We start from the raw sequence: 137,748 nt of genomic DNA, 5'->3' as shown, positions 1-137,748 counted from the left end.
GTAGGAATAAGAGGATATACCATACTATGGGCTGGGAGGGTGGTGGAAAGGCCAGGGTTCATTTCAGATTTAAAGCACTGGAGCTCCAAATGGACACAAAGCATCACATAGAAACTCAAGATCAGTGCAGCTTAGAATACTTCTCATTTCCCTTTGGGGGTTATTCTATTTCTATTAATGTAGTCAAGAATGGTGGCTGTTTTTCTGGGGGCAGATCATTTGGTACTAAATGGTCTTTCACAGAAGCCATTTTCTCAAGTATGTTATACATTAGCTACAAGCAATTGTTGATAAAAACCTCTTACCATTCTGTATGTTTCCATTATATATATGTCTCTGTGTGTGTGTACATATGAAAGAAGACTATATATTCTTTTTATCAAAATATATTTAGACCATGTACATTCTTTTAATTATACTATATATAAAAATAATTTTATATTCTATATTTTAAAATATAAATATATGTAAATAAAATTACTATAACACATATGTAAGTAGCATATATTTTGTGTTCTTCCATAATTCCTTTTTTTAACCTAGAGTGAAGATTTTACATTTTTCACAATTCGATTATATTTTATGAGACTTCTTACTTTTTCAAAGCATAAAGAACTATTTGGAGCCTGTCTTTGTAATTTTATATTTTTGGTTAATATTCCAAACTTATATACCATTGCCAGGTCTTCCAGGTCTGAAGCAAAATACAGCAGCGTTTTACTTGTGTGGCCCTGGGGAAATTGCTTAACCTCTCTTTGCCTCTGCTTCCTATCACAGATGTTTATTGTAAGGATTAAATCAGCTAAACCAGGAAAAGCCCCAAACTGCACGCTGTTAATACATGTTACTGGACCCTTCTCCACACCTCCCTGCCACACTAAAGCAGAGAGAATTATCTCCTGAATCATGTTTGCAGACCTTCTGGACACAATGACTCAACTCCTATCTATTCTTGTCACGGATTTTATCTCTTGGAGTCAATCCAGCCATGGAGATCACTGGTCTTGTGATTTATTTTTTCTCTTTCAGTATGAAATCATTAGAACTGAGAAAATGAAAACATTCCTGTTATTACTTCCTGAGAGAAAGAAACTGAGTAACATGTTTTGGTAGGAATTGTTCTTCTTTCTCCTGCTGTGACCCTCTTGCTGGTCCCATCAGGGCTTTTGGGTCCTGAGCCTGATTTATACCAGCAGCATAATCTGATCAAAAAGAGGGAAACTGAAGAAAAGAGGCAGGATTATATGAGGGGTTCTCAAAATGGCAGTACATAATCCCTTATACCTCGCATTTATGTAGCCCTCTGTGTTTCCAAGTTACCTTTGTAATACAGGTAAGTGAGCATGAAACACTTAAAAAAAATACAAACAAAAACAAGAGGAGCACATTTACATAAGGAAAGAGTGCGGAGGGTTTCTTGTTTTTTGTTTTTTATAAAAAAACAACAACAACAGGCCGGGCGCGGTGGCTCAAGCCTGTAATCCCAGCACTTTGGGAAGCCGAGACGGGCGGATCACGAGGTCAGGAGATCGAGACCATCCTGGCGAACACGGTGAAACCCCGTCTCTACTAAAAAAATACAAAAAACTAGCCGGGCGCAGTGGCGGGCGCCTGTAATCCCAGCTACTCGGGAGGCTGAGGCAGGAGAATGGCGTAAACCCGGGAGGCGGAGCTTGCAGTGAGCTGAGATCCGGCCACTGCACTCCAGCCCGGGCGAGAGAGCGAGAATCCGTCTCAAAAAAAAAAAAAACAAAAAAACAAAACAAAACAACAACAACAACAACATAGAGTAAAAGTCACTAGATAAGTTCAAATATAGTAGTAATTTGTTTTCTTGGAAGATGAATGAAAGAAGGCACCTTACTGCCTCCAATCCAGTCATATCTCTAAACCCAATCATGATCAGCAGAGGTTGTTCTAAATTGTTTCCTCCAATATAGAGATAATTGCCAATAATTTTTCAGTGGTTGTTCTCTCTGTGTTCTCTGTAATTTTCTGAATGACTGAGGAAAAATTTAGGGAAGCTGAACTCAGAAAACATACTTTGTCCATCCAGCCATCCATTTATCTTTATGGATCCATCTTTATTCATTCATTAATTCACTCAGTCAGTATATATTGAATTTCAACCATGTGTCAGACACTGTTCCATGCCTCTAATGTTCTGCGTATAATGCAAGTAAAAATAAAGATAGCTAACACTTATTGATCCCTACTGATGTGCCAGGAACTCTCTTAGGTGTTCTACTTAAAATATGTGTTTAAACTCCGAAACAACTTTATGATATATATTGTGATTATCTCCTTTTTAAAGATGAGAAAACAGACTCAAAAGGATTATATAACTTGTATAAGATTGCACACTTGTAAGTAAAAATGCAGTAATGCAGAAATGCAATAATGCTATTTCCTCTCGTATTATAGCCACTCCACTCCCAGTGAACCTTCCTACTGCAGGCAGGCTTTATTCTTCCATCAGTTTCCTCCTCTGTTTCTAAATGACAGTTTCACCCCCATTTCCTTGATACTTTCTTGTTTTAATACACGGTAAGTTTATGTGACTGGTTTTGACATTCATCTAATGAGACGGAGGGTCAAGACAGGGCTCTGGGGGCTAGGCTGCCTTCGTTCAACCCTAGACCTGCCACTCGCTAGCTCCTCTAGCCATTATTTAGTATTTCTGTTGCAGTTTCCTAATCTATCAAATGGGAATAATAATGGTAATTATTAATTAATTGATAATCTAATTTTCAATTAAAAATCTAATGGAGTTGTCAGGATTAAATGACTTTACACATGCAATCCACTTAGAATGACACTTTGCAGCCACTGAATATTAAGTAACTGGCATATGTTATTATTATTAGATGGATCCTACCCTCAAATGCCTTACAGTTTAGTAGACAGAAAAATAAGTCTCTTCCAACAATACTGTTAAACTAATCAGAAACTTGGTTAAGGTCATTTGATCATCTAAGGCTCTATAGGAGTACAGTTTTACAGCTTTTATTTTAAAATGTTCCTGTCTAATCCATAAAGATATCTCAAGATAGGGCAATGACCTTCAGATGCCATTACTTGGTGTATTATAGTTAACCAATATTGTATGTGGAACGTAATGTGGTGTGATACTTTTGAATTAGTGTCTATCTGCTGTTAAAGAGCCCGGCTGCTAATTGAGTTTCTGGAAAAAGTTGAGCAATGTCTTAGCTCAGGCTGGTATAACAAAATAACAGAGGCTACAACTACAATCACAGTTGCAAGTAGAAGATCTTTGCTTCAAACCTAGTAGTCTGGCTCCAGAAATCAGGACTTGGATGAGGGTGAAGTGAGTGAGGGCCTAGGGCATAAAATTTAAGGAGACACTTATTCTGCAGGTAATACAAGTGCTGACCCCACATTTGCAGGACATGATAGTGTCTCCTTAATGTGCATTAAGTGCCTTGCTTACCTTACCTATCTAGTCCCAGCCCTATCCAGAGCCTACCTTTTACAACTCTACCTTTTAAAGTTTAACATCCTCTACAAAATTACACTATGGAGTAGAAAGGTCATACTGTGACCTGAGCTGGCATTACTGTCACACAAGCTATGTACTTGAGCATCAAAGATAGTATAAAAATAGATGAAATCATAACATAATCTCCAAACACTGCAGTTAGAAAGTTATTTATGAAGCATCTGGTATATCTGGACATGCAATCATCAAGTCACCTGATAGCCCTAGAGCTGGAATGAAATTTAAGAGAATCATTTGGTAAAAGGCATATACTTTTAAAAACTGAGGCTTAAAAAAGTAAAATAATTTTCACAAAGTGACAGAGCCAGAATTGGCAGAAATGAAAGTAGATCACTAGTTTTCTAACTCTAGTTTCACTCAATATCTCTGATTATATATCAGTCAGGATTCAGCGACAGAAGCAGAACCACTGGAAGGAATATATACATGTTTCTTATGGGCATTTGATCTTACCCAATTGTGGGAACTGGCTAAGCAGGTTCTGTAAGGCTCTTATTTCATATCTGGTGCTGGAGCTTCAAGTACATGAGGCAGGTGGTAAAAATGGGAAGATGGATGGATGTCCAGTGAGCAGAACAAGGACAGGCTGGAACCACAATCATGAGCTGTAGTTCCACAAATATGGACTAGAACCCAAATCAGCTCTCACTGCCTCTAACCCTTCCTGCAGGAGAAGCAGGAGCCCTTCATCATGGAGCTAACTACATGCCTGGCCCAGGATTCAGAGATGCTGAAGGAGGATTCAGGGGAAGGTGGAATAGTTGCAGGTCTGATACACCAAGGAGTTAAGCCAGGAGATGGGCCATGGTGTTCTGTGAGTCACAAACACACCTGCTTGGACGTTCCAAGCATAAAAAGGCTAAATAGTTGCTTCTTTTCCACCCTCTAAATCACATGCATAAATGTCTACTGACTCATCCTGACTGGAAACACAAGAAAATTCTGGGAAATGCAGTTCAGCCTAATTGAGTTGACACAATATTTATTATAAAGCCCCTACAGTTTCAACTCTGCTTCTTTGCCTAGCTCAGACACTGTCATGTGAGCCTTTTGGCAGTGTCTCTTAAGATAGAATGCCTTTTCATTCTAAGAAAACATTAAATAATAAAATGCATTCTTGACTTCTGCAATGAGGGCAGAAGTCACAGCACCAGAACCCTCTTCTAATAATGCAGCAGCATCAACAAATTAATTCATTCTGCATCTTTGTGTGTTCTAGGAGGAAGAAAACTCCAATAAAGTCTATCTCAACAGAGGTCACCTCCCTCCCATCAGACACAGAAATGCCAGTTCCTCCTGGGAGTCCTGGTGGCCATCCTTATCTCTAGTCTCTTGTCATTGTTCAAGGATTAGGGAAAATATCTCTCACCCTACTAGATTTCAGCAGCAATAAATGGGATTGTTTATTGGGTCAGTGGGCCCAGGACACTAAGGGACAGACATCAGTCAAAAGCATTTTCCAAAAAAAATCCTTTATATTCTAATCAAATCACTGTAAAGACATGATGTGTCCTAGTTTCTCAGATATTCAACACAGCAGTCTCTTTCTTTAACTTCTGGGCTGCCTTTCAGAACTGAGCAAAGTAGAGACTTGAAGATCTCCTCTTATAGGAGTATCCAACACAAAAGACTGCCTGGACTCAAGCACTGTAGACATACCCGGTCACTGCTTCTCTCCATTGAGGTAATCTGTTTCTTTCTCTAATCATCTCCAAATGATTGGTAATGTTGATATCATGTATAAGCTTTTCTTTATCATTTGGATGTTAAAAGGTGAGTTTCCTGTGTTCCCTAAAAGAGACAATAGAAAGCAATCCTTTGCTCTACTTTAGACCTTTATTATTACTTAATTAAATTATATCTCACAGGAAATGTTGAATCATTTCAAATAACCAAAAAATCCCCCAGTGAGCTTTTGCACGTTTGTCCAAGGGTCCCTGGCACACAAACTCCAGTGGTTCCTATAGTTTCATGTGTTTCATGGATCCCAGAAGTGTGACTTAGGTCTATAATGCTGTTCTATAGTGGAAGTGGCAAACTTTTTGTTAAGAGTTAAATAGTAAATATTCTCTTTGGCTTTGTGGGCAGTATGGTTTGTATATCAGCTACTCAACTCTGCTGTAAAAGTAGCATAAAAGCAGCCATAGACAAAACAAATTCCAATAAAACTTTATTTACAAAAACAGGTGGCAGACTGGTTTAGGCCCATGAGCTGTAGTGTGTTAACCTTTGCTCTCTGGCCCTATGAATTCTTCATGCTCACAGAGCATCTTGAAGAAATGAGGCCCAATAAAATACCTGGTTTTATTTCAAATCTGCCTTCTTGCTATAAATGACCGATAGGTCAGGAATATCTCAATGAATACCCACACATGCTATCTGTCTTTACATTGGCTAAATCCTTTGACTAGATTATAAGTAATGTCCTGTCAGCTGTGGCTTTCTTCTTTCCCTAGCAGGCTCCTCACAGTTCCCCACTTCACAATATTTTTCTCAGCACAACACTTTTCAGGGTGTCAAAAATGTTCTTAATCATCAGCTCTGTTTCCTCAGAGCCTTTGTTGATGCTTTACAGAAGCCTAGATAAATTGGGTTCCAGTCTCATGGTCTCCTGAGCTCCTGCTTCCCTGACACTGTGTTTATGCTGCTTGTGTTGATCCAGATGTGAAATTAACTTCCCAGTACCCCCAAAATAGTCACACATAGTGCCACAAATGCTTCCTCTTTCTCATCCAGCTCCCCCTACCTCTGACTCCATTTTTCCAGGGGTCACCCAGCTCCTCCTCTCATCTTCCTCCTAAATGAGGGACAAAATGTTCCACTCTGACTCTAGAAAATGTATCAAGTTAATTTCTTTTACAAACAAAAAGAAAAATAAAAAAAGAATTCTTTATACTTCCCTCCCCTTCACCAAAAGAGGAATTCTGATGTTAACTGTTCAGTCTTCATTTCTGTGACAGGGCACAAGGTTGTAGCTAGTGTTTATAACTTCTTTCTTTTACCTATCTTCAGAGTGACCAGACAACCTACAGAATGGGAGAAACGTTTTGCAATCTATGCATCTGACAAAGGTCTAATATCCAGCATCTGTAAGGAACTTAAACAAATTTATAAGAAAAAACAACTCCATTAAAAAGTGGGCAAAGGACATGAACAAACACTTCTCAAAAGAAGACATACATGCAGACAACAGTCAAATGAAAAAAGTTCAACATTACTGTTCATTAGAGAAATGCAAATCAAAACCACAATGAAATGTCATCTCACACCAGTCAGAATGGCAAATGTCATCTCACACCAGTCAGAATGGCTGTTAATAAAAAGTCAAAAAATAATAGATGCTGGGGAGGTTGTAGAGAAAAAGCAACACTTTTACACTGTTGGTGGGAGAGTAAATTAGTTTAGCTATTGTGGAAGACAGACAGTGTGGTGATTCCTCAAAGACTTAAAGACAGAAATACCATTCAATCCAACATTCCCATTACCGGGTATGTACCCAGAGGAATATAAATCATTCTATTATAAAGACACATGTGCATATATGTTCATTGCAGCACTATTCACAATAGAAAAGACATGGAATCAACCTAAATGCCCATCTATCATAGATTAGATAAAGAAAATGTGGTAAACATACACTATAGAATACTATGCAGCGATAAAAAGGAATGTGATCATGTCTTTTGCAGGGACAAGGATGGAGCTGGAGGCCATTACCCTTAGCAAACTAACACAGGAATAGAAAACTAAATACCGCATGTTCTCACTTATAAGTGGGAGCTAAATGATGAGAACACATGGACGCATAGAGGGGAACAATGCACATTGGAGCTACTGGAGGGCAGGCGGTGGGAGGAGGGAGAGGATCAGGAAAAATAACTAATGGGTACTAGGCTTAATACCTGGGTGATGAAACAATCTGTACAACTAACCCCCATGACACACATTTACTTATGTAACAAACCTGAACATCGTGCACATGTGCCCCTGAACTTAAAACAAAAGTTTTTTGTTTTTTTTTTAATTTTCTTTTTTAAGACAGAGTCTCACTCTGTGTGCCCAGGCTGGAGTGCAGTGGTGCAGTCTTGGCTCACTGCAGCCTCAGCCTACCAGGCACAAGTGATCCTCCCACTCCAGCCTCCTGAGTAGCTGAGACTACAGGTGCATGCCAGTATATCTGGTTAGTTTTTGTGGTTTTTTTTTTTTTTTTTTTTGTAGAGCTGGGGCTTCGATATGTTGCCCAGGCTGGTCTTGAACCCCTGAGGTTCAAATGATCTGCCTGCTTTGGCCTCCCAAACTGCTGGGATTACAAGTGTAAGCCACTGCGCCCAGCCTATAACTTCCTTCTTTTACTACCTATTCCATATTACACTAGCCCTTGGCAAACACCGCTTCTTATCATGACTCCTTATCTGGTAAGTTGTCCCAGACCCTCATTCTTAAAGGGTCAGTGCCATTAGCAGTCTTCACTGCATTAAATTGTTTTCATTTTAATATTGATTTCAGGATATGGGAATACAAAGAGGCAGCCCAGAAGACCTCCTGCAAGCCACCATACTCCTTATCCACACTGTGTGGTAGCAACCCCATTTTCCCTTCATAGCCAGGATAAATCACCCATCAGAACAATAATCACCTTTTCTAAACCTGTTGGTTAATTAGCATAAGGAGTACAAAGTGGCTGGGGACAGTTTTACCTTCCAGATTAATGGAGCCACAAATCAATGTAAATTCATCACTCTGGTCATCTCTCCTTCTAGGAACAAAGAACATCCAGGTGAACCATTCAAAGCTCTTTCCACTGGGGGAATGTCCCATAACCACTGTCTTCAGAATCATCCCTAAATGTGACAGGAGTACTGCATTGGCCATTTTTGGGTGATGCCAGTGTATTGTGCAGAACCATCTATAAAGTGTACCAAATAGTCTCTTCCTCAGTCAACTGGTTACATGGAACTCCCCATGAGAAGACAGATGAGAGGGAAGGGGCAACGTAGTATGCATAGGGGTCACGGGAATCGTGCTCATGTGACTTGTGGCTTCAGGACCTATGTAAGTCTAATTTCATTTACCACTTCCGTATGATGGAACGCTGCTGTGCACACTCAACTCTAAAGTTTGATGGGTCAGATAACATCCAATTCATAGCTCAGGTCTTGGGCCATCGTTAAACATTCAGTCTTTACTAGAGCCCCAAAGTAAGCTGACACTGTTCATCAAAAGAATAGTTATCTGCAGGGGATGACACAGCTGTGCTCTAAGATCCTAAGGGCATCTTCTGTGATTTACCTGCTAAAGGTGCCACAGAGCATCCCTATCTGTCATAGATACTTTGAGCACCATCAAATCTGTTGGGTCGTATGATATGAGTAGCAGAGCAGCTTGCCTTTAGCTTACAGCTGTTGCATTCTCTTGTTCTGGGCTCTACTCAAAGCTGGCAGCCTTTGAGGCTATTCAGGAAGTGGGCTAGAGGAGCAGGCCCAAATGAGGTATATGTTGACCTCCAAAGAGGTCCACTAGCATTAGTGCCTCCTTTTCAGTGGTAGAAGAAAACAGATATAGAAATGTATCCTTCACATTGGAAAGGATATATCAACATGCTCCAGACAATGGATTTCTGGAAATCGCGATAAGGTGGCAGTCCTCTGAATTTATAAGGGGTTTATTTCCCTCCCACTTATGTCTTGCCAAGGTGTCGAGAATGCATGCCATTTCCTGCTTACTTGGTCTAAATCAGCAAATACTATCAGTATCACATTGGACCACATGATGTATTGTGAAATGGAGAAGTGATAAGTTTTTGCAGGTAAAAATCTTTGTGGTTCTGGAGAATTACATATCCCTAAAACAGGACAATGAAGGTGGATTTCTGGCCCTGACTGGTGGAAGCAAACTGCTTCAGCTGATCTTTACCAACACAAATAGACAATATAACATTTGTCAAATATATTGTGGCACACCACATGCTAGGGAATGTGTCAATTATCTCCAAGAAAAAGACATTTAGAGTAGTAGCTACATTGGAGTGACCACCTGATTCAGTTGATAATAATCCATAGCTATTCACCAAGATCCATCTGCACTTTGCACAGACATAACTGAGCAATCCTTCAAAGAGGAAGAAATTGGAGTAAAGGTCACACAACTTACGTCTGACCAAAAATCAAAGCAGTCTGTCTCCAAAGTCTAAGCCCACATACCCACAACTTAAGACCTTAGTGGCTCTGTAATCTCATCAAGTTGCCACCTACAAATCCGTACCTGCAGATTCATGGTTAAAAATTAGTCTCACTTTTTAGTAAAGAATAAAGTTTTAAAAAAAATTTCATCCTCCCCCAAATTTTAAATACAGCAAAGCATGGCGGGTCAGTTATAGGACATTAACCTTTGGTAAGGAAATTAATATTTTTGAAGCTACAATTGCATTGCTGTATTGTCAACGCATCACTTTACATTTCCCCAAAAGAGGAGCACGTAAGCTTCAGAAACTCCAGCCTCTCGTGTACAAACTTTCATGTCATCTTAAAGGGTTATATGATTGACTTCAGAGAAAAGTAGTGATTATGTCATCAAAGTTTTATTTGTCGAATATGTTGGAGCCTTTACACAATGTTGAAGAGAAGAATAAAATATTAATTAGAGCAAAAAAAAATCTTTGAAGATATACCTACATTAGACCTACAAGTTTTGTTTTTAGGACATGATCCCAGTGAAATTACCATGGATATAGAGCTTATCCTGGCTTAAAAAATAGAAGTAAGCCAAACTTCTTAAAGTATTCTTTTTTTTTTTGAGATGGAGTCTCACTCTGTCGCCAGCTGGAGTGCAGTGGTGTGATCTTGGTTCACTGCAACCTCTGCTTCCTGGATTCAAGCGATTCTCCTGCCTCAGCCTCCCGAGTAGCTGGGACTATAGGCATGTGCCACCTGCTTTTTTTGTATTTTTTAGTAGAGACGGGGTTTCACTGTGTTGGCCAGGATGGTCTTGATCTTTTGACCTCAGGTGATCCAACTGCCTCGGCCTCCCAAAGTGCCAGGATTAGAGGTGTGAACCACCATGCCTGACCCTAAGTATTTTGAAATAAAGTAAATCATTTAAAGTATTTTTACATAAAGTAAATCATTCAAATGATTTAAAGTGTATCATTGTAACTCCAAATGACAAAATAATATATGCAACCATTAAAAATGATTTCAAAAAATGCTGAATGACATATTTAGATTTCTATTATTGAGTGGGAATAAAAGTGGATAACTAAATAATATATATAGCATGAGCCCATTTTTGTGAAATTAGGTATCAGAGGAAAACAAGTTTAAAAGTACATACCAAAATGGTAAGTATATTGAACCTACATAGTAACTAGAATCCATTAATAATCAGCAAATAATTTGGATTCATAAAAAAATTACTGTCAGGAAAAATATTTAAAAAAACACAATCAACTAACATTGATGGAGTGCAACGCACTATTCTAAGCACTTAACACATACTATCTTGTCCAAACTTTGAGATATCCCTAGACAATATTAATTCTATTTTACAGATGAGAAATCTGACTCAAGAAGAAGTTAAAAATCTTACACTAGTTTGCACAGCCAGCAAATTATAGATGTTGTCTTGAATGTGGGCAGCCTGACCCCTGAGTCTGCACTCCTAACTACAATCCTAGACCTCCTATTTTCCTCTTCCAAAGGAGAGTGAATAAAGATCATGTGAAGGATCTCTCACATGCAGCTGACATTGAGTATTTGGGGCACACATTACATGAACAAGAGGGTTGAAGATAATTTAAAAATAGATAATTTGTGGGAGTAGACTTGATGGTCATAAACAAAGATATTTTAAGTTTCATATTCATAGCCACCCACAGCTTATTCTCCATTTCTTATCTCCCCTGAGTTCCACTTTCCATCATTCTCCACCCTACCCTGTAAAGTGGGAGGCTTACAGCAGAGACTATACTTGCAGGTTCCAGTGTCCTCCAGCTACTGGTTGGGTTTTGTTGACAGGTGGCACCTGCAGGAGATTGAAAAGAAGGAAAAAGTGATGGTAGAGTATTTATTTCTTTGGTTCTCTCCCCGCTGGGACTGCCTGGAGCAGGCTGTGTCAGTCTACTGAGGAATACTTTTCCTTTCAAGGAGGCTTCTACGAGACTTTCCCCTTCCATTTTCCAGTAACAACCTCATCTTTTTGAGCCTAAGGGTGGTTAACAGCCGAGCTGCTACTACCTGGGGCTACTGCACTATCTTATGATTCCCCTGCCCAACAACTGTTAAACAGTCTGTTTGCAAATCAGCTCTCTTCGAATCCTTCCATTTTGAACACCTTGTTAGGATCCTGACATACAAGTTGTGATCCCTGTGTTCACAAAGCTGACGTTGAGTATTTTGGAAACACATCACATGAACAGGAGGGTTGAAGACAATATAAAAATAGATAATGTGTGGGAGTAAACTTGATGGTTATAAACAAAGATATTTTATTTGACATTCATAGCCACCCACACCTTGTTCACCATTCCTGATTTCTCTGTCCTAGATAGGCTAGATACACTTTAGGAATGTTTGTAAAGCATGTTGCATGGTAATCTGGATGCACTCTACAGTTTTACAGATGCTGCTATCTCAGAATAATTACATAAAAGCAATTCTCTCTGCAGTTCTCAGGGCAATATACAGAGCTTCTGGCAAACACAGACATTAAGTCACAGAGCATTTTATAGACCACTCTTGCTCTGGAACATATTGACTCTCTTTAATTAGAAACTGGGAAATAGAAAATAGTCAGACATGAGTAAAACATTTTTTATAAAGTCCCTTTACTTTCTACTCAAGATAACATAAAGTACAGATTGAGTATCCCTTATCGCTTGGGACTAGAAGTGTATCAGATTTTGGAATATTTGCATATACATAATATTTCAGGCATGGGATCCAAGTCTAACTATGAAATTAATATGTATTTCATATACACCTTATACACATAGCCTGAAGGTAATTTTGTATAAGATTTTAGATAATTTTGTGCATAAAACAAAGTTTCTGTACAGTGAACTATCATCAGAAAGTAAAGGTATCGCTATCTCAGCCACACATGTGGACAATCTGTGGTTGTTTGGCATCACCATCATTCTTGACTCTGAATTTATATGTTACCAATACACAGTCATTTTCTTACATTAATTCACACATAAGAATTTTACAGTAAAAAAGGATATATCATTAATACAGTGAGAAAGAATGTGTTTAGGGTAACGAAACAGCACCATAGCATCACTGGCATATCTGCATCAGCTGTTAAATGACAGCAACAACAAACAACAGCAGGCTTTCAGTCTCCACCAATGATGCTGTGTTTTGATTAAAAAGTTACTGTACAAGGTATTTTTTAATGTGAGAATCTGGGGATGTGTAGAAAACATATATCACAGCTGAAGCGGGCTGGGAGGTTCTTTCTTAGGGACGCTGAATAAACTGTTGTACACATGCATTTTGACTGCAACCTGTCACATGAGGTCAGAAAGGAATTTTTCATGTTGGCCCAAAAATGCTTTGAATGCCAGAGCATTTTGAATTTTGGATTTTCAGATAATGAATGCTCCAACTGTAATAATAACATAGCATTTTCTTTGGTTTTTGGCCCTCTAATGTTGAGGTCTCTCTCATTAACTGGTGAGCTATTTTACAAGTCTGAACACAGCAAAGTTTGGAGAACTTGCAATATAGGAGGAGCCAAGGAAAAGATTTGTCTACAGTCAAGCACCATGGACAACATCTTCTATGAGTTTCCAGTCTTTCCCAGTGTTAGACACTAGACTGCACATTATCAATACTCACTAGATATTAATTGACCCTATGAGCAACGTTTAAAAATGTAAAAGAAAAGTAAAATAATTCCAATTTAAGTCCCAAAGAACAAAAGCATCTTTTCTGTATCACTTGTTTCATGTAGTTGAAAGCTACTTATACACTGTTCAAAAATGATTTTCCACAAAAGGATATGTTTACTGATTCTGATGGCAGCAGTGGCCCATCTGGAGTGGCCTCTGTGAAGATGCCAGCTGCACCAGGGGAGGTGTGACCAGGACTGTGTACTCCATGGAGTTGGTGGGAGCCCTGTCTCCTTCTGAGTTGGCAAGTCAGGGGCCCCACCCTACCAGGCACAGCTACGGCTGCCCAGCTGTAGCTGCAGACCTGGTCATCCCTGCAGTTTGGGGGCCCAGGACGCCATGGCCCCCACTCCCCCAACCCTCCCGCATCCCATCCCTTGCCCCTTGCCCCTGAAGGCTCAGAAGTGCCTGCTCCTACTGCCTGGCCCCTCCCTGCTCCTGGCACCCACTCCAGAGCAATGTTGTGGCCAAGCCTGGGTGCTGTTGTGACCTGGTTAGATGTGGATGTGCTCAGGGTGGCACCAACATGCCAGCTCCCTGCTGCCTGGGCCTCCTCCAGAATTTGGGTGCCAATGAGCATGGGAGGGAGGCTGAGGAGGATGGTGCTGAGGGTTGCTTAGCATAGGCCTGCAGGGTCCCCTCAGCACAAACAACCCAGGTGCTGTGGATGACATGCAGATGGCAGCCGGAAGCAGATAGGCCCCTGGGCAGAAAGGAGCAGTCCCAGTGAAGCACCACCTTGAAGCCAGGAAGGACCTGAAGCCTGGGGGCCAACCTGTCAGTTCCAGGTGGTGTTCACAGCCCAGAGTTAGAACTTATGGTGCTTTTTCTGGGCCCACCCATGGCCACTCATGGGCCAATCAGCATGCACTTCCTCCCTTCTGAGCCCATAAAATTTCAGGACTCAGCAGGCTCAGACAGATGTCAGGATGACCTGCCTATGGATAGGAGCTACCCACTCTGGTGTCCTCTCTGCTGAGGGTTGCTGCCCACTTGTTAGGACAACCTGCCTGTGAATAGGAGCTACCCACTCCAGGTTTCCTCCCTGCTGAGGGCTACACACTTGGGATTACCTGCTTGTGGATAGGAGTTACCCACTCCGGGTCTCCTCTCTACTGAGAGCCGCACAGTCATTGGGACAACCTGCTTGAAGATAGGAGCTACCCACGGGGGGTCTCCTCTCCACTGAGAGCTGATCACTTGTTGGGACGACCTACCTGTAGAAAGGAGCTACCCACTTTGGGTCTCCGAGAGCTGTACTGTTGCTCAATAAAGGACCTCTTCACCTTGCTCACCCTCCAGTCGTCTGCATACCTCATTCTTCCTGGATGTGGGATAAGAACTCAGGATCCCCTGAATGGTGGGACTGAAAGAGCTATAACACAAATAGGGCTGAAACATGCCCCCACCACCCTGCCTGCTTGCCATGTTGCTGGCGATGAGGAGGAGAGAAGGGCAGCAGAGAAGAGCAGAGGCCCTTCCAGGAGCCCAAACCTAGGGGCTCCCCAAGCCAGGGCTGTGACACCTTCTTTGGGGTTTTGTGGTTTCCAGCATCTCCAAGTTTCTGGAGGCCAGCACATTCCCCTCATCTAGACTTGGGTGCCCATAGCAGAAGCTGCTTGTGGTGCATCTTATCCAGCAGTAGGCTTGCACAGAGCTGGCATCTGTACTGGTGCCTGCAGCTGCCCACCCCACCAGAGCAACTGGCTTGCCTGACTCTCCGCAGTGGCTGGACCCCACACTCACTTGCTCATGCACCCCTTGCCACTGTACACCTGGCTTGCCCTTGGAAGGCATGGGATCTGGTCAGTTAGCATGAGCCAAGCACAGCCTGCCAGGCCGAGTGGGCAAAACAAGCCCAGCAGGCCTGAGTAAAGCTCAGGCAAAGATGCCAATAGCCACAAAGGCTTCTGGCTAGAAAAGTGACACCCTAAGTATTTTATGACAGTTCCATATGCTATCAGAACTTCTTTGAACTAAATCTATGCTTCTCAAGCAACTTTTGATTAATCATAACTTTCTGTGTAGGTTTTGTATTGCTTTTGCCTGATACATTTGGTAGGGTTAGAGGACGAGAGAGTTTTTACCATGGCAAATAGAAAGGATCACAGAGATGAAGCTGTTTTCCTGAACATAAAACCAACCAAAGATGCAAGCATATTAAAAGTGTTATTTGTAGTTTTTGGTAGCAATCCACCAAAAGATCTCTGGTAATTTCCCACACAATGGAGCACTTAGTAAGTAAAATCCAATATCACTAACACAACCTTCCATTGTTTTTATAATATTTCTAAAGTTGGAATAAGGTCACCAACCCTGGAGCAAGACCAAACCTGTTGTCATCCGGCAGGAATTCAGGATCTATTCATGGACCAATAGGCTTGTACTTCATTTAAGAAAGTTCACTGAGGGAGTCTTGGAGGTGGTGAAGTGCAATTAGGAGGAAGAGAAGCGAAAGTCAAAGCCAAATTGGCCCTGATACCCTGATATCTATTTTGTATGTGAAGAGAAGTTCCGGGAAGAAAGGAGTAAGGAATTCATGAAGACTTGATGGAATCTCTAGTTGCCGCTCCTCTTTATTCTGCATCAGCTGCCAACAGCAACATGTTAGTATGTTTTAATAACTCTAACAACTGCACACGTGATTGGGCTTGGCAGTTTTTACTGTTCGCTTCACAAAAAGTGATTGTCAACTGAGAGGAATCCTAGACAAGGGCCCACTAGGATTTCTGAGGAAACATGAGGAAAGGGTTTGGAATTGTTTTGATGAAATTTACTACAAATATGAAACATATAGAAGTAGAATCTTGTAAAGAGTGCTTCTCAAACATTCCTCATGGGAATCACCCCGGGATCTGAGAAATATGGGGACTCTGATTCAGTAGTTTGGAGGTGAGGCCAGAATTTTGGCATTTCTTACATACTCCCAGATGATCTCAAGGTGCTGGGCCAGGGACCATTCTTTGCATAGCAAGGTTGTAAAAACGCTGGGATAGTCTGATGACATCTGCAGAGTGAAGATATAAAAATGTCAAGGTTTGCTTTGCAAAGCTGTAATTCAGACAGGAAGAAAGATATTGAGTTTCCATGACCCTGTGCTCATTGTGGTGTCATTTAGGAGCCTTAGGTAGTAGGTATAGAGAGACAAGGAAAAGAGAGATGCCAACAAGTGCTGAATGGAGAATGCAGAGTCAAAGAGAAAGGTTTGTGAACAGACTCCAGGGATGACCTGTGGCCACTGAGGGAAGACTTACTAGGCACTCAATGCTGTTTAATTCATGCCTCATTGCCTGCATAGTAGCTTGCCACTGTCAGATGTTATATTCTGATTTTTTGTTTTGGAAAGTTCAGTCCATTTGTGTGTGCTAAATGAGAGAACTAGCAATCGTATCCTTTCCCATAGGGAATACCAGGAGTTTACAAGTCCTCAGCACCAGTCAGGTAACAAGAAAAATCTCCTTTTCAATTGTCTCATCTTTCCCCGATACTAGCTTGAAGAAGCCAGCCGTAAGCATTGGGTAGGTGGGTAAGGAAAGACCTGGGAAAAGGGAAAGAACAGATCACATACCATTTCCCATGGCTGGACTTCATCTTAAGCAGGTCTGAAGTAAAAGAGGGGGAGCACTTTGAATTGAAAAATGAGATTGGAATTGGGTTGGTTACGGCAAAAAATCAACAGGGCTGTTAAGGGATAGGGAGGGGAGCTCAGAAACAGCACATTGCAGGGCAGTCGTAGAGAGGCAGAATTTCTTAATGCATTCCAGCAAGTTCAGGCCATTCAATATAAACTAGTGTTAGATGCACAGGTCTGAACAAGGAAGAGGAAGAATAAACCACAGAAGGTACAGAATGAGATGAGTTCTATTCTCCTCTGCACTAACAGGGGGCTGGACTTGACCTATGCCAGTGAATTTTCCCACAGTTCTAAGACATTTATTTCATCTTGTAATCAAGAACCAGCATTCTCTCTGTTTTTCAAGAGAAGCCAGGATTGTATATTTTTATGTAAGCTCTTCTGATTTTTTAAATTTAAATATTTATTTATTTATTTATTTTTTGAGAAAGAGTCTCGCTCTGTCATCCCGGCTGGAGTGCAATGGCACCATCTCAGTTCACTGCAACCTCCGCCTCCCAGGTTCAAACGATTCTCCTGCCTCAGCCTCCCCAGTAGCTGGGATTACAGGCGTCCGCCATCACACCTGGCTAATTTTTGCATTTTTAGTAGAGATGGGGTTTTGCCATGTTGGCCAGTCTGGTCTTGAGCTCTTCTGATTTTTAACTGTTGACAACTAATTCAAATTTCTAGAACACCCAGAGGGTCCAGCTATTTTGGCAAAGGATGCATATCTGAGGGCCTCTGGCTATGACTTCTGGACTAGGCATCACATCCAATTACTCACATTATGTGGGAGGGCACTGAAAGCTTGGACTTAGTCATTTCTGTGTCCTCAGCTCCAGGCTAGTTCTTTAGTAGGTGTCCATACATGTTGTTAATAGGAATCAAAGGCGACTATGGGCTGGAAATTGAAGACCCTTAGATAATAATTTCTAGAAATTCTTCTGGTGCTGGAATGTGTCACTACTAGCTACTTTTCACCTTTTGTGATGAAACTGACTGCGAAGCCCAGCATAGGAAGAGGAAGAGGAACCCTTGCTCACCATCGCGGGTCAAAGCCTGGAGCGTCCTGGATACCTGAACTCCATCTTCAAGTGCCTGTTAGTAAACCTTTTATCAACGCTTCCAAAGGAAACAAAACACAGTGGGACATGTTTAAATTGCCTCCCTTTGGGAGGCAGGGCAGTCTGCCCTTTATGTGCTCTGTAAAGCCTCCTTCCCTTTTACTGAACACATGGAGATGGAGGACCTTGGATTATTAAGTACTGAAACGTGTGTGGAGGTGGGGAAAACACAGCCGAAGGCCTTTGAGACTCAGAGGCCCCAAGTACCAGAATGTGTCGGCACCTCCCAGTAGGAGGCCCAAGCCTGCATGGGCCCAGACTCGGTCTTCCTGGGGAACTGCTGCCCCCTGATGGCAATGAAGGGTGAGACAACATTCAGTTCTAATCGGCTCAGCCAATCTCCGCAGCTGCCCAACCTCTTATCCACAAGCCAGGTGAGCTGGGCCTTCCTGTTTTGAGCCTCAGGTTCCCCATCTTCTTGCTTCCTCCACTAGGCACTGAGGGCAGGAGCCAGGTATCCTTGTTCAGCTCTGAATCTCCAACCTTCAAGAGAGTGGCCTGTCACTCAAAGAACTGCTGAATGAAAATGGGTTAAATTCTCGATAGTGAAGAAGAGCTGGATCTTTGGCGTTAAGCTACTTGAGTTTAAATATCATCTTCATGGCTTGAGTCTCTATATCATCATCTGAAGAAAGGGAAAACACCTCTGTTGGGTGGTTACTGATTCAACAAGATAATGAATGTAAAGTATTAGGATTATATCTGTCATATAGCGAGGGCTCAATAAATAGTGACTATTAGTATTTTTAAAAATAGGCTTATCAAAGTATGACAGATGAAGATTAAACTGCACATATTTAAATTGTACATTTTGATGAGTTTTCACATGTGTATATACCTGTGAAACCATCACTATAGTGAAGACAGCAAATATATTTATTCCCTCCAAGTTTCCCCATGCCTCTCTGTCATCCAGCCTCCTCTCCTCTCCAAAGAAAAATGTCCCCTCTCCAGGAAACCACTAATTTTCTATCACTGTAGATTAATTTACAATTTCTGCATTTTTATGAAAATGAAATAAGACATGTACTGTTCTTGTCTGTCTTCTTTCTCTCAGCATAATTATTTTGAGTCATTCATGTTGCTGTGTGCCTCAGAAGATCACAATTCCTTTATTGCAGAGTAATATTCCATTGTATAGATATACAACAATTTGTTTATCCATTTACCTGTTGATGGACATTTGTGTTGTTTCCAGTTTATGGCTATTACAAATAAAGCTGCTATGATCATTTGTGCACAAACACTTTCATTTCTCTTGAGTAAATACTTAAGAGTAGAATAGCTGGGTCATATGATAGATTTACTCATAATCTTTTATCTAAAGTGATTGTCCCATTTTACATTCCCATAGGCAATGAAAGAGATTCCCAGCTGCTTCACATCCTTGCCAACACTTTTTAATTTTAGCCATCCTGGTGGATAGAATAGTGTTATCTCATTGTGGCTTTCATTTGCATTTTCCTAATGATTAACGGTGTTGAGCATCTTTTCACATGTTTATTAATCATCCACATATCTTGTTTAGTGAAATGTCTGTCCAAATATTTTGCTAATTTTTGATTGGAGTTTTAGTTTTTAAGAAGCAGACCAGGCCGGGCGCGGTGGCTCAAGCCTGTAATCCCAGCACTTTGGGAGGCCGAGACGGGTGGATCACGAGGTCAGGAGATCGAGACCATCCTGGCTAACACGGTGAAACCTCGTCTCTACTAAAAATACAAAAATTAGCCGGGTGAGGTGGCGGGCGCCTGTAGTCCCAGCTACTCGGGAGGCTGAGGCAGGAGAATGGCGTGAACCCGGGAGGCGGAGCTTGCAGTGAGCTGAGATCAGGCCACTACACTCCAGCCAGGGCGACAGAGCGAGACTCTGCCTCAAAAAAAAAAAAAAAAAAAAAAAAAAAAAAAAGAAAAAAAAAAAAAAGCAGACCAAATCATTTTATAAAGTTAAAGAATACTTACTGAGATACAATCTGCATACCATTCAATTCACCATTTAAAGGGAAAAATGGCATTCAATATATTTGCAGAACTGTGCAACTATCATCACAATTAACTTTAGAACATTTTCATCACCCTAACACCGTCTCCTCCCCATCTTTTAGCCATCAACCCACCATTATCCCTAGGTAACTGCTAATCTACTTTCTGTCTGCAGAGATTCGACTGTTCTGTACATTTCATGCAAGTGAAATGGTCTTTTGTGAGTGGCTTTTTAAATCTGGCATAATGTTTTCAAGATTCATCCATGTTGTAGTTTGTATCAGTACTTCATTTTTAAATTATGGAAGAATATTCCATTGTATGAACATATCAAATTTTATTTATTCATTTATTCATCAGTTGATGAACATACGGTTATTTCCACTTTTTGGCTATTCTGAGCGATGCTCCTATGAACATTCATGTACAAGTTTTTATGTAAACATCAGTTCTTATTTCTATTGGGTATATACTTGAAAGTGCAGTTGATGGGTCATATGATAACTCTATGTTTACCGTTTTGAGGAACTTCCAGACAGACTGTTTTCCAAAGTGGCCACACCATTTCACATTTCCAGTAGCAGTGTGCAAGGGTTCACATTTCTCCACATCCTCATCAACACTTGTTATTACCTGTATTTTTTATTATAGCCATCCTAGTGGGTATGAAGTGGTATCTCATCATGGTTATAATGTGTCTTTTTTAGAGAAAAAAGTTATTTTACTTTGAAGGGGTCCAATTTGTTGATATTTTTTCTTTTATAGGTTATGCTTTTTGTGTTGTGTTTAAACAATCTTTGACAAAACACAAATTCCTTAAGATTTTCTTATTTTTTTCTACGAACTCCTGTAGTTTTAACTTTCAAATGTATGTATATAGTCCATTTTGAGTTAATTTTTCTATGACTTAAGGGTCTAGGTTCATTGTTTTGCATATAGCTATTTAAGTGTTCTAGCACCATTGTTAAAAAGATTATTCTTTCCCCACTGAATTGTCATGGAACCTTGGTAAAAATCAGTTGGGGGTCTACTTCCCAGTATTCAGTATTCTTATTCTTATTCAGTATTCTTATTTTTAAAAGGCCAGCCTTAATTTAGGGCTGATCTTGCTCCAATACTGAGACAATAGTCTTATGAATTTTTTATTGAGTGAGTTGTGTATTACAATGTTTTCCCACTCTGGCTGGTTGTAACTGAAACCATTCCAAGTTCTGTGTGAGCCTTGGGGATCTTACTGTTTGCAGGTGGTTTCTTTCACTAAACTGTGATCTAGCATAGTCTCTTCACATGCAGACTATTAGTTAAAGGCCTGAAGGAACCCATCTGCAGCTTGCCACAGCCTGCCTCTCTTCAGCTCTCTCTGCGCCAGTACTCTGCTCTGCAACTCTGCTGCCTTATGAGAATTCCTACTGCCAGATGAGAATGCCTTCTGAATTCTCATGTTTCTCCTCTATTCAGATCAACTGCTGGATTTTGCTTGGATTTGGCCTCCCTAAAGTACAGCCTGGAAAATCTCTCCAGGCAATTACCTGAGGCATTGCAGGGATCATTTCACTTGTTTTCCTCTTCTCAAGGATTGCTCTTTCTTTTGCACTATTTGTTGTCCAACGTCTGAAACTATTGTTTCATACTTTTTCCACCTTAGCTGTTTAAAGTAGGAGAGTAAATCAGGTCATTGTTACTCTATCTTTGCTGGAAGCAGAACTGCTATTAGTATTGTTTCTGTCTTTAATTCACCAGTTTGGCTTATTATATAAAGTGACCATCCCAAACACACATGTGCATATATGGACACACACACACACCACTGCTACCTCTTGTTTTCTGTAAAACTTTCTTTTTATAGTTGTGAAAATTGTCAAAATCAAAATGAAGCCCTATATCTTAAAGAACTGGCAAACGGACCCATGGAAGGCCATAAAGGGAGTGTTCTCACACATATGCCTGAAAATCAGAACTATCACAAAAGACTGCCAAAAATGCAGCCTTGCACAGAAAATACTTCCGCAAGGATGTCTATTCAGCAACTGTCTGTCAGACCTTGGACCAATGCCACCCTTGTGATTGATCCTTGTAGCCAAGGACAATTGATTCAAAATAGCTTACTTGTTCTTTCTCATTTTGCCTTTAAAAACTTCCCCTTGTCTTAACCTCTTTAAATATGCACATAGTATAATATGGCACACTTATTCCCATTGAAAACCTGAATCAATGTCATTTTCTTCTGTAGAGTCTCCTTTTCTCTTTCATTAAGTTTAACATGGAAAAGGTATGGGTCATCCACCAGTCATTGTGGATCACAGTGGCCCAAAGCAGGAAGTAGGAGAAATCTTCCCCTACCTGGCTGAAGGAACTTTGTGGTTATATTTTCATTCATTCACTCACAGATGACAACTTGGATTCAGTTTGCCTGGGTTGCATTTTGGGCTGCATCACTTTTTACTTTTGCAAAATTGTGCTAAGCCCTCTACATAGAGTGTCTCATTCAATCCTCAAAACTACCTTTCCATCCCCATTTTACAAGTGAAGAAACTGAGGCTTAGAAAGGTTAACTATATTGCTCAATGTCTGACACACAGAAATGCTGCTCAATCTGTTGCTCATTTCTCAGTACTCACTTCACTTAAGCTATCATTGGCACTTGCCTGGGCTGATCATTTCCTCTTTCATGAAATTTCTTTCTTCACTTCATGTCAAGTACAACACACTCAGTTCTCCTCCAACCTCATTGTCTTCTCAGCTTTTATGTCTTCTGAATCTCTATGTGTGTTCTTTGCTACTTATGCTTACTTTACAGGGGATCTCATCCAGCCTCATGTCTTTAAATACTGTTTCTAATATGATTAGTCACAAATCATATCTCTAGCCTGGAGCTTGAATACAACATCTATATTTCCTAGTCCCTACTCAACATCTCCATGTGGATGTTTTGCCAATCTTCTCCTTTTTGTCTCCAAATCCATTCCCTGTCCTACCCCTGCTCTGCTCTGTCTTGTGGAGGATGGAGTGGTCTGACCTCTGCAAGCTCTTGTGTCAGCCAGCTTTAGCCTGTCTAGGATCCTCAGAAGGGACTTGTGGAAGACTGAAGGAAGAAGGAAGGGAAGGTCCAGCTATTTCTAGCTCCTCTCTTTCTTGGCAAGGGGTGGTGTCTCTGACGGAGACTGCTGCTCAACTTCTGATCTATGGTATGACACTTCCTTCATCCAATGATACTCCAGCTCTTCCCACGTTGTTAATAATTTCTGTGGTGCCACCCGAACCCTGTTTGTCTTCTCAGCAATGCTGTCACCTGTGTAACCATGTCCTCTGTTTGCAATGCCTAGAGTAGCTTCTTTTTCCTGATATGGCCTGAGTTGATACAGGTCTCTAACAGGCATCTCAAAACCAACAAATCTAGAACAAACTCCTAATTTCCCTCTCAAGTTGCTCTTCCTGGTACTTTGTCCATTCAAATTCATGGCAACTCCATTAGTGCCATCCTTGATGCTACTGTCCCTCTCATATCTGTATTCAATCCACCAGCAAGTCCTGTTGGTTCAACGATATAAACATACCTAGAGTTGACTATTTTTCTCCACTTTCACTGCTATCACCATCCTGGTCCAAGTTATTATTAACTCTCACTTGGACTATTGTGGTAGCCTTCTGATGTGGTTTGGCTGTGTCCCCACCCAAATCATTATCTTAAATTGTAGTTCCCATAATGCCCACATGTTGTGGGAGGGACCCAGGGGGAGATAATTAAATCATGGGGTCAGTTTTCCCCATACCTTTCCCGTGGTAGTGACTAGGTCTCATGAGATCTGATGGGTTTATAAGGGGAAACCCCTTCACTTTGTTCTCATACCCTCTCACGTCTGCTGCCATGTAAGACATGCCTTTTGCCTTCTGCCATGATTGTGAGTCCACCCCAGCCATGTGGAACTGTGAGTCAATTAAATCTCTTTCCTTTACAAATTGCCTAGTCTTGGGTATGTCTTTATTAGCAGCATAAGAACTGACTGCAGTGAGCCAAGATCATGCCACTGTACACCAGCCTGGGTGACAGAGCAAGACTCCATCTCAAAAAAACAAAACAAAACAAAAAAAACACAAGAACTGACTGACACAGTAAATTGATACCAGTAGAGTGGGGTGCTATTGTAAAGATATCTGAAAATGTGGAAGTGGCTTTGGATCTGGGTAACAGGCAGAGGTTGGAACAATTTGGAGGGCTCAGAAGAAGACAGGAAGACATGGGAAAGTTTGGAACTTCTTAGAGAACGGTTGAATGACTTTGACCAAAATGCTGATAATGATATGGACAATGAAATTCAGGCTGAGATGGTCTCAGACAGAGATGAGGAACATGTTGGGAACCGTAGTAAAGGTGACTCTTGCTCTGTTTTAGCAAAGATACTGGGGGCATTTTGTCCCTGCCCTAGAGATTTGTGAAACTTTGAACTTGAGGAAGATGATTTAGGGTATCTGGGGGAAGAAATTTCTAAGCAGTAAAACATTGAGATGGTGACTTGGGTGCTGTTAAAAGAATTCAGTTTTAAAAGAGAAACAAAACATACAAGTTCAGAAAATTTGCAGCCTGACAACACCATAGAAAAGAAAAACCCATTTTCTGAGGAGAAATTCAAGCCGGCTGCAGACATTTGCATAAGTAATGAGGAGCCAAATGTTAATTGCCAAGACAATGGGGAAAATGTCTCCAGGGCATGTCAGAGACCTTTGAGGTAGCCCCTCTCATCACAGGCCTGGAGGCCTAGGAGGAAAAAATAGTTTCCTGGGTTGGCTCAGGTCCTCCCTGCTATGTGCAGCCTAGGGACTTGTGTCCCAGCCACTCTAACCATGGCTAAAACGGGTTAAAGTACAGCTCAGGCCATGACTTCAGAGGGTACAATCCCTAAGCCTTGGCAGTTTCCATGTAGTGTTGAGCCTGTGGGTGCACAGAAGTCAAGAACTGAGGTTTGAGAACCTCCACCTGTATTTCAGAGAGTGTATGGAAATGCCTGGATGTCCAGGCAGAAGTTTGCTGCAGGGGTGTGGCCCTTAACGAGAACCTGGGCTAGGGCAGTGCAGAAGGGAAATGTGGGATTGGAGGCCCCACACAGAGTCCCCACTAGGGCACTGCCTAGTGGAGCTGTGAGAAGAGGACCACTGTCCTCCAGACCCCAGAATGGTAGATCCACTGACAGCTTGCTCTATGCACCTGGGAAAGCTGCAGACACTCAACACCAGCCTGTAAAAGCAGCCAGGAGGAAGGGTTGCCCCTGCAAAGCCACAGGGGCAGAGCTGCCCAAGACCATGGAAACCCACCTCTTGCATCAGTGTGACCTGGATGTGAGACATGGAGTCAAAGGAGATCATTTTGCAGCTTTAAGAATTGACTGCCTTGATGGATCTGGACTTGCATGGGGCTTTTAGCTCCTTCATTTTGGCCCGTTTCTCCCATTTGAAATGGGTGTATTTATCCCATGCCGGTACCCCCATTGTATCTAAGAAGCAACTAACTTGCTTTTGATTTTACAGGCTAATAGGTGGAAGGGACTTGCCTTGTTTCACATGAGACTTTGGACTGTGGACTTTTGAGTTAATGCTGAAATGAGTTAAGACTTGGGGGGACTACTGGGACGGCATGATTGGTTTTTGAAATGTGAGGACATGAGATTTGGGAGTGGCCAGGGGCAGAACGATATGGTTTGGTTGTGTCCCCACCCAAATCTCATCTTGAATTTTAGCTCCCATAGTTCCCATGTGTTGTGGGAGGGAGCCGGTGGAAGATAATTGAATCATGGGGACAGTTTACCCCATACTGTTCTTGTGGTAGTAAATAAGTCTCACAAGGTCTGATGGTTTTATAAGAGGAAAACCCTTTCATTTGGTTCTTTCTCTCAGATCTGCCGCCACGTAAGACATGCCTTTTGCCTTCTGCCATGATTGTGAGGCCTCCCCAGTCCTGTGGAACTGTGAGTCAATTAAACCTTTTTCCTTTATAAACTACCCAGTCTTGGGTATGTCTTTATTAGCAACATGAGAACAGACTAATACACCTTCTAATTAGTCTCCCTGCTTCTGTAGTTCAGAATGATCTTTCTAAACTAGATTATGCTGCCCTTCTATTGAAAATATTCCAGTGGCTTCTCATCTTAGTCAGAAGATATGGTAAAATCTTGACAAGTGGCTCCCAAGGCACCAAACTTCTAGGACTTCATGTTCTACTACTTTCTACTATATACATTCTGTTTTAGCCTCAAAGACCTCACCACTCTGACTAGGACCCACCAGGAATATTCCTACCACAGGGCCTTTATACTTGATATTTGCACCTGGAATGTGCTTTCTCCAGTATCTAAGGCTATTGACTACCTCCTTGCCTATGCTTAGATGTCACTTCATCAGAGTCCTTTTCTGATTACCATATACATATCATCCTCCTTCTTATCCCTGTTTTGTTTTGTTTTGTTTTTTTGAGATGGAGTCTCACTCTGTTGCCCAGGCTGGAGTGCAGTGGCATAATCTCCACTCACTGCAACCTCCACCTGCCTGGTTCAGGTGATTTTCCTACCTCAGCCTCCTAAGTAGCTGGGATTAAAGGCGCACACCACCACACCTACTAATTTTGTATTTTTAGTAGAGGCGGAGTTTCCCCATGTTGGCCAGGCTGGTCTTGAACTCCTGTCCTCAGGTGATCTGCCCTCCTCAGCTTCCCAAAGTGCTGGGATTACAGGCATAAGCCATTGTGCCCAGCCCCTTGTTTTTTTTTTTTTTTGTTGTTGTTGTTTGTTTTTGTTGTTGTTCTTTATAGCACTTATCACCACCTCATGTATTATATAGTTATTCATGATGTGTCTCTTCCCATCAGAATATACACAAGAGAACAGGGACCTTGCTTAGTTCGTTTCTATATCTCCACTGTCTTACTACTGCCTGGCATTTAGTAGGTGCTCAATAAAATCTTTGTTTTAGAAAATGATTAATAAATAATATGTGCATATTGAATATTGTTTCCTCTTTTAACAAATCTTTAATAATAATAAAAAATTAAAAGCAGCAAGATTGCTTTGCATCAGGCACAATGATCAACGCTTTAAATAGAGCACATGATTCACTTTCATTTATAGAGCCCACATGCTCTCTGTCAGGCGCAGAGGGTGCCAGCCCTGCAGGAGCTTCGGGGGCGGAGCAGAAGGCCGCCTAAAAGAGCCTCTGCTAAGAGAGCATGCGTAGGCGGCGCGCTGGTAGAGCTGGGGACCTGCCAGCCTGGGAGGCGGAGGACGGGTCCCATCTCTTAGGAGTGCCTACAGCGCATGCTCTGCAGGATCAACCGGTTAGCTGGCAAGCGGCCGAGCTGGGCCGGGGCGGAGTCTCCGCGGCACTTCCCGGTGGCTGGCTGCTCTGATTGGCTGAACAAATAGCCCGAGGGTAGTGGGCACCCGCCCTTCCGACACTGCAGACCAGGCCCCCTGCAGGTACCCTATTCCCACCCCGGCCCCTGAGAGTCGGCACTGCGACTCGAGACAGCGGCCCGGCAGGACAGCTCTAGGTGAGTGTGCCGGCCCCGCGGCGCTGCCAGGTGCGGGTGCGGCGTGGAAGCTTGTGCCTCCACCAAGGGGAGGGTCGCGCCGTGAGGCTCTGCCGGCCGGCAGGACCCTCTGCGTTTGGACCCGGCGACTCTTGCCTGGGGTGCCTGCGGGTGCTTTTTCTGCGGGCGTTGGCTCAAAGCATCTGCCAATCAACCTGGGCAACTTCAGAGAGCTGAAGTTGCCCATCTTCCCTGGGCGCTGTTCACTTTCCTGGACAGGCGCGGTCGCCGGTCAGTGAAGTTGCCCAGTGCTCCTGGACCGTGAGGACAGCAGGGATGTCTGAGTCCTCTCTCTGCATCCTCGTGCTCTCCTCCCATTAGCTCCTCCAGGCATCCCATCCTACCTCTCTTGTTAGCCAACGGCGTGGTCGAAAGCAGACTTGGGCATCAATCCTGGTTAAAGTCCCAGCGATATTGCTTTTTAAACAGTTGACACTTTACTTCCAGTACTTAAGCTGGGTGAACCTCAGATTCCTGAAAAATGGAATTAATGGTACTGCCATAGGGTCGGTCGAGGAGTAATTGACCTAGTAGATCAGAAGCGCTCCCTGCGGTGGCTGGCGCCTTGCGAGAGCTTAAATTTGAGTCGTAATAATTGTTGTTAGTAGAAAGCTAAATGGCATGCTGCGTTGGGACCTTTTCTTCTGCCACTGAACTGTTGGACTGCTCCTATCTTTTTTCAGAATCTATGCTATGCATCTAATACATACATGACACTTCGCTTGGTTCTGGGGGTACAAAGCTGAGTCAGACTCAGGCTGTGCCCTGTGGCCTTGGGCTGGGGTGAAATGAGGGCAGACAAGTATCTAATGGATTGTTACAAAGTCTAAAGAACTGAGATGAAGGTGTTAATAACAGCCCAGAAAAGCACACTGAATTCAGCCTGGAAGTTTTGTTTTTTTTTCCCCCCTCCTTCGAGATTTTCACAGTTATCTCCTTTGTAAAAGTTGCTTGGCTTTGTATGTTGAGAAAAACATACTAAGTATGTAGTGTTGTGTTGGAAGGAAAACTTAACTGGGTGAGATTTTCAGCTGAGTAGCTTTAGCTGTTACTCTCATGGACCTTCCTCTAGGCAGCTGGTGCAGGTTCTGTAGGAAAACTGCTGAATGAAAGCAGCGACTGCAGATGCTACTCTGTTTTAAATTGTGGTAATTCCTTTTATTTTTTCCCTTTCAGTTTACTCCTTATTCTCTAGTAATAATAGACTTTTGGGAGGTTGCGTTTATCATAAAAAATAGCCTGGGGCTGTACAATCCTTCCTATCATAAAGAAGTACAAAGTTGTAAGTAGAAGCAGTGGCCTTGCTTTGCCAACGCACACTGAAGGGGATGACGTTTGCTCCTGTTTAGAATTTCAGAGTTCACGGCCGCGCGCGGTGGCTCACGCCTGTAATCCTAGCATTTTTGGAGGCCGAGGCCAGCGGATCACGAGGTCAGGAGATCAAGACCATCCTGGCTAACACAGTGAAACCCCGTCTCTACTAAAAATACAAAAACAAAATTAGCTGGGCGTGGTGGCAGGCGCCTGTAGTTCCAGCTACTCGGGAGGCTGAGGCAGGAGAATGGCGTGAACTCACGAGGCGGAGCTTGCAGTGAGCCAAGATCTCACTATTGCACTCCAGCCTGGGCGACAAAGCAAGACTCTGTCTAAAAAAAAAAAAAAGAAAAAAAAGAAAAAAAGAATTTCAGAGTTCACTACTTCTTGGAAAAAAATAATCCCAGGAGGAATTCCTTCAACAGAAGGGAGTCAGTTCACTTTTGCAATCTCCTGAGAATCAATTTCTTAAGACTTGTGGAATATTCATTTTAAACACAAGACTAAAAACGAACAGCTGTAGTGGAGTATTATTGACATACAATAGCATGGCATATTTCAATTATACAATTGTATAAGTTTTTACATGTGTACACACCTGTGAAACCATCAGTACATTCAATATTATGAACCTGTACATCACCCGCAAAAGATTCTTTGTGCATACTTCTTTGTAATCCTTTCTTACTGCCCCTTCTCTCCCCAGGAAACCACTGATCTGCTTTCTGTGAGTATAGATTAGACTGCATTTTGTGGAGTTTTATATGAAGGGAATCAGACAGTACTTTTTTTTTTCTTTATTTTGATCTGGCTTCTTTCAGCATAATTAGTTTGAGATTTATCTATATTGTTTTGTGTTCATTCTCTTTTATAGCTGAGTAGTAGGTATATACCATAATTTATCCAATCATCCATTTAAAGCATTTGGGTTTTTCCAGTTTTTGGCTATTACACCCAAAGTTGCTATAAACATTTATGTACAAGTCTTTGTATGGGCACACATGCCTGCATCTTTTTAAGCAATTCTATTTATTTTTTGAAAATACAGAAGTTCTGGACTATAGTCATAGGTTTTTCTCTAACCATTTGTGTTTTCTTAGGAGAGGCATTTAACTTTGCCTTCAGCATCCTCAAGGTCTTTGCTGTGATTTTGAGTCATCACTGCCAGAAACCAAGATGGTCTTTGTTGATTTGATGGTTAGAGAATTTCAGAAGGAGAGAAATGGGTCAAATTTTTCCTTTCTGTTTCTTTTGAAGGCTCTATTTTCTTTCGTTTCATTTTTTTCCCCATGAATGACAAATTTAATTGCTGACATATAATTGGGGCAAGAACAGAAGTGGTTGAATAAGTAGGAGAAAAGCTAATAGTGGCTGAACTTAAACATGTCTAAATCACAGGTGGAGGGCAAGAGGTGGGAAATAAGCAAGCTCAGAAATTTTGTAGCTCTTTCTTTTTCCGAAACTATCCTCTTCTAAGTCTTGCCTTTTGTTATTTCTCCATGAACAATTTGTTTTTAACTTTGGGGTTAGGAGGTATGTGGGTATGCTGGACTCCAAAGGTCATATATTAACTGGAGGTGGTGGGTGGGAGATTTCTTAGTTAAAAATAATTCCTTTGGGAGGTGGAGGCGGGCAGATCACTAGGTCAGGAGTTTGAGACCAGCCTTGCCAATATAGTGAAACCCCATCTCTACTAAAAATACAAAAATTAGCTGGGCATGGTGGCCCGCTCCTGTAGTCCCAGCTACTCTGGAGGCTGAGGCAGCAGAACCACTTGAACCCGGGAGGTGGAGGTTGTGGTGAGCGGAGATATCACGCCACTGCACTCCAGCTTGGGTAACAGAGCAAGACTCAGTCTCAAAAAAAAGAAAAAATTCCTGGTCAGGCACGGTGGCTCATGCCTGTAATCCCAGCACTTTGAGAATCTGAGGTGGGTGAATCATGAAGTCAGGAGTTTGAGACCAGTTTGGCCAATATGGTGAAACCCTGTCTCTACTAAAAATACAAAAATTAGCCTGGCGTGGTGGTGTGCACCTGTTGTCTCAGCTACTCGGGAGGCTGAAGCAGAAGAATTGCTTGAACCCAGGAGGCGGAGGTTACAGTGAGCTGAGATTGCGCCACTACACTCCAGCCTGGGTGACAGAGTAAGACTCTGTCTCAAAAATAAAATAAAATAAAATAAAAATAAATAAAATAAAAAAATTCCTTATTTTCTCCTTTCAGATATGGCTGGAGTCATTTGTTTCATATTTTCCCTTCGCCTTTTACTTGCCCTAAATCTGGTTCAGAACTTTTTGTGGGAGCATTAATTTACCAGAATATTTTTGTGTAGTAAAATAAAAGCAAATAATAATAGACTGTTTTATTATACAGAATGAAAATGCGGTTCTTGGAGTTGGTGGTCTGTTTGGTTCTCTGGACCCTGCATTCTGAGGGGTCTGGAGGGAAACTGACAGCTGTGAATCCTGAAACAAACATGAATGTGGTAAGTTTCTCAAAGTTATGTACTTTTAAAATACATCTGTGACAAATGTTATTTTCTCAGATCCAGTTATGTGAGCTACATGAAACCATACTCATACATTCATCTCTTTATAACTCCTTTGCTTTTCAATTTCTCTGAATCTTTTTTTTTTGAGACAGAGTCTTACTCTGTCACCCACCCACCCAGGCTGGAGTGCAGTGGTGCCATCTTGGCTCATTGCAATCTCTGCCTCAGGGGCTCAAGCGATTCTCGAGCCTCAGCCTCCCGAGTAGCTGGGACTACAGGGATGCGTCACCACGCCTGGCTACCTTTTTTTGTATTTTAGTAGAGACGGGGTTTCACCATGTTGCCCAGGGTGGTCTTGAACTCCTAAGCTCAGGTAATCTGCCTGCTTCGGCCTCCCAAAGTGCTGGGATTACAGGCGTGAGCCATCACGATTGGCCCAATTTCTCTGAATCTTAGATTCAGTTTGCTAGCCTTTTCTTACCAGGTAATATGTAGTTAACAAACCTCAGTTTAATGTTATATATACTTCTTAATAAGCTAAATTATGATATTTATTAATTCATTTCATTTTTAAGTCTCAATAAGTTTGTTTAAACTATAAAAAAGTATTTAAACTTAACCGCTATTGAGTGCTGGTTTTAGAATACATGGAACAAAGATTGTGATTAAGAATGTCCGGGGAACATATTTCTATACAGAAGTCAAAGTATCTGAGCAAAATTTTGTTAGAACAAATATGCAAAAATAACCACTCGACTAATTAAAACATCTGAAAATTATTAATCTTAAGTAAACAACAAAATCTGGAAATACCTCATTTAGGCACAAAATATCAGAAAAGTACAAATTATTAAAGAAAACAACAACTTTAAAATAGACGTTGCAGTGACCCAGCTGAAGAATCTGGCAAGCTTAGGGACTCGAGAGAAATTCACAGTGAGCCAGGAGAGTATGACCTGATAGCAGGGTCTTACAGTTAAGTTTTACTTCTTAGCTCGAAGCTTTTCTTTTGCCTCCCAACTTTTCCAACTTTTAAAAGAATTTTTAAAATAAGAATGATAAAATTAAATTATTTCAAGTACTTCCGGAAGAGAGGGTATGTGCGCTTATTTACATTAAATCCTCTGGATACTTGAATTATCCATATCCCACTGAGCTCCTGATTAACAATTGTTCCATGAATCTTTTCCTATAGAGAAGTGAATGTGACCATAATTCCCTATTTTGTTCAACTTTTCTTCCATCCCACCTTGACATTCTATGTAATCTTTTTAGTCCATTGACAAAAACAGGTTAATATTTTTTATGCTTTATTGTCCAGCAGGGGATCTCTCAAAACAAAGAAAGTGTTTTATACATTGACAGTTTTAGCTGGCATATTTAGAAAAGAAAGAAATAGCATTTATTTGTGCCTGGTAGGCAGGATGGAAACAAAGAGGCCCAAGCTGGGGTAAAGTTAGACACATTTGGTATAAACATGCTAGAATGATGAAACTGAAGTTTAACCAAACATCTGTAGGTAGAACACAAGCGTGAAGCAAGGGAGGATTTACTGTTGTGATGGGCTACTAGATTTAGCAGGCTAAAATTTCAATGACAAATGCTTTCTTAAAGCCTGGAGAACATAGTTTATCTGCTCCTTTGCTTGTGAATGTGGGAGACTGTTTCAGATTCTGTCCACCCAATTTCCATTGTCCTTTTTCTCTACAGAGTGAAATTATCTCTTACTGGGGATTCCCTAGTGAGGAATACCTAGTTGAGACAGAAGATGGATATATTCTGTGCCTTAACCGAATTCCTCATGGGAGGAAGAACCATTCTGACAAAGGTATGGGAACGCTCTTAAAAGTAAAAACCAGAATTTGGCTGGGTTTTGTGTTAGTAACCAAGTTCAGATTTAACTTAAAAACATTGAAATGGGACTATTTTTAGACCAAAGCACTAGCTGTGTTGCAGTTTTGCAAGGCATAGACAAATAATTTTCTTTTAAAGAAGTAAGGACAAGAGTCATCCAATTTTTTGTTCAAAGGTCAGAATCATTTGAAGATAATGCTGAAATCTCTGTGGCTTTGTTTTTTTAAGGAAGTATCCCGTTTAATGAAATGTTTTGAGCATTAAGTAGATGACTTTTGCTATCTAAAATTTATTTAATTTTTTAAAATTCATATAATCTAAAAATCAGAGAATTAGAGGACATACAGTAAAATGCCTCCATTCTCGCTCACTCCCTACTTGCTGCTTTTTTGTATATCTTTCTAAAATAACTTCATTTTAAAATCTTTTTATTTCCAAAAATCTCCTTAGAAAGAAGTACAAACACAGATTCTTATTTTTCCCTTGCCTCCATTTTAATGCAAAAGATGGCACTATTTTCTTCTTTGAATTTTTTACTTAGCACTTGGAGATCTTTCCATACAGTACATAAAGCACATCTTCCAGAGGTGCATGGTATTTCATTATATGGCTGTATCATGATTTATTTACCAAGTGTCCTATTAATGAGTATTTGTGCTATTTTCAGTCTTCTGTTAATAAATATTGCTGCTCTAAATAAGCCTTTGTGTATGCAAGTTTATGTATATGAGACATGTCCAGAAATAGAATTTTTGGATCACAGGATATATGCATTTGTGATTTTGATATATATTGCCATGCTGATTTTCATGTGCACGTGTCCTGATAATAACTATCACTATGAATATATGAAAGTTCTTGTAGCTTTGGCTTAAAAAGTATATATGTACATGTATATGTATATCTTTTGTCTCTCATTTTATAACTCAAGCAAAACTGCAGTTTGCAGTATGGATAAAGGAATTTCTAGACAGACTGATTGAAATTATTAAGCAGGTATCAGAAGAAGGATCTAATCTTTATTCAATTAACTCTCCAAATGTAGCTTATTTATTTATTTATTTTTTTGAGACGGATTTTCGCTCTTTTTGCCCAGGCTGGAATGCAGTGGTGCAATCTTGGCTCACTGCAACCTCCGCCTCCCGGGTTTAAGTAAGATGTAGCTTATTCTATAACATTTTTTTGTTTCTGGAGACTTTTCTTGGGGAAAGTAAGGTTTAGATTAAGGTAGTTGGATAACTATTCTTCAACTTAAATGTTATACGGGCAGCAGAGCCATCTTTGCCTCAATTCCTGCCCAAATTGTTATTCAAAGCAAACTTAAAAACCCTCTGTGTTAATGTGAGCATTGTATTATTATTTGCTTTGTTTTTTCTTAATTTATCCTAATTTAGCTTTTTTCTTCCATGTGTTCTAGCTATAATAAGATTTTAATAATGTTTAGGTGGCTATGACAGCTATTATTTTTGAAATTTGATTTCTAACTCTTGAGATTTTTATGGTTTACAGATATATACCATTAAGCTTCCTTTTTATAAATATGTTATAAAATGAGTGATAATTTATAGTGAGAGCTTTTAGTTTTTCCTGTGCTCAAAACACTCAAAACATATATTTTATGCTAGAGCAAGCGTATAATCTTGGTTTCCTTCCTTTTTTCCCCCAAAGAATAACCTCTGTATACTGATTTCAGACACTGTATAAAGAAAAATGTTTTGTATTATCTTTCTTAAAATTATAGTTGATTAATTAGTAATGTGAATCACTGTTAAATGATGGTAAGAATTTCAATAAAACATGCTGAGAGCTCTCCTCCTATATCCACCTTCAGACTTCTTTCTCCATACAGTGGTTAAAACACTCAGAGTCACATGCTCTACCTGTGTGTATCACACTGTTGCAGGGGAAGGTGCAGTGCCCTGGAATATGAAGAAAGTGAGCATGAGTCTTGATATGCTCCCAGGTAATAGAAAGGAGACTTACGGGACCTTGGTGCTAGACCTGGGTCTGCCCCTGACTTCTTGTATGCTTTTGTTTTTCATTTTTTTGAACCTCTGTGGGATATATTATATATACTTTATTTTATTTTTGGCAGGAGGGTTGGGGATTGGGAGAGTGGAGAGTCTAGGTCTTTAGAATGGGGAATATAGACCGAAAGTACTTACTCTAAGCGAAATCTGTTCATAGCATTTGATCCTCATGTTCTTTCTGTATTCTGAAGAGGCCCTCCCTGTAGGGGATCACTGATATGAATGTCATACCTGCCGTGAGCTAACCTCAATGGGGAGTTTTCAAAGAAGTCTATGGTGAACAACTCAGTTCTCTAAAGGAATTGTGATTTTCCTAAGAACTGCATGGGTACTTTTCTGATGGTTTGCATTTCCACAGTCTAAAACAGAGCATGGACAGAGGCTCTTTACTGTCCTCCACTCGTATTCAAGAGCGAGGTTGTTGCCACTGGTGTTCTTTCGGCTGTTTAAAGACAAATAGATAAAAAGAATGGAGAAGGCCTTTCACACCCAAAGTGAAACGCGTCCTCTTCTCATGCATCCCACTTCCCCTCCTGACTTCCTCCTCTATTATTAATAGCACCAGCATCCTCCTAATGACCTAGCCTGGAATCTGCAGAATCATTCTTGACCACGGGTCCTCTCTAGGCCACCCACATTAAATTGCTTCAGTTCATATTTTTCTTCTGTTTCCCTGACCACCATCCTACATTAGGCTCTTGTTACCACTTAACTGGGTGCCTGAAATAAGCGCAGCAGCTGAGAGAGTCTTGAGCCATTTCCCTTTTCAAGGCTCCTCGTATGTTAACAAAAAGAAAGAATTTCCAAACAGGATTATGAAAATTCAGTTTGCTTATATAGTTTAAGAGATTAATGCTTTTAATACACACAAAAATACTGCTACACATTCATACTATTTCCAAGTAATTACAAAATATATTAAAACCTTATTCATTTTTTGGTACCACATTCCTTGTGGAACCTGAGTCTACAGCTGAATGGTGAGCATCTTTCAGTCCTGTTGCCGTGGGCCTCTTTGACTTACTGTGTAGCCTCACTTGGAGATTGGGTTTTTTTTATGAACACAGGGCTTGGCCACATGGCTTCTCTGCCCATGTTTGCTTAAAAGCTTTACCTAACTGCTTTTTTCTCTGCCAGCCTTCCTGTTCTCATTCATCCTACATGGTTTTGCAGGATTAAGTTTCTTAAAACTCAGCTATAATTATGTGAAATTGCTATTCAGCAAGCTTCAGAAGTCTCAGAAATGAAGATATACACTGTTCCGTAAATATTCCGTCCTAGCTGGTATTTGTACTTTTCACCTCCATTCTGTATAGTAGTAGCCCTTGGCTACTTGTGCAGTATGTGCATGTTGTTTCCCATCGTTAAGCAACCTTCTTAGAAAGTGTTGAGTAACCCTTTGCTCCTGAAGGGAACTGAAATTCAGAAATTAATCCTTCACAGGGAAGTGGCTCTGTTTTCATCTGCTCAGCCTTATTTCAGAAAGTCATAGGGAGTTAGCACTAGAGGGATCTCAGATTCCTGCCTGGGCTAGGGATTTTTGGTTTTTTAACACACTTCACTGGTGGGTTCCTAGGTAGAATTCTTGGTTTTGGCAACCTGTGTTCTAGACTAACACCCTCATTTTGTTGGATAAGACAGCCAGGTTCAAATAGGGAAAGGAATTTGCCGCAGGTCGGAGGGTCATGGGCTGGCCTGTCTAACTACAGATTCAGTGATCTTTGAACTGGAGAATGTGGCCTTACATAATAAATATTAACCAATTGATCCCGTGATAGGCACAATATATATTTTATTAAGGAAATACATACTGGTCTTGCATTAAATACATACAACAACAAGGCAGATTTACTTCTTGCCTGACTAGGAAATTGGCCAATCATCAAAACACCAAGAGTGGCACATTTGTATCTGAAAGGTATGCATCAGATTGCCAAGTGGGTGAAGTGGTGCTGTAGACTGTGAAAGCCTGGAATGACTGCCTTCAGCGTCCAAAAACAGGCTTTTCAACTGTGGCCTCAGCAAAGATTCCCCAGGGGTTGCCCATTGAGCTATCAAGAGTCATACCTGAAAATTCACAGCATGGCTTGTGAGTTAAGTCTTTAGAAGGAGACTATCAGCTTGTATTTTGCTTTGATTGTTTATTTTAGAATTCTGGTTGATTTCTAGATTTTTCTTTCTTTATAGAAAAATCCTTCACTTCTAAAGAAACTATTTTTTGAATCACTGCAGTGCTCTAACAGGCTATACATAGGCCTTGGTGATCGGGGATGTAATTCCTCACCCCTGATGGTGCCAAACAGATGTGGGTTCATTAATCAATGCCTGAGCTTGGTGACTTGAGCTGAGCTCAGGTTCATGTAGCACTCTGATGGTGCGTTGGGTAGGGGATTGCATTCAGAACCTTTGCCTAATGGAGCAGCATAAGTGAGGTCAGCCGTACAGTTTGTCTCATAGGCCCAGGGTGGGATCAGAGCAGAGAGCCGAGTGGAAAGGAATACAGTGCTCTGCCCTGTCCCCTTCCCTCCTCTTCCTTCTGGTTACCGCTCTGACCTGTCCTCTGTCTTCAACCTAATTTTCACATCTTCAGGGAGGATTTCCTCAGCCTCTCACAACAGATCAGGCACCTGGCTACAGATTCTCATAGTTCTCTGTGTTTTTCTTCATTACAATTAAGACAATAAACAATATATTATTATGTAGATGATGATGTGTGTGACCTCTGTCATCCCCACCAGACTCTGTGGGGGTGAAGACTTTTCTGATTCTCTTTAAATGGTAAATTGCTTTAACTCCAGGCTGCAGTCTACCCAAGTATGCTCCTGCAACCCTCCTGTGACACTGCGATTTAATAGTGTCCCCTGCTCAAGGCCACATTGCATTAAGGATTTCCTACTCCTGGGCTCCTAGGAGTCCACGAACACAACTTGAAAGCTTCCTGTGGTGGGTAAAACTTGAAGCTGTATTGCCTCGTGATTAAGGTGAGCATATGAAGAGCCACCAGTCATGGGTGTAAGTTCTGGCTCTACTATTTAACTAGCTGTGTGACTTGGCAATTTTCTTTACCTCTCGAAGTTTTGACTTATTCAATTATTAAACAGGAAGAATAATACTGGCTACTTCGTAGACTGTTGTGAAGATTTGATAAGGCCTGTGAAATATATTATAATAAGTGCAGGTGATACAGTTTCTTTTAAGACATTTATTTATTTAAAATATTTAAATGAATAAATAAATATTTTTAAAGTCTCGTCCTGTCTCCCAGGCTAGAGTGCAGTGGTACGATCATAGCTTACCGCAGCCTCAAATGATCCTCCCTCAGTCTCCCAAAGGGCTGGGATAACAGACATGAACCATGGTGCCCAGCCTCTGTTTTTAATTTTGAAATATCAATGTGGATTTGATGGTGGTCTTTGATATTGACTTCTTCAGGATTAAGCCCTCCATGACAGGGATGTATTCTAAATTGTATGCAAAGGAGGAAGATGCCTTTGTTTACAATGGACAGAAGTAAGAAAAGTAAGAAATGTCATAGAACTATGTCTGGGGGTCAGGTGACACGCGCTGTGTTATCTCTAGCCCTGTGTCCCCTGAAAGTGCTTTCTTCTGTGGACCCTCTGCTTCTTCTGTTGAGGGAGCATTTTGGATGAGAGCTGGATAATTTCCCAAAATTCAGTCAACTGTGAAACTCTGGAACTCAAGTTGCTGTGCTGCAAAGCTGTCTGAGGACAGGCCATGGTGACAGAGAGGGGCAGGGAAGATAGAAAGGCAATTTGGCATGGAGATGATGGGCACATGACCTGGGTTTGTCACATGACCTGGGTTTGATTCCCAGCTCCATCATATACTAATTGTGTGTCCTGGGTCAAATGATTTATTCTCTCTAAGCCTCAGAGGCCCCAAAGGAGGAAGAATGATGTAAATGGCCCAGCACCATCCTGGGTGCATGGAAAACTCTAATTATGACAATGTCCTGGAAAGTTCTGCAGTGAACAAGACAGACCACATCACTGCTTTCATGTTGCCTGGTGATCAGAGTGACTATTGCTAGTGGTGGAGAAAACAGCATGGAATGGCATGGAACGGTTTTCTTCCCTGCTCTGTGATGCAGGGCGCTCCTGTTGTATTCACTCTTGCAGGCCACCTGCTCCCTAGCAGGGTGACAGTGAAGTGTGAGTGCAGTGGACTGCACAGTGGCAAAGGCCATGTGACTCTCTGAATGCGTCCTGTGGACTGGTCAAGCGCTGTGCTCTGTGTGAATCATCAGGTGAACTCTCATACAATTCTAGGGTGTAAGAACTCCTATTACCTCCTGTTTTACAGATGAGGAAACCAAGGTTTATCGGGGTTAATTAACTTGCCCAAGATAAAGCAGCTGATAGGTAGTGAAGGCGGGAGTCACACAGCCGGTGACTGTTCCTGCCCACTTGGTCCTCTTCTCAGGCCTGAGAACAGCTATGATGTCCTTGATAAAGTCACGCTATGGAAAGTATCTGACTTAGATGTCCTGTATCTGCTAGATGTCCTGCTTCTGCCTACTACACCAACTCAGAGAGCTGTTAGGTGACTTATTTGAGATAATACATGTAAAGCGCTTAAGTGCTTAGCATGGTGCCTGACACATTTTCAACATTTAGTACAGTCTTGCTGTTACTATGATTATATTACCTGGGCCAAAGAATACCACTTCACTTTATCCTTCTTCATAGTGGTTGTGTTCTAATAATATTTTATTACATTTACAGTTGACTCTTTAACAACATGGGGGTTAGGGGTGCTGGCCTCCAGAGCTATTGAAAACTGTATATAACTTTTACATTCCTCAAAATTTAACTAATAACCTACTGTTGACCGGAGGGCTTACCTATAATGTACCTAGCCGATTAACATATATTTTGTATGTTATATGTATTATATACTATATTCTGACAATAAGTAAACTAGAGAAAGAAAATGTTATAAGGAAATCATAAGGAAAATAAAATGTATTTACTATTCATTAAGTGGAAGTGGATCATCATAAATGTCTTCATTCTCATGTTGGAAGAGCCTAAGGAAGAGGAGGAAGAGGAGGAAGAGGAAGAGTTGGTCTTGGTGTCATATAGCAGAGGTGGAAGAAGGGGAGGAAGTGGAAGGGCAGACAGGAGAAGTAGGCACATTCAGGGTAACTTTATAAAAATACATTGTAATTTCTGACCTTTTTTCATTTCCCTAGAAATGTTTCTATAGAAGAGCAACTCTTCCATCATTCGCTTTAGTTTCAGTGCCTGTGTCGTGGAAGCGTCAATGTTGTAAAAGAAGTCTTGAATAATTGCAATTGCCACCCTTCTACTGAACTGTCTAATATCAGTTTGTTTTCTGGCACTGCATCTCCCATGTCTTCTTCCCCATAGTCTGGTGCTGTTTTAGAAGCACTCATCTCCATCAAGTTATCTTCTGTAAATTCCTCTGGTGTGTATATTAGCTCTTGACTTTATTTAAGATGCATATCTTGAAACTCTTTACCTGCTCCCACCCTCCACCTTTTTGCCATATCCACAATCTTTTTCTTGATTTCCTTGATTGGCTAAGTCATGGATATGGATTCTGTGAAGTCATGTACAACATCTGGACACAATTTTCTCCAGCAGGAATTTATTGTTTCAGGCTTGATAACTTTAACAGCTTTTTCTGTAACAGCAGTGGCATCTTCAGTGGTATAATTCTTCCAGACCTTCATGATGTTCTCTCTGTTGGGGTTCTCTTCCATAACATTGTCCATCCTTTCCATAGTGTATGTGTGTAATGAGCCTTAAAGGACCTTATGACCTCCTGATTTAGAGACTGAATTAAAGATGTGTTTAGGGGCAAGTTGACCACTTTGATGACTTTGGTATTGAATTCATGGGGTTCTGTGTGGCCAGAGGCATTGTCCAATATCAAAAGAACTTTGAAAGGCAGTCCCTTACTGGCAAGGTACTTCCTGACTTCAGGAAAAAAGCATCAATGGAACCAATCTGGAAAAATAGTTCTCATTGTGCAGCCCTTCTTATTGTACAGCCAAAAGACTGACAGCTGATGTCTATATTTTCCCTTCAAGGCTCAGGGATTAGCAGATTTATAGATAATGGCAGACCTGACCATCAACCCTACTGCATTTGCACAGAACAGTAGAGTTAGCCTATCCCTTCCTGCCTTAAATCCTGGTGCTTGCTTCTCTTCCTTACTAATAAATGTCTTTTGTGGGATTTGTTTTTTCCCCAGAATGGAACACTTTCATCTGCATTAAAAACCTGTTCAGGCAGATACATTTTCCTCCAGGAACTTATATGTGGCCTCTTGGCTGGCAGAAGCTGCTGCTTCTGTTATCTTGGCATATTTTTAAAGTTTTTAAAATTTTTAATTCTTAAAATTAATTAATTTTTGGCTTTTTAGAGATGACATCTTGCTCTGTCACCCAGCTGGAGTGCAGTGGCACCATTATAGCTCACTGAACCTCAAACTCCTAGGCTCAAGCAGTCTTCTTACTTCAGCCTTCTGAGTAACTAGGACTACAAACACGTGCCAAACATACTCGGGTAATTTTTAAAACAATTTTTGATAGAGATGGGATCTCATTGTGTTTTTCAGGCTGGTTTCGAACTCCTGGCCTCAAGAGATCCTCCCACTTTGGCCTTCCAAAGTGCTGGGATTACAAACATAAGCCACCGTGCCTGGTCTGTCTTGGCATTTTAAAAGCCAAACAAACCTCTTTGTAAAAGTATCAAAGCATCTTTTATTGGCATTAAATTCTCCAACTTTAGATTCTTCGCCTTCTTTTTTCTTTAAGTTGTCATACAATGACTTTGCTTTTTCTGAATCTTAGAGTCTAGAATCTATTCTTGCTTTATCTTGAATATAAGAGTCTAGAATCATATTAGGGCAATTCTGCACCCACATGAAAGCTGCATTTTCAATATGAGATCAAAGGTATTTCAGAAAAAGTGCAAGGTTTTGGCACTTGCTGTCATAGCTACAATGACAAATGGCTTCACAAATTTTCTTTCCCTTTTTTTAACAGTTGTCTTTATGTGTCATTTATCTTGAAATGAAGATAATTGAAGCTGCAGACCTTAATCTATGACACATATCAAGCAATCCAACTTTTTCTTGTCTGGACTTTTCTCTGCTTTTTGGGGGCACTCCCAGACCACTATTAGTTCTTCATATGGGTCCCATGGTGTTACTCAAGTTTTGTGATATTGCACTAAACATGATGGAAAACATATGAGAACTGCAAGAGATCACTGTTTACTGCAATATACATTTATTGGAGAGACGAACTGCTCACGTGGAGATGATTAGTGTCACGGGAAATTTAAGCAGATATTTACGACAGGAGCTCACCACAAGAGCAACAGGAGGCGGCTACAAAATTATTATAGTAGTACACAATATACTGTAGTTAATTTTATGCAGTTATGATTTAATACCACATCTTTACATTTATTTACATTTCTCTTAACTGTCAATGGCACCGTGTGTGGTCTGTAAGTGAGTGTCTAAGTTTCGAAAATGTTAACTTTTTATACTTTGTGTATATTTATGGTAATAAATAAAAAATAGGCCAATATCTAAATATATTTTATATATTCATGACATACCTAACTTTTTAGTAACTTTTTATTATTTCTAGACTAGAGTTGGTCTGTTTTTCTCAAATTGTTGCAAATCTCCAACAAATCTTTCAATGTTTATTGAAAAAAAATTCATGTATGAGTGGACCTGTGCAGTTCAAACCTGTATTGTTTAAGGACCAACTGTATAGATTTATTATTGTTACTATCAGGGGCCATTATTTATTCAGCTTTACTATGTATTAACTACTTCATCATTCTCACTTTAGAAAAGAACACCTATACTTCAGAGAGTCGAGCAAATCCTACGAAGTTTTGTAGCCAGTAAGAACTGAGGTCTGCTTCATGCTAATGCCCTGGTGTCTGACCTCCTCCTTGTTCTCTGTTTTGGTTCTGCCCTGGACCTCAGCTGGTTTCTCACATGTGTTTTGGAGTGTGACAGAGTCCTGTTCGGACTCAGCATCCTGGCAGAGAAGGCCAGTGCCTTGGGAGGCAGGAGGAACTTCCCCACCCACCCGGTCATCTTCCTCCTGTGGAACTGTGGACTTAGCACATTCAGTTTCGGAGCCTGAGTAATCCCCTCCTGGCTTCCACCCACACTGGGAAGGCAGCGTCATGGTGGACTGGCACTGGGCTGCTTCTTTGTCAGTTTTGTCCTATAGGGCCATGATGAAATCACTTGCCATCTTCAGGCTGAGAAATGGTCCTTTAGTCTTTTCCCTTAATCCCCAGCCCTCCTAGAGCCACCCGTAGGGCACGGCTGGGGAAGGGAGTCCTTGATCTGTCATGCTGGTTTGTCACTCAGACAAACAGGGCTTCAGGGTACCTGAGTGCATTGAGCAGGTTGGGCCTTGGAGGAGCTGCCTGAGCAGGCGAGGCTGAGTGGGTGCCTCTCCTTTCATTCCCTATCCCCTCCATCTACTAGAGATTACTTTCTTCAAGCACTTTGTCCATATCCTCTCAAAAATAGCTTCCTGCCTTCAGCCAGAAGCCCTCAGTGTGTTCTAGAGACTTCTGTCTTGTTAACCTTCTATCCCTAGCAAAGCAGTGAAAAGCATGGCCTGTGGTGTCAGACACACCTTGTTAGACTGCAACTCCCCCGCTTCCTAGCTCTTGTTCAGCCTTGGGCAAGTTACTTGACTTTTCTGCCACAATTCCCTGTTCTGTTAAATAGCAGTAGTGCCAACTTCAAAAGATTTTCAGTACAGTACCTACAGCATATAAGCGTGCAGTCGGCGCTAGCTATCATTTCAATCAGCTATTCTCAGCAAGGTGAAGTGAAATCTGAAATAGTTCACTGGAAGATGTGAGCGGCAATCGGTTTTACCTTCCCAGAGAGAAATATCCTTTGCCAGTAAATCCTTAAATCCTTGTTTGGTGGTGGGATGGGAAAGAACCACGTTGTACCTTCCTTTCTTCTCCCTGCTGGGAGCAGGTGAGAGAAGTTGGCAGACAGTTGGCTGGGCCTGCTTCCAGCGTCCAGTCAATTCCATTCCCTTTTGTATTCACCCAGTGCCAGAGGGAAGGGGCAAGCAGTTTAGCAGACATTTTTAAAGGTTTCCCACGCTAAGATTTGATACTATTTTCTTTGTTGAGGATGCCTACTGGAACCGCCGTCTCTGGAAACTCAGTAAGTTATGTCCTCAGTATCTCCCTCCTCAGAAGAGACTTTTTTGTTCTCGGATGAAAGGAAACTGGCCCAGCCTGGAAAGATGTGCATCCCATGAAGTCCTTCCTATTCCGTGTGTTCCCAGGTCAGACAAGGCACTGGACTTTTCCTAGTTGTTCCCCAGACTGGCCGCGCATCAGAATCAGGCAGGGAGGCTTTCATGTGCACACTGGTCCCACCTGGCCAAGGCCTGGGTGCAGTGTCAGCTCTCTATTCATCTGGCTCCTATGTTTTCTCCAGAACCCTTTGTGGAAACATCTGTCTCTTACTTAGAATCCAGGTCAAATGTTTGTCCCTCTGGCCAAGTAACTTTCTCCTCCTTCTGGGCCTTCCTGAGTGGTGTTCTAGCCTTCTTCTTCCTGGGCTAGACAGTCATTGTGTGTCTGTCTCCCTAGAGGATGCAGCTCCCTGTGGGAGGGAGCAGGGTTACCCATCTTTGCATTCCTAGCATCTATTAGGTTGGGGCAAAAGTAATTTTGGTTTTTGCCCTCCTTTTTTATGTCATGGGGGTGGGGGCTAATGGAATCCCTCTCTGTCACCTAGGCTAAAGTCCAGTGGTGCGATCTTGGCTGACCACAACCTCCACCTCTTGGGTTCCAACAATTCTCCTGCCTTAGCCTCCTGAGTAGCTGGGATTACAGGCACCCACCACTGAGGTTTTGCCATGTTGGCTAGGCAGGCCTCAAATTCTTGACCTCAGGTGATCCGCTCGCCTTGGCCTCCCAAAGTGCTGGGATTACAGGCGAGCCACCGCGCCCGGGACTGCCATTGCTTTTTAGGGGCAAAAACCGCAATGACTTTTGCAACAACCTAATAGCAGTGGCTGCTACTCAGTAGGCACCACTAAAGGTTTGCACAAAACGTAATGTGTGTTTTCAAGTCATCTCTTGATATTTTACCTTCTAGTGCACTGCTTAAGATATAGCAGATTTCCATTAAAAACTTTTCACCTGAATGTGGAGGACACAGCTGAGTGGCCTCCATTGCTCTAAAGCCATGCCATTTGTCAGACATTTACCTTTCTTCATCAGTCCCTTTCCTCATCTGCCAGCATTTCCCATGAGAAAACAGTGTGGTCTGCAGTACCCTTTGCAGTGCTTGGCCCGGATTCTCCAGATTTGAAAACATTTAGCTTGTAAAGAATAGATTCACTGTTTCCTTCCCATCTGGTACATCTTTTGTGTCTGTTGTTAATTGAGCTTTTGTATTCAGCTCGAAGTAGGGGATGGAAGAACCCAAACAAACAAAAAAGGACAATTAGAAAAATAGTGGCTTTCACTTGTTCTTTAGAAGGCTCCTTCAAAGGATAAAGTAATTCCCTGAGAAAAGTGTTGTGCAGGTGTGAATTAGGTCTGGTGGAACAAGGGTATATACAGATGTTCTTAGAAGCTGCTCAGCTGCCCTAGGCATGGTCTCCTGGGTAGCACATGCTCCAGCTGTCCACATGCCATTGCTTCACACTCACCTCCCAGGAAAACTGCAGTAGCTCCTCATTGCCCTTGGGTATCCAGGAGTTATTTATTGGGGATGTTTAAAGACTTTCCTGATATGTCTTCAACTTGTCAACTTCCACATTTCCCCATTCAAAGCTCCTGGAGGTTAGAGAGGGAAGTACAGGGACTTCATGGAAATTTTGAACATTCCCCATTGAGAGAAGGTGGGGAGCTGAGTCCTGGTCCCGTGCACTGGCCAACATCTCCCCTCCCAGCCTCTGTCCTGTCCTGGCCTGGCTGCCACACATCACCCTCCTCCTCCTCTCGCAATTATCCTTGCCCCAGGGCCCTCTCTGGTTTCAAACCATTCCTGCCTTTCTCTGGACACTCTCCCCTGAGGAGTGGACTAGGCAGCCCCGGGTTTTCCGTGTTAACTGCAGAGGCACAGATTGGAACAAGTGCCAAGGAATTAGTGCCGAGCCTTCCTCTTGCCTCACTCTGACTCTCCATCCTGAGAGAAGACGATTGCAGTTGTTTTTGTTGGAAATGACCTGACCTGTGGGAGCATCCCGTTCCTGGCCTTTGAAAGTCAAGTCGCCTTCCTCATGGCCTAGCCCCTGATCACTCTTGGTGGGTGAAAAGTGTCTCAACATACCTAAGGAGCTGTGGCGTGAGCAGGAAAGCCCCTCTTTCTAGAAAGTATTAGGTGCCATCAGTAGGGCAGAGCCACTGCATCATACAACTCCCAGTCACCATTCTCACTGCATTGTACAGTTACCATGAGATGATGCTGCTGCCTGCAGTTACACATTTTTCAACTATAATTTAGTAATGAATTAATTTTGGTAATTATTATCGTCACACTGACGTTTATAATTTTGAATTTTTAATGATCATTTTACATATTTTCCCAGCTGGGTTATCATCTTCTTCATTGAAGCCAAGAAGCCTGTGCATAAGATGCTGTATCTACCACAGTGCCTTCCACATACACTTTCATAGTAAATTTAGTCTTGTTACTATCACATTAAAATGAACCTTTGAAGGCAAAGATGAGCACATAAAGCAGCCCTAATATTGTCCTATTTGCTTTCTATTTTCTCCCCATGGGTAGAAGTTCATCTACATGGCCCTGGCATTTCTATATTGTCATTAGAAAATCACAGCAGCCAGACATGATGGCTTACTTCTGTAATCCCCACACTTTGAGATGCCAAGGCAAGAGAATCACTTGAGGCCAGGAGTTTGAGACCAGCCCGGGCAACATAGTAAGACGTCACCTCTATGAAAATTTTTTTAAAAAATTGGCTGGATGTTGTGGTACACGCCTGTAATCCCAGTTCTTCAGGGACCTGAGGTGGGAGGATCGCTTGAGTCCAGGAGTTTGAGGCTGCAGTGAGCAGTCATGCCACTGCACTAGCGTCTAGGTGATAAGACGAGACCTTGTCTCTCTTAAAAAAAAAAAAAAAGTTGTAGGAATCATTTTATACTCTTGGCCTGGGGTCCTGCTATTTTAACAACATGAGGGTACAGCACCCCTAGGTTGTACAACTCCAGAGAGTACCATGTATATTTTCATGTATGTGAGCAGTGCCTTCCGGAATGGTCTACAGAAGCTACCTTGCAGCAGAACTGTCATTTAAAAACAATTTGCTAGTTACCAAATCTATATTAGGACATTAGCAGAAATGAACGTTTGTCAATTCGCTTATAGTCTTATCATCCTGACAAATCATTCTTCTCATTTTTCCTTGGTATTTTACACTCCTCTTTGGTGTACATTATTTTTGCATAGCTGTAATTCAGAGTAGTCTACAATTTTGGATTTTGCTTTTTCTTTTACCTTTTGCAAGGTATGTTATAAGCTTTTCTATGCTGTCACTGTCCTTGTCATGGTTGATGGACAATTATTGTACCAAGTGGATTTCAATGAATTATTTGACCACTTGACAATTAGCTTATTTCCAGTTTTTCACTATTGTAAAGAATGAGCAGGGGACAAAGAAGCTCTCATTTGTTCACTGTGACCTGTGTGTCAGTCACTATGCTGGATACTTACTCACCTCACTTATTCCTCTTAATAATTATTTTTGGAACTGAGACGCAGACTGGTTGAGCATCTTAATTATATGAGTTGATGTATAGTCAACTCTTACTGTGTGTCAGACACTTTGCTACCTACTTTTCATATAATATCTCATATCTCACTATGTCCTATAAAATGTGTGTTGTCATTTCTACTCTTCAGGGAGTGATATTAATTTTAGGAGAAGTTTCCCCAAGGTGTCACGTCAGAACTTCGAGAGGACAGAGTTGAGCCTAGGTTTGTCTGAGCTGTCTAAAACTCATGGTCAGGCTGGGCGTGGTGGCTCACACCTGGGTGTAATCCCAGCATTTTGGGAAGCTGAGGTGGGCAGATCGCTTGAGTCAGGAGTTTGAGAACAGCCTGGGAACATGGTGAAACACTGTCTCTACAAAAAACACAAAAATTAGCTGGGTGTGGTGGTGCATGCCCAAAATCCCCGCTACTCAGGAGGTTGAGATGGAGGGATCACTTGAGCCCAGGAGGTGGAGGTTGCTGTGAGGGGAGATCATGCCACTGCACTCCATCCTGGGCCACAGAGCAAGACCCTATCTCAATCAATCAATCAATCAATCAATCAATCAATCAAATAAGTGAATAAAACTCATGGTCAATATAATGTCAGCTCCATAGGGATATTTTTTTTCCCTCTGTTTTTGTTCTCTGCTGTGTTCTCAGTGCTGAGAAGAATGCCTGGCACATAGTTGGTACTCAGTAAAGGCTTGTTTTGAATAACTGAATGGTCTCAGCATTAGGTAAGCAGCTTGAGGTCAGGTTTCTTTGGCTCCCACATCTTTGTTTTTTCTGCTGTATCACTGTCTCAGGTATAGGTGAGTAGAAAATAAATCCTCACAGGCAGACACAGACACATATATTTATGAATTTGTGTGTGTGAGCCTTTTTATCTATTTAACTTTTATTCAGCTTTAAAAATTTTTATTAAATTTTATTTTTTAAAGCAGTTTTAAGTTCACAGCAAAATTGAGTGGAAGGTACAGAGATTTCCCATATACCTGCTGGTCCCCACACTCCCGTTATGAACATCTCCCACAGAGTGGAATTGTAATTGTTACAGCTGATGAACCTACATTCACACAAAGTCCATAGTTTATATTAGGGTTCACTTTTTTTTTTTTTTTTTTTTTTGAGACTGAGTCTCACTCTGTCCCCTAGGCTGGAGTGCAGCGGTGCAATCTTGGCTCACTGCAACCTCTGCCTCCTGGGTTCAAGCAATTCTCCTGCCTCAGCTTCCTGAATAGCTGGGATTACAGGCGTGCACCACCACACCCAGCTATTTTTTTGTATTTTTAGTTGAGACAGGATTTTGCCATGTTGGCCAGGCTAATCTCAAACTACTGACCTCAAGTGATCCACCCGCCTCAGCCTCCCAAAGTGCTGGGATTACAGATGTGAGCCACCACACCCGGCCATTACAGTTCACTCTTGATGCTATATGTTCTATAGTTTTGGACAAATGTATGATGGCATGTATCTACCACTATAGTATCATACAGAGTAGTCTCACTGACCTAAAAAATCCTCTTTGCTCTGTCTATGAATGCCTTCCTCCCTCCTAACCCCTGGCAACCAGGATCTTTTTTACTGTCTCTATAGTTTTGTCTTTTCCAGCATGTCATGTAGAACGCAGCCTTTATAGATCTTAGTAATATGTATTTAAGGTGCCTCTATGTCTTTTGGTGACTTGATAGCTCAATTCCTTTTAGGGCTGAGTAACACTCCATTGTCTGGATGTAGCACAGTTTAGTTACCCATTCATTTACTGGAGCACATCTTGGTTGCTTCTAAATTTTGGCAATTATAAGTAAAGCTACTATAGACATCCTTATGCAGGTTTTTGTGTAGATGTAAGTTTTCAACTCCTTTGGGTAAAATACCAAGGAACGTGATTGCTGGATTATGTGGTAAGAGTATGTTTAGTTTTGTAAGAAACTGCCAAACTTTTCCAATGTGATGCTACCAGTTTGCATTTCCACCAACAATGAATGAGACTTCCTATTCCTTCCCATCTTGTTCAGCAGTTGGTGTTTTCAGTGTTTTTAGATGTTGCTCATTCTGATACATGTATAGTGGTGTCTCATTATGTGTGATCTTTTTCTTTACTTTGGTTTAATTTGTTAGGAATTATTGTGAGAAATGCAATTATGAAAGCAAATTGTAAAAACATTTTACAAGTTCTTAAAAATATATTATATTGATTTTTGTTTTTGCTGCTTACATAAGTGTGTCTTATTAGTGGATATGCAAAAAATGGTCCAGTTTCACTGCTACCTTGCCAGTGCTGTTTTAAAAAAATTCTTTGCTAATGTTATATGGGAATACATCAACACCTCAATCTTTCAATTTATTTCTAGTTCATTATTTGCTTATGGATCTTTTACGAATGTTCTATTTAGCAAGACATCATATTTGTTTTGAAGCTTGGTGCCACTGCCTCCTAAATGATGAATGTTTTTCAGGTCCCAAACCAGTTGTCTTCCTGCAACATGGCTTGCTGGCAGATTCTAGTAACTGGGTCACAAACCTTGCCAACAGCAGCCTGGGCTTCATTCTTGCTGATGCTGGTTTTGACGTGTGGATGGGCAACAGCCGAGGAAATACCTGGTCTCGGAAACATAAGACACTCTCAGTTACTCAGGATGAATTCTGGGCTTTCAGGTATATTTGAATTGATAATGGCATGGATGTATGTCCTTAGTACTCTTAAAGCAGGCAACAGGATTCCAGCAGAAGAGGCAGATAGGTGGGTAACTCTGAAGTTGTAGGAGAGGGGAAGTTGGTGTCTTTTGAAAAGTTTTAAACGTTGCTAGGAATGTAATGACTAGCAGTAAGGTAAATTTTAAGCAAATGATTACATTAAGATTTACATTTAGTTAGGAATTCTTAAGTTATTTTGGCATTTCTGGTAGTGTGGATGCTGCTGGGTAAATGTTGCTCCATAACTTTCCTCTTTTCTCCATAAATATATAATCCAGATGTTCACGTTTCTTCTTTCCAGAAATTATCCTCTCCTCCCTCTTACTTCTGCCTCTGCCAATTAATTGCTGTATGACATTGGACATCTTACATAAGTCTCCTGTGTCTCGGTTTCCTCATTTGTAAAATGGAGCATAAGAAACACCTACCTCGTAAGGTCACTGGGGGCTAAAGGAGAGGATGCAGAGAAGGAGCCTCCACAGAACCTGGCACATTGTATGAACTTGCTAGGGGTTGGCTCTTCTCCTGCCACGGCAACATGAGCACGCCCATACCCATATACACACTTGGGTTTTGGTCTATGTTTTGGTACCAGGTATCAGAGAAAGTCTGCAGCCCTATAGCAGCCTTCAGGCTGGCTTCCCATTTTTAAAACCAGAGGCACCCCTAAGGACATGAAATACAAGAATGAGAGCTTTTACCAAAAGGCATATACAAGAATAGGTTTATGGTCACGCTATTTATAACAGTGGAAAACAGGAAACTACCCAAATGCATGTCAGCAGTGAATGGATAAAGTGTTGTATATTTTTATAGTAGAATAAGGATGAACCACTTACAATTATATGCAGCAAAAAATGGATGAAGCCAGATACAGAAGAATACACGCTGTATAATTCTACTTACAGAAATATTTAAAACCAGGTGAAACTAATTTCTGGTGTGAAAAATGAGGACAATCGTCACCTTTGGTAGACACAACTGGAAGAGAGCCCGGGGGGCTTCTGCGGTCCTCCTGGTGGTGTTTCCTGGACTCACTGCTGGTTTTCCCAGCTGTGTTTAGTTTGTGATAACTCATCAAACTGCATACTCAGTATGGGTGTGCTATTCTATTTTATGTACTATTTCAATGAAAGAGTTCCTTCCTTGGATTACAGTTACGATGAGATGGCAAAATATGACCTACCAGCTTCCATTAACTTCATTCTGAATAAAACTGGCCAAGAACAAGTGTATTATGTGGGTCATTCTCAAGGCACCACAATAGGTATGTATGTAAATAAAACTGGAAGTTGATATAAATTCTTCATTACAGAGTTTATACTTTTCTTAAAAGTGACATATAAAAGATGTTAGTTCAAATTCCATTTGTTTTTAAATGCCAAGCAGAAATAATGAATAAGATACGGAATTTTGGTAACATTTAGTCTTCTGTGAAAATTCATGGTATATGGTTCTCTTGAAATTGAAGAAATTAATGTAAGCCACAATACATTATATGTTTTCCTAGATAAAGCAAGATAGGGATGTGAGAGGGTAGAAAACAAATAGTTTCTAAATTCAGAGGCTTATATAAAGAAAACAAGAAAATATACTGCCTTCTGAAGTTAAGTGGAATATAACTACAGTTACATTTGGTTTACAAAAAATTTTGAAAAGTTATATGATTTTAATTTATGCTGATTATATAAGTAATGCATATTCACTGTAGAAAAGCAGAAGAACAGAAGATTTAGCAAAATTAAAGAAAATAAAAATTGCCCATAATTCTAGCAAGCAAGAGTTTTTGTAATTAGGGGCTAGGAACCTGTCCTATAATTTATTTAATTTCCCTTTTAATGTTTACTATGACTAACACCTTAGTGTTCCCGTCACATGCTTTCCTCAGAACATTCCTAGAAGGAGCCTTACTATATGAAAGATACGAATGTTTTTAAGGGTCTCAAAACATGTGGTTATATTGCCAGAAAAAGATGGAGTTAGGTATTTTTCTTTATTTATATTTCTTCTTTCACGACTTGCCTGCTTGAGCCCTTTGCCCCACTGCTTCCTAAAGTGACATTCTGGGACCAGGTGGCAAGACGTCAGAGAGGGTTGTATTAATTCGTTCTCATGCTGCTAATAAAGACATACCCGAGACTGCGTAATATATAAAGAAAAAGAGGTTTAATGGACTCACAGTTTAATGGATTGTGAGCTAGGGAGGTCTTACAATCATGGCAGAAGAGCAAGGGCAGACAAGAGAGTGAGAGCCAAGCGAAAAGGGGTTTCCCCTTATAAAACCATCAACCCTCGGCTGGGCGCGGTGGCTCAAGCCTGTAATCCCAGCACTTTGGGAGGCCGAGGCGGGCGGATCATGAGGTCTGGAGATCGAGACCATCCTGGCTAACACAGTGAAACCCCGTCTCTACTAAAAATATAAAAAATTAGCCGGGCGCAGTGGCGGGCGCCTGTAGTCCCAGCTACTCGGGAGGCTGAGGCAGGAGAATGGCATAAACCCGGGAGGCGGAGTTTGCAGTGAGCCGAGATCGCGCCACTGCACTCCAGCCTGGGCGACAGAGCCAGACTCCGTCTGAAAATAAAAAACCCAAAAAACAAAAAACAACAAAAAATCACAATCAAATCTCTTGAGACTTATTCACTACCACAAGAACAGTACTGGGGAAACCGCCTCCATGGTTCAATTATCTCCCACCAGGTCCCTCCCACAACACATGGGAATTATGGGAACTACAATTAGAGATGAGATTTGGTTGGGGACACAGTCAAACCACAGCAAGGGTTAAAATATATTTTAAAGCTAGGGGATTCTAAATGTGTGAGTTCCTTTGAAATCATTGGTGGTTTATTTGAAAGTGGTGTCTGTAAATTGTTCTTTGGAGGAGGGGCATGGGGGGATAAAGGTGATGGGGTGAGGCACTTGGAAATACAGTCTGTTATTTACATTGTAAAAGGAACTGGGAAGATTTTCTGGTTCCCCCAGCCTGGATTTCTTACAGTGCTTATCTAGGTTGAGATTTGGAACAAGCATTAACAAATGCTTGATTTACTAGTATAACCAAATTCAGTGTTAGGGCGTACGGAAGTTCAGAGGGCCCCATGTCAAGTGTTTTGCCTCCTGCCGGTGGTGGTGCTTGCGTGGGTCTCAGGCTGCCACCAGAGGGCGGGCCTTTGTGTTTTCTGAGAAGGAAATCCCAGAAGATGGAATTCCTGTTTTCTTCCCTTTGTTCTCACAGGTTTTATAGCATTTTCACAGATCCCTGAGCTGGCCAAAAGGATTAAAATATTTTTTGCCCTGGCTCCTGTGGTTTCAGTCGACTTCTGTACTAGCCCTATGGCCAAATTAGGGCGATTTCCAGATCTTCTCTTTAAGGTACTTGGACCCCTCCCATCCCTCTCCTCTCCCCACAGATTTCCTCCTAGATCTGAAGAACTGGCAAGTGGAGGGAGAATCTCTGCCTTCTTCTCCTGCATTTTGATATCAGTGGAGCAGTGGGCTTTTCTTCTTCCGTTTACCCCTCCTTCCAGACCCGAGGAGGCCGGGGATGCCTGTCGTTCCCTGCACACTGGTGCCACGTGTACTCATGGTTAGCATGTGTCAGTACAGCTCTGCCCACCTCACAGGGAGAGCAAGGAGAGTCTGGGAGAAAATAATTTAAGCATTGGTGGAGTTGCCCTTTATCCCATGAGGGGAGCCTGTGCACAGAGGATGTAGGAGGTGGCAGGTAGGAAATGTTCCCAAAAGCCCATCCCTAGCTACACTGAGGGTGACCTAACAACACTATCATTATTGTATTTTATAATACAGCTCCTAAACACAGCCAGTAACTTTGTCAGGGCTCTGCCCTAAAGCTGAGGCACCCGAACCTCTGTTCAAGGAGGAAATAGATTTCATGAAAAAGAGTTTTAAGCCAGGTAAGAGCAGATGGTCTATTATGCATGCATTATATGTCTTTTATGAAATATATGTTTACACACACACATATGAAATCCTGTATAGAAATATATATATGAAATCAGTATAACGTCTCTCATGGGCCATTTAGAAGACTTTGATAGGAAAGATGGAAACTCAAGGCAGTCCTCCTGCCTTGGCCTCCCAAAGTGCTGGGATTACAGGCGTGAGCCACCATGCCTGGCCAATAAAAAAAATTTTAAAAACAAAATGAAACAAAAAACAAGTGATGGGCTGGATTTGGCCTGCTGGCCAATAGCATTGAATTAGATGGACACACCTCCAGCAGACATTACTGATCAATCATAGTCTTGACTGTTTCTTAGAAGTAACCACCGATCCATCAGTCACATGAAAACTACTTGGGATGGCCCTGGGAAGGGTCATCATTAAGGCTCTTTCCCATTGTAGAAGTCTGCTGTAAACTTATTTTTCTCCCTCCATCTCTTCATTTGGAGAATTTAAATACAGCTCTGTAGTGTGTGAATTTTGCTTTGGTAAACTTCTGCAAAAGCATCCTGGTTTGATGTCCACTGGCTGCCATTCTCTCCTGAGACCATTTGTGGAGACATTGGGTACTTGTCTCTGCTTCTGAGGTGAGTCATGGAGACGTATGCACCAGCATGAAATGCTGAAATGTTCTTGGGTTTCTTTTTATTTTGTAGGACTTATTTGGAGACAAAGAATTTCTTCCCCAGAGTGCGTTTTTGAAGTGGCTGGGTACCCACGTTTGCACTCATGTCATACTGAAGGAGCTCTGTGGAAATCTCTGTTTTCTTCTGTGTGGATTTAATGAGAGAAATTTAAATATGGTATGCATGTTTATAGTAAGACTTGATTTTCTTTTATCTGTGAATGTGCTTATTTGTGTTGAATGATGTGGGAGAGGCAGGAATGACCTCATCAGAACTCTGACGGGTCTTTCATTTGAGAGGCACAAGCATGAACTTCGGCCAATGCCTAGAATATGGTACCACCTGCTGCTATCCTCAGGCTGGCTGTGGTCACCTTCTTATGTTGTACCTAGATGGAGTCTATTGAATGAGGAGATCTGTCACAAATTAAGTTGTAATATTTGTATTTACTCTAGTGATTTGTTTCTTTTAGAAATTATTATAAGTGGTAGACTTAAAGATGGGAACAGTAGACACCGGGGACTCCAAAAGGAAGGAGGGAGAGGGACAAGGGCTGAAGAACTTCCAGTTGAGTACTATAGCCAATATTGAGTACTGTGGTTATGGGATCAATAGAAGCCTGCATCTCAACATCATGCAAGCTATACTTGTAACAAACCTGCACATGTACCCCCCGAAAAAAAATTACTCTAAGTATTTAAATTTCGAATGGCCATTTACATACACATATGTGTATGCTTGCAGTGTGTGTGTATTTATAAAAATACATTTTATAAAATGTAAATCCATTTTATTTTATAAAATGTAAACCCTTGGCCAATACTATGCTCATGTTTCTAAATGTATTTGTTAGTTTGTCATGTGGCATTTTGAAAAAAAAAGGGTTACAATCCTGGAATAAAGGCCCTAAGGAATTTAAGTGCCATTTTTCTTTTGTCTGATAATTAAAGCAAGATGTGATTGTTATATGAAATTTGGGAAATTCAGGAAAGCATGAAGAAGAAAATGAAAATGCTCTGTAAACGCAACCCACACAGTCCCGTGCTTACCATACTGTTGCACCTCCTTCTTATGGACTCTGTGTGTGGTTGTATGTATTTTTATAGGACAGATTTTTAGTCAAATCATTTTTTTCTACCTCTGATCTCATATACTTGAGATTATGGCTCTAGTTTTTAGTGCTTTGAAGGGCAAAATACAATGTTTATTATCAATGTCACCTTAATGCTGTTTTCATTCTTCATTTCAATGTATTTATTTTGCAGTCTAGAGTGGATGTATATACAACACATTCTCCCGCTGGAACTTCTGTGCAAAACATGTTACACTGGAGCCAGGTAGGCATTCCGGGAGTGCGTTTGGGGCTCATGTAAAATCACCATCAGAAAGGTCTGGGCATGAAAACCCTTCCCAAATAGAAAGACAACCTGCTTACAAATCTGATCCGGTTTTCTTCCGCAGAGTCCTGGGTTTTTGTCATCGTACTTGTGTTGCTTTTGATACCTGTAGTGGGGCCCACTGTGTTATATGTGGGTTCACAAACAGCTACTGGGGTTGACATTTTTCTTTTCCCTCCTCTCCCTTCCTTAAATCTCAGGTTAATATATTCTCTCCCTTTCCTTCTCCTCCCCTCCATCTTTTTCTCATTGAGTCCTAGATTTGTTTTATTTCTGTGTTGCTTCATAAAGAGTGATTTTAAAGCCGTTTCGAAGATAGAAACCACTGTTTCAACATTAACCCCTGATCACAATATGCTTGGAACAGCAGTGAATAAACTGGAGCTAAACCAATGATAGATGTGAATGGGGGCCCCTGACTTTTGAAATACAGTTTTGATTATTTTATCACTTAAATAAGTCATGTTCATTCTAGAAAATTTAGAAACTACATGTAGAAAAAAATTATCTTAAAATAAAAATAGAATCATTCTATAACCCTAGACAGAGAGGAAATGCATATCCATAGATATTGAATGTCTCTGCATTCTATTCTGTATCTCTTTTCAAAAGGATGCTGTTAAAGACGTGGATAGAAATAGATGTGGAAATAGATTGATTTTTCTTCTGCTTACTGTTTTATAGCTTGCTTTTGTTTTTTCACCAGACAGTATGTCAGGGACTTCTTTCTACTTCAGGACATAATTTTGTGCCATTTATTTTTCAGCTAACTTCATTTTGAATAGGAAACAACTCACCATTTAAGCCCTAAACCAAGATACTGTAGGTGTCTTGAATAGTAATTTCAAAAAACACCTGGCAGTCACTGCTTGCATCAGAATCACCAAATTGCTTTAGAAAGTACACCCTTTAATAAATCATTGCTTTAAAAAAGTAATGGGAGTTGGGATTATAGTGGAACTCTTGGATTGGCTACCCTCCAGGCTTATAAAACAAAGACTTCTGTGTCCCAATCATTTGGACTAGAGAATCTGTACTTTTTTTTGTTGTTTTATTTTAATTTTTTGAGATGGAGTCTCGCTCTGTCGCTAGGCTGGAGTGTAGTGGTGCGATCTCGGCTCACTGCAACCTCCGCCTCCTAGGTTCATGTAATTCTCCTGCCTCAGCCTCCCAAGTAGTTTTATTATTTAAAAAAAAAAATTTTATTGAGGTGTAAGTGACACACAGTATTTAAAGTGTACAATTTGATATATTTCAGTGTTTATACACACCTGTGAAACCATCACCATAATCGACACAGCAAATATATCATCATCCTAAAAGGTCCCTGCTGCCCCTTTGTGACACCTCCCCCATCCCTCCCCTCCATCCCACTGATCTGCTTCCTGTCGCTGTAGCTTAGTTTGCATTTCCTAGAGCTTGTAGGAGAACAGTCATGCAGTTTATACTTGTTTTTGTCCAGCTTCTTCCACTCAGAATACTTGTTTTGAAATTTACCTGTGTTGTGTATGTCAGTATTCATTCCTTTTTATTTCTGAGGATCTGTAATTTTAAAAAATCTGCCTGGTAGATTCTTTTGCTCAACCAGGTTTGGGAGCAAACCTGGTCGGCACATCCTGATACTTCCATCTCCTTCTTCAGTTGCCCCAGGAACTCTGATGGTGCTATAGTTCTCTCCCTGGGGCTCATCGCTAAGGAACTAGGAAGAGCCTGGCCTTAGGCTCTTGGCCCTAGAAGGCTGAGAGTTAAATGTCAGCCCCTCGGGGCAGTTTGTTGTGGCCTAAAAGAGGGGCATCTGGAATGCAAATAGTTCATGACATGCTGAACAGCACACGCTTACCACTTAAGGAATGCCCCCAAACCTTCAAACATCCTCAAATTCACAGAGATTGAGGATTTGGGTTCTTGGTTCAGGTCTCTGCTTTTCTCCTTGGTCACATTTATGCTTATAGTCACTTGTTTTCTTCATATACCCTGTCACTAGAATCTCCCTACATTTTTGAGGATTCCTAGAACCTCTTACCTAATGGACATTTTCCTAAAAGGCCCAATGTCTGTCACCTCAGCAGTTTTTGCATCCCCAGAGATGATGGAGGGTGACTGAGCTGCCTGGAGGCAGATCCTGAGCTTTCCCACCGCTTAGTGACTGCCAGCAGCCCACGTGCAGTACACGCCAGGCCGCAGCAAAGGACAAATGGCCACCAGACCTGGGATGTCAGAGGCCCTTGGGAATGTTGAAACCAAGGCTGTCCCAGACCAACTCTATTTTATATTACAGATCTGTGTTGCTTCGCCCTTCTGTGTCTTGGACCTCCACTGAACATGGAGCTTGCAGTAGAGACGTTGGATTGGCTGTCATCCAGGCTACTGCTCTTGTCCAGCCCTCTTATCCAGCAGCTAGCCAGGGTCAAAGGCTGCAGGCTAAGGGCCGAGCACTGCTCTGTGCCCCATTTGTGACCTGGTAACTTTAGATTCTAGATACCATGGAATATACCTCCAGAACATTTGCAAAGCCCAGATTTGCTGTAGGAGGCAGCCTGGTCCTTTGCTCTTCTGCCCACTGTACCATCTTTTGTCAATAAAATGGTTGGTTGCTTTGTGCAGCCGTTGTGTCAGATCTTCCCTTTGGCCCTCCCTCCTCTGGGCTGTTGACTAGGGGCTGCCACTGGTGCAGGCTGCAGGCTCCCAGGGGCAGTGCAGGAAAGGGCTTCTGTGGAAGGTAAGCAGGCCTCGATGCCGGGCAGGCTGGGGCTAGAATTCAGATGTGGCATTAGAGGGCTCTTATGGTATGAGTTTGGGGTTGACCTTAAAGGCCATTTTGTTTACAGTACATTCAGAAATTTTTGTTTAAATAATTAGTATTAACTTGTCAATAAATTCCATACCTCGTTCTTTAGTGGGCTTTTAAATTTAGTGTACGCATCTTTCCATTCTCCTTATAAACCTGATGAATATCAAAGCTCCCCAGGGCGAAGGCTTGATATTACTGCTCACTTTCTCACTGGCCCTGCCCAGAGCCCGGGTACTCTTGCCTGTGTGAAGAAGGCCATCCCAACATAGCTTTCCAGTGTTGTGCTGAACTACCTAAGGTGCTACTAAAAATACAGGTTCTTGGGCCTGCCTGAGACCTGTGGAGACTCTGAATTCCTAGGACTGTGACCCTGGGATCTATGTTTGAATAAGTACCTTAGATGATTATGATGTGCTCTTGTTTTTTTGTTTTCTTTAAAGGGAAAAAACATACTTTTGGTAGGCTTTTAAAGAACACTGTAAAAAGGATATTCATTATCATTTTTGTTATACATGTAATATGTTTTATGAAATTTTAGAAAATATGTGAGTGAAAGAAAAATGACTTGTACATCTAGCACCCAGGAATAGCCACTATTAATATTTCGGTATAATCTTACAATTTTGTAATATAATCATTTCCATTACAAAAATCAGATCATACTACATCTGCTTTTAAGTAAATTTTCATTTAATGAAATGCCATTATATTTGTTAGATACACATTTAGCTGTTGTATTAGAGACCCCAAAATACAGCTGATAAATAAAGAGTTTCTTTCTTTTTCATAATAAAGTTCAGAGAGTGGTGGCCCAGACTGATGAGAGTGGGGGTTTTGGCTATGTTCCATGAGGCCGTGCACGGACCCAGTTCCCTCCAGACTATAGCTCTGCCATCCTTGGGGTGCTGTCCTCTTCTGCCTGGTTGCACCTGGGTCACCTCCATGTCCCTTCCAACTCACAGGAAGGCAGGGGAGAGGGAGCTCAGGGCAAGTGACTTTGTGTGAAGGAGACAGCTCAGAAGTGAGCGTTATGGCCATAGCCTGGCTGCTCGCAGGAGGATGAGGATGTGGTTTCTATCCTGGCAGCCATGTGCTTAGGGAAAGCTTTGGGGATTGTTACTGAAAAGAAGAAGGCAAGAATGGGCATGGGGACAGTCTCTGCCACAATTAAAAATGCCTTTCCAGGTCAGTAACTAAATTTTTAAAATATTTGTCATAAACGGCAGTTTTCTGTTGCTTGAATTTTATTATCTTTTTTTTTTTTTTTACAGCGATAGTTGTTTTGCAGTCATAAGTCATCTGTCCTTATATGTTAGTCAGAATATTTTCTTAGGATGATACATTCATAGTAGTAGACTTAGTAGGGAGAGGGTAGGCATAGCTTTAATACTTCTGATACATATTGTACTTTAGAAAAGTTGAACCTGTTTACATTTTTATTGCCATTCAAGACCTAAATATAATTTTTTAAATTTCATTTTAAAAGCGTTTATCCTAATACTATTAAGTGTTTCCTCCTGATCATTATCTACATATACTCTGTGATATGATTATCACAGAAGTATAACCTTAGTGTATATTCAGTTTCATTTTCTTTTTCCACTTAGTATTGTTTATGAGATTATTTATAAGCCATTTTGTTTCTATGTTATTTATATTTATGACAGTGGCATACTCCTTGTATATATTTATGTAACATATTTACCCAAACATCTATTATTGGGCTTTAGTTTATTTCCAGGTTTTTGTTACTGTAAATCATCTTAATACTTTTCTTTTGAAATACCCTTTCAAGTGGATAGCTTCATGTCCTAAGTGACTCTGAGCACAAAGTCAAATTTAGAACTACAGTCTGAGCTATAGGCAAGTTTCAGCTTTGTATTCTGTGCTCTCACTGGTGCTTCATATAAATGCTGAAGGACATGTGACAAAGTGATGAACTGCTGTCTGTGTTCAGTGGCAGAATAGTTTGCATCAATATATTTTCACTGACAAAGATGGGGAACAGATGTACCAACAGGTGCTGTGAATCCAAATTTTGTTTTGCTTGTTAAATATGCCACAGGTATTTAATATCTGTCATTTGCAATGGCAAAAACAGATGCCAAACATTTCTCCTGTAACAATCCCTGTAGTATATCATCTCACTCTGTCTTTTATTACATCAAACAGTAGAATTGTATGTAGTTGATAAGAACAGACTTCACATAAATCAAAAGCAGTTTTGACAAGGAATGTCTGGGCATTTTTTTTTTTTTTTACCAGGCGCCACCTTGTGACCAAAACTTACTATTTCCAATTCATTAGGCTTCCAATTTTGGGGTTTAATTCTTGACAAACATTTAATTTGAGAGTGTAGAGGAAATATGGATTTGCACTATTTTGAATTTTAAAAATAAGTGACTTTTTGCTAATATTTTATATTATACTGTTTTAAATATGAATAAATGTAAATTTCAATACAATTTCAATTTCATGGCTCTTGTATCCCTAACTAGTTAGAATTGTGCTGGCATGCAGTACTACTTGGTGATTATACTGGTACCAATACTCAAGAAAAAGTGTTTAATCAATACGATCATTAAAATTTGACTAAGTAATATAACTAGACAAGTAGAATGGGTACATAGAAAATATACAGTTGTCCCTCAAGTATCTTTGGGGACTGGCTGCAGACATCACCCCTAAACCAAAATTCAGAGATACTCAAGTCCCTTATATAAAATGGTGTAGTATTTGCATATAGCCTATGCACATCCTTTCATGTGCTTTAAATCATCTCTAGATTACTTATGATGCTTAATACAATGTAAATGCTATGTAAGTAGGTGTTATACTATGTTTTAAAATTTGTATTTTTTATTGTTTTATTGTTATCTTTTATTGTTTTTTTCTAAATATTTTCAATCTGCAAAATATCACTTGGTGGAATCCACAGATGCAAAACTGTGGATATGGAGGGCCAATTGTATATTACAATTATTTTATCTATATATATCCATCTCTCTCTCTCTCTATATATATATGTATATAGATATGTATCTATCTATCTGTCTACCTATATTTCTCAAGTAAAATCACTAACTCTTTGAAAAAGCTTAGGATGCAAATTTCAGCAGAAAATGTCAGCCTAAAGTTCCCCTAGCAGGAGCAACTGTTGATCTAGTATAATTGACAGCATATGTGCATAGCTGCTTTCTTGTGTCAGGTGGTAGCTGCTTAACAACCATATAATGAGAAATTGAGTCAATTCAGTAAAGCAGAACAAAACCATGGCACTTCATTTAAAATAATGCCTTGGAAATCAAGAGTAAATCTGGATATTGGTATAAAGTTGATTTCCAAGGTCGTGGCTAGCTCCAGCAACCTAGGATGTTATCTCTAACTTCGGTGTCAGATAACTCTTTCCTAAATTATCTTCTTTTTAGGCTGTTAAATTCCAAAAGTTTCAAGCCTTTGACTGGGGAAGCAGTGCCAAGAATTATTTTCATTACAACCAGGTAAAGTTTTTAGTCTTTTCATTAAAGGGGGCCCAGAAAACTCATCAAGAAAGCCAACCTGGCCTATCAGGATTCTGGCTAGGCTTGGGTGCAGTGGGAAATGTTTGGGGGAGTTGACTAGTGTTTGTTTTTCATCAATCCATTCAGAACAATCCTAGCTTTGTAGCTGATATTGTGGACTGGGCCTTCTCTCTGTCTTGTCCCCAGCTCTAAATAAGAGTCATCACTGTTATGCATTATTCAGAGTAATCACGAACACAGCCTGTAGAGTCAGACAGCCCTAGGTCTGTTATCTGGTAGCTGTGGGGCCTTGGCCAGATTACATTGCTTAAGCCTCTTCTTCCCTGTACTAATAAAATTAGCATTTTTGAGCACGCTAAATGCACGGAAGTGTGAGACACTTTGCTCTGTTTTTTAAATTTAATTCCCAGAACATCTCTGTGACATAAACGTGATTATCTCTGACTTAAACATGAGGACAATGAGGCTTAGAGAATTTGTGTGCCTTGTTTTACACCCAAAGGGAGGAAGTAGGAGGGCATGACTCCAAACTCTTTCTAGCCACTTGGTTCTGTTGCCTTGCGTCTACTACCTGTGGAGTACAACACCTTCCTTGCCGGGGATGAAACACTCATTTTGGTGCCCAGCCTAGGGTAGCAGCTCCACAGCTAGTGGCGATTATAATTAGCATTCTTTCATTTGGGGTTAGATTTCTTTTTTTTGTGCTGGTAATGGTAACTTGAAAAGATACTCAAAGGGATTTTAAAAATTTAGTTTGTTATTCTTAGTCAAACTTATTAGACAATGTTTAATGGAGATTGTGCTTATTGTCATTTTGAAAATTAACAACAACGAGGCTTTCTGTGGTTCCTTTTCATTGTAGAGTTACCCTCCCACATACAACGTGAAGGACATGCTTGTGCCGACTGCAGTCTGGAGTGGGGGTCACGACTGGCTTGCGGATGTCTACGACGTCAATATCTTACTGACGCAGATCACCAACTTGGTGTTCCATGAGAGCATTCCGGAGTGGGAGCATCTTGACTTCATCTGGGGCCTGGATGCCCCTTGGAGGCTTTATAATAAAATTATTAATCTAATGAGGAAATATCAGTGAAAGCTGAATGTGAGCTGTGTACCACCAAGTCAATGATTATGTCTTGTGAAAATGTGTTTGCTTAATTTCTGTAAAACACTCGTTTTTCTTTCCCAGGCCTTTTGTATTTTTATATCCAAGAAAATGATAACTTTGAAGATGCCCAGTTCTCTCTAGTTACAATTAGATACATACTAGCTATTTTTTCTTTGATTAGAACTGGAATAGGAAGCCAGTGTCTCAACCATAGTATTGTCTCTTTAAGTCTTTTAAGTATCATTGATGTATGAAAAGGTCATTATATCCATTCTATTTTAAAAATTTAAAATATACTATATTGACTTTTTGCCCTTCATAGGACAAAGTAAAACAAGTGTTGGAATTTTAAAATTGTGTTATTGGTAAATCTGTCACGGACTTGAGCGAGGTGTAAAATTATGCAGTTTTCATGTCCTTGCCTTAAAGAGTGCTCCAGTCTAATGGTCTTGTAGTTAGAGAGCTAAATGACATATTATTATGTTTTCCTGCAGTAGGTGCATAGTCAAATCCAGAAATATCACAGCTGTGCCAGTAATAAGGATTCTACAATTAATTTTATCAAACGTAACTGTGACAGCTGTGATTTGACACGTTTTACTTGCTCAGGTTAAATGAAATCGTTTTCTGGAGTCTTCAAAAACAAATTGCACTGACAAAAAACCAAAAAACTATGTTTTAAATGCTTGAAGACTGATACACTCAACCATCTATGCTCATGAACTCTCAATTTCATGGCAGGCCATAATTCTACTTATCTGAGAAGCAAATCCCTGTGGAGACTATACCACTATTTTTTCTGAGATTAATGTACTCTTGGAGCCGGCTGCTGTCATTACTGATCACATCTGTGTGAAACCAAAGCCCCGTGGTTGCCCATGAGAAGTGTCCTAGTTCATTTTCACCCAAATGAAGTGTGAACGTGATGTTTTCAGATGAAAGCTCAGCTCAGGGATTCATTTTGTGTCTTAGTTTTATATGTGTCCTTATTTTTAATACCCCTGCTTCACGTCTCTATGTTGGGAAGTCCATATTTGTCTGCTTTTCTTGCAGCATCATTTCCTTACAATAATGTCCAGTGGACAAAATGACAATTAATGTTTTTCTGACACAGTTACTTTGGCTGCAGTGACAATACAGTGCTTGTTATTGGCTAATATAGGCAGGCAGAATACTACTTTGTAACTTTTAAAGTCTTACTTAAACTTTTCAATAAAATTGAGTGAGCTTTATAGGCCCAAAGAATTGTGTGTATGTTTTTTCTCTTTTATTTAATAGCCGTCTAGTTCTCCCCTTTCTCTCGTGGCAGGACTTGGAACTCTTCTCTAAGTTAATGTGTTTACTCCGGGAAATGAAGGGCTACCAAGTAACTAGTGATTTTTAAGAATCATTTTTTTGTTTGCCACAAGAGGGCACTCTTGGCTTTGCTTGCAAATCTTCCCACGCTCCCTTCCCTCACTATTTCTAAGATTTTCTCCAGCGTTCTTCCTCTAGGGAAGGTAGAGGACTTTGTTGCTTTATGAGCTGGTTGGTAATTTAATGGCCAGCCATGGTAGTATTATTTCTGTTCAGGAGTATAATTAACTATTGCCTAGTGGATAACATCTGGCAAACGTTCTCAAGGAATAGTTGCCCCTCAAATGTAAACTGAAAATAAAAATTTGCCTAATAGGTAAATGAGTGATCAGAACTTTAGATGTGGTTGGGGGATGGGTGGCAGGAAAAGGTTTTAACTCAGGCCTCACACATATATAGGACTGAAATTTAGACTAGTGACATCCCCAAATAATGATTATTTTGTGTTTGTGGGTATTAAAGGTGTTAATCTGTTAAATGTAAACATTAAAAATATACTGTAGTTTGATCTTTTGTCATTTATTTTTTAATGTATTAAGAGATTTTCAAAAGATAAGTCACCCTGATCTGTTGCGACACTAAAAGTCACCTTTGAATAGTAATTCTGATTTTTTAAAAGTTACTCAACCAGTACTTCATTATGTTGTCCTAGGTGCAGATTTCAAGTTCAATTCCAAATTAAGTAAGCAAAACTCTTTCTCTGTCAAATTGTCTTAGCACTACTAAAAATAATACTTTGTATTTTCCATTATGCCTTGCAGGGTTTCAAAGCCTTTTCATAAGGCTTTGATATTTGCAGTAACCCCTTTGACAGGTGAGGCGAGTATTTGCTTCTCTACAGGCAAGGGAATGCCTTTTTAATGGGGATGATTTTATATGCCTTAAATGTTTCAGAGAGGTTGATGAGAGTTTCAACAGTATAAGTGAGTAGAAGCGCCCACTTATATGCGACATGTACATGGATCAAAATATGAAGTGTTTAAAACCAAATATGCACCAGTATTTGGACTAATAGGAGCATCAAGGGAGTGTCTGGAGGAAGCTGACATCCCCATGTTCTTCATCAGCATCTCCTATTGTTTTTGGCATGGCTAATTAATGTTTTCTGAGTCTTTTGTAAGGTGTCACACAAAAGCAGCTTCAGTGACCCCTTCCAACACCAAACTCCTCCCGAAGAGATACTTACCTTGGAACCAACACTGGCCCTTCTCTGCTCAGTTTGGCTGTAACTTGCTTTTTAACCCTAGTTAGTCTTGTCTTGACTTTTCCAAGACTGCATTTTTAATCTTTGGTCCTTAAAATGGAGGATTAGATTTTGATATTTGAGATCATTCCACCTCTATGAGTCTTCCCTGTTACACAACACTATACATCTGTAATATCCAGGAACAGTTTTGGTTAGACAGATGCCCAAATGACTTTACCTAATCTGAGAAAGAAAAAGAAATCATAAAGGTCACTTTAAAAAAGGGATGATGTGATTGGTGACAGGCTTTGCTACCTACATGTTCTATTTGCTGGGGGAAGGGGAGCAGTATCCACAGTCTTTTGGTAAGTTGGTGCCATATAACTTTGAGATTGTGATTAGTGTGCACAGACTTGATTGTGGTACTCTCAGAAAAGTGATTTGACTCCTGTGATAAGCAGAAAATAAAGGATTCCTGTCCTCCAACCCTGCCAGAAAAACCATGCCAATACAAAAATGATATGCAGGAAGCCATGATCAACTGGAGAAGAGATGGCATGGCCAAAGTTCTAATGCTACCTGTCAGAAAACACCCCCTTTTGCGGAAAAACCTTCAGTTGGACAAGAAATGGTGTGGGCCAAAGTTCTAATCAGAAAACACCCTGTTTTAGGGAAGACCATCTTTATAGGTGAGTAGATCCAAACTACATCAAGCAGTACTCCAGAAAAAAAAAAAAAAGGATTTTATTTTTTAATCTCAATTTACAGCTAACATCCTTTAAAATGAGTCCACAAGTATCTTTTGAACACTCATTATATAAAAGACGCAATGCTTGGCACTGTGAGAAGTCCTAGAAGATATACCCTGTGCTCTAAAAAGACCTATTCATCTAGCAAGCTATTACATGTTTGTGCAAATAAAAACTGTTCAAAGGTGCAAGTGTACCAAATTCAAGAAATGATACCATCTTTGTCAGCACTTGATAGTGTTCAATTTTATTTTGGTCCATTAAGTGATACTGTTTTTGGTTACCTGACATATTGTTCAGCATTCCACATGATATAGAGTGGAGAACTAATACGACTGTAATTCACCAATTCCCCCAGGACGTTTGCGTTTGTGTGTTAGACAAAACTTCTGTCCTGGTCAGCTGCAAGTGCAGAGATGGCAGAGAAACTTAGTTGCAATTCTTCAAAATGCCACAAAGTCAGCGGGGAGAGTCCGGACAAAGCAGGCTGAAGCCAGAGCTCTCATGTTTTACTGCCCACAGCTTTCTGTAATCAGCACATGGACACTATTCTAACAGCAATAGATGATGGATGCACCAAAGCAGAAAATGAATGGGTTGGTTCGGGCTGGGGGCTCAAAGGAGACAGTCTTGACAGCAAATCTAGCAGCTAAATCCAAATTAAGCAAACCTGCCAATCCCACTCACTTAAAAAAAATCTGCAAGAGCAACCAAAGCACCCAAGCATGATAACTGAGACCACAAGAAAAGGACAATGTGTGCTGAAAGGAAATTTGAGGGCTAACTTCTGTTGAGGGTAAATTTGAGTGACATTTTACTTATGAGCAGAAACCCAATTTTAAGGCTGAGAAAGTGAGCTCTAATGGTCCCTTTGGAGCAGTGAGAAGGACGCTCTTCTCTGAAACACTGCATCAAGGACAAGACCACATCTAGCAGGAATGAGAAAGAAAAGTTTCTGGGTTGCCCTAAAAGTGAACTGAAAACAGAACTGGGGAAGGGAGAGGATGGGGTGGTAGTGGTGCGGTGGAGGTGGACAGCCTAGCAAGGACAGGTTGTTTAATTGGAAGAAACCAGGGGCCTACATTATACCTATTTTCTGCTATCATATAGAAATCAAAGCAGCAGCATTAGCAAAATTCATCCTCGTTCCCTTTTTGCATTGACAGTCAAGAAACTCAATGCTGCTTCTGGACCTTTATCTCATCAACAGCAAATATGTCAGCAGAATATAATAATATTTTCATGGCACACTGGGTTAAATAAAAAGGCTGCTGTAGGGCTGGAGGCTACTGCTGAGGGCTCCTGGGAATGAGCATCTAAGGAATGTCAGTATTCCATCAGTGGCAGTTGGTGGACACACACCAGTTAGGAGATTCTGAATTACAAATTGGCCTATTATATGTATCTATATCCTATATATTATATATTATGAATTGGCCTATTATATATATCATACGTATGCATATATACCATCTATTATCATAGTTTTAGGTCCATATATTGGTTCATATTTTTGTAGTATTTGTTCTTTCCTCATAATAGCTTGCTTTATATCTTTTATTTCTCTTTACGTAATCTTACTTGATTTTAATTTCAAATTTCTCAGTTATTCTTTAGGTAACGTGTGGAGTACAAATTTAAAATACCATGCATATTACTCCGTGTGTTTTCTCTGTGCTAGTGCCTATGATTTTACTCCTGTAAACCCACAGCAATGATAATAATCCTACTTCTTGGCAGGGTGGGGAAGCCAGCTCTTTTGAGGATTGGATAAAATCTATTCAAATAAAACATTCAGCCAATCTGTGGCACCTAGTAGGTGGGTTTTACACGGTAGACATTATTTTTCCATTTAATACTCTCAATTTCCGTTTGTGGGGAATCGGGGAGAATAAGAAAATGCAAGCTTCAAGGAGTGAAGGGCTGGACCCAACCACATAGATACAAGACACTAAGCAAGAATCAGGAGTGCTCCTCGGCTTCAAAGCTGGTGTCCAAAACATCTGTCCTCTAAGGCACCCTTGTGTCGTGTCATGTGTCAGACCCTGGGTTGAACGCGACGATTTTTGTGCTGTTCCCAGGGTCTCCCAAGAGCTCTCCATGTACCGACCTCCTTGTGCTGGGTGGCCCCTGGCCCGAGGACCCCAGTTGGGTGGCGGATAAACGCCCGGGATAGAGACGAGCCCCGTAGCCCGGCTCTGTGGGCCTGGAGTGGACTCAAGGAAGGGAGGCGGAGGGCGAGGGCCAGTTGGCCCCGCAAAGCCAACAAGGGGAAGGGCAGGGTAGTGGCGACATCACCTGTTCCTTCAACAGCCTCCCGGGAGGCTTCAGTAACGCACATCTCTTTCCCTTGATGAACAACGCAGGTGGTTTGCTGAATTAAGTGTTCCCACCCCAAATTGAGATACAACGGCTTTTTAGCCAGATTGGCGCAGACTGGGCATTAAATCCAGCATTTGGGCGTTAAATCCAGCATTTCCTCGGCAAAGCGGAGCCTGGCTGCCGCGAAGCCCTCTTTCCGCTGTGTGGTGCCTCCCGGCTCCGATCGTTGGCCGGGCGCCCCGGGACGCGCCGCCCAGGGTAGCTCAGCGGCCGGGCTGCGGCCCCTCGAGGAGAGCCTGTGTGCGGGGTCTCTCCAGCTTGCTGCCCGCCGGCCAGGAAAACTCTCCGGAGAAGATAGAGCTGGTGGAGGTTCCCATCTGGCCACCCGTCCCGTCTGATTTCCTGACCTGACGGCCACAGCCGGCGGTCGGGAACCAGCGGTTCCCTGTGCGAAGGGCTTGTTTCCCGATCGCCGCTGGACAGACCGCAACCGGGTTCGCAGACAGAAAACACCCGAGCTACAGACTGCATGTCGTTTTAAAGTTTTTAAAAATGCGATTATGCTTGCGTCTTTATGAAAGCACATGGATGCAGTTATACGTATGCATTAAAAAATACAAACTATTCTGCACTGATTGCAAAGGAGCGCTTTCTGGTGGCAATGGAAACGGTCTAGTTTGGGACCTGTGATGATACACGTGAACTGAGTTGCCAAACTCATAGAAACTCCACACGGTAAATCTGTACATTAACACATTATCATGTGTTAATTGTAGTCAACTGAAAAATCAGAACTTACGTGAAAAGTACTAAGTGCCACTGCATACACGCACATCTAAAACCCGATAAGATGCCGTTATAGATGAGCATATTTACAGCAATCAAGCGCCACTCTGCCGGGTTGCTTTCTTATTCAAGCTTCGTATCGCCGGGAAAGGCATGGAAAGGCAGCTGACATCACTTGGGGCGGGGCCGCCAGTCTTGTGAAAAGTCGGTGGAACGCGAGCAGCAGCCGCAGCTGCCTGCACAGCCTCACCATGAGCTACCAGAACTCCTCCGACCCCCAGGTCCTTTGCAGCTCCGAGCAGCTGTTCCTGCAGCCCCTGTGGGACCACCTGAGGAGCTGGGAGGCCCTCATACAGTCGCCCTTCTTCCCGGTCATCTTCTCCATCACCACATACGTGGCCTTTTGCCTGCCCTTCGTGGTCCTGGACATCCTGTGCTCCTGGGTGCCCGCCCTGCGGCGCTACAAGATCCACCCCGACTTCTCGCCGTCAGCGAGGCAGCTGCTACCCTGCCTGGGGCAGACCCTCTACCAGCATGTGATGTTTGTGTTCCCCGTGACGCTGCTGCATTGGGCCAGCAGGCCGGCCCTCCTGCCCCACGAAGCCCCCGAGCTGCTCCTGCTGCTGCACCACATCCTGTTCTGCCTGCTACTCTTCGACACGGAGTTCTTCGTGTGGCACCTGCTGCACCACAAGGTGCCCTGGCTGTACCGCACCTTCCACAAAGTGCACCACCAGAACCCGTCCTCGTTCGCGCTGGCCACGCAGTATATGAGCGTCTGGGAACTGTTTTCTTTGGGCTTCTTCGACATGATGAACGTCACGCTGCTCGGGTGCCATCCGCTCACCTCCCTGACCTTCCACGTGGTCAACATCTGGCTGTCCGTGGAGGACCACTCCGGCTACAACTTCCCTTGGTCCACTCACAGACTGGTGCCGTTCGGGTGGTACGGGGGTGTGGTGCACCACGACCTGCATCACTCTCACTTTAACTGCAACTTCGCTCCGTACTTTACACACTGGGACAAAATATTGGGAACACTGCGGACTGCATCTGTCCCAGCGCGGTGATGTGGCTGCGGTGGGTGCCCCTAAGACATGGGACTGCTGTGCCTTTCACACTTGAATCAAGAGAAATGCCTGAGCTATATATATTTTTTTAGGGCAACTAACTTATTAACCGATGAAAACCATAGATAAAACCTGATGTATTTTTGTAATCTGACAAAGTAATTTACATACTGTTTATGTATCAATACAATTTTGTGTTCTTGGTATTCTTAGTCTAGCTCGCCTCAATAGCCTTGAATCCTGGATATGAATTAGACATTCATCCCTGGCATATTTAGAGTATCTCTAAAAGGACTTGCTTGTAGAATAAGGAATTTTCTATGTTTCAAAGTGTTCTAAAACCTGGCTTAAAGAACGTATTTTTATGGATGGTGTTGACTTCTAACTCTAAAAACAAACATGTTTCTGCTGGACAGTGACCAAGATTATAGTACCTTTTTATATTTTGTATAGAACTGTATATTTATTTTGAAAGAAATGTTTTTCGTGCTTCAAAAAAGAAAAAAAAAAGAACATGAATCAAATAAGTATTGACTCCCATTTCACTGGCATTTTGACTGACAAAAAGGGAAGAGGGAGTGGGCATACCAAATGTGCTTCTAGGCCTCCATCAGCCTTACCATGGAAAGAGAGGAATCTGGTTGTAGGGTGTTCTGTTGGGGGTTGTTGGAGAAAAGGAGGCAGGAGAAGGGGGTCTGTTTGTCGTTGTTCTCTAGCAATTTCATGGAGAAAAAAACGCTAATGCTCTTAATGCTTTTCAGCTGATTTCTGCATAATGGGCAAATGATAGGATTACTCTGTAAAGTTTCATAAAGAGATTAACACTAAACAATCAATCATTTTATTATTTGTAGGGAAGGACTGGGGGAGGAACAGAATTGGAGATGTGCCTTGCTTTGCAGAACTGGTGAGTCAATTGCATACACTAGAGCAGCTGATAGATGCAGAAGGCGATTCTGAGGAGGCTCCTGTTTTGTGAAGCCATCCGTAGCTACTGCAAATGAACCTCAAAGCATTGCTTCTGAAATCTGGAATTTTTGTATATTCAGTTTTCTTAATTAAAACACACATGCAGCAGGTACAGCCCTTTCCAAAAGAAAGATAAAGTGAAATTTGGCCCTGGATCCCTGATTCCTCATCTGGAAAAGGAGGAGGTGTCCCAGATGTTCTTGCAGATGACAGTAAATATTCCTATTACTAACCACACATCCATCACCCATCACGTGCCCCATCTAACTCCTGCCTATTCATTTTAATTTTGTTTTTGGAGTATAGTTTATATAAAGTTAAAAATTAAGGCAAGTTAGACAAAATATAAAGAATGGCAGCTTTGTGTATAATTCTTGGCTCATTATTTTTGAATCAAACTGTCATGTTTAAAGGTAAAACATCTATTTAGAGACCTGGTCTCCACAGTCTGCCAAATGAGACTCCCAAGAAATATGGTTAGGCCCTCCAAATGTTTGGCAGAATGCCCCATTGTGTGGAGCCTCACAGCCAGTTTTCCCATGTTCCCTTCAATGTGTGTATTCCTTTAGCTTCTTGACTGAAGTTACCTCCTCCTCTGTCTGTATCAGGACCAGATTGGGATTTAAAGATGGTATTGATTTATAAAAGTGAAATCCATGAAAAGAGTAAGTGAGATGTGAGGAGAAAATGCTACTTTGACGGTAGTATATTATTATCATGATGCACGTGGCGCCTGGAGTAAGAAGAGAAGAATAAACAGGCAGGTGTGGAGTCTGTAGTGCAACTATTAGTTGTAAGCAGCTGTAGGCATGCAAAAGCTGTCCTGTAAATCATGGATAATGACAATTTATCACAGCTTATCCTCAGAGAATTGTAAAAATGTATCATGTTGCATCACTGCATAAGGGAATTTTAGATTTGGGTCAAATTATACACATGGAAAGTGCACAATTTGGATTTAGAAACACTTTCTCACAATCGAATGTCTTAACAGTTTTTAATGCCTTGGAAGGTAGAACTGGGGAAGTGGAGAGGGTGAGCAGTTTTTCAGATAGCTTGAGAACCTGTTAATAAAAATAGTAAAGAAAAAGTTCATATGCACGTGAGCTTTCACACAATTTCTCACTTGCTCCATACAACAACACCATAGGGATGTAGAATAATAATAATTATTATTCTCATCATCACCCCATGTTACGGATAGAGGATTGGTACCCACACAGGTTAAGTACATTTTTCCAGGTTACAAAATATGAGGAGTGGGAGCCAGTTCTACTAAACTTAGGTCTGGTAGTGTATACTGTGCATCTCTTCTGATAACATAACTGCCAGAGAGCTGCAAACCCTGCAACACCAACAAAGGGCCTCCCTCTGTTGTTCCTCCTTTGTTACTACCCCTAAAACAGTGTCACCCTGGCCCACTACTTCACTTCCACAAAGCTGCCAAAGCCTGTGCCTGGGTAGGGGAGAAAGCCAGGGGAGGTAGATCAAGGCCAGTCTAAGCAGGCACTGGGAGAGCAGGAGGCAGGTTGATGACTGTGTTTTCTGCATCCTTCATTGCACCTGTGCTACAAACGCAACTACTGCAGCCAGATTACCTGGGTGGTAATCTGGGTTCTGGGACTTACTAGCTGAGTGACTTTGGATAAGTTGCTTAACCTCTCTGTGCCTTAGCTTCCTTATCTGTTGATCATAGACCGTCCCTTGCTGAGTTGTTGTGAGGGATTTTTGAGTTACTAGACGCAAAGTGCTAGATGAATCCAAAATCCTGGCTGTAGTCGTGTTTGCAGTGACTGATGCTTCCCAACGTGAGTGCTAGGACTGCAGTTCAGAATGCTAAAAGCTTTTGTTCACAAACATGCTTGTGCTCTCTCATCTTCGGGGAATCAAATAAAGCCAAGTTGTTGGTTCTGCTTCCATCACGAGGTACTTCTCCCATCATCCTTTCAAGGCAAAAGTTTTAGAAAGAGACAGAAATCTAAGTTTGTTTGATTCTACTTCCTTACCTCTGAGTCATTCTACTCCCACTCCTCCGGAAACTTTTGCTCTGGGTTGCCTACTAATTTCCTAATTATCAAATCCAGTGACATTTCCCCCCTTGGGTTTCCATTTCCTTGGCTTTCTTTCTTCTTCTTCTTCTTTGTTTTTTTTCTGAGGAATTCGATTTTTAAACCAGCTCATCTTAGAATGTGGTTCTTGCTTGGCTTTAGTGAGGTTTCTCTCAACTCCTTTCTATTTTCATTCTCCAGCTGTTTCTTCTCTCTTCAATGGCTCCTCTTTCGCCACAATAGAGAGGCAAGCCTTAAGGTGCTTCTCATTTTACTAAAATATACCTGTATTGTTTATAATTAATATCCTCCCTACCATCTCCTAATATACTCTATAAATGTCCTACTGCATTGCATTCTAGTAGATACACACAATGTGTGTACGCATATATATTCATATACACCGTGTATATGTGCATATGCATGTAACATGTAAAAGCGCTGTGTATGTACACATTATACACAAAAACTCTATGCCTATGTGCTATTATGTGTACACATAGATGTATTTATACACTGTGTACATATGCTGTATATATGCACACAGGTATAAGCACACTATATACTATATATGTGTACACATTATATGTACACACACTATATATGTAAACATGTACAAACTTGCTATTTTGTACTAGATGTGTACACACACACACTATGTCTCCTCTTCTCTCTCTCTTCACATACATAAACATAAACACACAACTATTTTTGCCCTATCTACTATTTATCTCGGCCTCTTATGCCTAGTTCTTAATAAACATTGGTTCAGTGTTGCATGAAATCTGGAAGAACTAGAAACACACCTTTGCCATTAATCATGCATTTCTCAAACATTCCTTCTTGTTCTTCTCCATCTTCCATCACTAGTCAATCCCAGATTTCTAACTCAGGCCATGATCACCACTCATAATCTCTGTTCTAGAGGAGGTCACACTCTATTGGGAGAGAGAGTCAGGCAAGCGAATGCATTTAATCTAATGTGGCCAGTGCTGTAATGGAGGATGTTAACAGGTTATTAAGGGAGTTCAAAAAGAGATGGGACATTTGAGCTAAATCCTGAAGGATTTTTGTGTCTTCACTAAGCAGGGTAAAGGCATACCTGGCAGAAGAAACAGCAGTTGCAAAATTTGAGAGGGATGAAAGAATTTGACATTCTTGAAACATGGCAGGAAGCTCTGAGCACTGAATGAACAAGGAAGAAATGTGTCTGACACTCAAGGCATGTGTCTAACAAGGCAGTTAGGGCCTGGGATTGGGTCCCAGCAACAAACATTTGCTGTCTTGCCTCTTCACGAGCCATTGAAACTTTTTAGAACTGTTGACTCACCTGCTTATGTCCCAGGGTTTTTGAGAGATGTAAAATTGCTTTGAAACAAACATTACAGCTTCTTGTTATCTGTTGATTTATAATGAATAGACAGATAAATGCATTGAAACCTGAACTTGGGCAATTGAGGGACTGGGAAGGGTGGTCCACAGATTTCAAGCAAGGAAGTGATATTAGATCTGGTTCAAGAAGTTAACTGGCAGCAGCGAACAGCGGCAGTGATTCCAGTTAGGCGACTGTTGCAAGTTCTGCCTGGATTCCAATCCTGGCTCCATTGCTTATAAACTTTTTGACCCTGAACAAGTTACTTACTGTCTCTTGCTGAGTATTAAGAATGCAGTTGTGGGACACTACTTAGAAAATGCTGCAATCAATATTCTTTGCTAATCATTTGCATAAACCCAATATAAATAGCTCTGCCGACCTGTAGCAACTTGAGTGAAGTGTTTATTTCCAAGTTTGCTAAGATCTACCCTGCCACATATTTTTGTGGGTACTTAGTGTGAACTTTTTTTTATATCTGTGAACTCTGAAAAGTTTTGTTTAAAAAATGTTTAAAAAAGCATTCACACAATGGAATATGACTCAGTAATAAACAGAAAAAGATGATTAATACATGCGGTAATAAGGTTGTGTCCTAATTATGCTGAGTAAAAGAAGCCAGACAAAAAAGATTATTTACTATATCGTTCAATTCATATAAAACTCCAGAAAATGCAAATGAATTAATAGGGACAGAAAGTAGACCAGTAGTTGTTTGGTGAAGGGAAGGGCAGCAAACATGAATTATCTAATGGGTCTGAGAAAACATAGTAATGAGGGATATGTTCACTATCTTGATTGTGGGGATGGTTTTACAGGTGTACGCAAATGCCAATAATTACCAAATTGTATACTTTAAATATGTGTGATATATAGTATGTCAGTTAGACCAAATGTTGATGGTGATGACAATTTAATCTAGGACCTCATGTTCTGAGTTTTAGCTTTAAAGCTAGTTTACCATGAACACACACACACATACACAAACACTCATACACACACACACACACACACACACACACACGGAGTCTATAATCCATCCTTTGCTCATCCTTTCTCCTGACCTACTGGAGAAAGCCTCTCAGGAAGAAGAAGGTATGCATGTCTGGGAGCCTGCAAAACCCAGATCCCTTTCTTTAATAACTTCCTCAACCCCCATTATGCACACGCACAAACACAGATTGGGTCCCTGTATCTATTTTTATATTATATGATCCCTACATCATGGCCACAGCTTTCTGTACCATAGTTGGAAATCTGATCCACCTAGGAAGAATTAGGCTGTTTTCCAGGCATTTAGGATATGTAAACCAGCAGTTCCAGGTGACCATTTTGGGGCTGCCATTCGTACTGTGTGAATAATGATGCCAAGAAAGCCCATCTGTACAGAGAATGAAAGGAGGATGAGCAGATTTTCAGGGAAGGGGAAATGAGAGACACATACCCCTAGAAGGAGTGGAAAGGGGAATGGCAGTTCTGGGAGTAGACCACTGACCTGGTTTCTGGAAGAAGCTCTATAGGCCCAGGTTCTCAACCCTAAACCTGCTACACTTTTTGCCTTTGGGTTCCGTGACTTTCTAATAGATTCCTCTTCTCGGGCTCGTTAAATACCTTTCTGTTTCTTGTATGTAAAGAGGACATTGGTTAAAACCTAAGGGTTCTGTGGTGTCCTTTTGCCTTTAGATTGTAGGAGGAAGCCCTTTAGCGCAAACCACTATAGGAGGTTTTTTGTGGTTGTCATCAGCGGACAATGAATAGCCACATCCTAATTGACAGGCAGAGTCTGTGGTGCCCCACAGGCCAGGAAGGGAAACTGACTATGTGTGGTTGTTAGGGGCCAATGTGAAGAACAAAATGATTGTTCTGACATGATTTAGTACCAGCCAACCCCATCTTGACCCTCTATTACCCAAGGTGAGCAAGTGCTATTTTACAGCAATTTGAGTACAGAGTTTATTCCAAATGTTTGCTAAAGACATCTCAAGTCTCATAAAAAAGACTTTGAACCAAAGCCTAATTGGAAGCCCAAACTTTACCTCAATCCTATCCTTCCTATAGAGGGCATATCCTTATTTCCTAACAGGCCTCTTATGGGTAATGGGTCCTATAGTGCCACATTGTGTTCCCCATGGATTTGAGGTCCCGGCTGATGCTAGCAGCTTCCTAACACACACCTTGACCTCCTCTGTTGGGCTAACTTTCCATTTGACACATCTTGATGCTGCTTGGTATTTTTCCTATCTCTGTGTGTTTGTTTCCAGCTGTGTCTCTTTTGCTGCCTTGTTTTTTGTTTTGTTCTTGGCTGACATTTATCAAATGCTTATTAGGTATGAGATTCTCTCAACCCATTTTATGTCTAGTAACTCATTTAATTCCTAACAGCAACCCATGAATGACAAAGAGACATTCAGAAACTCACCTCGTATCTTTTAGCTAGTAAGTGGCCAAGCCATGGTACACACCAGGCACATCCTTCTAGAACCTGCCTTTATCACTTGTCATCACTGGACTCTGCCATCCCCTCAGAAGCTCAGTTTTTCTTTGTCTCATTTTCTTCTCATGATCTCATAGAAAAATGAGCCAAAGTTTGCTTAGAAGAGTTTTGTCTTTGAGAACTTGTTCCTTTTTCTGCAAGGAAAAGGTGAGTTGCTATAAGCGCAGATTATATTTTCATAACAAGAAGCTAGACTGTGAATCAATCCATTCAAGGGGATATGTCCATAGGCAGCTTTTTCCATATAACCCACTATGTACTTGCTCATGGGGATTTTATGAGATTGGATGGAAGGACTAGTGTTCATTAATGAAAGAAAAAAGTGGACCATAAATAGAAAACGTTTGCAAAGAACAATTTGTATACAGTGCAGGTATAACATGCATTATTCTGGTGAGATGGGGTGGAGACCTCCTGAAGGGCAATGAAGAGGTATGGGAAAGGGACTGCAGAGGTGGGTTTCAGATCTGGTAGCTGAGCAGCCAGCCAGTTGTGCATCCAGCCAGGAGCTGTGGTCTGGTTGTCAAAGGTTGGGACTTCTTTCTGGTTTGACCCTCCTAGTAGGCTGCTCTGATTGAGGCTTTGACCACGTTACCAGCACAGAGCTCAGCACATCAGTCTACTCAAGACTACTCTATGTTGCCTCCCTGGCATAATACTCAGCACTTCAATTTAACCAACAGCTTAATGAGCACCTACAGTGTGATAATAAATAATCATGATAACTGTAACAAGAATAATGATAATAATGGCTATTATATAACAATTGCTGACTATGGCTCAGGTGTTGTGCTAAATGCTTTGCACGTATGATTCCTTTTTATCCTTAAAGCAACCTTTTTTCCTTTTTTTTTTTTTTTTTTTTGAGATGGAATCTTACTCTGTCAACCAGGCTGGAGTGCAGTGTCATGATCTCGGCTTACTGCAACCTCTGCCTTCTGGATTCAAGCAATTCTCCTGCCTCAGCCTCCTAAGTAGCTGGGATTACAGACATGCACCACCACGCCTGACTAATTTTTGTATTTTTAGTAGAGATGGGGTTTCACTATATTGGCCAGCGTGGTCTTGAACTCCTGATTTCAGGTGATCTGCCTGCCTTGGCCTCCCAAAATGTTGGGATTACAGGCGTGAGCCACCGTGCCCGGCCAAAACAACCTCATTTTCAAAGCCAACAATCTGCTTGGTTAAGTAATATCTTTATTAACTCACCTCAAAGATCCATCTCAGATGATAAACAAATACATAAATTAATTTCAGATTATGTTAATGCTATGAAAAACAATGAACTGGTTTGATATGACGGAGAGGACCTGGGAGGTGGGGAGGGTTCCTGCAGAAGGGGGATAAGGGAAGGCCTCTTTGAGAAAGTGATGTTTAAGAGGAGACCTGAATGACAAGAGGGAGCCAGCCAGGTGAAGTACGTTGTGTGTTCATTCCTATTTCACAGACAAGAAGGAAAGTTTAAAGTAATTGCCTGGCCGGGCGCGGTGGCTCAAGCCTGTAATCCCAGCACTTTGGGAGGCCGAGACCGGCGGATCACAAGGTCAGGAGATCGAGACCATCCTGGCTAACACGGTGAAACACCGTCTCTACTAAAAAAAATACAAAAACTAGCCGAGCGAGGTGGCGGGCGCCTGTAGTCCCAGCTCCTCGGGAGGCTGAGGCAGGAGAATGGCGTAAACCCGGGAGGCGGAGCTTGCAGTGAGCTGAGATCCGGCCGCTGCACTCCAGTCCGGGCGACAGAGGGAGACTCCGCCTCAAAATAAATAAATAAATAAATAAAGTAATTGCCTAAGATCAAATAGCTGTATGGTAAAAGCCAGAGTTGGGGCCCAGGCTGGTCCTATCATTTTGCTCCAGTCTCTTCCAATGTGTCCACTCAGCATGTCATGCTCTCTTTCAGCTGCCATTGTTTCACCGGTCCAAGGGTTCTTCATTGTTTCTGACTCTTGCCATTCAAATTCCTTTCCTGTTATCCATTTCTCTCTGACCTCTGATTTTCCAGGTTCAAGCTCATTAGCCAGTTGTTAGGGCAGGTTTTAACCTTAGATAAAGATTATCTTCTAAAGTGGTATCCGGCCTCCGTAGTAATTGTGGGCTAGGGTTGTACATGCCTTGTGCAGAGGCAGTGTGTCTGTAGGATGCCCTTGGGGCTGAAGAGTTTCCATTCCATCCCAGATCCCAGCCTGCAGAATAAAGATAACTAAACTCTGACAGGTTGGGATATGGAATGGAGTGGAAGTAAATGGGATATGGAGTGCAAATAAAGTGTGTATGCAGATAACGACATTTTACTCTTCCTTTTCGATCTAGATGCTCTTTCCCCCCCCCCCCCCCCTTTTTCTTGCTTTCTTGCTCTGGCTAGAAGGCTAGAACCTACAGTAAAAATTGAATAGAAGTAACATAAGAGAGGATATCCTTGCCTTGTTCTTAATCTTAGAGAAAAAACACTCACGGGTTCACTGTTATGTATGAAATTATCTCTAAATTTTTTGTACATGCCCTCCATCAGATTGAAGAATTCCCTTTTATTCCTAGCTTTCTGAGAGTTTCAAGTAAAAAATGGATATAATGTTAAAAATAAAATTTTCTTATTATCCTTGTAGTATCTGTAGAATGTATATTTATCTCACCTACCCACACCTAACATAGATAAGTTGTGTCTTTTTTCCCTCATCACTTTAAATAGAGGCTTATCAATTTTACTGGTCTTCTCAAAGAACGTGCTTTTGCTTTCATTTACTTTTTATATTGTTTTTCTTTTTATACTTCACTTATTTCTATTTTCATCTATAGTATTCCCTGCATTCAGCTTACTTTGAGTTGAATTTGCTCTTCTTTCTGTAGGTTCTTAAAACATGAACTGGGTTGATGTATGGAGAAGAATTGGGAGGTTAGGGAGAGTTCCTGCCCAAAGGGTAAGAGGGAAGTTCTCTTCCAGGAAGTGCTATTTAAGAGGAGAGTGAAAGTTGATGTCATTGCTTTAATATTTTCTTTTCTAATGATATAGATATTTTAATGCTATAAAGTTTCCTACAAGCATTGCTTTGGCTATAATGTAAAAATTTTGTTACGTTAATTTAATATAATTTTGTTACATTGTGTTTTCATTTTAATATGATTTCATTTTAATATAATACATTTTAATATAATATAATATATAAAAATTTAATATAATTTCACTTTTTTTGTCCCATAACCATGTCAAGTATGTTATTTAGTTTCCAACATTTGGAGAGCTTCCAAATATCTTTGTTACTGATTTCTAATTTAATTCCATTTTGTTCAGAGACCATACTTTGTATGTTTTTTTTAAAAAATGAGATAAAATTTACGTAACATAAAATTCACCATTTCAATTACTTTAACGTGCCCAACTCAGTAGATGTTAGTATATTCACAAAGTTGTGTAACTGTCACCACTATCGAATTCCAGAGGATTTTCATCACTCCCACCCAAAAATCCATACTCCTTACCAGTTACTCCTCATTCACTGCTCCTGATAGTTTCTAGTAGGGAATACGAATCTACTTTCTATCTCTGTTGCTTTATTTTTTCTGCCATTTTATTAAAAATATTATAATTTAAATATTATAGCTATTTTGATGGGGCAATAGTATCTCATTGTGATTTTGATTTGCATTTTCTAATGACTAATGATGTTGAGCATCTATTGTGTTTTTTTTTTTTTTTTTTTTTTTTTGAGACGGAGTTTTGCTCTGTCATCCAGGCTGGAGTGCAATGGCGTGATTTTGGCTCACTGCAACCTCCGCCTCACAGGTTCAAGTGATTCTCCTGTCTCAGCTTCCCAAGTAGTTGGGGATTACAGGTGCCCAAAACCACACCTGTCTAATTTTTGTATTTTTAGTAAAGACAGGGTTTCACCAGGTTGGCCAGCCTGGTATCGAACTCCTGACCTCAGAGGATCCACCCGCCTAGGCCTCCCAAAGTGCTGGAATTACAGGCATGAACCACTGCCTATTTATGTTCTTACTGATAAAATAGTGTGGAACTTCAAATATAATGTTGAATAGAGGTGATGAGATTAGACATCCTTGTCTTATTATTAGGGAGAGCACTTACAGTCTTTCACCATGGAGTGTGATGTTATCTGTGGGGTTTTTATGCTCCTTATCATGGTGAAGAAGGTCCCTCTGTTCCTAATTTGTTGTGTGTTTTTGGCAAGAAAGGGTGTTTGATTTTTGCCAAATGCTTTCTCTGTATACATGGAGATGATTGTGTAGGATTTTTCCCTTTTATTCTATAAATTTAATCTGATTGAGGTTGAAGTACACTGGAATAAATCCCACTTTGTCATGATGCATAATCATCCTTTTAATATGCTGCTGGGTTTGGTTACTTAGTATTTTGTGGTGTATGTTTACATCTATACTTTTAAGGGATTTTGACTTGCAGTTTTCTGTATTGACTTTGGTATCAGGGTAATTATGCTGTCTTTCTAGATTGAGTTAGAACATGTTCTCTCCTAATCTATGTTTCGGAATACTTTGAGAAGGTTTGGTGTTAATTATTCTCTGAATGTTTGATACAATTCACAAGTGAAGCAATTAGAACCTGGACTTTTCCTTATTGGGGTATTTTGATTACTAATTCATTATCTTCACTTGTTAAAGGTTTATTCAGATTTTCTATTTATTCTTGAGTTAGTTTTGGTAGTTTGTATGATTCTAGAACATAGTTCTTTTCATCTAGGTCATCTAATTTGTTGTCATAAAATTTTTCATTGTATTCTCCTATAATCATTTTTATTTCTGTAAGGTTGGCTGTAATAGCTTCATTTTTATTTCTTATTTTACTTATTTTAGTCTTCTCTTTTTTATTGATCAACAGAGCTCAAGATTTTTCAATTTTATTAATTTTTCAAAGATTCATCTTTTGGTTTCATCAGTTTCCATTTTTTTTGTTCTTTTTTAATTCTCTATTTCATTTACCTCTATTCTAATTTTTATTACTTCTTGTCTTCTGCTGGCTTTGAGTTTTGTTTGCTCCTCTTTTTCTTGTTCTTGAAGGTGTAAAGTTCTTGATTTGAAGTCTTTCTCCTTTTATTTTATTTTCTATTTTTTTATTTTTGGAGACAGAGTCTTTTTCTGTCACCCTGGCTGGAGTGCAGTGACACGATCTTGGCTCACTGCAACCTCCATCTCCTGGGTTCAAGCAATTCTCCTGCCTTAGCCTCCCAAGTAGCTGCAACTACAAGCGCACACCACCATGCCCGGCTAGTCTTTCTATTTTTAAAATGTAGAAACTTACAGGTATAATTTTCCCTATGAGCACTCTTGCTGCCTCTGATAACTTTGGCATGTCATGTTTCCTTTCTTTTTTTCCATCTCAATTAATTTTCTAGTTCCCATGTGGTTTTTTCTTTGACCTACTGGTAATTTATAAACATTATTTAATTTCCACATATTTGTGAATTTTTAAATTTTTTTGTTATTGGTTTCTAATTTAATTCTTTTGTGGGGAGAAAATATATTTCACATAACTTTAATCCTTGGAAGGTAGAGGGAGGGAAAAAGACATTCTATGCAATGTACACCAAAAGCGAGCAGGAGTAGCTCTTCTTATATCAGACAAAACAAACTTCAAAGCAACAGCAGTTAAAAAAGACAAAGAGAGACATTATATAATGATAAAAGGCCTTGTCCAACACGAAAATATCACAATCCTAAATATATATGCACCTAACACTGGAGCTCCCAAATTTATAAAACAATTACTACTAGACCTAAGAAATGAGATTGACAGCAACCTAATAACAGTGGGGGACTTTAATACTCTACTGACAGCACTAGACAGTTCATCAATACAAAAAGTCAACAAAGAAACAATGGATTTAAACTACACCCTGAAACAAATGGACTTAACAGATATTTACAGAACATTCTACCCAACAACTGAAGAATATCCATTCTATTCATCACTGCATGGAACTTTCTCCAAGATAGACTATAAGATAGGCCACAAAATAAGCCTCAATAAATTTAAGAAAATTGAAATTACATCAAATACTCTCTCAGACCACAGGGAATAAAACTGAAAATCAACTGCAGAAGGAACCTCCAAAACCATGCTAATACATGGAAATTAAATAACCTGTTCCTGAATGATCATTGGGTCAACAATGAAACCAAGATGGAAATTAAAAAATTCTTCCAACTGAACAATAATAGTGACAAAACCTATCAAAACCTCTGGGATACAGCAAAGCAGTGCTAAGAGGAATGTTCATAGCCTTACATGCCTACATCAAAAAGTCTGAAAGAGCACAAATAGACAATCTAAGGTCACATCACAAGGAACTAGAGAAACAAAAACAAACCAAACTCAAACCCAGCAGAAGAAAGGAAATAAACAACATCAGAACATAACTAAATAAAACAGAAACAAACAAACAAATACAAAAGACAAATGAAACAAAAAGCTGGTTCTTTGAAAAGATAACGAAAATTGATAGACCATTAGCAAGGTTAACCGAGAAAAGAAGAGAGAAGATCCAAATAAGCTCAATCAGAAATGAAACGGGAGATATTACAACTGACACCACAGAAATACAAAATATCATTTAAGGCTACTATGAACAACTCTATGCACCTAAACTAAAAAACTTAGAGGTGATGGATAAATTCTTGGAAAGATACAATCCTCCTAGCTTAAATCAGGAAGGGTTAGAAATCTTGAACAAACCAACAACTAGCAGTGAGATTGAAATGGTAATAAAAAAATTACCAGCAAAAAAAGTTCAGGACCAGACAGATTCACAGCTAAATTCTACTAGACATTCAACGATGAATTGCTACCAATCCTATTGACACTACTCCACAAGATAGAGAAAGAAGGAATTCTCCCTGAATTATTCTATGAAGCCAGTATCACCCTAATGCCTAAGGACATAGCAAAAAAAGAAAACTACAGACCAATATCCCTGATGAACATAGATGCACAAATTCTTTTTTTTGTTTGTTTGTTTCTCAATCTTTTTTATTTTTTTATTTTTTTATTTTTTTAATTTTTTTATTATACTTTAAGTTCTAGGGTACATGTGCATGACGTTTATATCATGTATAACTCCCCAATGCAATCCCTCCCTCCTCCCCCCTCCCCCTGATAGGCCCCAGTGTGTGATGTTCCCCTTCCCGAGTCCAAGTGATCTCATTGTTCAGTTCCCACCTATGAGTGAGAACATGCGGTGTTTGGTTTTCTCTTCTTGTGATAGTTTGCTAAGAATGATGGTTTCCAGCTGCATCCATGTCCCTACAAAGGACGCAAACTCATCATTTTTTATGGCTGCATAGTATTCCATGGTGTATATGTGCCACATTTTCTTAATCCAGTCTGTCACAGATGGACATTTGGGTTGATTCCAAGTCTTTGCTATTGTGAATAGTGCCGCAATAAACATACGTGTGCATGTGTCTTTGTAGTAGAGTAATTTATAATCCTTTGGGTATATACCCAGTAGTGGGATGGCTGGGTCATATGGTACATCTAGTTCTAGATCCTTGAGGAATCGCCGTACTGTTTTCCATAATGGTTGAACTAGTTTACAATCCCACCAACAGTGTAAAAGTGTTCCTATTTCTCCACATCCTCTCCAACACCTGTTGTTTCCTGACTTCTTAATGATTGCCATTCTAACTGGTGTGAGATGGTATCTCATTGTGTTTTGATTTGCATTTCTCTGATGGCGAGTGATGATGAGCATTTTTTCATGTGTCTGTTGGCTGTATGGATGTCTTCTTTTGAGAAATGTCTGTTCATATCCTTTCCCCACTTTTTGATGGGGTTGTTTGTTTTTTTCTTGTATATTTGTTTGAGTTCTTGGTAGATTCTGGATATTAGCCCTTTGTCAGATGAGTAGGTTGCAAAAATTTTCTCCCATTCTGTAGGTTGCCTGTTCACTCTGATGGTAGTTTCTTTTGCTGTGCAAAAGCTCTTTAGTTTAATTAGATCCCATGTGTCAATTTTTGCTTTTGCTGCTGTTGCTTTTGGTGTTTTAGACATGAAGTCCTTGCCCATGCCTATGTCCTGAATGGTACTACCTAGATTTTCTTCTAGGGTTTTTATGGTATTAGGTCTAACATTTAAGTCTCTGATCCATCTTGAATTAATTTTCGTATAAGGGGTAAGGAAAGGATCCAGTTTCAGCTTTCTACTTATGGCTAGCCAATTTTCCCAGCACCATTTATTAAATAGGGAATCCTTTCCCCATTTCTTGTTTCTCTCAGGTTTGTCAAAGATCAGATGGCTGTAGATATGTGGTATTATTTCTGAGGACTCTGTTCTGTTCCATTGGTCTATATCTCTGTTGTGGTACCAGTACCATGCTGTTTTGGTTACTGTAGCCTTGTAGTATAGTTTGAAGTCAGGTAGCGTGACGCCTCCAGCTTTGTCCTTTTGACTTAGGATTGTCTTGGCAATGCGGGCTCTTTTTTGGTTCCATATGAACTTTAAAGCAGTTTTTTCCAATTCTGTGAAGAAACTCATTGGTAGCTTGATGGGGATGGCATTGAATCTATAAATAACCTTGGGCAGTATGGCCATTTTCACGATATTGATTCTTCCTATCCATGAGCATGGTATGTTCTTCCATTTGTTTGTGTCCTCTTTGATTTCACTGAGCAGTGGTTTGTAGTTCTCCTTGAAGAGGTCCTTGACATCCCTTGTAAGCTGGATTCCTAGGTATTTTATTCTCTTTGAAGCAATTGTGAATGGAAGTTCATTCCTGATTTGGCTCTCTGCTTGTCTGTTACTGGTGTATAAGAATGCCTGTGATTTTTGCACATTGATTTTGTATCCTGAGACTTTGCTGAAGTTGCTTATCAGCTTAAGGAGATTTTGGGCTGAGACAATGGGGTTTTCTAAATATACAATCATGTCATCTGCAAACAGGGACAATTTGACTTCTTCTTTTCCTAACTGGATACCCTTGATTTCTTTCTCTTGCCTGATTGCCCTAGCCAGAACTTCCAATACTATGTTGAATAGGAGTGGTGAGAGAGGGCATCCCTGTCTTGTGCCAGATGCACAAATTCTTAACAAAATGCTAGCTAACTGAATCCAGCAGCATATCAAAAAGATAATCCACCATGATCAAGTGGATTTCATACCAGAGATGCAGGGATGGTTTAACGTATACAAGTCAATCATTGTGATATACCACATAAACAGAATTAAAAACAAAAATCACATGATCATCTCAATAGATACAGAAAAAGTATTAGACAAAATCTAGCATCCTTTTCTCTAGAGGGACAGAACTAATATATATGTTAGTTTATATATAAACTTCCCTTTATATATACACACACACATATATACATATACACATATATGTACTTTATATACATATATACAAAGATAAGTAAAACTGATAGACCATTAGCAAGATTAACTAAGAAGAGACAAGATCCAAATAAGCTCAATTAGAAAAGAAACAGGAGACATTACAAGATATTACAACAGGAGAAAGATGTAGGCTGAGAGGCTAAGCCAGTCTAGTTTTTTCACATTCTTCTGCCTGCTTTTTATTCTGGCTGTGCTGGCAGCTGATTAGATTGTGCCCACTCAGATTAAGGTTAGATCTGCTTTTCCCAGCCCACTGACTCAAATGTTAATCTCCTTTGGCAATACCCTCAAAGACACACCCAGGATCAATACGTTGTATCCTTCAATCCAATCAAGTTGACGCTCAGTATTAACCATCACAGTTTATGACTGAAATCCTCAGCAAAATCAGCATACAAGGGACATCCCTCAATGTAATAAATGCCATCTGTGACAAACCAACAGCCAACATAATACTGAATGGGAAAAAGTTAAAATCATTCCTTCTGAGAACAGGAACAAGACAAGGATGCCCACTCTCACCACTTCTATTCAACATCATACTGGAAGTCCTAGCCAGAGCAATCAGACAAGAGAAAGAAATCAGGGGTATCCAAATCAGTAAAGAGGAAGTCAAATTGTCGCTGTTTGCTGATTATATGATTGCATACCTAGAAAACCCTGAAGACTCCTCCAAAAAGCTCCTTGAACAGATAAATAAATTCAATAAAGTTTCAGGATACAAAATTAATATACAAATCAGTACAAATCAGTATCTCTGCTACACACCAACAGCAACCAAGCTGAGAATCAAATCAAGAACTCAACCCCTTTTACAATAGCTGCAAAAGAATAAAATACTTAGGAATATACCTAATCAAGGAGGTGAAAGACCTCTACAAGGAAAATTACAAAACACTGCTGAAAGAAATCATAGATGACACAAACAAATGGAAACACATCCCATACTCATTGATGGGTAGAATCGATATTGTGAAAATGATCATACTGCCAAAAGCAAGCTACAAATTCAATGCAATTCCCATCAAAATACCACTATCATTCTTCACAGAACTAGAAAAAACAATACCAAAATTCATATGGAAGCACAAAAGATGTTGCATAACCAAAGCAAGATTTAGCAAAAGGAACAAATCTGGATGTCGAGACCAGCTCGGTCGGGGAGACCCTAACCCAGTGGTGCTAGAGGAATTAAAGACACACACACAGAAATATAGAGATGTGAAGTAGGGAATCAGGGGTCTCACAGCCTTCAGAGCTGAGAGCCCCAAACAGAGATTTACCCATATATTTATTAACAGTAAACCAGTCATTAGCATTGTTTCTATAGATATTAAATTAACTAAAAGTATCCCTGATGGGAAACGAAGGGATGGGCTGAATTAACTGCAGCAGGAACATGCCCTTAAGACACAGATTGCTCATGCTAATTGTTTGTGGCTTAAGAATGTCTTTAAGCATCTTCCACCCTGGGCAGGCCAGGTGTTCCTTGCCCTCATTCCTGTAAACCCACAACCTTCCAGCTTGGGCGTTAGGACCATTAAGAACAGGTTATAGTGCTGCAGAGATTTTATTTATGGCCAGTTTTGGGGCCAGTTTATGGCCAGACTTGGGGGGGCTTGCTCCCAACATCTGGAGGCATCACATTACCCAATTTCAAATTATACTATAAGGACATAGTCACCAAACAGCATGGTACCGGCATAAAAATAGGCACATAGGCCAATGGAACAAAATAAGAGAATCCAGAAATAAATGCAAATATTTACAGCCAACTGATCTTTGACAAAGCAAGCAAAAACAAAGTAGGGAAAGGACACCCTACTCAACAAATAGTGCTGAGATAATTGGCAAGCCACATGTAGGGAATGAAACTGGATCCTCATCTCTCACCTTAAAAAAAATCAACTCAAGATGGATCAAGGACTTAAATTTGAGGCCTGAAACTATAAACATTCTAGAAGATAACATGGAAAAACCCTTCTAGACATTGGCTTAGGCAAAGATTTCATGATGAAGAACCCAAAAACAAATGCAATAAAAACAAAGATAAATAGGTGCAACTTAATTAAACTAAAGAGCTTCTGCATGGCCAAAGGAACAGTCATCAGAGTCAATGGACAACCCACAGAGTGGGGGAAAATTTATTCATAATCTATACATCCGACAAAGGACTAATATCCAGAATCTACAAGGAACTCAAATAAGCAAGAAACAAACAAACAATCCCATCAAAAAGTGGGCTAAGGACATAGACAATTCTCAAAAGAAGATATACAAATGGCCAACAAACATGAAAACATGCTCAGCATCAGGAATGATCAGTGAAAAGCAAGTCAAAACCATAATGCAATACCACCTTACTTCTGCAAAGATGGCCATAATAAAAAAAAAAAAGAAAAAAAGATGCTAGCATGAATGAGGTGAAAAAGGAACACTTCTGCATTGCTGGTGGGAATGTAGACTAGTACAACAACGAACTAAAAGTAGAACTACCATTTGATTCAGCAATCCCACTACTGGTTATCTGCCCAGAGGACAAGAAGTCACGCAGAAAAGATACTTGCACATGCATGTTTATAGCAGTACAATTGCAAAAATGTGGAACAAGCCCAAATGCCCATCAATCAATTAGTGGATAAAGAAACTGTGATTATATATATATGTGTGTGTGTGTGTGTGTGTATCTATATATAGATATAGATATAGATATATTTAATGGAACACTACTCAGCCAGAAAAAGGAATGAGTTAATGACATTCACAGCAACTTGGATGGCATTGGAGACTGTTATTCTAAGTAAAGTAACTCAGGAATGGAAAACCCAGCATTGTATGTTCTCAATCATAAGTGGGTGCTAAGCTATGGGGATGCAAAGGCATAAGACTGATACAAGGGACTTTGGGGACTCTGGGAGGGGGAAAGGGTGGGTAGGGGGTGAGGGATAAAAGACTACAAATTGGGTTCAGTGTATACTGTTCAGGTGATGGGTGCATCAAAATCTCATAAATCACCACTAAAGAACTTAGTCATGTAACCAAATACCACCTTCCCCCCAAAAACCTATGGAAATATTTTTTTTACAAGGTAATAAACCCTGCAACATATTAAAAAAGTCTTCTATTTCCTTGCTGATCTTCCTTCTAATTATTCCATCCATTATCTAAAGTGGGGTTTTGAAGTTATTGCTAAACTGTTTCTCCCTTCAATTCTGTCAGTTTTTGCTTCACACGTTTTGGGGATCTGTGCTAGGTGCATATGTGTGTTGAATAGCTATATCTTCTTGATGAATTGAATCTTTTATCACAATACAATCATTTTTGTCTCTTATAAAAATATTTGTGTTTTTTTTTTTTTTGAGACAGCTTCTCCTAAGCTTTTCCTTTCAATTCTTTCCTCCCAAGGTTTTGGTTAGTTAATTGCTTGCCCAATTGCTGTCTAATGCCCAAGGAGCAGCACTGGGTGAGTTCAAATCAGATTACATAAAGGTAGGTTTTTTGGGCTTATCCTCCAGGCGGACACCAAAGTGGTCATAACAAATGACCAAAGTTCTTTGGAAACGAAGTGCATTCTGCTCCTGCCAGTACCAGTACCTGTAACAGGAATGCAGAATGTTATCTTTAAGGCAACTGTTGAGACGGGAAGTGGGGCATGAAGCCAGGGTAAATTAAAAAGACAAAAAGTTCTCTGTTCTTACTGAGAGTCAGCCAAATTTTATTCATTAAGCATTTTCGTGGTTCTTGCAAGCTTTTGTTTAGTTTCCAATGTTCCAATAAGAGTTGATTCTGATAGTTTTTGATAGTTTTTCCGGTACCTTTAAGAAGGGATAATTTTTTCAAGTTTCTTACCCTCCATTTCAACTCCTACTTTGTATGTCTTGAATAATTTAAAATTTCTGAAGGCTGTTTGTGGTTGAGAATATGATCTATCTTGGAAAATGTTTCACATGTGCCTGTATGAGTCAGCTTGGGCTGCTATAACAAGATACTACAGACTGGCTGGCTTAAACAACAGACATTTATTTCTCATAGTTCTGGAGGCTATGAGGTGCTAGACAATTCAGTTTCTGGTGAGGGTCCCCTTCCTGGCTTGCAGACAACCACTCTCTCACATGATGCTGAGATGGCAAGCAATGGTCACTCTTCCTCTTCTTAGAAAACACAAATTCCATCATGGGAGCCCCACTCTCATGACCTCATCTAAACCTAATTATTTCCCAGAGGTCCCACCTCCAAATACTATCACACTGGGGGTTAGCACTTCAATATTTAGGGTTCCAAAATAATTATTTTTTTGTAGTGGAAACAAACATTCAATCTATAATAATATTTGCAAAGAATATGCATTCTCTTCTTGGATGATGTGTTCTATAGTTGTTAAGTACATCAAGTTGATTGAAGTGTATTCCACATTTCTTATATCCATATTTTCTTTCTACTTGTTCTATCAATTATTGAAAGTGGGTTTTGGAAATCTGATTATAATTGTAGATGTGTCTATTTCTTCTTTTAATTTTATCAATTTTTGCTTCATTTATTTTGAACTCTATGAGGTATATTTTTATAAGAGGCATACAAAAATTTAAGATCATAATGCACTCCTGATTTACCAAGCAACTACTGTGTGACAAACATTCTTCTATTTGCTTTTTACATGTAAACTCCTTTACTGTTAAAAGCTTATTCAGTAAATGCCATCTTATTTTTTTTTTTTTTTTTTTTTTTTTTTTGAGGCGGAGTCTCGCTCTGTCGCCCGGACTGGAGTGCAGTGGCCGGATCTCAGCTCACTGCAAGCTCCGCCTCCTGGGTTTACGCCATTCTCCTGCCTCAGCCTCCCTAGTAGCTGGGACTACAGGCGCCCGCCACCTCGCCCGGCTAGTTTTTGTATTTTTAGTAGAGACGGGGTTTCACCGTGTTCGCCAGGATGGTCTCAATCTCCTGACCTCGTGATCCGCCCGTCTCGGCCTCCCAAAGTGCTGGGATTACAGGCTTGAGCCACCGCGCCCGGCCTTGCCATCTTATTTTTAAAGAGGAGAAAAAAACGGAGGCACAAAGTGGTGAAGAACCTCACACAAAGTTTTATATAGCAGAATAAAAACCCAGACATGAGGCTGCAGTGCTCTCAATTTAAACTAGTATGTTATTTTAGGTGTGGAGGGGGGATTTGAACTTAGAGTAAGGTCAAGCAGAGGAATATGATTAAATTGCAAGCTTCCCTGGAAACTGAGTCTTTGTTGTAGTAGTTGTTGAACTGGTTCAAATCATAGCATATCAAGTACTTCTATTACTAGATGAAATCACAAAACATATTTTCTTGTAAAATAAAAGTAATTTAGCTGGGGGCCATCATTTAAATTTCACATGTTTCTGTTTCTCTCTTGGTAGGTACGTGTGATCTTAGAGCTGATCTCTCTTTTCCTATCCCTGGGTTATACAAAAACAGTCCCAAGGTGGCTGATGAGAAGAAAGGATATATCTTTAAAAAATTTTAGTCCTGTAAAAGCCATTGTCAAGGAATCTCAGTAGTCAACCCCAGTTGGCCAATAGGGCTTTATTCAAATGCCTCCCACAACCTCCTCTGTTTCTTGCTAAATCATTTAGAGATAGGACACTGGACTTCTAATGAAAATAAGAGATTTGAGTTTTAGCTTTTTCACCTACTAACTTTGTGACTATGAAAAAGTGACTTAACTAATCTGTACCATCAATCTACTATAGCACCTACAAACAAAAAAAGGTTATTTTGATGGTAATACATAAAGCACTATTTACATATGGGGCATTTTCCTTATTCTTATTTTTCTTCTTTTAAATAAAGGATGCCTGCTTCCTCCAGTATCTGCTTGGTGGTCTGTAAGTCATTACAAATAAATATTATTTAATAAGTTCCTTCCATTTATCAGGCACTTTCATCTACATCACCTCATTTAGCCCTCATTAACCCATCAACCTTATAGAATCTTTTTCACAATTGCCAGAGGAGGAAATTGAGGTTCAGAGAGATTACATGACTTACCCATAACCACCCAGAGTGTATGTGGAAAACCAGGATACAAATTCACTTTGTAAGTAAAGCCTTTTTTCCCCACCCATTCCCTTCTCTCCCCTCCCTCCAATAATATGCTCTCTGGGTCAGCCATGTACAGCCATACAGGTTGTACATTGAACAGCTCCAGGGAGTGTCATTTCTTTAGGTGGTAATGTGAATGCCACCCCCTAGAGGTGTGGAGTGCTCAACTTGCAGAGCTGTATAAGGAGGCCCTGGAGCTGTAGTGTCTTTTGTTCAGAGTTAAGATTTTATTGACAACCATATCTTTACCCCAGCCTTCTTTCAATCATTTTGGAGTTGCTTTCAACGCTTTTATAAGTCTGAGTAAATCACCTAAAGGAATCTATCTGATCACACCACCTCTCACCATGTGGTGGGACTGTCTCAATGTTGTGGTAATTCATATGCCTGCATTTGTTCTATTATTTGAGTATTTGCTTTCCACATGTTTCTACCTGCCTGCCAGCTTCCAAAAATTACCGTGAAAGAAATTGGCTAGATTTGGCAGGAAGAGGCCAAAACAGGCAAAAAGTGAACTACTGCCTTTGAGTTTGTTTTGACAGGTTGCCTTAATGCACTTGTGAGTGTTTAAACCATTAAAAGACTTAGAGGCACTGTTCAAAAAAAGAAGCCCTTTCATGTCTTATTTTCCAGAAAATGCAGATTAGCACCACTCTGTGCTTTTGGCTGTGAGATATGACTTCATCTATATATGGGAGGAAGTATGAATTAAGGGATAAATTAGAGAACATGAATACTTATCATCTGGGCATATTTCTTTCCTTTCTAGGATGGCTCCCTAAATGTTGTGGTATAGAGGCCCTTCCTACCAGCTAGGTTTTAATAAAGGTGTTTGTACTCAAGGGAGTGCAGGCAGTAGAAACACTTTTGGTGCAACCGAGAAGGGTCTAGGGTCTGGGTTGGGCCCAGTTAATGATTTCATTTAATTACCTCAGTAGTAGTTACAGAAATATTATATTTCCCTTACCTTTGTAAAGGGTTTTATAGAATGCTTTCCAGTCAGGAATGTTTATATATATTATAACCTTGTGAGTTGGGATTGATAGACAGTTTTTCATCTAGCAAACAAGTCATCTGGAGCCTGAAGCTGGAGATGTCAAACAAGATGTCCAAGTTCACAAAACATTTTCACTTTCTCTCCAGGATCCCCATAGCAACTGCTGTATCCATTTGGAGGTTATGGAGATTTAAATCCTTTGCTTTCTCTAGTCCTAAACCCAAAGATGGATAACGTTTAAAACCTCTCCAAATTGGCCGGGCGCGGTGGCTCAAGCCTGTAATCCCAGCACTTTGGGAGGCCGAGACGGGCGGATCACGAGGTCAGGAGATCGAGACCATCCTGGCTAACACGGTGAAACCCCGTCTCTACTAAAAATACAAAAAAAAAAATTAGCCGGGCGAGGTGGCGGGCGCCTGTAGTCCCAGCTACTCGGGAGGCTGAGGCAGGAGAATGGCGTAAACCCGGGAGGCGGAGCTTGCAGTGAGCTGAGATCCGGCCACTGCACTCCAGTCCGGGCAACAGAGCGAGACTCCGCCTCAAAAAAAAAAAAAAAAAAAAAAAAAAAAACCTCTCCAAATTATTACAGTGATTCTAGACTAATTATAGTTGAGTGACCATTCCAGTAGAGTAAATCCACAACAGCGTAAGCAGCTTTATCCAGAAACAGCCTCTTCTATAATAACAGCCCTTTATCTCAACAGCAAGTGCCAACACAAACAGTAAGTGGGAGGAACTCCAGTCATTGTCTATTAATAATTGCTTCAACAAGGACTACCTCAAGACCAAGCAGATATTCATACCCCAATGTAAACATGGGGTGTTTACATTGTTACCCTGGAATATAAATAGAGGTGTGATAGGAGCCCAATGTAAACTTTACATTGCACTCCTGTAAACTTTACATTGGCCTCCTATTGGCCTATGGAGTTACAGGTAGCTAGAATGAAGACAGCCCAGCCTGTTGGTTGTCTTGCAGCCAGATTATGATGCTATTTTCATCCACTGGGATTTGGAAATAACCATCCTCACCAGGAAACCTGTGTTTACAACCCCGATTGGTCTCCTCTACTACTCCTATCTTAAACTGTGGTCTCCCAGGAAGCACGGGTCTTCTGTGTCTAAATGTGTATGTTGATAGAAGCATACATATTTATACATGATTCATTGATGCCAAAGAGGCTTTCATTCTTTTTCAACATCTAGGTTCCTGTGAACAATTGAACAAACTTGAATCTAGGCTCTTGATGTGAAAGGCAAACATTATTTTGGAAAATGGAAGTTGGTGTTGATTCACAGTTCAATACAGAGTTAAGCAAAGAGATTGGCCTAGAAGTTGGAAGGAGAGAGATAATTCAGGACATGGGAAAATTAACGTTGGTAGCTTCAAATATCATCTGTGTGGCTTGACATGGTTCCAAAAACAACTTCTTCCAAGTAATATAATATAGGACAGTCTTTTCCCTGAAAGTTAAGATTTCTATTGTTTCCAGCTCACTCGAGGGCAAATACCTTTATAAAGCTTAGCTGGTGGGGAAAGAGGTTTTGCATGTAAGCACCAATTTGAGGCATATTTTCTCCGATTTGCCAGAAACACTGAAAGAAGGCAAGAAAGGGAGGGCTGAATACAGAGTTGGAAACTTTGTTGGAGATAAATATTTGAAAATGTGTCAATTCTACACTGTTGTTTTATAAACTTTTTATCTTGTCTTAGCTGAAATCTTGTGTGGAAATGTAATAAAAATAAATCTAGAAAACCAGAGCTGTTGTGGTTGAATGGGAAGTAGTTGTACAGAGTCTGCTTGACCTGCCACCCACACATCCCCAGGGGAACATTGAGGCTCCTCAGAACTCTAAGGAACACAGTGAAAAACCAGTGAACTAGGAGATTTCTGGAATTTCTTTGTTTGGAATAAAGTGTTTGTTCTCCAGCCATTGCTGGAGTGGGGACCAGGAAGAAAGGATCCGATTCTAAACTCTTTGATGGGAAGCATCCAATTTCATTGATCTCTATGCTGTTGTTGAGAAGTGCAAGATCCAGGTCTTGTCAGGGGCTGATTAATAGTTGTCAAATAAATGAATTCATCTTTAAAACTATGCATTTGAGTGACCAAAGGTATCTAGAACCAAGGCAGCACAGAAAAGTGAGTATATTAAAGAGAAAGAATGTGGGTTTGATGTTGCCTTGATGTCCTCATGATTTCCTTCCTACTTGGTCCTAATGAAGAATGAAACACATGCCATTAATGCATCTTCCTGCTCAACATAGCTTGACATTGACAAATTATCAGGTCTAGTTCATATTGTGCCCTAGAAGTCAGGCTTAAAGAATCCATCAACTATAATTCTCAAATTTTAGAATGCATAAGAATCACTAGGAGAAACTGCAAAAACAGAAACGAAACCAAATCAGCACACGCCCAATAAGATTCATGGTCTGTAACTCCATAGATTCTGCTTCCGTGGATCTAGGGTAAGGACCAAGAGTTCTTATATAAATGGTTCACGGGCCACAATTCAGGAAATCTTGACTGCACTGGGTGAGACGTGCAGGACATGAAAAGTAACTGCTTGTTTTTTGAGGTGACAACTGCATTTCCAGATTGTGTGATTCTCGGCAAACCAAAAACCCCAACATTAACAATGAGGGCAGCCCTAGAAGTACCCCCATCTCCCAAGAGTTTCTCAAAATGGTAGCTTCCACCTTGCAGGTTCCCAGCTCACATGCTGTGGTAGGGCTCGCAGGGGTGGAGGCCTGGGAAGATGACTCCAATTGTAGCTGAAGCCTAGAGTTGACACATTTCTTTCCAAAGTTTGGAACAGCCTCCAAAAATATCAAGTAGTAGTCAGAATGAAGCCAAAATAATGTGGAAAGAGTGACAGAGCAACTTTCTCTATAATCACATTCTTACAGAGAAAGCCATTCTTAGAGAGTATATTCAAATCCATCAGTAGGACAGAATGGCAAAATGAAATTCCTTTGTGATTACAATATTTCCTGGTTTCTAAATATTATGACTGTAAAGGCATACATGGTAAAAACAACCTACATTTGTATACAATGTGTTAACAAAGGACTCTTTTAATCAGTCCACAAAGAAACCTTGAGAAGGGAGGTAAAGGCAGATTTGACTTTAGATTATCAAGTGTATTTTTAAACAAAGAAATCTCATTTTACATGGTTTTGGTTTTATAGTCAGTTCCAATGTCAAAAAGTTTTTCAATACATTGGAAAATGGTTAAAATACTATATAGCAGACAAAATCCTCTGAAGGTAGTTTTGAAAGAGAGAGAGAGAGAGAGAGATCTCCCAGAATATTCTGAGCAACAGTGGCATCAGAATAGGAGGTGTAAATTAGTTCCATCAGGTGTCATTGAAATGGATCAGTTATGGTATGCTTGTTTGAACAAAATAGGGAATAATCAGTCTTGATAGCCAAAATATTTGTAGATTATTGCTGAAGTCTATCATCTCATCTATCCCTCAATACTGTCAATTTGTACTCAGAGATAGCTGCATGTGAAACTGGCACATAGGTTATAGCTGGTTGCAGCAGTACTCTTTGCAGACAGTGGGGGTGTAGGTGTGTGCACACTCTGATGAGGACTGAGTGATTCTTGCCCTTTTAAGAATACTTGGACTCGGGAAGGGGAACATCACACACCGGGGCCTATTATGGGGAAGGGGGAGTGGGGAGGGATTGCATTGGGAGTTATACCTGATGCAAATGACAAGTTGATGGGTGCAGAACACCAACATGGCAGAAGTATACATATGTAACAAACCTGCACATTATGCACATGTACCCTAGAACTTAAAGTATAAAAAAAAAAAAAAGGATGTTGACTACCCTGTCATCCTGCAGCTGAATATGAGCCTCCTGATATGATGGAAAGCAACTAAGGAATAGGCTGATAGTTCCGTGGGAACAGGAAAATGGCAGGGAAGAGTCACAGGACAAGTTCTTTCTAAATGATTCTTGGTATTTGTATGAAATTTGGCCTTTACCTACACCTGTCTTCCAATTCTCATAATAAATATGCTACAGATGAACAGCACATTGAACAAATCATTACATTAAGGAGTCACTAGGAAATCAATAATTTTTCTCATCAAAGAATTGCATTATATATTTTCCCATTAAAATTACATTCAAATGCTTACATTTGTAGATACTTAAAAAAAGTAGAGAGTTGTAACATAGTCTAACAAATATGCAACAAAATTTTAAAAGAGGTAGTCTCTGGATAATAAAGTTATAATGGTTTCTTTATGTGTTCTTTTCTTATATTTTCAATTTTTCAAAAAACACAAGCATATATTACTTATATATTAAAAGAAATATAGATGTTGTATAAAGACAATTTAATAATAACTGCTAATAATTGTCAACTTTATCTGTGTCAAGCTCTGTGCTCAGTACTTTGCACATTGTCTATTTTTAACCCTCCCGCAAAGACCTTTTGAGAGTAGAACTTGGTTTGTCCACATTGAACCAATTAAGGAACAGGTTTATCTAGGTTCAGTGACTTACCTAAGGTTGAATATGTGAAATATATGGCAAAGCCGAGATTTAAACTGTGAGATAAAGTAGCAAACGTAAGAAACCATGTTTGCTCATTTCTGCTCTCCAGCATAATTTCACACAGCCCCTGTCTCTATGAGCAGCTCTATGGAATAATGCTCTGAAGACAAAACAGGATAGAGCACCTGGCCCCTCATGTCTCTTTCCCAAGTCACTACATCCTTAAAAGATATATAACCCTAGTCCTTGCCTTTTCCTACACATAAGATAATTTCTGACAGAGTTAGTGACTATACCTCTGTAATCTACAACCAGATGTACTCTTGCACCTAAACTTTAGGTGATTATGCTTTAATGTAACTTCTGAATAAATTTGATGTAACTTCTGAACACATACTGAACTTCTACTACCTTTTTGTAAGCTGTGAGCTGGAATACTGTGTCAGAGCCGTCTGACAGAACCTCTATGATGGGCACTTCCAGGACTGTAGTTCTCATATGATAGCTCTCAAGGCTTCTGAAAACAAACTTTAATGAATTAACACGTTAATTAATTAATTAATAAAACATATGCTGATTTTTTAAAACCTTGCTATTTTCTTTAGTCAACAGAGAATTCAGGTTTCTTGTGATCCTTGGGCTTTTGTCCTTGATTCTATTAATAGAATCAGAACACCTCTTCAACTCTTATTGTTGTCAAATCCTAATACCCTTTATGGGATATCTCTAAAATATCTCTCCAACATGGCAAATTCTGAATTATTTCAAGCATCAGAAATTTCCTTCACATTTTACCATCTTATTCCTCTTTTTTTAAATCTAGAATATCAAGAGATTAATCTTTTGAGCAAATGACAAGAAAAATGATTCTCAGATTCATTCTCATGTGTCAGGACTTTTTAGATGGCCTAAGAGGCTGGCTGAAAATTAATGAATGTGACAAAATTAGTTATTTTCCCAAACTTTTTTATTTTGAGTTTTCTTGTGAGTTACCTCTCCTTTTCTAAAAGGAGAGAACTCACATACTTCTCATTGAATAACAGTTCTTTTGACATGTTCTGTTTAATGGAAGCCTTATTATATTTCTTACGGGAGAGAAGTCAATGAGATATTTATACACAAAGGTGATATTAAAAATATCTAACATCAAACACAGCATAGGTACTAAGCAATCAGAATGGTGGTCTTCCACATTTTAGAGGCCCCTCCTGGGCCTTCAGCTGATAGACAATGGAGAGGTCTAGGAGGGTGCATGGCTAGAAGGCAGAGGACAGGGCAGCCAAGGCAATGGGAAGACACTCATCATGGGTAGGACTAGTAGCTACTTACTAAGGAGCGTGGAAGTACATTTGGTTATTGTTATTCATAATGGTATGTTCTATAAAGTTGCTACAAGCACTGTATTAGTAAATCCTGAACCATTGCTCCTAGGGGAAATATAGGATTGGGTTCCTGAGAGCTTCTGATTAGAAGATTTTTATGTCAACTGATCAATAGATAACATTGTTTTATGTGTGTTTCTGTTTAAAACCACCTTAGTTAGGACATTTTATTGATTAGTTAACATTAAACATAGCCAATAGCACTATAACTCATATCTGAAGTAAGCTTTTCTAATACATGTATTTTTTCCATAAGGCAGAGCATAGCCTCCTTGTGTTTAGGATCACCAGAAAGCACTTCGGTATTATGCTTGGGGCAATTTTTAAACAGCAAAATCACCAACAGAAACACAAAAGTGTGAAAAACATGGCACTACATAGACCATAGCAAGGACATGTGTTTACAGAAAGAGCGCTAATGCAAGAAGATAGAACATTGCTTTGTTTGACCTCAGCTGGGAATGTGCCCAGTGGGTGACTCAAACATTTTGCTGCTCTGAGTGTGTCCACAAATGACAATGAACATGCCACAATTATTGATTTTTGAGGTTACATATACATTTCAGCAAGTATGTGAAGAATGAGAATGACTGATTTCAATATTTTAATATCCAGTAAAGCCATACTTGTGTACTGACCTAAGATCAGCCATGGCATAGGATTCCATGGCCTTAGACAGTTTAGCTGTGCTCTGTGAGGCTGACTTTTACCCTCAGACCTTAGACCATCATCTATGCCTCCAGTCTGGCAAATTACTCCTTCCTTTTCCCCATTTAAACTCATCTTAAAAGCCTGTCAAAAATTAAACTTCCTCCATCACGTCACCCTTGAAAATTTCATGTTAACCCTCTAACTCCCATCATAAATACCACTCTAAAGATATCTTGCTTCTTAGCACTGGAACTCCTTCTTCTATGTCTACTCAAGGGTTACTCAGTAGAGTTCATTTTTGGGGACTGTTAATTTTTGGCCTCTCATTTCATGTCTCCCTTACCCCCACCAAAATTCACCCTTCTTCCACAGAGTTCAGTAAAATAAATTTTTAGGCAGCCATAGAATGCAAAAGCTCTTATAGGCTGCTGGGTTAAAACTTACATTCATAGATTAAAGCTTCATTGAGTTCATTTAGCATAAAACTTTAATCCATAAATCTCTTTCTTTTCTTTTCTTTTTCTTTTTCTTTTTTTTTTTTTTTTTTGGAGATGGAGTTTTGCTCTTGTTGCCCAGGCTGGAGTGCAATGATGCAATCTCGGCTCACTGCAACCTCCACCTCGTGGGTTTGAGCGATTCTCTTGCCTCAGCCTCCTGAGTAGCTGGGATTACAGTCATGCATCACTATGCCCGGCTAATTTTGAATTTCTAGTAGAGACGAAGTTTCTCCATGTTGATTAGACTGGTCTCGAACTCCTGACTTCAGGTGATCCTCCCGCCTCGGCATCCCAAAGTTCTGGGATTACAGGTGTGAGCCACCACACCCGGTCTCACAAATCTTTCTTAACAGATTTAATTGAATTCTGCTGCCGACTTCATAGTTCCTTAAACTCTGAATTTTAATTTGGATGCTTACATTGCCATCTCGAATCCACTTCAAAACCACTTTTCTCTCTAACTTGGCTGTAAACCTCATTGTAGGGGAAGGACCATGTGTGCCATCTTTACCATGGAATCTCCAGCGACTTGTACAAAACAAATGAATGTAGTCACTTAAACTTCAGTGTAAAGATTCTATTCTCAGGTCATTCCCAAACTGGTTAAGCAAATCTGAATCTGCCTTCCTTGACACAAAGTGGTTACTCGTCACACATTCTGAGTCTTCTCAATCCAGTCCACCTTGAGATTTTTATTATTCCCTGTCCGCCCCTTGTCATAGCACTTAATACACAATGTTTTGTGTTATTGTGATTTGTGTTCACTTAGCATCTCCTCTTCAGTACTATTAACACCTCAAAGGCAGGAATCGTGTTTCAGTGGCCTTCCACTCCCATGATAGTCTTCAATGCCTAGAATGTATGTAGGTATATTTTCACTAATTTATTAATTCATTCACCAAATCAGCACCTACCATGGGCCAGACACTGTACTAAACACTGTAATATAGTTGTGAATTAAAAAACATTCCAGCCTTCATAGAACTTACATCATAGTGGGGGAGACAGGCAATAACCAAGATGAATGTGTACATTTCACACTGTGTTACAGACTACCTAGTGTTAAGGGGAGTAAATAGCAAGGGAGGAGTAGAGGACTGGTTGGCCACGGTGGTGGGGTAGTCAAGCAATTTCATGTAAGGAGCGAGGGAGGGAAGCTTCCCTAAGCAGGTAATATTTAAATAATACCTAAAAGAAGTGAGGGAACCATGAAATTAACAGGAGGGAATCCTAGTTAGAGGGATCCCAAGGGTAATAGTTTCTGAGGGGAACACATGCTCAGTGCTGTGAGGAACAGAAAGGCTGAAGTACACAGAAGGGGTGTATAGAAGAAGAGTTCAGAGAGGCCAGATCATATAGATCCTTGTAGATATTATGAGGACATTAAGGTTCATCCTTGAAAAGCCATGGAGGGGTTTATGCAAAGACATGTCATACTCTGACTCTTTAACATGCTCACTCTGGCTGCTGGGTGGAGAATAGACTACAGAGGCAAGGTTGGAATTAAGTAGAGAGTTGGGAGATGGCTTGCACCAGGGTATAGCTGTGAAGATGGTGAGAAATATTGTGATTCTAGATAAAATTTGAAGGTAGAACAAACAGAATTACAGGGTAGACTGAATGTAAGGTATGAGCAAAATTGACGAGTTTGTCATGAGAAGGTGGAAGAATAGGATTTTGGGTTACTAAGATGGGAACATCTATAGAAGGAACAGAATTTGGGAGAGGTGAAAATACAGAAGCTCAGCTTTTGATATATTAGGTTTAAGATGTCTGTAGAAATCCAGATGAAGATTTCATTTAGGCAGATGAATACATAAATCTAGGATTCAAGGGAGAAGTGTAGACACAAAAATACAAATTTGAGACTAATTAACATATAGAAAGCATTAGAATCTATGAAACTCAATGTGATTCACAAAGGAAAGAACATAAATAGAAAAGAGAAGACTTCATTTTAATATTTACTTGAGGAATGAACAAAAGAAACTGAAAAGGAATAGATGGAGAGGCGGGAAGAAAACCAGGCGTGAGTGGTATCTTCAAAGCCAAGTGAAGAGATAGTTGCCAGAAGGAGTAGGGGAGCTGCCAGCCAAATGCTACTGATAGTTTGAGAAGGAAGGCAATTGAGCACTGACTGGATTTCATGGTATTGAGACTCTGGTGATCAGCAAGAGCCATTTTGGCTGAGTGGTCAGAGTGAAATTCTGATTGGAGTGAGTCCAAAGGATAAGAGGAGAAGACAAATTACAGACAATTTTCACAGACACTTTTCCTGTAAAAGGAGAGAAATGAGAAAAGTGAAGTGACAATTTTTTAAAAGATAGGTAAAGTAACAGCAGATGGCACGGTGATGGGAATTGTTGGTGGAGGAAAGTGAAGAGTTGTTAGAGCTGTATCCGTGAGGAGATGGGATGAGGTGGGACCCAGTGCACTAGTGGATGTGCTGGTCTTTGCTAGAAGCATGGGAAATTCTTCCCACAATAATGGGGAGAAGGAAGCAGTATGTACATCCATGCAGATCAGTGGGTAGAGGTGGTAGTGGGTACTTGTGGAAGTTTATGATTGCTCCTATTTTCTCAGTGAAATAGCAATCAAAATTATTAGCTGAAGGAGAACATAAGGGAAAAGGGATTGGGAGTTCAGGGAAAGAGGAGAGGGAATAAAATAATCATCTAGGAGAGTGGGAAAATGAATGAACTATGGGAATAAAAGAGTGTGAGTGCCAAGCAACATTACAGTCCCACCTAGAGTGAGTGGCCATGAGTTTAAAGCATAGGCAGTCAGCATGATTGTGTGTTTTCTCCAGTTCAAGCAGTTGTGTGGGGGCAGGTACAAAATAGGTGGAGAGCTGGATTTAACAAGGCTTAGGGTTTTGCCAAGCAGCTATATCAAACAACAGAGGGTAATAAAGATGGGGGGAATAATTATAATAACTAACCATGACATTTAACCTTGGAAAGGAGGAAAGTGAGAATACAACTAGTGAGGCCACTGAAAAGTGAGAAGAATCTATGAGTTATAGGTTCTGGTGGGGGTGAGAAGATTGATGAAGCTGGAATATTAGGGAGAATGAAGTGCAAAGATAGGTAGTGAGGTGGTCAAAAATGAAATGGTTAAAATAATATTCTGGTTGGAAGCAGTTATTGATAATGACAATATCTTGGTACGACTATGAGAGTGAGTGACTCAGATTGATCTTGTGGTGGACAAGATCATTGGAGCACAGCAAGTAATAAAATTCAAAGATTGGGGAATTGGAAAGATCTTTTTTTGGTGAATATTAAAATCATCAAGAATTTCTGAGAGAATGACAGTAAGCCGGGAGCTAAAATCTTCAAGCAATGAGAGGAAAACTAACTCAGGCATCTTTAGAAGACTGAAACAAGAATGGATGGAGAATGTTATAATCTCATGACATGATAATCAAAGCTAGGTGATTTTAAGGAGGAGGAAGGGAAAATGGTTGGAAGAAGCATTAAAGAGCAAGAAAGACTCCTACTTACTCATCTTCAGATCCAGTGTACAGTGTGGGTGAGACAGGATGGCATTTAAGAGGCCTACGGGGGAAGCAGTATCCTCAGTAGGGAGCCAAGTTTCAGGTAGGACATGGAGGTGAAAGGAATCCTCACAAAAATATTGCAGATAGGGGAGATTTTGCTGATCTGTCTTAGACAATGAGTCTGGGAGCTGATTTTCATTTTGGTTACAGGAGATGGAGGGAGGTAGGAGATGGGATCAGAATAGGCTGTGGGGATTAGAGCACATCATTTTTTTTTTTTTTTTTTGAGATGGAGTCTCGCTCTGTTGCCCAGCCTGGAGTGCAGTGGCGGGATCTCGGCTCACTGCAAGCTCCGCCTCCCAGGTTTAGGCCATTCTCCTGCCTCAGCCTCTCCAGCAGCTGGGACTACAGGCGCCTGCCACTTTGCCCGGCTAGTTTTTTTGTATTTTTTTAGTAGAGACGGGGTTTCACCGTGTTCGCCAGGATGGTCTCGATCTCCTGACCTCGTGATCCGCCCGTCTCGGCCTCCCAAAGTGCTGGGATTACAGGCTTGAGCCACTGCGCCCGGCCGAGCACATCATTTTTAAGGCATGAATAACTTGCTTCTTTTTGGATTATCCCTAAAGTTCTCCATCTTGCAACATACCATTTAGTCCTGTTTTGATCAAAGTCTCCTGCTGCCTATTCCGCACACAAAGCTAGAACTTCAGTCTCTACATTAACAAGGTAGCCATCAGAAACAGCACGAGGGATTTGTGGCTGCAACGCTTTTCCTCTACCCCGAATCTATGTTCTAAATTTCCCCTCTGTGGGACGAGATTTCTGCTTTCTGACGTGATAAGATACTCATTCAATTCAAATATTAGTATGTTTTGACTACCACCAAGTGTCAGGCACTCAGCTAGACACCATGTGGGATGCACACCAGCCAAGGACACTTATATTTTATACTTAAATGATACGCTTTCTAGAAAATTACCCATTTCGTATTTTCTTAGAATTCTACTAATTTTGGCGACAGTTGCAAATTTACTTGCACAAAATTTAGCAAAAGTCTCTCATGATTGTTTTAATTTATTGTTTCTGAGTTTATTTTCTCTTATTTTATATTTTGTCTATTAAATATGAATCTGTCTATTAAACACTCCTTTTCCCTATGCCCATATTTTTTGTAGAGTAGATTTGTTGGTGGTTTATTTTATTTATTTTTCCTATTTTCCTAAAATAACTAGCTTATATATTTATTATTTCTATCTTTTTTAGTTTTCTAATTTATAGGTTTCTGGATTTATCTTTATTATTTCCTCTTGCTTTCCTTTGATTTATTATGTTGTTATTTTTTCTAAACTTTTATGGTAGAGGCTTTATTTGGTCTGATTTTTTACTATTTTTGTGTTTTTGGAAATTTGGGGGTTTTGGCAATAGTAAATTGTGACTATCCTAAGGACTCTTGAAAATAAAGAATGTTCTCTAATTTTAGAATATATGTATATACAATCAACATTATTGGTTGCTGTTTAGATCTTGTACATGTTGTCTTACTTTGTATCCACTTATTTCTCTTGTACTGAAAGAGATGAATTAATGTTTCTCACATCTATCAAATTCCTATTTCTTATCATATTCCCTATATCTTTGATTTATGAAGGTTCTTATATTATTTTACTTACAGATATTTGTGATTATTAGATATTAATTATGAATTATACTTTTTAGCCTTATAAAGTATTATTTTAGTGTCTCCTTTAGTATTTTTCAACCTGAATTCCACCAGGCTTGATATTAAAATAATTACCTCTACTTTCTTTTCATTTACATTTCCTTGGTATTACATGGTTCATATACTTATTTTCAGTCTTTCTTTTTTTTTGATCCTTCCCTCCCTGCCCCCTCCCCACAATAGGCCCCAATGTGTGATGTTCCCCTTCCTGTGTCCAAGTGATCTCATTGTTCAATTCCCATCTATGAGTGAGAACATGCGGTGTTTGGTTTTCTGTTCTTGCGATAGTTTGCTGAGAATGATGGTTTCCAGCTGCATCCATGCCCCTACAAAGGACATGAACTCATCCTTTTTTATGACTGCATAGTATTCCATGGTGTATATTTGCCACATTTTTTTAATCCAGTCTGTCACTGATGGACATTTGGGTTGATTCGAAGTCTTTGCTATTGTGAATAGTGCCACAATAAACATACGTGCGCATGTGTCTTTATAACAGCATGATTTATAATCCTTTCGGTATATACCCAGTAATGGGATGGCTGGGTCAAATGGTATTTCTAGTTCTAGATCCTTGAGGAATTGCCACACTGTCTCCACAATGGTTGAACTAGTTTACAGTTCCACCAACAATGTAAAAGTGTTCCTATTTCTCCACATCCTCTCCAGCATATGTTGCTTCCTGACTTTTTCAATGGTTGCCATTCTAACTGGTTTTGTGGTTTTGATTTGCATTTCTCTGATGGCGAGTGATGATGAGCATTTTTTCATGTGTCTGTTGGCTGTATAAATGTCTTCTTTTGAGAAATGTCTGTTCATATCCTTTGCCCACTTTTTGATGGGGTTGTTTGTTTTTTTCTTGTAAATTTGTTTGAGTTCTTTGTAGGTTCTGGATATTAGCCTTTTGTCAGATGAGTAGATTGGAACAATTTTCTCCCATTCTGTAGGTTACCTGTTCACTCTGATGGTAGTTTCTTTTGCTGTGCAGAAACTCTTTAGTTTAATTAGATCCCATTTGTCAATTTTGGCTTTTGTTGCCATTGCTTTTGGTGTTTTAGACATGAAGTCCTTGCCCATGCCTATGTCCTGAATGGTATTACCTAGGTTTTCTTCGAGGGTTTTTATGGTTTTAGGTCTAACATTTAAGTCTCTAATCCATCTTGAATTAATTTTCATATAAGGAGTAAGGAAAGGATCCAGTTTTAGCTTTCTACTTATGGCTAGCCAATTTTCCCAGCACCATTTAATAAATAGGGAATCCTTTCCCCATTCCTTGTTTTTGTCAGGTTTGTCAAAGATCAGATGGCTGTAGATGTGTGGTATTATTTCTGAGGGCTCTGTTCTGTTCCATTGGTCTACATCTCTGTTTTGGTACCAGTACCATGCTGTTTTGGTTACTGTAGCCTTGTAGTATAGTTTGAAGTCAGGTAGCGTGATGCCTCCAGCTTTGTTCTTTTGACTTAGGATTGTCTTGGCAATGTGGGCTCTTTTTTGGTTCCATAAGAACTTTAAAGCAGTTTTTTCCAATTCTGTGAAGAAAGTCATTGGTAGCTTAATGTGGATGGCATTGAATCTATAAATTACCTAGGGCAGTATGGCCATTTTCATGATATTGATTCTTCCTATCCATGAACATGCTCTGTTCTTCCATTTGTTTGTGTCCTCTTTTATTCCACTGAGCAGTGGTTTGTAGTTCTCCTTGAAGAGGTCCTTCACATCCCTTGTAAGTTGGATTCCTAGGTATTTTATTTTCTTTGAAGCAATAGTGAATGGGAGTTCACTCATGATTTGGCTCTCTGTTTCTCCGTTATTGGTGTATAAGAATGCTTGTGATTTTTGCACATTGATTTTGTATCCTGAGACTTTGCTGAAGTTGCTTATCAGCTTAAGGAGCTTTTGGGCTGAGATGATGGAGTTTTCTAAATATACAATCATGCCATCTGCAAACAGGGACAATTTGACTTCTTCTTTTCCTAATTGAATACCCTTTATTTCTTTCTCTTGTCTGATTGCCCTTTCCAGAACTTCCAACACTATGTTGAATAGGAGTGGTGAGAGAGGACATCCCTGTCTTGTGCCAGTTTTCAGAGGGAATGCTTCCAGCTTTGCCCATTCAGTATGATATTGGCTGTGGGTTTGTCATAAATAGGTCTTATTATTTTGAGATATGTTCCATCAATACCGAATTTATTGAGAGTTTTTAGCATGAAGGGCTGTTGAATTTTGTCAAAGGCCTTTTCTGCATCTATTGAGATAATCATGTGGTTTTTGTCTTTGGTTCTGTTTACATGCTGGGTTACATTTATTGATTTGCGTATGTTGAACCAGTCTTGCATCCCAGGGATGAAGCCCACTTGATCATGGTAGATAAGCTTTTTGATGTGCTGCTGGATTTGGTTTGCCAATATTTTATTGAGGATTTTTGTATTGATGTTCATCAGGGATACTGGTCTAAAATTCTTTTTTTTGTGTGTGTTTCTGCCATGCTTTGGTATCAGGATGATGTGGGCCTCATAAAATGGGTTAGGGAGGACTCCCTCTTTTTCTATTGATTGGAATAGTTTCAGAAGGAATGGTACCAGCTCTTCCTTGTACCTCTGGTAGAATTCGACTGTGAATCCACCTGATCCTGGACTTTTTTTGATTGGTCGGCTATTAATTACTACCTCAGTTTCAGAGCCTACTATTGGTCTATTTAGGGATTCAACTTCTTCCTGGTTTAGTCTTGGGAGAGTGTAAGTGTCCAGGAAATTATCCATTTCTTCTAGGTTTTCTAGTTTATTTGCGTAGAGGTGTTTATAGTATTCTCTGATGGTAGTTTGTATTTCTATGGGGTTGGTGGTAACATCCCCTTTATCATTTTTTATTGTGTCTATTTGATTCTTCTCTCTTTTCTTCTTTATTAGTCTTGCTAGTGGTCTATCGATTTTGTTGATCTTTTCAAAAAACCTGCTCCTGGATTCATCGATTTTTTGAAGGATTTTTTGTGTCTCTACTTCCTTGAGTTCTGCTCTGATCTTAGTTATTTCTTGCATTCTGCTAGCTTTTGAGCTTTTGAATGTGTTTGCTCTTGCTTCTCTAGTTCTTTTAATTGTGATGTTAGAGTGTCAATTTTAGATCTTTCCTGCTTTCTCTTGTGGGCATTTAGTGCTATAAATTTCCCTCTACACACTGCTTTAAATGTGTCCCAGAGATTCTGGTATGTTGTACTTTGTTCTCATTGGTTTCAAAGAACATCTTTATTCCTGCCTTCATTTCGTTATGTACCCAGTAGTCATTCAGGAGCAGGTTGTTCAGTTTCCATGTAGTCAAGTGGTTTTGAGTGAGTTTCTTAATCCTGAGTTCTAGTTTGATTGCACTGTGGTCTGACAGACAGTTTGTTATAATTTCTGTTCTTTTACATTTATGAGGAGTGCTTTACTTCCAGCTATGTGGTCAATTTTGGAATAAGTGTGATGTGGTGCTGTGAAGAATTTATATTCTGTTGATTTGGGGTGGAGAGTTCTGTAGATGTCTATTAGGTCTGCTTGTTGTAGAGTTGAGTTCAATTCCTGGATATCCCCCTTAACTTTCTGTCTCATTCATCTGTCTAATGTTGACAGTGGGGTGTTAAAGTCTCCCATTATTATTGTATAGGAGTCTAAGTCTCTTTGTAAGTCTCTAAGGTCTTGCTTTATGAATCTGGGTGCTCCCATACTGGGTGTATATATATTTAGAATAGTTAGCTCTTCTTGTTGAATTGGTCCCTTTACCATTATGTAATGGCCTTCTTTGTCTCTTTTGATCTGTGTTGGTTTAAAGTCTGTTTTATCAGAGACTAGGATTGCAACCCCTGCCTTTTTTTGTTTTCCATTTGCTTGTTAGATCTTCCTCCATCCCTTTATTTTGAGCCTATGTGTGTCTCTGCATGTGAGATGGGTCTCCTGAATACAGCAAACTGATGGGTCTTGACTCTATCCAATTTGCCAGTCTGTGTCTTTTAATTGGACCATTTAGTCCATTTACGTTTAAGGTTAATATTGTTATGTGTGAACTTGATCCTGTCACTACGATATTAGCTGGTTATTTTGCTCATTAGTTGATGCAGTTTCTTCCTTTCATCGATGGTCTTTACATTTTGGCATGTTTTTGCAATGGCTGATACCAGTTGTTCCTTTCCATGTTTAGTGCTTCTTTCAGGTGCTCTTGTAGGGCAGGCCTTGTGGTGACAAAATCTCTAAGCATTTGCTTGTCTGTAAAGGATTTTATTTCTCCTTCACTTATGAAACTTAGTTTGGCTGGATATGAAATTCTGGGTTGAAAATTCTATTCTTTAAGAATGTTGAATATTGGCCCCCACTCTACTGGCTTGTAGAGTTTCTGCCAAGATATCTGCTGTTAGTCTGATGGGCTTCCCTTTGTGGGTAACCCAACCTTTCTCTCTGGCTGCCCTTAAGATTTTTTCCTTCATTTCCACTTGGGTGATTTTGACAATTATGTGTCTTGGAGTTGCTCTTCTCGAGGTGTTCTCTGTATTTCCTGAATTTGAATGTTGGCCTGCCTTGCTAGGTTGGGGAAGTTCTCCTGGATAATATCCTGAAGAGTGTTTTCCAGCTTGGTTCCATTCTCCCAGTCACTTTCAGGCACACCAATCAGACGTAGATTTGGTCTTTTCACATGATCCCATATTTCTTTGAGGCTTTGTTCATTTCTTTTTACTCTTTTTTCTCTAAACTTCTCTTCTCACTTCATTTCATTCATTTGATCTTCAATCACTGATAATCTTTCTTCCAGTTGATCGAGTCAGTTACTGAAGCTTGTGCATTGGTCATGTAGTTCTCATGTCATGGTTTTCATCTCTATCAGTTTGTTTATGGACTTCTCTGCATTAGTTATTCTAGTTGTCCATTCTTCCATTCTTTTTTCAAGGTTTGTAGTTTCTTTGCACTGAGTACATAGTTCCCCCTTTAGCTCTGAGAAGTTTGATCGACTGAAGTCTTCTTCTCTCAACTCGTCAAAGTCATTCTCCATCCAGCTTTGTTCCGTAGCTGGCAATGAGCTGCGTTCCTTTGGAGGGGGAGATGCCCTCTGATTTTTTGAATTTCCAGCTTTTCTGCACTGCTTTCTTCCCATCTTTGTGGTTTTATCTGCCTTTGGTCTTTGATGATGGTGACGTACTGATGGGGTTTTGGTGTGGGTGTCCTTTCTGTTTGTTAGTTTTCCTTCTAACAGTCAGGACCCTCAGCTGCAGGTCTGTTGGAGTTTGCTTGAGGTCCACTCCAGTCCCTATTTGCCTGGGTATGAGCAGCGGAGGCTGCAGAAGATAGAATATTATTGAACAGCAAGTGTTGCTGTCTGATTCTTGCTCTGGAAGCTTTGTCTCAGGGGTGTACCCAGCCATGTGAGGTGTGAGGTGTTGGTCTGCATCTGGTGGGGGATGTCTCCCAGTTAGGCTACTCAGAGGTCAGGGACCCACTTGAGCAGGCAGTCTGTCCTTTCTCAGATCTCAACCTCAGTGATGGGAGAAGCACTGCTCTCTTCAAAGCTGTCAGACAGGGACATTTACATCTGCAGAGGTTTCTGCTGCTTTTTGTTTAGCTATGCCCCGTCCCCAGAGGTGGAGTCTACAGAGGCAGGCAGGCCTCCTTGAGCAGTGGTGGGCTTCACCCAGTTCGAGCTTCCTGGTGGCTTTGTTTACCTAGTTAAGCCTCAGCAATGGCAGGCAACCCTTCCCCAGCCTCGCTGCCACAGTGCAGTTAGAGCTCAGACTGCTGTGCTTGCAATGAGGGAGGCTCCATGGGCATGGGACCCTCTGGGCCAGGCATGGAATATGATCTCCTGGTGTGCCTTTTCTAAGACCCTTGGTAAAGCGCCTTATTAGGGTGGGAGTTACCCAATTTTCCAAGTGTTGTGTGTTTCAGTTTCCCTTGGCTAGGAAAAGGAATTCCCTTCCCCCTTGTGCTTCCCAGGTGAGACAATGCCTTGCCCTGCTTCAGCTCTCACTGGTTGGGCTGCACCCACTGACCCACACCAACTGTCCAACACACCCCAGTGAGAAGAACCCTGTACCTCAGTTGAAAATGCAGAAATCACCCGTCTTCTGTGTTGCTCATGCTGGGAACTGGAGGCTGGAACTGTTCCTATTTGGTCATCTTGAGCGCCCCTCCGAGATCAATCTGATCTATTTTCAGTCTTTCTAATCAACTTTGTTTTAAGAGTGACTTCTATTCAGCTTAGAGTTGTGTTTTGTGTTCCACTCCAAAATCCTTTTCTTTTAATTGATGTGTTAAAAAATGTATATTTATTATTTTACAAATATATTTGATCTTAATCTTGCCATATTACTTTACATTATGCTTTCTGTTTTCATGATTTCTTTTAAAATTGTTGACTATTTTGTCCTTTTTTGTTTTTAGTCTTTTGATAGTTAAAAAGAGTTGAATATTTGTTTAGTGATTAGCCATATACATAGTAATTTTAGAGCTCTCTTTCCTTAGACATTATATATTAGTTCCCATCAAATCATTTTAGTCAAAATTATTTTTCTTAGTCTTTTTGTTCATAAGGTTAATATGTTACCACATTTATGATCGATTTTGTCAGCTTTAAATATCTCTGACTCCCAGGTTTTGCAGATGAGGCAATCAGCAAATTTACTTATGTAATTTACTTATGTGGTCCCTTCTTTCCACTGCATTCCTAATTTTTTGTAGTTTGCTCATTTCTACATTGTCAGAGTCTAGAAAATTTATATTCCATTATTGTCAAGGTCTAGAAAACTTACATTGCATCTACTACATTTGTTTTATTTTTAGTTCTATAGCAAAATATATTCATTATCACTAATCTTTTTTCCTATAGTTTACTCAGTCATCCCTTGTTTGGATAAAATTTATCATCCTGTGGTTTTCTCAAGAAAGACTCAGTAGAAAACTCTTCCCTGAGTTCTCTCACATTAAAATAGATTGGTCTGCCTTGGTTCACATTTTCTCAAACATCTTGTAGTCTTGGTCTACTTTTTTGGGGGAATTGCATGTAGCTATGGACAAATCTGAGGTCAACCTGATTTTCCGCCACTTAGTAATTTGGCTTTCCTGCTTGGCTGTCCAGATGATTTTTTTAATAAAAATCTTTGAAGTGCATAACTTTATTAGGATATGTCTTTATGTCTAAATACATTCTAGGTCATTTTTTCCAGGGTACGTTGTACTCTTCCATTATGAAGATTTGTTACTTCTTTTATTTCAGCAATTTAAAAAATTATAAATTTTATAATCTATCTTTGTTTGTAAATGTTTCACAGTTTCATTCTTTCTGTCTTCTTTAGATTTTTTTTTTCCTATTTCTGTATTGGTTTATCCCTCAACTTTTGTTGAAAACTAAAGTTTGTCTTTCAAAATGGTCTTTTCTCTTTTAGAAAATTTATTTGCTGGCACATTCTAAGATCTGCCACTACTAGCTCTCTTATAATTCTTTATGCTTCTTCTTGATTGGCTTCTTCCCAATCTTACCACATTTTGACATTCTATCCATTGTGGAGTGTTTTTTACATCTCTTTCCTAGCTTTACTGAAAATATACTTTTTTTGTAGTCATTGTTCTCCTCCTCCTCCTTCTGCTCCTCTCTGTTTTCCTCTTCCTCTGCATGCTTTCAAGAGTGAAAAAAATGCTGACTCATAAAACCATTTTTATGTGGCAAGGTTGTGTTAATTTAAAAATAAATTATGTATGTAGAGTTATCTTTTAAAAATGCCAACTATGGGCTTACTTTTCATATTTTAATCTTCTAGAGATACTTGTTAATAATTGTGTCTCTTATACTGTGGCCTCTAACATCACAAGTTTCCCTTTTCTTTGCTCTTCTCAACCCTCTTTCCTCTCCTTTCCTCTGTCTACAAATACCACAGTAGAAACGCTACATGGCTACCATTGTTGTTTGGCCCCCAACTGTCATTCATTCCTTAAACGCCTTTTGTGTATTGTATACTTCTTGCTAAGAAGTTAAAAAATTCTAAATGCTTCTCTCACTCTCTCTCAGCAGATGCAAATTATTTTTATAATGAGCTGACCATGGCAGTAGAGGGGAACTCTCTGATCTTTCCACAGTTGTTTCAATTTAAATAAAAATCTGAAGAAAATATGTAACCCATATATGATTTCAATTTGCTTTACTCTTTTAATCCTTGTTTTTTTTTGGCACATAATGAGCATTCTCCTTCTTCTTGTATACTAATTATGTGCCACAAGGGAATATTAATCATTAAGATAGTCCTGAGGACAAACTGCAACGTAGGAGTGAATGATGTTATATACACACACACACACACTGCACCCTGCCTCTACCTTTTAACTTCCAGAGACTACCCTCTACTCAAATGGGCACCTTCTTCCTAATGCAGCCATTTTCTGCATTTCATTACCATGAGGATGGTGGGGAAGACTCAGATATTAGAAACAGAATCTTGACTTTGCCATGTACAAGATGTTTGACCCTATTCAAGTTTACTTGACCTTTCTGAGCATCAGTAATACTGAATTCCTAGGGTGGATCTAAGCATTAAAGAGACAATGTCTTTAAGCAGTCTGGCACTTAATTGCTACACAAAAGCTTTTTTTTCACATAGAGTATATAGTAAGCTGGCAGTGAATGGGAAGAGAATAGTGAAAAGATAGTCCACAGATGAACTGGGTGTCCTGCATTCTGTAATACTGACTTAGATATCTGGTAGGTGTGCTCCCTTGTGCTCTGGTGATCCTTCTGAGAACATGGAAGGATCACGGCTGCCTCTTTGTCTGTGCCCCAGAATAAGCACACATGGAAGAGATTTGAACCCAATGACAGCTTGAAGCCAAGCCTAGTCGAAGTATAGCCTGAAGCAGAGCTGCCCAGCCAAGCCCATTCAAAATTAGCCCAAGTATGGATTACCTGCAGACTCATGTACTTGAGAATAATTGCTTGTTGTTTTAAAGCCCTATGTTTTGGGGTGGTTTGTAACTCAGAAATCTTAAAGGAAACCTTCTCTGAATTAAATGGCATTCACAAAGGACGTGACCCTTGGCATAAAGGAGAGTCAGAACTAAACTCTCTCTCCCTCATCAATTTTAGGAGACTTTAGAGAAAGCTCTTGTAGAGGCAGAAAATAAAGACAAAGAGCAGGAAAGACATCCCCGGGAATTTGTGGTTGCAGACTGGCTTTCATATGGATCTGCATCTTGGGTTCACACAACCCACACCTGCCAGGGGATATTGAGCAATGAACTTGACTTGAGGTTGTCACCAGCTGCAAACACCAGAGGTGTCTGGCAGAAGCAAAGGTAAGGACTTTCTGAAAGAGGATATACTCAACGTTAGGCCTCAGGGATCACTCGCAAATAATTCTTTTTTCAAGAGCAATGACTAGCATGCAGGTAAATTTAGCAGGCATGCAAGGAGACAAGGCTACACGGCTGCTAAGCAACTGAAACAACAGACATAGGAAAAAGACTCTTACTGACTTCAGGCCTTGGAATTTTAGAGACAGACTGAAAAAAATACACTTACTGGGTTTAAATAATTCATTGGGTTTGGAAATATCTACAAAGAACAGGCCACTAGAAAAACCACAGAGCAAATTTGGAAAAAGTATAGATATAGTAAACAAAAGAACTAAAATGGAAACTTAGGATATGGCACAGATTGGACATTAGAGAACGGAGAATTAGTGAATTAGAAGATAGAAAGAAAAAATTATCTGGATTACGGCACAAAGAGACAAAACGTTGAAAAATATAGGAAAGAGTAAGAATATGGAAAATACTTTAAGAATTACTAATAAATAAAGTACAGAACATGTACAGAAGGACTGATACATGTTTGATTAGTGAAAAAATAAGGAAAAGGCAAATTTTCAAGAGATAACCAAAAACTTTCCAGAGCTGTTGGTACCCAACCATTCATAAGCCTATGTGAGCAAGATAAATGTTTAAAAATCTACATTTAGACATCATACATGTAGAGAAATGCAAAATCCAAGAGAAAGGTTTTGAAAGAATCCAGAGAAAAGACATCTTACTTTCAAAGCAATGACAATTAGAATGATGGCTGACCCAATGAAAACAACAGTGGAAGGTAGAAACCAGTGGAATGGTATCTTCAATGTGTTGATTAAGAAAAACTACCGACCTAGAATTTTTAACTCAGTTGAAATATCTTTAAAAAAATGAAGATAAAGTACAGGAATTTTCAGAAAAATTGTAAGTGAGAAATTTAGTAATCAATAGATTACTGAGTTTCCAGGTTTCTGGTTTGCCTTGCATACTTAGGACTTGCCAATGTCCACAACTGCACGAGCCAATTCCTTAAAATAAATCTCTATAAAGACATACTTTCTTCTTGGTTCTGATTCTCTGGAGAACCCTGAAAGATATAGAGGTCATATCACATCTTTTCCTGACAGTGACAATGCGTTTTAAATGAAAGTCATTCAGGTAAGTTCTCAGGGATTGGTTTACCAGGGGTGAGAAGAAGCAGGAGGTAGGTGATGCTTCATCAGACTTGCCTCATGAAACAGAGGCCCAGTATAATAGCTTCATTTGGAGGAGATTTCAAAACCAAATTCACCCAAGGTACATTGACACTTCGAAGAGTAGCAGTGAGGTCCTAAAATGCTTTTTCCCAGATTATTTATTTATTTATTTGCCATAGCTCAGTACACAACCCTTGAAGCATAGCTAGTATCCCTTGATGCCCTGCAAATCTTCAAACATATTCATTAATTCCTATATTAATTTATTCATACGTGAACTACTTATTGAATAGGGCAAGGACTCTCTTTGTCTTGTTTACTACTATATTACCAGCATATACCACAGTGCCTGGGATATGGAAAACATTCAAATATTTGTTAGATGAATGATGTATAAATTGCTTATTTGTGCATCAATTGCATAAATAAGTAAACCATAACATCGGCAGAGGGTTTTCAGCTTCCTAGTTTGCTCCATGCCAACTCCTGGCCGAAGTATTTATAATTACATGCCTTATTTATTACTGCCACATTGGAAACCTTTTAAGTGGAAGGCACTTGGCTCCTGTCTGCAGGCTAATTCAGACTCTGCTTTTGGGACCGGTGATGTTCTGGAAGGCAACACTTGGGAAACTTTTACTCTGCAGTTTTGGGTAATCAGAAGGCATCACTCATTCCTGGGCATGCTCTGACTTTAGACTTCTGTGCCTGTGCTAGGCACTTGCATTTCCCTTGTTTAGGGCATGCTCCCACTTTTTAGTCCAGATAATTAATGCTATAGTAGATCCTTCTACTACAAAAGGGCAATGTGGTACAATGTCACAGTCATGGGCTTTGAACTGCCTTGCACCTGGGTTCAAATTTTAGTACTACCTTTTATTAGCTTGAGCCCTTTCTTCCTCATCTGAAGAAATAAACATGATAATGCCCCTCTTGTACAGTTGTTTTAAGTATTAAGTGATGGTATAAGCTCTACCACGGAAAAGCACAGAAGGGTCACCCGATTAATGATTTCTTCTCCCACATTCTGGGATTTAAGCCTATCTTGATTTTCCTTGTGCTTCCAGAAGATGCTATGACTTGGGCAAGCCAATTTACCTCTGTGGGCAAACATTTCCCCACCTATCCAGTAAATGGTTGAAACCAGATCTTATTTTCCAAACTATATTTTGTGAAACAGCAGATGTTTTTTGAACAATTTATCATGAACAGTTTTTGAGTGCTAAATTTGTTTCAGGCACTTCTGTGTGCTGAGGATACAGTGGTGAACAAAGAAGAAAAGATTCACGTTTACCTGGAGTTTTTATGCAACATGCAGAAAATTAGGCATCACTGAAATATGACAGAATGGACTAATGGCGAGTTTAAATTTGGTATTCAGGAACGTTTCTCTGAAAAGGTGCCATTCAACCTGAGATTCTAATAACAAGAAAGGGGCAGTCAGGTGATGATTAGAAGGAAGATAATTTGAGGCAGAGGGAACTGTTCATTCAGAAATCCTCATGTCATATATTGATCTGATTGAAAGAAGACCAATGCAAGTCAAGCATAGAGATTGAGGAAAGAGCCTTTTATGTGCTTTTGTGAAATAGGAATCTTCAAGGAGATAATTTGGTTTACAACACTTTTCCAAGTTTATTGGACACAGAATTGTTTTTGCATAGTTAATATCTCTTGGCAAATAATATTGCAACACCAGCTTCTGATTTATTTCTGTTTTTGTTTTTGTTTTATTGAGACGCAGTCTTGCTCTGTGGCCCAGGCTGGAGTGCAGTAGTGCAATCTCGGTTCACTGCAACCTCTGCTTCCCGGGTTCAAGCGAATCTCCTGCTTCAGCCTCCTGAGTAGCTGGGATTACAGGCACATCCCACCATACCCAGCTAATATTTGTATTATTAGCAGAGACGGGGTTTCGTCATGTTGGCCAGGCTGGTCTCAAACTCCTGACTTCAGGTGATCTGCCCACCTTGGCCTCCTAAAGTGCTGGGACTACAGGCGTGAGCCAGCATGCCTGGCCTATTTCTGCTTTTACACTTTCCTACCCACCTGCAGTTCTGGCCGAACATCTCTTTGAAGAGAACTCATGTGATGCCAGGCATTGAACAAATTTTGTGTCTCTCTGTGGAAAGGTGCTAGCCCCAGTTTTGGTAGCTGAGTGTTCTGGTTTTGGTCCAATCAGAAATTAATATAGGTTTCTTTCACAAATGCAATGACAAGGCGTTTCTTTCTTCAGCATGACAATGGCCTGCTAGAGAGTTCTTTCCAAGTAGAGATTAGTTCAAGGGATGGGCTGGGCAAAGGTTGTAAGTTGGGAGAGGCTTACTTGAAACTCTGCTGTGGTAATCCACCCTCCCTCTCAGTGCCATGCCTTTGCCCAGACTCATTCTCACAGCGAACTGTCTAACAGAGAAATGTGCTTATTCCTTTATACATTTTAATTCTTATTCTCATTTGTGTAAGGAAAATGGTTACTTCAAATTGGAAAGTCAACTAGGTACATACTATTTCTAGATAAATCCTCAGCAAAAGTTACAGTGCCGCAGAATGAAGGAGTGAGGCTGTGAGCCAGGACTTTGAATTACAAAGTTTATTTTTCTTTACATGATAAGATGCTACTTTCTTGAAATTAAGAATTGTCTTCCCAATCAGATCCATAGTGTGGCCCTAGTTTGCAAACCCCTTTTAATACTTCCACATTCTTCATCTATCCAACACATACCCAGCAGTAACTTTCCATTATTTTCATTTTACTATTTTTATTACACAAAATAAAGGGAGAAGGCATACTTTCCTGGTGGGATTGTATCAGAATCCCAGGGAGAGCAAGCCTCTAGTGTTAATCCCTGGTGAATCCAGTTCATTTTCAATATTCAGTCCCTAATACTGGAATTAAGACATGTTTAAATAGAGTGCACGGCTACATTTTTTGAAAGCTCTGTGAGTCAGGAGAGTGAAATCCAGCTTCTTATGCCTGACTCTGGTGGGTCATCAGTGCCTGGGAAACCTTAACCAGATTTAACCACTTTTGAGGGTCTTGGTTATTGTGAGGATGTTGCCAAGGAGGAAACTAGCTGCCTGTGAAGAAATCTTACAGCACAAAATTGGATCACAAGCTCCATGAGAATAGGATCTTTGTCTTGTTCTTTATTCTCAGAACCTGGCATGATGCTGGATATACAGAGCTCAATATTTTTCAAATAAAAGTGGATTCAGCATTGTATAGCATCCAGCACACAGTCCAGACCCTAGGCTCAAACTGCAAACCCAGATTACCAGCTTTACTGGAAACTCCCATGAGTTAATTAGTTCATCAAAAAACAAACAAACAAACAAAAAAACAAAACAAAACAAAAAACTAACAAGGAAAGACTTCCTTTATCCACGATGCCCACTTTTTAGTATTTCAGCACCTAAGAAGCTGAAAGCTGGACTAGGTGCCAGGTGGTAGCTACCTCCACCATGTTGGTTCTAGTAAGCCATTCTCACCTCATCTTTGCTTCTCCAAACTGCATTTCTCTAAGTTCGCAACCTTATTCATTGCTACATTCTTGGTTTACTTGAATTATTATTCATTATTAATCTAGACAGCTATTCCCACTGAGGTAGTGACGTTTATGGATTTATAATATTTTCTTCCTCTTCATCCTAAAAGTCCATTCTCAAAGGGCAACCCTAATTTCCCTTATTTCTTAGTTCTTGGACAGAATGGGACTGTTGTACTCATGTATCTCCAAAATTGCCCTCAAGGAACTATCAATTTTTTCATTTTCAGCATTAATCAGAGATCTTTTCTTATACAATTTACTTCTTGGCTCTATAACAGTGGTACTCTTTGGTCATCACTGTTATGATGGTCCTCAGACTTTTTTCCCATGATTTTGTTTTGTTTTGTTTTTTGTTTTGTTTTGTTTTTGAAACAGAGTCTCATTCTGTCACTCAGGCTGGAGTGCAGTGGTATGATCTTGGCTCACTGCAGCCTCTGCCACCTGGATTCAAGTGATTCTTGTGCCTCAGCCTCCCCAGTAGCTGAGATTACAGGTGTGTGCCACCATGCCTGACTAATTTTGTATTTTTAGTAGAGATGGAGTTTTGCCATGTTGGCCAGGCTGATCTTGAACTCCTGACCTCAGGTGATAATCCCAGCCTTGGCCTCCCAAAGTGCTGGGATTATAGGAGTGAGCCACCACGCTCAGCCTTTTCTCAGAAGTAAGTGTAGGTTCTGAGTGTCTTTCTTTCAGGCTTATAAGAAAGCATTCATCAGGAAAGACGAGACTCGTGTAGGAGGATAGGGCAGGTTGCTTTGTCCTCTGAGTCATCTTGACCATGTTGTGTTAGAACAGCCTGAAGATATTTTGGGAAAATGAAAAAGGCCACTCCATCTATTTGAGTCGTGCAGGCATGAAATTCATTTTACTTTCTTCATAAATTTAAACTCAAGCAAAGGTACCAAATTTCATATAGTTACAGTTGGCTGAGATTTCATGCTACATACAAATTAGTGTAAACCATATCAAAAACATAATGTTCAATATCAATCAATCTAGGTATGATGTTTATCTTTACACACTTGAGTTGTTAAACCCAGGTGTGGGAACTTACACTTTCATTTTGCATTCTCTGAACTTTAGTCAGCCTATTCCTCTGGTTAAAATCTTTTTGGAACCTAATGCTGCTATCGTTCACAGTCCTAAACTTGACTTTTTGTCAAGTTTTTTTTGATATTCAGTCTCTTTCTAACTGCATTTAAGTTATTGGGGGGAAAATGTAAACAGGATAACACTGAGGACGGATCCCTGCAATGGATATCCCAATATCCACTACCACCTTTAGAGCAGCTATGCCCATCAGATTTTTCCTTTTGATTTCCAAATGCCTGTGGGCAGAAATAAGGAAAACAAAACCTCTTTTCAACCAGGAGGAAGAAAGGAAACAAGTATTTGTTGAGTGACTGCTACACATCAGGAGCTTTTGGGCTAGATGCTTTATGGTAATTATATGCTGTCTCATTTAATTTAATCTTCGTTACAATGCAAAAAGAATGCTGTTATTGTGATAGATTTATAGGTAGGTAAACTGAGGCTACAGAAAATGCAATAATTTTCCAAAGACCATTTGATGATAATTGAAGGAACTAGGATTCACACCTAGGTCACCAGGTGCCATGTTGGTCCTCTATGTCTCTTTAGCTCATTCAGCTTCTTCCCTTCAAACTTCATTGTCCCTCAGACCCTTCTGAGAGGGTTATCTGCTCCCTGATGCAGCAGAAGAGAGCAGTGAGATAAGGTTCAGATAGCGCATGTACACTTGCTCCAGTAAGACATCCCTAGTGGCCACATCAAGACTCCACACAGCTGCTACCATTCCCACTGCAGGACTTTGCGTACCAGGACCTAGAAGTGCTTGGGATCCTCCAAGCACTTCTATTAATAGCTTTGCATTTTTTTTTCCATCTGGAGGATGAGCCTCATGTCTGTCATGATATTCTGTAAGGCAGAGTTTCTTCTTGCTTCTTTTCTTTGAAGCTGTTTTTACTCCTCCTCCTCCTCCTCATTCATCTCTTATTCTCAGCCTCCTTTTGTCACTCCTCCTCCTTCTCCTCTTTCCTCCTCTTCTCCATTCACCTCCTCCTCTTCCCTTCCTCTTCTTCCTTATCATCCTCTTTCTTCATTTCTTTTCACCCTCCTCTCCTTGCTCCAACTCTTTTCCCTTCAACTTTTCCTCCTCTTCCTTCTTGTTGTTCTGTATCTTCTTTTATGTTCCCTTCATCTTTGGCTTTGATGGTCTTCAGTGGCATCATCACTATTGTGTGTAACGTGGGACAGTGTTTATTCATTAATTCAACAAATTCTTCCAAGAATTACATACCAGGATTTGAGCTTGGTGCAAGTGTTATGACAGTGAGTGAGGTCCCAACCGTGTCCTGGTAAATTTTTGACACTTGTGGAAAGAGAGACAAGTAAGCCAATGATTAGGATGTTGTGCAGTGCAGGCTATAACAGGTGGAAGAGAAGGTGCTACTTGAACACACACAATGACTCTCTAAGTCAGTGTTGGGGTGTAGGGGAAGTAGTGAAGGCTTCCTAGAAGATCTGATATTTAAAGTGAGACCTAAGCATGCAGATGTTTCCTCTGTGGAGAACTGTATACTTACTGTTACTTAGTTCTAAAGACACAGCTTCCTTTTTCTAACACTCTTGTCCCAGCTTTGGTTCCTTAGATGTTATAAGATTCTTGACATCTTACTGTATTTCCTCTAACCCTGCTACAAATTCTTCATTTTTTCCAATGAGTCTAACTTTGGAGAAGCATCCCTCTGTTCACTCCGCTTCTCCTTGAATACAGCATTGAGTTGCATTATTGCATTATTGCAAACAGAGCTAGTTCTGATTTTCCTCCCACCCCCTAATATCACAAACTTAGTGGTAGAACCACAAGTAGAATATCCAATCAAGAACTCTCTATTAGATGACACTGAATCAAACCTAACAGTGCTGTCAATTAAAATTCATGTACCCTGTTGCGTAAACAGGCGATTACGTAAGTTGTTTGCTGACGGAGCAGTGTTGAGACATGCTGTTTGGCAATTGGTCTCTCCTATTTGGTTGCAAGTTTCAGTTTCCTAGCAAGTCTTGTTTCACTGTCCATCTGGTACAAGTGAGCTCAGCAAGACAGCCAGGGTGAGCACAAAGCCCACAGATACGGGAAAAAGTACTTAGCTTGCAGGTGATGTCAGTTCTTTCAGACAACTAGTCACTTTTTCCTTTCTGAAACTAGATTATAACCTATTTGTCTTTGGGGAATTGACTGCTAGCGACACTGAAATTCTGGCTTAATTTGCAGACTGGGATGATGAGCATCTATTTTAGTTTCTCAGGGACATGCATAGAGCTGCTTGTCTTGCTTGGCACAGGACCTAGTTCTAATTCACATAAAGGAAACCACTAAGATTGGCCTTACCAGGAAGGAAAATAGAAAGTTGCCTCTGAGACATGCCAAGCTGAGACCCACACTTACTACATTTTATCCAGGATCACTCCTACCTCAGCCACCAGCACCAAGGTTACTATGGCCTGAGTTCAGGTCATGTAATTTCAGTCTCTTCGGCAGTTCATTAACTCTGAGCTCAACTTCTTCATCTGTGAAATGAGAATAATAACATTTACCTTGCATGATTGTTTTAAACATTAAATAATTTCAGGGCATACATTAGATGTGCAATAGACATTCCATTTATTATTCATGGAATGTTTATTGAGCATCTACTATGAGCCGGGTGCTGTGCTAGGTATGGAGTCTTGCACTTAATGTGACTATAGGTAATCTCATGGAGGAGACAACAATTTTTTACAGTTAATTATACTAAGAATGCAATAGTTACAATAAAAATTTACAAAAATAAAACAAGCAGAAGAAATTAGTTGCTGCCACCTCTTAACCTTAGGTTCACTGCCAAATTCAAAATATATTAGAAGTTGTAATCTCTCTAAATATAATATGAGGCAAGTAACATCACACTTTGGCAGTTCATTTCTTTGCAGCAAATTGGAGCCATTACGTAATGGGTTTTATGATATGTACCAGAAAAATTCAAAGAGGAGTCTGGTGGATAATCCTTTGTTTTGCTTACATCCAAACCAAACAAAGCAACTAGTTAGCAACAGATCAACCAACCAACCGACATAAAAGAATTAAACAGTAAGATGTTGCTAACATTACAGAAAACAATTGCCTTGACCTTTATTACAGAATCAAATAAAAATGATGAGAATAACTGATATTTATTAAGTTCTTTTCATACCCCAACTCCATGCTAAGCAGTTTCCTAGATTTTCCTATGTATGCTTCACAATTCTTCCAGATATAGTTTAATATCCATATTTTAGAGCTGAAAGAATTAGAGAACAACTTGCCAATAGTCACATTATATAAAAGAGGCAAAGCAGGGATTCAGGTAAAGATTGTTATAACTGAAAAACCCCATGCCTTAACCAGAACCCTATAAGTATTTATCTAAAAATAAAATTACTTATGAACCAATTTCAGAAAATATTAAATTCTCACATTATGAATAAATTCCAGATGGGTAAAATATCTCAATATAAAATGCAAAATCACAAGAAAATATTAAAATAGAAGAGTATTATTTTTATACAAATATAGTGAGTGAAGAAGCCCTTTTAAGTATGGTATAAAGCCCAAAAATCATAAAAGAAAGTAATGACTGATAAGACTAATTAAAACGTTAACTTTATTTACTTCAACAAAGTTAACTTAAGTAAACTTAAGTTTACTTAAATAAACTTTATTCACTTTAATAAAGTTAAAGGTGAAATGATAACTGAGAAAAAATGTGTAATCTAGATAACGGACAAAGGATTAATATCTATTACATATAAAAAACCTAAGCTAATGAAGAAAACAATGAGACAGTAAGTTAGTAAAGAAAACCAGTTAGTGTAATAATAAGAATATAACTATCATGGTAAAACCATTAACTTTACTGACAAATAACAAGTTACAACCATAAGGTTGTATTGCATGAAACAGAGAAAAATAGAAAAAATGAACAACAGAAGATTGATTAAATAACTTGTGGTGTTTCATATGATAGACTTTGCAGCCATTCAAAAAACAGGTTGACCTATGTGTTCTGATAAGAAGAATATAATTTATGATACAACTAAAAAGCACTTTGCTGGCCCCACACAGTAGCTCACACCTGTAATCCCAGCCCTTTGGGAGGCTGAGGTGGGCAGATCACAAAGTCAGGAGATCGACACCATCCTGGCTAACACGGTGAAATATCGTCTCTACTAAAGATAAAAAAAAATTAGCTGGGCGTGGTGGCGGGTGCCTGTAGTCCCAGCTACTCAGGAGGCCAAGGCAGAAGAATGGCGTGAACCTGGGAGGCCGAGCTTGCAGTGAACTGAGATTGTGCCACTGCACTCCAGCCTGGGGTGACAGAGCGAGACTCCGTCTCAAAAAAAAAAAAAAAAAAGGAAAAGCACCTTGCTGAACAGTTTCCTTCTATTTGTGTTATAAAACCGTATTTCTATATATTCCGAAAAAGAGCCTTGAAACATAAGTACTCAGGTATCATTAACAGTTATCTCTGGGGAATAGGAAGGATAGAAGAGGCTTCAGTATCTCTTTTTATATTGTTTAAATTTTTAAACACACATACACATATATACACATATATTTCTCTAAAAGCCTTAGAGAGGCATCAGAAATAAAACACTTAGTTGTTTCATAAAAGAAAAAAGGAGAGATTGTTTGTTCAAGAGACAACTGGTCAAAATATGATTTTAGGCTATGGATGGTTGGATGGTCACATTTATACTCTTCTGATATAGCTATTTTGGGGAATGCCTGAAGATTGCTTTCTTATTGTTTCTCAAGATTCCAAAGGTCCTTTTTTTTTTTTTTTTTTTTTTTTTTTGAGATGGAGTCTCACTCTATTGCCCAGGTTGGAGTGCAGTGGCGTGATCTCAGCTTACTGCAACCTCTGCCTCCTGGGTTCAAACAATTCTCCTGCCTCAGTCTCTCAAGTAGCTGGTATTACAGGTGTGCACCACCATGCCTGGCTAATTTTTTAGTAGAGATAGGGTTTCACCATGTTGACCAGGTTGGTCTTGAACTCTTGACCTCAGGTGATCCACCTGCCTTGGCCTCCCAAAGTGCCGGGATTACAGGTGTGAGCCACCCCATCCAAACCGCAAAGGTTTTTTTTTTTTTTTTTTTTTTTTAATTTCAAAAGTTCTATCTTGCTTTTTTTTCTGAAAAAAATTAAAAAGCCATATTTATCGGATTGGTGATGAGAACAGGTCTCTCATCCTGGAGAGGTGTGTCTTTAAGAAGGAGCCTTGTTCATGCTGCAAACACAGCCAACCACCCTCAGTGTTGAGGCTGCTGTTTGCACATATGGTTATGTCTCTAATTTTTCTTCATCTTAACTTCCAGTGGAAATTCCTGTTCTAGTTAGCAGCTCCCAACTTTTAATTGCCAAGCCTGAGAGAGAGGAGTCATACCATTTAAAGTAGATAATGTTGCTCATTAAAAGACAATAGTTTGATCAACTCTGAGCTGGATATTCATCAGCTAGGCTATGAAGTTCTCATACCAGAAGTGTTACTATTTCACCGGCCACAGGGGCACTCAAGACCTTCCTAGAAGGAAGTCATTTTAAGACATCTTATTATTATGGTCAAGGTAGTATAAGTAGTTTATGAAACAAGAAAAGTTGATGGAATTTGGATGGGATGAATGGCAAAAGGAGATGATTAATAAGTAGATCAATACCAAATTGGAGGGAGGTCTCTCATACTGTGCCATATAGGTTCTACTCTTGGATCTACCTTGTTTTATATTAGTCAGTAACTTAGAAAAATCCATAAATTTTGATGATTGGGTTTGAGTATGACATGAAACTGAGAAGAATGTCAAGTTCATTGGTAGAAACAGTGTTGAAAAATCTCTTAGCCACCTAACATGCTGGAAAAGACAGCTAGGCTAAAAGTAAGATCTGCTCTGAAATCCTAAAAGGCATATGCATAGATTCAGTGTGGAGGAATTTGTGGTTGAGAAACAGTATCTGTGACAATGTATTATGATCAAAATCTTTCAAAAACTGTGATGTGGCTACCAAAATAGCTCATGATATCATGGGCTACTTTAAGACAAATATAGGTTCTAGATAGATAAGTTTTCAACTTTAGCCACCAATTTGAGTCACCTGGGAGCTCCAATGAAAGTCTGATTTAATTGGTTTGAGTAGAACCAAGGTATGGGATTTTTTTCTTTTCTTCTCCAAACTGAAGTTGGTAGAACAATAGCAACACTTTTTTCCTTGGCTTTCATCTATTACACATACAACATAGTAGAAACAGGTCATCCAGGAAACACACAAGCATTATTTAGAATTATACAACAATTTATAGCATGTTAAAAACCACACATTTGAAGGAGGTAGAATGGTACTGACTAACTGGTCCTATTCTCACAAGGATTAGGAAAGAAGAACATTGACATTAGGCAGCTTAGTTCAGGTCTCGATTTTGCAACTTACTGGCCAAGTGACCTTGAAAAAATTATCTACTCTCTCCTAGGTTTATCTGCAACTTTAAGATAAAGTTCATTCTAAAGGCTACTCGTGGAGTTGTAAAAACTAAATAATATAAATAATATAAATATATTATATATTTTATTATAATGTAAAGTGTTTTTGGTATATTTAGTTTTACTTTTATTAATATTGCTGATATCTTTGGATCCAATCACTTTGATGGAGTCATTGGTGGATTATAGTCCACAAAAGGTTGAGATCTACCATAGAGTTCATTCTTAACTATTCCTAAATCATTTTGTTTCATTTCTAGTTGGCTTTTTTCTTTTTCTTTTCCTTTCTCCTTCACTTCCTCCTTCTTTCTTTGCCTCCTTCCTTCCCTCCTTTCTTTCTTCCTTCTTTCCTTCCTTCCTTACTCTCTCTCTTTCTCTCTCTCTTATTTCAAATATCAATTTGTATAAACATCCAAATTTTTAAATGTGTACGTGAAAACTGGCCATAACCATACTATGACATGTATACCCGTGGGAGGGTGCATATTTTCTTGAAATCCTCTTCATTTACCTGAAATCCACTTGTTTAAATGATATCAAAATGTTCTTGCAGCAGTCAGTCATTTCCAACTGATCAGTATAACTCAGTCTTTTTTCATTACAGTAGTGTCCAGAGTCCTAATGATTTGTTTTCCTTGAAGCCATGAGTCTTACAGATTTTATGTAAGTAATTGGTCTCATTCCTGCTAGAATCAGAAAAGCCAGATTTGTTAAGAAGTGGATTCCAGATTACTTTCTGTCTAGCTGATCTCCCTGTGCTGTAAAATGTGTGTGGTTTTTTTGGAAAGCAATGAAAACAACATGTTATGTATTTTCAGTTTTATTGCTTTGAAGGCTCATGAATCAGTTTTCTCATTCTCTTTTTTCCTTCCTCCCAAATAAAATAAAGCTATTTCCCCATAAGGAGGCCCATTTCCCCAAGAGTATTACAAAGTCTAAATGTTGGATATAACTGTTAAATATGGGAACTATTAAAGAGCAAGTCAATTTAGTAATGTTAGTATTTGTGATTTTTATAAAACAAAAATGAATCACATAGTAAAATACATATATAAAGGATTCTCATGCCAATTATTCTTTCTAGAGTTAATAAATGTATTTTCACATTTATTTGCTTAATCAAAAATATTGATTAAATTGTCAATAGGATTTATCTTGAGGTTAGAAATATATGGAGCCCTAGTATCTATTACACTAATTTTGGAATCAAGTCTCAAATAAAAAAAAATAGCCAATAAAATGGCTTAGACTTTATCATTGCTTAATTCTAATCTGTTTAAAGAAATATTTTCAACATAAATTTTTACTATCAAAAGATTCCCTTCTTATTGAGTTAATCATTGTTAATTTAAAAAAGATCACACTTTCAAACTCTTTGTTTAAAGAAGAAATACAACAATCTTAGATTTAATTTTATTTTTTAAACTTCAAGCAGTGTGGGAGGCAAGGGAATTTCAAATTAAGGTTCTCTCTTAAAGAAAACTCAAAGAATTTATTTTCTTTTCAGGTGACACAGATACAAATTTAAATATCACTATCAGGGCATAATATTATTAAATAAGACAACCAATCAAAATTACAGACTCTTTTAGAAGTTGCAAGGTTAGTTCCTCAAGACATTGAAACACCCTTGAAGTTTGGTATTTATACAGTACTAGTTATCACAGTTAGAGACAGAGATGCAGAGAAAAGTGGGGGATTCTAAGATAAAAACTTGCAATGTGGGAAAGAAAAGGGCAGAATAGAAGATGAGTAAATGAGCTGGGTGCAATGGCTCATGCCTGTAATCCCAGCACTTTGGGAGGCTGAAGTGAAAGGGGCATTTGAGGCCAGGAGTTTAAGACTAATCTGGGTAACAGTGAGACTCCTTCTAAAAAAAAAACAGAGAACTTTAGCCAGGAATGGAGGCAGATGCCAGTAGTCCTGACTACTTGGGAGGCTGAAGTGGGAAGACTACTTGAGGCCAGGAATTCAAGGTTAAAATGAGCCATGACTGTCCCACTACACTCCAGACTGGGTGACAGAGCAGGACCCTGTCTCTATTTTTTTTTTAAAGAAGTTGAATAAATGAAGCAATGAGCACATAATATTTTGTTTCTACATTTCTGAGTCCCAACGTTTGCTGAAGATGCATGAAATAAAGACATAACTTCCAAGTGATTACAATAATATTCTTAAAAAGTATCAATTTCTACATTTAATAACAAGTATAGAACTACATATTATTTGAGAAAAACTTCTTAAATATAAGTTTAAGATCATTAATTAATTTGAAAAATTCCATCAAATGATGTTGCAAACTTAGTAACAAAAATGTTAGTATATCACTGGCCAATGTTTTTACTCACTACTAACCTCAAGAGGGTGTTTAGGGCTGACCAGTAATCCTTCTATCTTTTCTTTAGTCCAATCATTTGCCAAGTGTCTGAAGTGCCTCTCCTCACTCCTTGAGGTTCAACACCTCCTCCACCCTGCTCATCTCATCTGAGGACCTTTTCTCTTACTTTTCTGAGAAAAGGGAAGCCATATGGACAGACTTTTCCTGTAGTCCCACGATCATACCTCACTGCCTAGACTCTGCTTTTCCTCATTCTAAGGATGAGTGGTCATGTCCCTATCCAAGCCAATTCCTCCATTTGTCTCCTGGATCCCATATTTCTCCCACTCAGAGACATGGCTCTTGCAATTGTGTCCTCTTATTTCAGTATCACTCATTTTTTCTCCTTTTATAGGATCACTCCATTCAGCTTTCAAACGTGCTTTAATAACCCCCATCTTTAAAAAGTAAGATAATTTCTCCCACTCAGAGACATGGCTCTTGCAATTGTGTCCTCTTATTTCAGTATCACTCATTTTTTCTCCTTTTATAGGATCACTCCATTCAGCTTTCAAACGTGCTTTAATAACCCCCATCTTTAAAAAGTAAGATAATTTCTTAATTCTCTGCTTCCCATTAATTCCCCCATTTCTCTATTTGTAGCAGAACTCCCTGAATGTGTTGTCTAAACTCAGTGTCTCCAGTTCTCCTTCCTTCTGCCTTGAATCTATTCAGCGAGGCCAGATCACCACCCCTTTGCCAAAACAGTGGTTTTCAAGGTCACTAATAAGCCCTACAAGCCCTACATTCAATGATTAGTTCTCAGGCCTCACCTTACTCTATATACTAACATAGTAGGTTTATTTTCTTATTTTGGAAACCTATTCAGCTCTTGGCTTCCACAACCCACTCTCTCATGGGACTTTTCCCACTACACTAGTAGCTCCTTTTCATTCTCCTTTAAGTTCTTCATTTTCTTAAATTCTAAACTTTGAAGAACGTAGGAGTTCCATCCTTAAATCTCTTCACGTCTCTATCAGCACAGATCTTTTAAGTAAACATATCTAACTCTGTGGCAGATAACTTCCAATTTTGTATCTCCAACCTGGACCTCTTCTTTGACTTATACTTGAATATCCAAATACTTAATCAATATCCTCACATTAATGTCCAATGGGCATCTTCCACTATACATATCCAAAATTGAACTCTTCTTTGTTTACCTTTTTTCAGTCAAGTCTGCACCTTTCCATGGTCATTTCTGTCTCAGTAACTGGCATCTTCATTTTTCTACTAGCTCAATTAAAAAAAAATCCTTGATGCTTCTCTTTCATTCATAACACATTAATACATCAGTAAATTCTATCAAAAACATTTCTATGTCCTGACCACTTTTGGCCCCGAGACTTGTGTCAATAAATACTTGTAAAATATAATTTCTAATTTTTCTGTTCATGTTGGAAATAGTCCTGGCCCTCTATAACAAAGCTGCTGGCATCCATGGATAGAAGATAACATATTCGGTATTTACAGATTATTTTACACAGCATTAGCCCCCAGGAAGAGTGACCAGGCAGAAGATGAGCTAGGTTGTACCCTCTTCCTTCCTGTTTCTCAGTTATTCTTTAATAAGTCTTCTACTTCCACGTTCCTAGGGTTGCCTCATCCTGCCCCTGACAGTTCCAGGGTCTCCATTTCACTCTAATTCATTGTAGAATTTAGTCCGTCCAAGTCCTACACTTCATCCCACCTCCACTTTCTTATCACTGGCCTTTATTCTTCTTCTTTCCTTCTTACATTCTTAGACACAACTGAAAGTAGATGAAATGCTCTCTTTAGTCTTCTCATTTCTCTCTCTAGGGTAACTCCTTCCCCTCTTTTGGTACCCAGAGACCTGTTGGTCTTTTCCTCTAGAATGGTGAAGACATAATGGTGAAGGCTTTACTGTACCACTTATTAGATGTGTGGGCTTGGGAGTAAATTAACTTCTTTGTGTCTCAGTTTCCTCACCTGTGAAATGGTGATAAAAGTAACACCTACCTCATAAAATGTTAGTACTTTGAATCAGGAGTGATTAGCAAAGTTTTGTAATGCAATTGAATGAATCATCAACAACATCACACAAGTGATTGTATCATATTGCAAATGTCAGATGTGCAACTAAAATATGTGATAAGACTACTGTGAATATATTATGTATTAATAATGCAACATATCTGGAGCTCACATTTTGTTGCACGACTATACGTGAGAAAAGTAGATGTGTCTGAACCTTGTCTAACATTTACTTGAATGCTGAGAGCTATCACACAGTATCATACTCAACTAGTAATTTTACATGAACAGATATGCATTAGCCTGAACTCCTCAAAATGCCCTAAAATATTTCACTTTCTTAACAATGATACACTTCCAAGAAGTACAAACATATTCATGAAGACAGTGAGAGAAGCTTTATTCTAACGATTGCAAACAAAAAAGGAAAGAAAGAAAAGAATCAATTAGGCTGCATGGTGCAAAAGAATAAAAGATGAACATTTATGGATAGCTACCATGTGCCATGGGACTGATCTACATGATTTACATTCACTCTCCAATTCACTCCCAAAACAATCCTAGAGATGGATACTACTTTTTAAAATCCAAAAGATAAGCATTTCATTTTTCTTAGTTTAAAAAGTATTTTATACTACAACTCTGTAACCCCAAAAAACAGTTAAAAATGGGCAAATGATTCAAATAGACATTTCTCCAAAGAAGATATACCACAACCATAGGACAGATGCTCAGTATCACTAATTATCAGGGAAATACAAATCAAAAGTACAATGACACACGTATGTTTATTGCGGCACTATTCACAATAGCAAAGACTTGGAATCAACCCAAATGTCCATCTGTGACAGACTGGATTAAGAAAATGTGGCACATATACACCATGGAATACTATGCAGCCATAAAAAAGGATGAGTTTGCGTCCTTTGTAGGGACATGGATGCAGCTGGAAACCATCATTCTTAGTAAACTATCACAAGAAGAGAAAACCAAACACCGCATGTTCTCACTCATAGGTGGGAACTGAACAATGAGATCACTTGGACTCGGGAAGGGGAACATCACACACTGGGGCCTATCGTGGGGAGGGGGGAGGGGGGAAGAATTGCATTGGGGAGTTATACATGATATAAATGATGACTTGATGGGTGCTGACGAGTTGATGGGTGCAGCACACCAACATGGCACAAGTATACATATGTAACAAACCTGCATGTTATGCACATGTACCCTAGAACTTAAAGTATAAAAAAAAAAAAGTACAATGAGATACCACTTTATACCTGTTAAGATGGCTACTATCAAAAAACTGGAAAACAACAGGTGTTGGAGAGGATGCAGAGAAATGTAAACTCTTCACACTGGTGGTGGGATTGTAAAACGGTGCAGCCTCTATGAAAAGCAAAATATAGGTTTCTCCAAAAGTTAAATAGAACTACCATAGGATTCAGCAATCCCACTTCTGGGTATACAGCCAAACAAATTGGAAACAGGACCTCATAGAGATATTTGCACACTAATTTTAATTGAGCATTACTCACAATAGCCAAGATGTGGAGGCAAACTAAATGTAAATGGATGAATGGATAAAGAAAATGTCATATATATATATATACATACATATATATACACACACACTTAAACACACATACAAATGGAATATTATTCAGCCTTTTAAAATGAAGGGAAATTGTGTCACATTGAACCTGGAGAACATTGTGCTAAGTGATATAAGCCAATAACAAAAAGACAGATACTGCATGATTCCACTTATAGGAGGTATCTAAAATAGTCAAACTCATAGAAACAGAGAGTAGAATAATGGTTGCCAGGCGCTGGGAAAAAGGGAACATGGGGCATTTGCTGTTCAATGGATGCAGAGTTTCAGTCACGCAAGATGAAAAAGTTGTAGATATGTTATACAACAATGTGCATATAGTTAACAACATTGTGCTATACACTTAAAAATTTAAGAGAGTAAATTTATGTTATGTGGTTTTTACCAGAACAAAAATTTCATTTTCAAAAGGAATTAAAATTAAATCATTTAATGTATTACAGATGTCTCATTTTATTTTTGAGGAAATGAGATCACAAGAGAAAAATGACTTGGTTCAATTCACATGGCTAAATAGAAAAAAAGCTGGGGAAAGAACTCCAATCTTGGTGCCCTCAGTCCATTGCCCTTTCTGGTGCAACATCAAGTCTAAGTTAAATCAGTGGGCCCCAGAGGGCAAGCCCAATTCTGACACATTTGGGAAGAATGATTTCTCTAAATATTTCTCTCCCTTACCCTTTACAGGTAGCTGGCATTCAGCTAACCCAAGCTGATGTGCCAACAGGATTAGATTTAACATCGATAACTGGTGAATGCCTCATCCACCCACAGCTTCCTGTATTTCAGGATTTCCCAAAATTCACAGGTACGTATAGCAGTATCATGTTCTGAGCTGGTACCATTTCCAAATGAGAGTTCAAGGCAGCACACAGTGTTATGGAGTTAGATATGCAAAGGCGAGTATGTGTGAGGGAGACATAGTCAAGTGGCTGCAACAGTGTATGTGCATAATTACCTTTATTTTCTTTCACAACTGTATAAAGGTATTACATCTAATAACATGTATATATATATTATTTATTTATTTATTTATTTTTTTAGATGGAGTCTCACTCTGTCACCCAGGCTGGAGTGCAGTGGCGCACTGCAACCTCTGATCATCTGCCTCCCAGGTTCAAGCAATTCTCCTGGTCTCAAACTCCTGACCTGAAGTGATCCATCCACCTAGGCCTCCCAAAGTGCTGGGATTACAGACATGAGCCACTGCACCCAGGCTTATATGTGGTAACTTTTATTGATAAATGAAAACACAAGTACATGTTTGTAAACTTATGTATTTATTATATTCTTTAGATTGGTATTTCCCTATCTGGATCAAGATAGGAGGGCTCTCTAAATTCTCTGCCACAGATGCAGAGGGACAAAGGAGTGGGCCAGGGCTGGATGCCTGGGCCTGACACAATCAGAATTTACCCCAGTGCTTTATGGGCTGGAGGTAGAGAAATGGTGATCTGGAACTTGATTTCCTTCTGAAATAGAACGGAGCCTTTGGATTAGACAGTTCTGCATTCAATTTCCAACCACTCTGTTTATTTGCTGTGTGACTTTGGGAAGGTTACTTGATATCTGTAAGCCTCCTTTTCCTCTTTTAGGAACCACAGTAAGATTTTCCTCCTATGGGATCATCAGGTGAGTTGGGTGAGACAATACATGTCAGGTGCCAATCCCAGTGTCTGGGATTGACTTCAAAGTCATTTTCACTCCAAAGCATGCCACAAAACTTAAAAGCTAAGTCCTGATGAACAAAATCAAGCTATCCATTACTTACTGAGATCTTTGTGTGTACAATTATACATATACAACTAGTGGGGGCTCCTGAGAGTGACCTGGGAAAGAATAGTTGTGGTGTCCAGTTGGTGACCCACCACTGAGCAGGATGTTTGGAATTACAGCCTTGCCCCATAGAGTTTTTTCCCACTTTTAAAACTCATTTATACAAATTGTGTGATTGATTTTCTACTCTGTCTTGCCACTATAATTATTTGCTCTGGGAGACAATTAGCATTTTATATGTGACTCATATAATGATTTGTTTGAAACTCACCCAATGGTACTGATCTCATAGCTGTTTCATTTCTAACTCCAGCTCCCTCATCCTTGTTTAATCTTGCAAGAAAACATCTGAGGTATATTTGAGAGTGGAGAGAAAAAACTGCGTACATGATTATAGCAATATTGCCTTAAATTTTTCTTGAGTTGTCCTTATCTCAATGTGTCTCTGTCTTCAAAACTCTCCTTTCCCGTTCTCCTCATTGCTCCCCAATTTTTCTAAAACTCCAGCACACATAATGTTTGTCTTTTTACCTGTCTACTTGTCTTCTTTCCTTCTTTAATAATTAAATGTAAATCTCACCTTTATGTAAGTAATTATCTAAGTAATACATATATACTTCACATTACAAAAATTCAGACAATTCAGATAATCAAAATGGCACTATAAGTGTCAACCCTTAGTCCCAGTCTCCTTTCTGGAGACAACCATGGTTATTAGTTGATATGGACTTTGATATCTTTTCCTCTGTAATTATTGTTAGATAACATAAAATTGCTGCTTTTGTAGGTCACAAATGACCAAATATCATTGCACATAATTACATTTATTTTCTTTCACAAATGCATAAAGGTGTTACATGCAATAACTTTTTATTTTATAAGATTCATCTATCTATCTATCTGTAGAGGTGTAGAGCGTCATTTTGTGGATTTAAAAAACATAAATAGAATAATATTACACATATTTTATTGCAATTTATTTTTTCCAGCACAGCAATATATCCTGGATATCATCTAGGTCA

The 137,748-nt window shown here is 39.9% G+C and overlaps 2 protein-coding genes across 3 annotated transcripts; both read left to right on the top strand.

The window, feature by feature from the left end:
• The first annotated feature begins 27,348 nt into the window (after nucleotides 1-27,348).
• LIPA (lipase A, lysosomal acid type) lies at nucleotides 27,349-65,543 on the top strand. 2 transcript variants are annotated; one of them, XM_033215941.1, is made up of 10 exons: nucleotides 27,349-27,665; nucleotides 31,392-31,503; nucleotides 33,220-33,337; nucleotides 50,651-50,849; nucleotides 52,046-52,155; nucleotides 54,125-54,261; nucleotides 55,509-55,655; nucleotides 56,744-56,815; nucleotides 63,095-63,166; nucleotides 64,050-65,543. In XM_033215941.1, exons 2-10 carry the CDS (start codon nucleotides 31,393-31,395, stop codon nucleotides 64,281-64,283), a joined length of 1,200 nt encoding a protein of 399 aa, XP_033071832.1. In that variant the 5' UTR covers nucleotides 27,349-27,665; nucleotide 31,392; the 3' UTR covers nucleotides 64,284-65,543. The 2 variants fall into 2 exon arrangements, with proteins under 2 accessions (XP_033071832.1, XP_033071836.1); XM_033215945.1 differs by having other exon boundaries at nucleotides 27,484-27,695.
• A 5,364-nt stretch (nucleotides 65,544-70,907) lies between these two features.
• Nucleotides 70,908-72,301, top strand: CH25H (cholesterol 25-hydroxylase). Its single transcript, XM_033215934.1, has one exon. The coding sequence runs from the start codon at nucleotides 70,949-70,951 to the stop codon at nucleotides 71,765-71,767; it is 819 nt and encodes a 272-aa protein (XP_033071825.1). The 5' UTR covers nucleotides 70,908-70,948; the 3' UTR covers nucleotides 71,768-72,301.
• Nucleotides 72,302-137,748: the final 65,447 nt, after the last annotated feature.

This window comes from Trachypithecus francoisi, unplaced genomic scaffold, assembly GCF_009764315.1.
Source record: "Trachypithecus francoisi isolate TF-2019V2 unplaced genomic scaffold, Tfra_2.0 Contig00586, whole genome shotgun sequence".
Lineage (NCBI taxonomy): Eukaryota > Metazoa > Chordata > Mammalia > Primates > Cercopithecidae > Trachypithecus > Trachypithecus francoisi.
This window is presented reverse-complemented; position numbering and strand designations above follow the sequence as displayed.

What these genes read in the sequence shown, in the direction of transcription:
- LIPA (XM_033215941.1), top strand. Translation starts at nt 31,393, where the DNA reads ATGAAAATGCGGTTCTTGGAGTTGGTGGTCTGTTTGGTTCTCTGGACC. An exon ending in GATGAATTCTGGGCTTTCAG is followed by an intron (nt 50,850 to 52,045) that starts GTATATTTGAAT and finishes CTTGGATTACAG; the next exon opens with TTACGATGAGATGGCAAAAT. An exon ending in TTCTCAAGGCACCACAATAG is followed by an intron (nt 52,156 to 54,124) that starts GTATGTATGTAA and finishes TTGTTCTCACAG; the next exon opens with GTTTTATAGCATTTTCACAG.
- CH25H (XM_033215934.1), top strand. Translation starts at nt 70,949, where the DNA reads ATGAGCTACCAGAACTCCTCCGACCCCCAGGTCCTTTGCAGCTCCGAG.